The sequence below is a fragment of the Dendrobates tinctorius genome, unplaced genomic scaffold, assembly GCF_039654945.1.
Source record: "Dendrobates tinctorius isolate UK_male_01 unplaced genomic scaffold, ASM3965494v1 ptg000075l, whole genome shotgun sequence".
NCBI classification, from domain to species: domain Eukaryota; kingdom Metazoa; phylum Chordata; class Amphibia; order Anura; family Dendrobatidae; genus Dendrobates; species Dendrobates tinctorius.
This window is the reverse complement of record NW_027361743.1, coordinates 26,356,378-26,500,556: the sequence shown is the minus strand read 5'-3', so window position 1 is coordinate 26,500,556 and position 144,179 is coordinate 26,356,378. Positions and strand designations below refer to the sequence as shown.

General features: G+C 43.7%; 1 protein-coding gene across 4 annotated transcripts; it reads right to left on the bottom strand.

Moving 5' to 3' along the window:
* Nucleotides 1-42,965: 42,965 nt before the first annotated feature.
* On the bottom strand, nucleotides 42,966-135,893 carry SPATA13 (spermatogenesis associated 13). 4 transcript variants are annotated; one of them, XM_073583109.1, is made up of 13 exons: nucleotides 135,496-135,893; nucleotides 131,786-133,541; nucleotides 95,381-95,746; nucleotides 90,101-90,245; nucleotides 75,167-75,303; nucleotides 65,574-65,753; nucleotides 65,287-65,472; nucleotides 62,889-63,068; nucleotides 61,669-61,901; nucleotides 55,090-55,219; nucleotides 53,437-53,818; nucleotides 51,040-51,114; nucleotides 42,966-48,629 (listed from the first exon to the last, which is right to left on the bottom strand). In XM_073583109.1, the coding sequence occupies exons 2-13, from the start codon at nucleotides 133,379-133,381 to the stop codon at nucleotides 48,445-48,447; spliced, it is 3,795 nt and encodes a 1,264-aa protein (XP_073439210.1). In that variant the 5' UTR covers nucleotides 133,382-133,541; nucleotides 135,496-135,893; the 3' UTR covers nucleotides 42,966-48,444. The 4 variants fall into 4 exon arrangements, with proteins under 4 accessions (XP_073439210.1, XP_073439212.1, XP_073439211.1 ...); XM_073583111.1 differs by having other exon boundaries at nucleotides 53,446-53,818; nucleotides 135,496-135,892; XM_073583110.1 differs by lacking the exon at nucleotides 135,496-135,893 and adding an exon at nucleotides 134,974-135,135.
* Nucleotides 135,894-144,179: the final 8,286 nt, after the last annotated feature.

Below are 144,179 nucleotides of genomic sequence, written 5' to 3'. Positions count from 1 at the left end.
ATTCGTGCCACGGTGCTCTACAGCAGGTTACCTCCCAACCTCCACCTCCCACCACTGTAGTTCCTCCACCTGCACCCCCTCCAGCCACTTTCCATCCTCCCCCTCCTATTACATACCAGCAACCTCCCCAGTACCAGCAACCTCCCCAGTACCAGCAACCTCCCCAGTACCAGACATCTCCCCACTTTCAGCAACCTGCCCCGTACCAAACTCCTTCCCCGTACCAAACTCCTTCCCCATACAACTTTCCATCAACATCATCTGCTCCTACAGTCCCTGCCCAACCCTTCACTCCACCGCCCACCACCTCTTCTGCCTCCCACATGTCCACCCATTCTGTAGCTTTTTCCACACCATCACCTCTAACTGTTCCTTCCCCACCACGATCCCAGTCCTCTCTCCACACTCCCATTGTCGAAGTGTCCCGCAGCCCCTCCAGCAGTATTTTCACCCCACACTACACCGAGTTATAATGTTTTTTTTGTAATAAAAATGCCCATTTGGTTGGTTTCAAACCTTTATTAAAAAAGTTTTTTTAACTTTAAAAACAGTTTACAAAAAAAAAATATTTTAAATAAAAGTTAAATTATTGTTTACACTGGTTGTCTGTCATTTCTTTCTGCGGCGAAATATGTTTAAAAAAAAGGTTAAATACAGGGTATTTAAAAGGTAAAAAGGTATTCAAAACCAGGTATATAACTGTGGGTAAATTTTAGCTTTTTGCCACAGTTGTGTTCCTGGTTGTGTTTGAAGTAAAGTATTTCACCTAAAAAGTTGTGTTTATTGTTGGTGGTTTCCTAACAATGTACACAACTTTTGTTAAAAGGTGAAATACTTTGCATAAAACACAACCAGGTACACACCTGTGGCCTAAAGCTAAAAATAGAGACCATGACAAGATAGCCAACTTTGGTTGGCAAAGGTATATACTGTTGGTACAGAAGGTACACAAGTTTGGTTAGGGCACAAATCTTTCACACTCTGTCATCCTGCCAGTGTACTCTGCCTTGAGGTGACATAAAGTATAGTGCAAAATTGTCCCTCATTACTGAAACCGTCACAGAACTTCTAGTGGTAATGTCATGGTAATCTTGCAAGGTGGTTTCTTCAGAGGTGTCCTCAATGGAAATGGGTTCCTTGCAGATAACAAAATTGTGGAGTACCACGCAAGCTGTGATCACCTCGTCCACAGTTTCTGTCTTGAGGTTAATCGCAGTCAATAGGACCCGCCATTTGGCTGTCAGAATACCAAAGGTACATTCAACCATTCTTCTTGCTCTTGTGAGGCGGTAATTAAAAATGCGTTTTGTTCTTGTCAATCCTGTGCTAGAGTACGGTTTCAAAAGGTGTTCTGACAGCTGGAAGGCTTCATCCCCTACACAGACAAATGGCATAGGTGGACCAGATGTTTGCGGCAGTGGTCTAGGTGGTGGGAACTGGAAGGTGTTTCCATACAGTTTACGCCCCATGGCAGACAGTTTGAAAACTTGAGAGTCATTGGAGCGGCCATAGGCCCCAATATCAACAGCAATAAATTTGTATTCCGCGTCAGCGATGGCCATGAGGACAATTGAAAAATATTTCTTGTAATTGAAATATTCCGATCCCGATCCGGCTGGCTTTACAATGCGGATATGTTTCCCGTCCACAGCGCCCAAGCAGTTTGGAAACTGACATATCTGTTGAAACTTGTCAGCAATTTCAATCCACCTCTCTGTTGTGGGCTCTGGTAAAAACTCTTCAGCTAAGGAGTCCCACAGTGCACGGCATGTGTACTTCACTATTCCAGATATGGTGGAAATCCCGAGTCTGTACTGGAAATGCAGTGACGAAAGGGATTCTCCAGTTGCAAGAAATCTGTGGGGAATTAAAAAACAATAAATTAGTTTTAAATCACAGCATTACATACCAAAACTGAGCTATAACACTTGGAGATACAAACTACCACCAACAAGATTGCAGTGAAAGTGTGCTCTGATGCGATCACATCCAATAAATGTGGCTTACCTTAAAGTCACCATCAGACGCTCTGCGGGTGAAACAGAGAAGCGGCAATAGGTGTCCGCTTTTCTTATGAGGTGTGCAATGCGCTCCACCAAGTAATCAAAATTCTCCATTTTCATCCGAACATATCCAAAAAATTTATCCGTGTTTCGTCGAAGGTCCATGCAGAGTGTAGAATAGACCCCACGCGTCATTCTCTTGGCTGTGATGGGGTGGATCCACAAACGTCGTCTACGATGCCTGATGCGCTGCTGTCTCGCTCTCTCCTTCTCCAGAACAATCACCCTCAAACGATTCGCCTCCGCTATAAAATCTGCCAAATTCCTCAAAATATTTCCAATGACAAAATCCATCTTCGCCAGTAACTTGCTCTTCTCTCCAACCTGCACTTTCTCCTCTACAACCTGTCAAAGAAGGACTGTAGGAACATGCTATATATAGTTTTCCAGTAGCCAATCCCGTTCAGAAGGCCACAAGGGTCAATTTTAAAAACCGGATCGGCGTAATCCGTCGAAAAACGGATAGAAAAACGGATGAACCGGATGAGACGGATCCGGTTTTGTCTGTCAAGAACAAGACGGATCCGGCAGAAAACCGGATCCGGCACATCAGGTTTTACAAAACATTTGCCGGATCCAGCGTTCCGGCACGACGCCGGATCGCGCCTGACGCTGAAAACCTGATGTGTGAAAGTAGCCGGGTCATAGAAAATGATTTAACAAATAGCAATACGTTGGAAACCATAAAAATGTATTGCTGCGCTCATCATTATTACACGGGTCGGAGGTGCATAGCTCTGGTGGTCAGATATTGTGGATGAGATCTCATGCTCCACATTAGGGCAGTCTAACACATCCAAATAATTCCAGTACCAGTAAAAACGGTACCGGAGCTATCCGTGTCCATGTGGATACGTGGTACATCCGTGTGGCACACGTGTGGCAACCGTGTGCCGCACGTGTGCCACATCAGGACCACACGGACAGCCACCGGGGAAGAAGCGCTACAGTAAGCGCTGTTCCCCGGTGGCTGGTGCTGAACGCGGCTGTCATTCATCTCTCCTGCTCTGCCGGTAACAGCGCGCAGGAGAGAATGAATGAATGAAAACCCGACGTGGGGTCCCCCTTTGTTTGTGAACCAACCAGGCAAAACTCACAGCTGGGGGCCGCAACCCCCAGCTGTCAGCTTCAGCAAGGTTGATTCTCAAGAACAGAGGGGTCCCCACGCTGTTTTTTTAAATTATTTAAGTAAATAATTTAAAAAAACGGCTTGGGGTCCCCCCCCATTTTTGACAACTAACCTGACTAAAGCTCACAGTTGGGAGCTGATATTCTCAGGCTGGTAACGGGCCATTGATATAGCCCCCCCAGTCTAAAAACAGCAGCCCGCAGCTGCCCACAAAAGGCGCATCTACTAGATGCGCCTATTCTGGAGCTTTGTCCGATTCTTCCCACTCGCCCTGTAGCGGTGGCAAGTGGGGTTAATAAGGGGTTAATGTCACCTTGCTAGCCTGGGTTAGTAATGGAGAGGTGTCAATAAGACACCTATCCATTGCTAATCCTATAGTAAGTAAAGGGTTAAATAAACACACACACACACACACACACACACACACAATAAGAACAAAGTATTTTAATGAAAGAATACATTACACAGTTTTTAAATCTTTATTATACTCCTAATCACATATCGAAGCCATTGTTCTCCTGTAAAAAAATAAAAAAATAACAAACCAACAATATAGTATATCTGTTCGCCGTACAGTCAAGTCCCACGGCGTAAATCCATCTCGGGGGGGGTTAATCAGTTTACAGCCTGAGCGCTGTTAATGCGACTGCTCAGACTGTAATCTACTGGGGAATGAATGGAAGCAGCTGGCGCATGCGCAGTAACTAGCAGTGACGTCACCGCTCATCACTGAGCCTGTGCGCTGCTTCCATTCATTCCCCAGTAGTTTACAGTCGGAGTGGCTGCATTAGCAGCACTCCAGCTGTAAACTAGTGGTGTATCCGCCGATAGCTGGACACACCCTACGATGCTGCTCCTGGTGCTCGTTCCTCAGTGCACCCGCGACATGCTGCTTCTCTCTGCGCTCTCACTGGTACTCGGGAGCCCTCACTGAACCCTCCCGGGTCTCTGCTCCACACTTCACCTTACTTCGCAAAGCGCAGTTGGCCCCTGCCTTCTCCTTCTTCTGGTGGGAACTCTCTGGCTTTTCCCGTGCTACACTCTCATCCCCCTGCATACCACGCCCTTCTCTCCAGGTCATGGGTTCGGTCCGGATCCCATTTCCTTCCCCCCTACAACACTGGATGCAGCCTTGGCAGTTCCGGACCCGGCATGGCACAGGTACCCACAGCCCAGTCTTCCTCCTTACACCCCCGTTCTCTATTAAATCGCCATTCCAAGGGAGAGAGCTCTTTCGCCAAGCATTCAAATTCTTCCACTTCTTTAATGATTCATTGCCAGATGAGCTGGTCTTGTTCATAACGGGTGGGAGGTGGGTGTCGTCTGCTGTGATCGACGTAATCCGGGTTGACTGATAGAAAGCCCGTCAGAACCAACTCGACATTTCACCCGATGCGGGGTCTTCTCCCATCGGTGTTCCAGTTTTCCCTGGGGCTGCTTGTTGCGGATCAACACTCGATCTCCTACTCTCAAAGCTGTCCCTCGAGTAGATTTCGTTTCATGGTGCTGGAGTCCTCGGAACCTTGTCTGCACCAGCCGGTGAATAATCTGTAGTCGATGTCAGTGTTCCCGAACCCAGGAAGACACCCCCGTCTGTGGGTAGTCTTCTTCTGGGTCTAACTCCAGCTTGGTGATCTCACGTCTCTTTCGACCGAACAGCAAGGTATATGGGGTGTATCCCGTTGTATTGTGCACTCGACTGTTGTACATCCACACCAATTAAGCCACAAACTCAGGCCACCGTATCTTCCGATCTTCTTCCCATGTTCGGCGCATCAGGATCAATGTCCGATTGAAGTGACACAAGCTCCGACATTTTTGACAGGCCTCCTCTACTCCAGTCCTCAATCAGGGGTGATACACCAGCTTCTGTAACCACTGGAACATCTTCTCTGGACTAAAGTAGGCCCCTCTCTCATGGGCCTCCGTAGCAACCACACAGATCAACTTTTCTGGGAATGCTACTTGCCAAGTGACCCCCAATTCCTGTACCAGCTGTACTCTTCTGTATAGCAATCCATCTTCCAACTGGAGCGTCTCCCACTATCTGAGAATCTGCAGAGCCCTTGGGACAGAGCATCTCTCTCTCACCGGCTGGGAAGGTGCTTCAGGGCCACCCACTGTCTCAGCTGGGCAAGTTCTTTATCTGCTTGCTGGAGTTGCACCCAGTCATCCCGAGGTTGTCCCAGCACACGTTCTCCAGATGCCTTTCCGATCTGTCCCTGCGTCACCATCAATGACCTAGCAAGACCTTAAAAATCAGGAATCTCTTCTGCCTCCAATTCTTCATCTCGGTAGTGTTGAGTCTTCAAACCAGATGGCACTCCCTTTAGTAGTTCCAGCAGCAGATTAGTGAGATGGGTGAAATTCTTTATGAACCTTCGGTAGTGCCCGGTAAGCCCCAAGAAGGCCCGAACGTCTTTCACTGTTGTCGGGGTGGGTCATTCTTGCACAGCTGCTATCTTTTCACGTGCAGGTCTCACTCCTTCAGCAACTACGATGTGTCCCAGATACTCAATTTGTTTGCGAAAAAGGTTACATTTTTACATTTTGGGGGCTTCACTTTCAGGCCTTGATTCTGCAGCCGACTCAACACTTGCTCCAGCCGCCAAAGATGTTCTTCAAAGGTGGACGCATAGACAATGATATCGTTGAGATAGATGAGTGTTGCTTCGAAATTCAAGTCCCCCAAGCATCTTTCCATCAACTGCAGAAACGTCCCGGTTACGTTGGTCAGGCCAAAGGGCATCCTATTAAACTTAAACAATCCCATGGGCAGTAAGAACACCGTCTTTGTCCGGTCGTGTTCAGCCATGGGCACCTGCCAGTACCCACAGGCCTGATCCAGGGATGAAAAGTACTTTGCCTTTCTCAAGGAAGACAGAGATGCCTCAATTCTGGGCAATGGATATGAGTCCCTCACCGTACAAACATTCAGTCCTCTGTAATCAACAAACAGAAGCGCAGGGTTCCATCCTTTTTCTGGACTAAAACAATGGGAGCCGCCAACGGGCTCTGACTCTCCCGTATGAATCCACTCTGCAGCATGTGAGCCAGCATCTCCTTTACTTCCTTACACATCTGAGGAGGTATCTGTCGATATCTCTCCCGAACTGTGGCAGCACTTCCTGTAAGAATTTTGTGGGTTATAGCTCTGGTGCACCTGAAGTCATCTTCATGGCTAGCGAAGACCTCCTGGTAGTGCTCCAGTACAGCTTCCACCTGTTGCACCTGCTGCGGCAAGAGTCCCGTCAATTCAGCCCGCATCTGCTCCAAGATTCCATGACCCTCCTTCATGCTTCCAGGCGGATGCTCCGGTGTCATAATGGCTAGGCTCCATGGATCTCCTTGCATGACTGCCTACTGCATGGCCTCCGGTTGCACCAACTCTTCCGGCATTCCGGCATTCCCAGTACCTGAGCCACTTCACTCTTAGGTGGCAGGATGAGATTATCTTCTCCAGGTTGACGCACTGCACCACAACATTACCATCATGGACTGTGGCTAATGTCCGAGCGATGAGGAGTCTCGCTGGTACTTCATCCATTGATGTCAGCTCTATCTGCACTTCTACGCCCTCGAAGGGTGTACAGGCTAGTACTGGCCGGACACTTCTGGAAAATTATGTCTAAAGTACGCTTACGGCATGGTGGTCACTTGCGATCTGGTATCAATCAAGCAACGGACAACTCGCCCATTCTCTTCATCCCAGATGGTAGGGCTCATAGAGATTAAACCTTCGGGACTTCCCTCTCTCCTTCTTGGGCTCCCAGGCTCCAAGAGGCGTCCCCCAGCCACGGATCCCACTAGTTTAAAGGCTGCCGGGGTAGGGACCGTCCCCGTCTCACACATCCTCGGGCGCAGTGTTCGGTGTGCCCACACTTGAAACAAGTCTGATTCCACTCAGCAAGGGGCTAGCTTGTTCCCTGATGAGGCTCAACAAATAAGTGAGACTCCAACTTGCTCCTTTCTCTTGACGTATTTTGGACTGAAGTGGGCACTCTTCAAAGGCTGGACCACTCTTCTCACATTTCCTGTATTTCCTTCCAGATATTTCGGGCCCATTGTGGTTCAGCTGTGGGTGGGGCGGGTACCTCATTGCTCCAGACCATCCCTGCCATGGCTGCCGTCCCCTGTTCCTGCTCTCTCACGCGCACATCTGCCCCAATTTCTAAAAAAGTCATACACGGTTTGGTATGCAGTCACTTGTTTAAACGGCGCGTCCCTGAGGCCCTCCACAAACTGATCCCTCAGTTTCACATCGGCCAGCTCCTAGAGCCTCCACATCATCCCGTTTAGCGATAGACGTATTCACCTCTTGCAGCGCATTAATGTACTGAGTTACAGACTCCCCCTCCCTCTGGACATGGTGAAACAGTCGCATCCTTAATTCCCCAACATTGGCGGGATCCCCATGCATCTCTTACAGAATCTGCATCACCTTATCCAAAGTATCCTATTCATGTGGCGGTTGAAACATCACAGAACACCGAGCCTCGCCGTCCAAGGCCATCACAGCAATCTCCACTTGCATAGCAGGAGTCTTACGGTGCATCCTCAACACGGTTTTAACCTGATCGTGAATTTTGTGAGATTGCTGAGCATGGCCCCCAGCGGCAAGCTAGACCTTGGAGAAGTCATGATAGATTGGTCTGCTGCCCTGCATTCGCGGACTGCATCCTGCCGACAATGCCAAATGTAAGCAGGTAAGAGGATGCAGTAAGGCAAGGATGCATAGCAAGGGTTAACAAGGGTGTGGTTTAATTTACAGCAATAAACTAGCAGGGAGCTATCAGGGGAATAATGGAGATAATAAGAAGGGGACCAGCAGATGAAAACAGTGTTATTGTGATACAACACAACAGTCTTGCTATCAAATTCAACCTTTTGTGACTCCGCTATCCTTTAGTCGTGTGTGGTCCGATGGATGATGGAATGACGGTGGAGGCTGACACTGCATCTTCAGGCTTCCCCGCCCAACACACGGTTCCACTTCTGGCAGCAACGGGTGGTCACCGGTTCTGCCCGGTGAGCCTCTAGTCCATTAATCTGCAGATCCGAAGTGTGGAGCTCTGCACAAGTCTCTACTCGGTGTGTGCTCTGCTGCACACCCGCCGTTAGCTGGATACACACCCCAACGATGCTGCTCCTGGTGCTCGTTCCTCTGTGCACCCTTGCTGTGCTGCTTCGCTCTGCGCCCCTCTCTCTGTGCGCTCACTGGTACTCGGGAGCCCTCACTGAACCTCTCCCTGGTCTCTGCTCCACACTTCACCTTACTTTGCAGAGCACAGTCGGCCCGTACCTTCTCCGTCCTCTGGCGGGAACACGGAACACTCTGGCTTTTCCCGTGCTACAGTCTCATCCCCCTGCTTACTACGTCCCTTCTCTCCAGGTCATGGGTCCTGTTCGGCTCCCATTTCCTTCCCCCCTGCAACACTGGATGCAGCCTCGGCAGTTCCGGACCAGGCATTGCACAGGTACCCGCAGCCCGGTCTTAACCCTTCCACCGGGATATTTTGCATTTCTGTGAATCTATCATTTCCATTGCTGGGGCCAAGGATTCCCCGTGCAATGCTGTATCAGGCTCATAGTCATGGTTCTATTCTGTTCAGCTCTGGGGAGTATATAGGATCGGCACAGTTTCTCTCCTGTATATATCCATTCTTCTTCGCACTTTGTAAAATGCAGTCAGGATGTGGTCTAAATGACATTTTATTATTACATGTTTGACCACCAGCTTATTAGTTTTATCATTTCAGTTTCACACTTTCATCTTTTGTCCTCCACTAGTCTGCATTTCCCTTCATGGATCACAGAGCACCGCAGCAAATCACAGTGACACTCGTAGCCATGATGATGTGAATCTCTCTACCGCTAGGCGGGTCGCACAATAAATCTGACCGCCAAGAAATGACTCCATAAATCACAACATAAAAACAACTTACACTGTCCTATATTAAAAGACAAAAGGGATGGGATTGTTTAAGTGATTTATTTCCGTCCTCCAACTTTTTTCTTCTCTTGACACTTTTAAAAAGTTTTGAGTAAAGAGATTAAAGAGCTCCTCCAGGATTACAGAAACAGCGCCACACGTGAACATAGGTTGTGTTTGGTATTGCAGCTCATTTCCACTGAAGTGAATGAGGCTGAACTGTAATATCACCTACAACCTGTTAACAAGTGTGGCACTATTTTAAGAAGAAAGCAGCCATTATTTTAACTATTCCTAGAAATTTTAGATACAGGGCCTCTGGAGGGAGACTTGCATTGGATATAATCCTGGAAGAAGAGGGAATAAAAGAGGGTTATTGGTAAGAAAATGCATTCCTCAACACTGGAATTGTTGCATTTCTTTCCTTCGTTTTTGTCATGGTACATTTGTCTCTTGCGCATGCTGAGCAAGTTTAGTGCATAACAAAAAAAAAATCTGATTCTACTTCATCCGGTTTTTGGAGCAAATACTGACACCTGGAATTTTTTTCAGCATTTTTTGCACCACCCATTTCTTTCAATGGGTGAAAAACACTGAAAAAAAGCTGAAAGAAGTGCATTTTGAAAAAAAAACAAAGTATTGCACAAAATACTGAGGACCAAAAATAAACAAACATGAGATTTCTGAAAACTCATAGACTTTGCTGGTACTGTAAAAATTTGCATAAAAATGCATTAAAAAGATGCTGAAAACGCAACGTGTGAACATAGCCTTACATTCAGGCATCACATGCTGCTGTGGAGGGTTGTGGGACTGTCTGGGCAAACAAATCAACCTCTATGTACAGTATTGAGTGTGTGAATTATAGTTTTTTTATTTGCATATTTTATCCTAAGTTAACTTTGTAAATCTTTATTTTTGATAAGATAATGATTTTACATTTGACCAATATGTGATTTATTTTCCACAACCACTGACAATACTGGCAGCTGTGCTTGATTGTTGCAATATGTCCATGAAGTGAAAACGTCATGCCAGGTATACGAGTGACTCACCAGTGAATGCAGATTTTTCAATGGGAACTCACACATACCCATTAGCACAACTTATGTAGATACACTGACCTTCATTTCCTGCACCTTCAAACTATTCAATAAGTCTGAATGTACTGTGCTTCCAAAACTTTATTAATAATATTGCTATGGATCAGGGTGGGCAATTCATTTTCCCAAGGGACCTCATGAGAGAGACGGTGACTGATGTGGAGGACCGAACCAACACCCCAAACTTAATTATTCTAATTATTATTATAACTTAGTATTGAGCAGAATTAAGTATACTGAGCAGCTGCTACTGTTAATATATGTTAGAGCTTATTGTAGCATATATTCTTACCTGTAGCAGCTAATCAAAACCATATACTTTACTGTTTATTACAAAGTTTATAGAGCAATAATGCTCCTGTTATCAGCCTTGGTATCATGATCAACAGTCACCAACAAATTATGATGTTCCCACAGTATGTTGTCCTCACAAACATTCACAAGAGTACAATGTTCTCAAACAGTATGATGTCCCAACAAAGTGTTTGATGTCCCTACAAAGCTCCACATGTAGCATAATGTATCTGCACAGTCTTTCATGGAGTATGAAGACTCCACAAAGCCCCGCATGCAGTATGATGTACCCACACAGTCTCCCACGCATTATAATGTCCACACACACAGCCCTCATTGTAGTATGATGTCCCCACAGAGCTCCCCATGCAATATGACATCGCGACACTACCCTCATCGCAGTATAATGTTCACTCAAAGCCCCCATGCAGTATGATGTCCCAACAAACCCTCCAAGCAATATGATGTCTCCATAAAACCTGCCACATAGTATGGTTTCTACAAGAAGCCCCTCACACAATAGGATGTTCCCACAAAGCTTCTCACAATTAATTTTGTCCCCTCAAAGCCCCTCATGCAATATGATGTCTCCATGAAGCCCCTCACACACTATGATGTTCCTACATAGTTTCCCACAAAAAATGATGTCCTCACAACCCCCAATGCAGTGTGATGTCCTCACAAGGCCCCCATTGAGTATGAAATCCCCACAAAGTGCCCCATGCAGTATAATGTCCCCTCACACAGAATAGTGTCCCTATACAGTGCTCTTCACAATATTATGGCCTCACAAAGACCCACACGCCATATGATGTCCCTTTAAAATCTCCCATGCAATTTGATGCACCTACAAGATCTCTCACGTAGTATGATGTCCCCACAAAGCCACTCACTAAGTGTGATATCCCTACATAGTCCCCCTACACAGTATAATGTTTCCACAAAGCCCCTCATATAGTATGATGTTGCCTTAAAATCCCCCACAAATAATGTTGCTCCCACACAGCCCCCCATGAAGTATGAAGTCCCCACCAAGCCTCCCACACACTAGGTCCCCCTAAAGCTCCCCACGCAGTATGAAGTCCCCACACAGCCTCCCTCACTGTATGATGTCTTCTCACATGAAATTATGTCCCTACACAGGCCTCCCCACAGTATGATGTCCTCATACAGCCTTCCTCACAGTATATCCATCAAAGTCCTCAACATAGTACAGTACGTTGTCTCCTCACAGATCCAATGCAGTATGATGTCCCCTCACAGCTCCCCACATACTATGAAGTTTTCGCAAAGCTCACCATGCAGTATGATGTCCCCGCATAGCCCCTCATGAAGTATGCTGTCTCCTCAAAGCCCCTCAAGCATTGTGATGTCGTCACAAAGCCCCTCACACAGTATTATGTCCTCACTAGTGTTGAGCGATACCATCCGATATTGAGAAATATCGGATCGGATTAGATCGGCCGATACCCAAAAAGTATCGGGTATCGCCGATTACGATACCGGAAGTCCCATTCAAGTCAATGGGACAGAAATATCGGAATTAAAAAACCCCTTTCTTTACTTGCACATCCTGTTCGGGAGGGGGGAAGAGTGTGGGCGATGCGTGGGCGGACACTGTGCATGTCTGTGTGTGCGGGCGGGGTCTGTGCGGGCCTGCCTGGGGTCTGTACGGGCCTGCCGGGGGTCTGTGCGGGCCTGCCGGGGGTCTGTGCCGGCTGCCGGGGGTCTGTACGGACTGTCGGGGGTCTGTACGGACTGCCGGGGGTCTGTGCGGGCCTGTTGGGGGTCTGTGCGGCCTGCCGGGGATCTGTGCGGGCCTGCCGGGGATCGGTGCGGGCCTGCCGGGGGTTGTGTGTGTGTGCAGGCATCGTCCAATGGGACTATAAGTCCCATCAGGCTATGCCTGCTACAATGACAGTGATTGACACATTAGCCAATGATGGGACAGTAGTAGTCCCATCATCCGGCTAATGTGTTGAATGTAAAAAAAAAAAAAACATACATGCATACATACTACATTCATACAACATACATACATACATACAACATACATACTACATTCATACTACATATATACTACATTCAGTAACATACATACATAGTACATACTACATACATACAACATGCATAAAACGTGCTACAGACATACTACATACATACTACATTCATACAACATACATACTACATACAGTATATACTACATTCATACAACATACATAGTACATACTACATACATACAACATACTGTACATACTACATACAATACATTCTTACATTCATACAATACATACAGTACATATAACATAGAGTACATACTCACCATCACTTGTCACTTTGTTCCCCGAAGCCAGTGTCATCTCACTATAAAAAATATGAAAATAACAAACAAGCAATGTACTCCCTGATCCGCAGAAATCCACGAGTGTCCCACGATTATCTCCCGTGGAGAACAGCAGCATCAGCTGATGCGACCGCTCTCTAGGGGCCCCAGGAATCCAATGACGGGAGGTAGGTATTCTTCCGCACTGCATTCCTCCGCCACTGTAAAAAAATAGTCCCTAGTCTCACTTTTGGCATTGCTGTGTGAGAAAGTTCCCACGCAGCTTTTGCCATAAAGTGAGACCAGTGAACTATAGAAACCTCTCAGTGATGCAGTGCAGGAGATCGTCGTGGGACACTAGTGGATTTCTGCGGATCAGGGAGTATATTGCTTGCTTGTTTATTTTCATATTTTTTATAGTGAGATGACACTGGCTTCGGGGAACAAAGTGACAAGTGATGGTGAGTATGTACTCTATGTTATATGTACTTCATGTCTATATGTATGTATTGTATGAATGTATGAATGTATTGTATGTAGCATGTTGTATGTCTGTAGTATGTATGTAGTATGTATTTTGTATGTCTGTAGCATGTTGTATGTATGTTGTATGTATGTAGTATGTACTATGTATGTATGTTGTATGAATGTATGTATGTAGTATGCATGTATGTATGTTGTATGAATGTAGTATGTATGTAGTATGTAGTATTTATGTATGTATGTAGTATGTATGTATGTATGTTGTATGTATGTTGTATGAATGTAGTATATATGAAGTATGTATGTAGTATGTATTATGTATGTATGTTGTATGAATGTAGTATATATGAAGTATATGAAGTATGTATGTAGTATGTAGTATGTATGTATGTTGTATGAATGTAGTATGCATGTATGTATGTTGTATGAATGTAGTATATATGAAGTATGTATGTAGTATGTATGTATGTAGTATGAATGTAGTATGTATGTAGTATGCATGTATGTATGTTGTATGAATGTAGTATGTGTGTAGTATGCATGTATGTATGTTGTATGAATGTAGTATGTATGTAGTATGTATGTATGTTGTATGAATGTAGTATATATGAAGTATGTATGTAGTATGTATGTATGTTGTATGAATGTAGTATATATGAAGTATGTATGTAGTATGTAGTATGTATGTATGTTGTATGAATGTAGTATGCATGTATGTATGTGTATGAATGTAGTATATATGAAGTATGTATGTAGTATGTATGTATGTTGTATGAATGTAGTATATATGAAGTATGTATGTAGTATGTAGTATATATGTAGTATGTACTATGTATGTATGTTGTATGAATGTAGTATACATTTAGTATAGATGTAGTATGTATGTAGGTTGTATGAATATTGTATATATTTAGTATGTATGTATGTTGTATGAATGTAGTATGTATGTAGCATGTATGTATGCTGTATGAATGTAGTATATATGTAGTATGTATGTATGTTGTATGAATGTAGTATATATGAAGTATGTATGTAGTTTGTATATTTTTTTTTTTTACATTCAACACATTAGCCGGATGATGGGACTACTACTGTCCCATCATTGGCTGATGTGTCAATCACTGTCATTGTAGCAGGCATTGCCCGATGGGACTTGTAGTCCCATCGGGCGATGCCTGCACACACACACACACAACCCCCGGCAGGCCCGCACAGACCCCCGGCAGTCCGCACAGACCCGCGGCAGCCGGCACTGACCCCCGGCAGGCCCGTACAGACCCCCGGCAGCCGGCACAGACCCCCGGCAGGACCGTACAGACCCCCGTCAGGCCCGCACAGACCCCCGGCAGCCGGCACAGACCCCCGGCAGGCCCGCACAGACCCCCGGCAGGCCCGCACAGACCCCCGGCAGGCCCGTACAGACCCCCGGCAGCCGGCACAGACCCCCGGCAGGCCCGCACAGACCCCCGGCAGGCCCGCACAGACCCCCGGCAGGCCCGTACAGACCCCCGGCAGGCCCGCACAGACCGCGCATCATGATGCGCACAGACCGCGCATCATGATGACATCATTTCAGCGCCAATTACAGCCACAACAGTGGCTCATTGCATTATGGGAACTTCCGATTCCGGTATCCGATATTGTAAAAATATCGGTACTCGTTATCGGAATTCCGATACAGCGAATATCGGCTGATACCCAATATTTGCAGTATCGGAATGCTCAACACTAGTCCTCACACATCTCATAGCATATGCTATCCCCACACAGCCCATCATGCAGTATGATGTCCCCACACTGTCCCCTATGGCATATGATGTCCCCACACTGTCCCCTATAGAGTATGATGTCCCCACACTGTCCCCTATAGCATATGATGTCCCCACACTGTCCCCTATAGAGTATGATGTCCCCACACTGTCCCCTATAGAGTATGATGTCCCCACACTGTCCCCTATAGAGTATGATGTCCCCACACTGTCCCCTATAGAGTATGATGTTCCCATAGTGTCCAAGAAGTACTGAAAATTTAATCAAATAAAAAATAAAACTACTCACCTAACACTGTTACTCCGCTGTTCCAGTCTACGCCGTGCACTGAGCTCCACACAGCTGGCATGATGTGGTGACGTCATCACGCCTGCTGCGCTCTCAGGCACACAGGATCCATTGTGAAGTAGGGAGCGGAAGGCTCCCTGTTCCATCATTGTATTCACTGCTATCTGGATCCTGAGGATGCAGATACTGGTGAAATTGAGATGCTGGGCAGGGACACGTGGTGCGAGATGCCACTGTTTCCATTCCTTTGGCTGTCCTGATCCGTGGACCATATGCGGTCCTTTGCTGTTCCTGTCTGGCCCTGCAATTTGCCCAGATCTGCTTTAGATCATTAGGTCGGTCCTTCTGGCCAACAAGGCATATAATTAATGTGCATGAGCTCAGCGTTCTAGACTCACTAGATGATTTGCATACTTGGCATGTATTTTTGCTGCCAGATTGTTGTACATGTTGCTAAAATAAATGGCTGAAATCTGCTCTGTACATGTACCGTTCATATGATTCATAGAAGTCACATTGTGCTGACAGATCCGAGTGAATTTTGGCTGGAAATCTACCAGAAGTGTGTAGTAAGTAGTTAATATTTTAAGAGAGTTTCTCAGATGTTAAAATTGTAGCTACCGTACAACATCTCACTGGGAATGCATGAGAACATGACAAGATAGAGCTGTGGGGATGATGCCACTGCTTAGCTTGATAACATGGCTACATGTTGACTAGATGCAGTATGCCATGAATTTATGTAGCATGTATTATAAATGAGATAAAGAATGATCGCATTTATTAGGAACTCTGCAACCAGATTTCTAAGTAACCTTAGAGAAAGTTTTAATATAATCTATGTTGTTGATGTTATGGTATAAAACAGCTGCAGGCTTATGCCGTTAGGGACTGTTAAGCAGACAGCAGATGATGCTGTTTTAACCATGATAGTTTATGTACATGCAGTTCCTCTCTACACTGTAGTGTATATGACCTCTCAGTTTCTTCATGTAATCCTTCATGTTGTGATGATGAATACAATGGTTGCTGTATGTCCCAAGTGAAATGGTTCATTCTCCACAATAATAGAAATAAAATTATTATTATTATAGCGCCGACATATTCCGCAGCACTTTACATTATAGAGGGGACTTAAACAGACGATAGACATTACAGCATAACAATAATCACATAGATCATAACAGATACCAAGAGGAATGAGGGCCCTGCTCGCAAGCTTACAATCTATGAGGAAAGAGGTAGACACGAAAGGTGGGTGGTAACAGTTGCCTTCATTGTTCAGACCAGCCATAATGTTAAGTGTGTGACAGTACAGACACGGAGGGCTAATAGATGCATAAAGCATGTGGGAACATGATGCGGGGAACCTGGTTATGGTAAAACTTTTGACTGTGCCACCCAGGGATAGATTAGGTTAATATGTTGAGGCGATAGGCCAGTCTGAATAAATGCGTTTTTAGGGCACGCTTAAAATTGTAGGGATTGGGGACTAATCGTATTGACCTGGGAAGTGCATTCCAAAGAATTGATGCAGCACATGTAAAGTCTTGGAGACGGGAGTGGGAGGTTCTGATTAATGTCCGGTGCCTTGCTAAAGTATTCGACCCCCTGGAACTTTTCAACCTTCTACCACATATCATGCTTCAAACATAAAGATACCAAATCTAAATTTTTGGTGAAGAATCAACAACAAGTGGAACACAATTGCGAAGTTGAACGAAATTTATTGGTTATTTTAAATTTTTGTGTAAATACAAAAAGTGGGACGTGCAATAATATTGAGCCCCTTTACTTTCAGTGCAGCAAACTCACTCCAGAAGTTCATTGTGGATCTCTGAATGATCCAATGTTGTCCTAAATGACTAATGATGATAAATATAATCCACCTGTGTGTAATCAAGTCTCCATATAAATGCACCTGCTCTGTGATAGCCTCAGAGTTCTGTTTGAAGCACAGAGAGCATCATGAAGACCAAGGAACACAACAGGCAGGTCGGGGATACTGTTGTGGAGAAATTTAAAGCTGGATTTGGATGCAAAATGATTTCCAAAACATTAAACATCCCAAGGAGCACTGTGCAAGTGATCATATTGAAATGGAAGGAGTATCATACCACTGCAAATCTACAAAGACCCGGCCTTCCCTCTAAACTTTCATTTCAAACAAGGAGAAGACTGATCAGAGATGCAGCCAAGAGGCCCATGATCACTCTGGATGAACTGCAGAGATCTACAGCTGAGGTGGGACAGTCTGTCCATAGGACAACAATCAGTCGTACACTGCACAAATCTGGCCTTTATGGAAGAGTGGCAAGAAGAATGCCATTTCTCAAAGATATCCATAAAAAGTGATGTTTAAAGTTTGCAACAAGCCACCTGGGAGACACACCAAACATGTGGAAGAAGGTGCTCTGGTCAGATGAAACCAAAATCGAACTTTTTGGTGACAATGCCAAACGATATGTTTGGCGTAAAGGCAACACAGCTCATCACCCTGAACACACCATCCCCACTGTCAAACATGGTGGTGGCAGCATCATGGTTTGTGCCTGCTTTTCTTCATCAGGGACAGGGAAGATGGTTAAAATTGATGGGAAGATGGATGGAGCCAAATACAGGACCATTCTTGAAGAAAACCTGTTGGAGTCTGCAAAAGACCTGAGACTGGGATCGAGATTTGTCTTCCAACAAGACAATGATCCCAAACATAAACAAAATCTACAATGGAATGGTTCACAAATAAACGTACCCCGGTGTTAGAATGGCCAAGTCAAAGTCCAGACCTGAATCCAATCGAGAATCTGTGGAAAGAGCTGAAATCTGCTGTTCACAAACGATCTCCATCCAACCTCACTGAGCTCGAGCTGTTTGCCAAGGAAGAATGGGCAAGAATTTCAGTCTCTCCATGTACAAAACTGATAGAGACATACCCCAAGCGACTTGCAGCTGTAATCGCAGCAAAATGTGGAGCAACAAAGTATTAAGTTAAAGGTGCCGAATAATATTGCACGCCCCACTTTTCAGTTTTTGAATTTCCACAAAAATTTAAAATAACCAATAAATTTCGTTCAACTTCACAATTGTGTCCCACTTGTTGTTGATTCTTCACCAAAAAAATTTACATTTGGTATCTTTATGTTTGAAGCATGATATGTGGGAAAAGGTTGAAAAGTTCCAGGAGGCCAAATACTTTCACAAGGCACTGTACATGTACAATGTCCGAGTGCTGATGATTCCGGTGAAAGCTTAAATCTTAGAGATGGAACACCTTTTTATAATCACTAAGTGAGTATTTTTTACATGAAACTGATCTAGACACATGCACAGATCTAGATATACCTGTTACCTAGTTGATAAAGTAAAAATAAAAAGACATCAACTCCATCCTATAATCCTAACATATTGATGCAGAGGAAAGTAAAAACCACTTAACGTAATAAACTCTTCCAAAACTCTCAAAGGCTATGTGTATTTAGTGTTTTTTAGAGACCAGTGCAGGAGTTGAGCTTTCCCAGGTGTGAGGTAGCGCTGTCATTCAATTAGGGGATCCTCGCTAGGCAGCGAATAAAACACATCCGGCAACAGGTTTTCCATACGACATAACATAGTCCGTGCGGTCTATTCAGCAGCATAAACCCATAGCAGCAATATAAACTTCATATACAGCATAGCGTCCATAGAGTTTCACTCTGGTTATCCTGTACTCACACAGGTTATGCAAATGTCCAGTATACAGGCTCTTCAGCCTCAGTATTATCTCACCCACGTCAGGGTCACTCATGGTTCCTTCACCATCATGCGGCAGACGTCCATTCCCTCCAGGGAACTCTCAGGCACGTGCAGCCATTAACACAGCATTCACTGGCTGTCAGAAGGCAGCCCCATCTCACTCAGCCAGGACCTTCCACACTGGACCAACCAGGTCCCAGCATTCACCCCCATGTAACCTACCCTGGCCACATTATATGGTCCATAGCCATGCCCACCGGGTCACATGACTATGACCTCATCACAGGTCCTTCAACCACTCACATATACACTTTACAATAGCGTTAATAAACACCCCCCTGGGTGGGTTTGGAGGTAACTAGTTCCTGACACATTGAACCAGCACCTCAGCAGTATCACTGCTGATTAACACACACATAAATCTCCATCTCAAGGCCACCCACCTTGAGATACATAACGGTCATTCCGTATTTCGCCATTCATCCACTCTCCTGGGACATCCATGCAGCGCCCCCTAGCGGACACAGTGGTTACTACACCACACCATTACTTTATGACAATACTAATGGTCGTATCCCTAAGGTGGGTTTGCTTCAACTTTCTAGAGAATGTCACTTCTTTTAACTGCTTCAGAGTTTCCGAAGAGACGTAAGACGGAAAATGTGCTGTGCATTACGTCCATTCATGGGTTTCTTTTTCAGGCGGATTCAAAATTTTTTTTTATACTTTATTTTTAACTATTTTTTTTCTCTTTTTGTGTCCCCCCAATCAGCCCCATACAGTGATATTTTTCAACAATTAGCCTCATATAGTAATTCTAGCCTCATCCTGTAATAATGTCCCCCGTCCTGTAATAATGTTTCCCTTTCTTTTAGTAATATCCCCCCATTTTGTAATACTGTTCCCTATCCTGGTCCCTATTTTGTAGTAATGTCCCCCATCCTGAAATAATGTTTCTCGTTCTCTAACAAAGTCTCCGATCCTGTAAGAATGTCTCCGATCCTCTTATAATGTCCCAAATTCTTGTCCCCATACTGTAATAATGTATCCAATCCTTTAATAATGTTTCCCTTCCTGTAATAATGTCCCCCATTCTGTAATACTGTGCCTTATCCTGGTCCCCATTTTGCAGCAATGCCCCACTTCCTGTAAAATGTTTTCCATCCTGTAATAAAGTCCACCACCCTAGACCCCGTTTTGTACTAATGTCCCACATCCTGGTCTTAATTGTGTAGTAATGTTCCCATCCTGATTCCATCTTTTAGTGATGCCCCCATCTTGTAGTAATGTCACCCATCCTGGTCTTAATCGTGTAGTAATGTTCCCATCCTGATTCCATCTTATAGTGATGCCCCCATCTTGTACTAATGTCCCCCATCCTGGTCTTAATCGTGTAGTAATGTTCCCATCCTGATTCCATCTTATAGTGATGCCCCCATCTTGTACTAATGTCCCCCATCCTGGTCTTAATCGTGTAGTAATGTTCCCATCCTGATTCCATCTTATAGTGATGCCCCCATCTTGTACTAATGTCCCCCATCCTGGTCTTAATCGTGTAGTAATGTTCCCATCCTGATTCCATCTTATAGTTATGCCCCCATCTTGTACTAATGTCCCCCATCCTGGTCTTAATCGTGTAGTAATGTTCCCATCCTGGTTCCATCTTTTAGTGATGCCCCATCTTGTAGTAATGTCACCCATCCTGGTCCTCTTCCTGTAACAATGTCACCTATTCTTCCGTTTTTCACATATAAACCAACCCCTTTCCGACATGGGCGTACATGTAAGCCGATGTCAGACATCCTCCCTTTGATGTGGGCTCCGGCAGTGAGCCCACATCTTTTCCGGCACGTCAGCTGTTTTGAACAGCTGACATGTGCCCGGAACAGCCGCGGGTACATGTCAATGTCGCTGGGATGGCATGACAACCAGAGGTCTCAAGCAGACCTCTATGGTTGTCACTGTTGGCTTGCTGTGAGCGCAACCCAGTGGTCGGTGCTCATAGCAAGTGAGTAATTCTGCTACATACGGGAAATCTGATCATCGCCTGTATGTAAGAGCCGATCGGGTTATGGCAGCTTCTAGAGCTTCTAGTCTCCCAAGGAACTACTGAAGCATGTCAAAAGTAAAAAAAAGTTATTAAAAATATAAAAAAAAATAAAAGTTCTAATCACCCCCTTTCGCCCAATTAAAAAAAAAACCAATAAAAAAAATCAAACATACACATATTTGGTAACACTGTGTTCAGAATCGACTGATCTAGCAATAAAGAAAAGGATTAACCCGATCACTAAACAGCGTAGCGAAAAAAAAAGTAAAAACGCCAGAATTACGTTTTTTTTTAGGTCTCCACGACATTGTATTAAATGCAATAACGGGCGATCAAAAGATCATGTCTGCACAAAAATAGTATCTTTAAAAATGAAGTTTTGAATTTATTTTTCACCACTTAGATAAAAAAAGAACCTAGACATGTTTGGTGTCTATGAACTTGTAATGACCTGGAATCCAGTTTTAGAATTTAGTGAATATAGTAAAAACGCAAAACAAAAAATTACTTTTTTTTTGCAAATTCACCACACTTTGAATTTTTTTCCTGTTTCCAGTACACAATATGTTAAAACCAATGGGGTCATTCAAAAGTAAAACTCGCCCTGCAAAAAACAAGCCCTCACATGGCCATTTTGATAAAAAAAATAAAAAAGTTATGGCTTTGGGAAGAAGGGAAGCAGAAAATGAAAATGCAAAACCAAAAATACCACTGGTGGTTAAGGGGTTAAAAAAAATTCTCATCTGACCTTGCTCCCTTAGCGGTCATTGGCCTCTTCCTCCTCTACAGCCAGGGCAACGCATGGAGATGGACACACCAATGGCTCCGTCCTCTTCCTCCCCCGCCGCGACGGGCACACAGATATCAACTGTTAGCCTCTGATTGGCCATTGGATGGTATAGGTATTGCAGCGAAGGGAGCTGGTCTGCATCGTGATACCATTCATCTGAATGTGCATTTGGGGACGTACATCTAGGCTCGGACTGGCCCATAGGGTAACAGGGGAATCCCCCGGTGGGTCCCTGTGCAGATCTCGGCCCCCAAACCCATAGTATGGGCAGTACTTTGCATAATTCACTTGATTTATTCTGTAAAGGAAAATTTGTGAACGAGGGTTGCGTAATGATTGCATGCAGGTGAAAAGTGGGCTCCCTCAAAGTCAACATTACTGGTGGGCCCTTGGCAACCCAGTCTGACACTGCGTACATCTAACTGAAAAGAAGAACTGGTATTGGTGGCCCCCTGACTATCTGGACCCGATCATCTTGGTAGCTCAGGGGGCAGCACAATGGAGCCATGGGGGCTGTATGTGGCCCGCAGGCTGCGTACTTGAGACCCCTGCTCTAAACTGTGCCATCACACTTTTCTCACCCCATACTGTTCCCTCATACTTCACCTCTCCCCTCACACATTTCTTCTCACCATACTGTCTCCTCACACATTCCCACAGCATATTTTCAAGTCACAAATATTCCCCATACTGTTTAACACATTTCTCCCCTCCCCCATACTGCCATGTCATTACACTTCCTCCCTCCTCGCCGCCCCCCCAAAAACCTTCCGGATTCTTTGGATTCATTTTAGCACTTACCTTACCACTCATAATCTCCTATGTTGTGCAGGTGTAATGTAAGCAGCGTGATCAGCTGACCTGATCATGCTGCTGACATAACATTGAACCAGAAGTCCCTGTGTTCAGGGCCTGAAAGACACAAGTGCAATTGAATTCAGAGAGCCAGAGTTTACACATTTTCCAAGCTGACTGCTTGACTAGAAGCTCAGAGAATAGTTGATTCCCACTCCTAGAAGGTAGCTAAGTTCCCCTTACTGACTCCACCCAGGATGAACACTCCACCTGCTGTGCCCCCGATCCCCATATATGCCACTGTATGTTCCCTTTTTGCAAAATAAATATATAAATGACAAATATAGATCAGCTACACAATCATCAGCAAAATACCACCATAATGTTAATGAACAAAACCCAGTGTACTAACACTAATACTACCAACTATACCACTTGTAGGGTTTCACTCTCTTTCGTAGGCAGGTACGGACTGGGGCTGAAATTCAGCCCTGGCATTTGAAATCACACAGGCCAAAGCGGTCCCAGTCCCCAAGCACCAGATGGGATATATTACTAGTAATATTACCCTGGATGGAGGAAAGCAAGATTTACTACAAGACCAATATTTCTCATAATACCCATAGCCTATTGGGGTAAGTGACAAAGTCAGCAACTTTGTGCTCCGTCAAAACTCTTAACAGTATGGGTGACTTAAGAACACAGATTCTGCTAACAATGTAGCAGACATGGCAGTCCACAACCAGACAGGCCCTTCTGGCATTTGCCAGAATTGCCAGAGGGCCAGTCCTGCCCTGTTGGTAGGCGTTAGGTAGTGTTCACATGGACAATGCAGCTTTGATCCAAATACATGCAGATTTTAACCCCTTCACCCCCAAGGGTGGTTTGCACGTTCATGACCGGGCCAATTTTTACAATTCTGACCACTGTACCTTTATGAGGTCATAACTCTGGAACGCTTCCATTGATCCCGGTGATTCTGACATTGTTTTCTCGTGACATATTGTACTTCATGTTAGTGGTAAAATTTCATTCAAATAACCTGCGTTTATTTGTGAAAAAAATGGAAATTTGGCAAAAATTTTGAAAATTTTGCAATTTTGCAATTTTGAATTTTTATGCCCTTAAATCACAGAGATACGGCACACAAAAAACTTGATAAGTAACATTTCCCACATGTTTACTTTACATCAGCACAATTTTGGAACCAAATTTTTTTTTGTTAGGAAGTTATAAGGGTTAAAAGTTGACCAGCGATTTCTCATTTTTACAACACCATTTTATTTTTAGGACCACATCACATTTGAAGCCACTTTGAGGGGTCTATATGATAGAAAATACCCAAAAGTGACACCATTCTAAAAACTGAACCCCTTAAGGTGCTCAAAACCACATTCAAGAAGTTTATTAACCCATTAGGTGCGTCACAGGAATTTTTTTGAATATTTAAAAAGAAATGAACATCTAACTTTTTTTCACAAAAAAAATACTTCAGGTTCAATTTTTTTTATTTTACCAAGGGTAACAGGAGAAATTGGACTGCAAAAGTTATTGTGCAATTTGTCCTGAGTACGCTGATACCTGATTTGTGGGGGGGAACGACTGTTTCGGCGCATGGCAGAGCTCAGAATGGAAGGAGCGCCGTTTGACTTTTTCAATGCAAAATTGGCTGGAATTCAGATCGGACGCCATGTCACGTTTGGAGAGTCCCTGATGTACCTAAACAGTGGAAACCCCCTACAAGTGACCCCATTTTGGAAACTAGACCCCCCAAGGAACTTATCTAGATATGTGGTGAGAACTTTGAACCCACAAGGGCTTTACAGAAGTTTATAACGTATAGCGGTACAATTAAAAAATCATATTTTTTCCACAAAAATGATCTTTTCACCCCAATTTTTATTTTCCCAAGGGTAACAGGACCCTAAAAGTTATTGTGCAATTTGTCCTGAGTACGCTGATACCCCACATGTGGGGGTAAACCACTATTTGGGCGCATGGCAGAGCTCGGAAGGGAAGCAATGCCATTTGACGTTTTTGGCTGGAATTGAGATCGGACACCATGTCGCGTTTGGAAAACCCCTGATGTACCAAAACAGTGGAAACCCCCCACAAATGACACCATTTTGGAAACTAGACCCCCTAAGGAACTTATCTAGATGTGTGGTGAGAACTTTGAACCCCCATGGGCTTCACAGAAGTTTATAACATACAGCCATACAATTAAATAATCATATTTTTTCCACAAAAATGATCTTTTCACCCTCAATTCTTATTTTTCCAAGGGTAACAGGACCCTGAAAGTTATTGTGCAATTTGTCCTGAGTACGCTGATACCCCACATGTGGGGGTAAACCACTATTTGGGCGCATGGCAGAGCTCGGAAGGGAAGCAGCGCCATTTGACGTTTTTGGCTGGAATTGAGATCGGACACCATGTCGCGTTTGGAAAACCCCTGATGTACCAAAACAGTGGAAATCCCCCACAAATGACACCATTTTGGAAACTAGACCCCCTAAGGAACTTATCTAGATGTGTGGTGAGAACTTTGAGCCCCCAGTGCTTCACAGAAGTTTATAATGCCCGGGCGTGAAAATAAATAATTCGTATTTTTTCCACAAACAGGATCTTTTAGTCACCATTTTTTTATTTTCCCAAGGGTACCAGGAGAAATTGGACCCCAAAAGTTGTTGTCCAATTTGTCCTGAGTATGCTGATATCCCATATGTGGGAGAAAACTACTGTATGGGCACACGTCGGGGCTCGGAAGGGAAGTAGTGACGTTTTGGAATGCAGACTTTGATGGAATGGTCTGCGGGTGTCATGTTGCCTTTGGAGAGCCCCTAATGTACCTAAACAGTGGAAACCCCCCACAAATGACACCATTTTGTAAACTAGACCCCCCAAGGAACTTATTTAGATGTGTGGTGAGCACTTTGAACCCCCCAGTGCTTCACAGAAGTTTATAACGCCCGGGCGTGAAAATAAAAAATTCGTATTTTTTCCACAAACATGATCTTTTAGTCACCATTTTTTTATTTTCCCAAGGGTACCAGGAGAAATTGGACCCCAAAAGTTGTTGTCCAATTTGTCCTGAGTATGCTGATACCCCATATGTGGGTGAAAACTACTGTATGGGCACACGTCGGGGCTCGGAAGGGAAGTAGTGACGTTTTGGTATGCAGACTTTGATGGAATGGTCTGCGAGTGTCATGTTGCCTTTGGAGAGCCCTTAATGTACCTAAACAGTGGAAACCCCCCACAAATGACCCCATTTTGAAAACTAGACCCACTAAGGAACTTATCTCGATGTGAGGTGAGCACTTTGAACCCCCAAGGGCTTCACAGAAGTTTATAATGCCAGGGCATGAAAATAAAAAAATCGTATTTTTTCCAGAAACATGATCAATTAGTCCCCAATTTTTTCATTTTCCCAAGGGTAACAGGAGAAATTGGACCCCAAAAGTTGTTGTCCAATTTGGCCTGAGTACGCTGACACCCCATATGTGGGAGAAAACTACTGTATGGACACACGTCGGGGCTCGGAAGGGAAGCAGTGACGTTTTGGAATGCAGACTTTGATGGAATGGTCTGCGGGTGTCATGTGCGTTTGGAGAGCCCCTGATGTACCTAAACTATTGAAACTCCCCACAAGTGACCCCATTTTGGACACTAGACCCCCCACGGAACTTATCTAGATGTGTGGTGAGCACTTTGAACCCCCAAGTGCTTCACAGAAGTTTATAACACTCGGACGTGAAAATAAAAAAATCATTTTTTTCCACAAAAATGATATTTTTGCCCCCAATTTTTTATTTTCCTAAGGGTAACAGGAGAAATTGGACCCCAAAAATTGTTTTGCAATTTGTCCTGAGTAGGCTGATACCCTACATGTGGGGGTAAAACACTGTTTGGGCGCATGGCAGAGCTTGGAAGGGAAGGAACACCATTTGACTTTTTCAACTCAGAATTGGCTGGAATTGAGATCAGACGCCATGTTGCATTTGGAGAGCCCCTGATGTGCCCAAACAGTGGAAACCCCCAATTATAACTCCAACCCTAACCCCAACACACCCCTAACCCTAATCTGAGCCCTAACCCTAGCCCTAACCCTAGCCCTAACCCTAGCCCTAACCCTAACCCTAACCCTAACCCTAGCCCTAACCCTAGCCCTAACCCTAGCCCTAACCCTAAGGCTGTGTGCACACGCTGCGGATTTTGCTGCGGTTCTGCAGCGGTTTTGGCTGCTGCAGACCCCAGTACCATGATTCCCTATGGGAATCAAAAACCGCAGTGCAGAATTTTCCGCGCGGATTATCTGAGGTTTTCAATCCGCAGAAAGAATTGACATGTCAATTCTTTCTGCGGATTCTCCTGCGGTTTGCCATCTCCTCTAATGAGGAGATGAAAAACCGCAGGACAAAACCGCAGAGCAATCTGCAGGTAAAACCGCAGGTCTTTTGACCTGCGGTTTCACCTGCGGATTTTACAAAATCCGCGCGGATGAATCCGCACCTAATCCGCAGCGTATGCACACAGCCTTACCCTAACGGGAAAATGGAGATAAATACTTTTTTTTTAGTTTTATTATTTTTCCCTAACTAAGGGGGTGATAACGGGGGGTTTGACTTACTATTTATGGCGGTTTTTATGTTTGGCGGCTGTCACACGCTAAAAGACGCTTTTTATTGTAAAATAGTTTTTGCATCACCACATTTTGTGGTGCTATAATTTTTCCGTATTTTGACCCACTGAGTCATGTGAGGTCTTATTTTTTGCGGGACGAGTTGACGTTTTTATTGGTACCATTTTCGGGCACGTGACATTTTTTGATCGCTTTTTATTCCTATTTTTGGGACGCAGAATGAACAAAAACCAGCGTTTCATGAACTTCTTTTGGGGGTGTGCGTTTACACCGTTCCGCGTGCGGTAAAATTGATAAAGTGGTTTTATTCTTCGGGTCAGTACGGTTACAGCGATACCTCATTTAGGTCTTTTTTTATGTTTTTGTCGGTTTTATGCAATGAAAACTATTTTATATAAAAAATAATTATTTTTGCATCGCTTTATTCTGTGAGCTATAACTTTTTTATTTTTTCGCTGATGATGCTGTGTGGCGGCTCGTTTTTTGCGGGACAAGATGACGTTTTCAGCGGTACCATGGATATTTATATGCGTCTTTTTGATCGCGCGTTATTACACTTTTTGCTTGGCAGTATGATAATAAATCATTATTTTTTGCTTCGTTTTTTATTTTTATTTTTTAAGGGGTTCGCTAAAAGGGTTAACTAATGGGACAGTTTTATAGGGTGGGTCATTATGGAGGCGGCGATACCTAATATGTGTACTTTTATTGTTTCTTTTTTTTATTATTTTCAAAAAATGAATTTATTGGGGAATATTTTTTTTTTTTTTACTAATTTATTTGGCGATTTTTTTAAATTTATTTTTACATTTTTTTTTAACTTTTTTTTTACTTTATTACATAGTCCCAGGTGGGACATCACTGTCCTGTGACAGATCGCTGATCTGTCACATCAGAGATCACTGTGACAGATCAGCAATCTGTCACAGGCATTGAAGCAGACTTCCTCTTGCCTGCGCTTTGCAGGCACTGAGGAAGCCAGCTTCCTCAGGTCCCCGAAGGCCCCCGTCGCCATCTTGGATTCGGGGGCCTGGAGGATAGGAGCCCCCCGCAGCAGCGCTGCACATTGCGCTGCCGTGGGGGGCTCAGGGAAGCACGGAGGGAGCCCCCTCCCTGCCGATGCTTCCCTTTAACTCCCGGTACACCGCGATCATGTTTGATCGCGGTGTGCAAGGGGTTAACGTGTCGGGGGCGGTCCGTGACCGCCCCTGACACATAGTGCCGGGTGTCAGCTGTGATAATCAGCTGACACCCGGCCGCGATCAGCGGCGCTCACCACGTGGGCGCCGCTGATCGCGGTAGACGTACTATCCCGTCCACGGTCATACGGGCCCGGGTACCGTGGACGGGATAGTACGTCGGATGTCAGGAAGGGGCTAAAGCTTTCCACATGTTGCACAGCACCAAAACAAACTCATAATCCTAAATCCCTAGCCTTGTTCAGGTGGTAGCTAAACAGCATAGAACCTGGCTACTCATACAGCTGTGACCAAAAGTATTGACACCCATGCAATTCTGTCAGATAATACTCAGTTTCTTCCTGAAAATGATTGCAGACACAAATTCTTTGGTATTATTATCTTCATTTAATTTGTCTTAAATGAAAAAACACAAAAGAGAATGAAGCAAAAAGCAAAACATTGATCATTTCACACAAAACTCCAAAAATGGGCCAGACAAAAGTATTGGCACCCTCAGCCTAATACTTGGTTGCACAACCTTTAGCCAAAATAACTGCGACCAACCGCTTCCGGTAACCATCAATGAGATTCTTATAATGCTCTGCTGGAATTTTAGACCATTCTTCTTTGGCAAACTGCTCCAGGTCCCTGATATTTGAAGGGTGCCTTCTCCAAACTGCCATTTTTAGATCTCTCCACAGGTGTTCTATGGGATTCAGGTCTGGACTCATTACTGGCCACCTTAGAAGTCTCCAGTGCTTTCTCTCAAACCATTTTCTAGTGCTTTTTGAAGTGTGTTTTGGGTCATTGTCCTGCTGGAAGACCCATGACCTCTGAGGGAGACCCAGCTTTCTCACACTGGGCCCTACATTATGCTGCAAAATTTGTTGGTAGTCTTCTGACTTCATAATGCCATGCACACGGTCAAGCAGTCCAGTGCCAGAGGCAGCAAAGCAACCCCAAAACATCAAGGAACCTCCACCATGTTTGACTGTAGGGACCGTGTTCTTTTCTTTGAAAGCCTCTTTTTTTCTCCTGTAAACTCTATGTTGATGCCTTTGCCCAAAAAGCGCTACTTTTGTCTCATCTGACCAGAGAACATTCTTCCAAAACGTTTTAGGCTTTTTCAGGTAAGTTTTGGCAAACTCCAGCCTGGCTTTTTTATGTCTCGGGGTAAGAAGTGGGGCCTTCCTGGGTCTCCTACCATACAGTCTCTCTTCATTCAGACGCCGACGGATAGTACGGGTTAACACTGTTGTACCCTCGGACTGCAGGGCAGCTTGAACTTGTTTGGATGTTAGTCGAGGTTCTTTATCCAACATCCTCATAATCTTGCGTTGAAATCTCTTGTCAATTTTTCTTTTCCGTCCACATCTAGGGAGGTTAGCCACAGTGCCATGGGCTTTAAACTTCTTGATGACACTGCGCACGGTAGACACAGGAACATTCTGGTCTTTGGAGATGGACTTGTAGCCTTGAGATTGCTCATGCTTCCTCACAATTTGGTTTCTCAAGTCCTCAGACAGTTCTTTGGTCTTCTTTCTTTTCTCCATGCTCAGTGTGGTACACACAAGGACACAGGACAGAGGTTGAGTCAACTTTAATCCATGTCAACTGGCTGCAAGTGTGATTTAGTTATTGCCAACACCTGTTAGGTGCCACAGGTAAGTTACAGGTGCTGTTAATTACACAAATTAGAGAAGCATCACATGATTTTTCGAACAGTGCCAATACTTTTGTCCACCCTCTTTTTTATGTATGGTGTGGAATTATATCCAATTTGGCTTTAGGACAATTCTTTTTGTGTTTTTTCATTTAAGACAAATTAAATGAAGATAATAATACCAAAGAATTTGTGTTTGCAATCATTTTCAGGAAGAAACTGAGTATTATCTGACAGAATTGCAGGGGTGTCAATACTTTTGGCCACAACTGTACATGGCTAAGCTGGCCCCTGACCGACCAAACAAAATAGCTATTGTCCATAGCAACCATTGATACTTGCGGTTCTCTGCACACGGCCTGTGCATACTCTTCTCAGAGAGGGATTCTCTCTTGTCTCTTTTCAGCTTGAAGACACATCCAGTTTGGTCAGCTTCCGTTGACCTGACTGACTCAGATGAACACTTAGCCTCTTTATATGCAGAGCTAGCCAGGTGCACTAATCAAAGCATGCAGAGCTAGGATTTAACCGTAGCCTACCTGGCATTGCTACACACTATATAAGGTATTACCAAAAGTGCAAGCAGTCAGAACCATCCATAAAATAATCATTTTTATTGAAAATACAAAAAATATAAAAAATATATATAAATATGGACATTACAGTACATGGAATGGGGGGATACATAAATGAACGTGCACAGTGGTAGTAAGGACTAAGTACACCGCAGACACAGCGCCAGGAATAATTGCTGAATATGCACAGTAATGGCTACATATCCATAATAAAGAATCAAAGGCAACGTATTGTGGATACATATATCCATAGACATCTAAGACAACACGTAGCAAATGCTACTACCTATGGTTGAATAGACATGGTTCCCTAACACAATGAGCAGGGACCAGTACAGAACAACTACTCAGGATAGGTGCCATACCAGCTGAATCATCGCTATAGTAGCATAGTTACCTGGAAACAGTGAGAGCGGAGGGATCAGTCCTGTCCCCGACGCGCGTTTCGGAGCCGCAGCTCCTTCCTCAGGGGGCGTGGTGAATGGACGCAAGCACCAGGTTTAAATAACGCGCCCACCCTTCTAAATTGAAGGAATCAAGGTGAATGCGTACATGTGTACTGTACACATGTACTGTATTTGTGTTTGCAAATATGGTCTTATATGGAGTAGTCATGTGCACATTGTGTGTGGTTACATCAACCTTTGTATTGTGTTGTAGACATTGTGGTACAGTAAAGAGTGTTTTACTGGATGGAAGATATGTTTCTCCTAGCAGATTAATGTTTGGTCGGGTTTTTCCTTAAAGACGGGACCTGCGATGATGTCAGGGTCACGTGATCAGCCCATGTGATGTCTACCTCACTGGTGGGAGGGGTTAGGCCCTATGTAATGGAGGTTGGTAAATGCCACAGTGTGAGTGTGTTTCTAGAAGCTACAGGAACTTGTGTGGACTCAGCCTGGAACTTGTATATAGGATTCACGTGCTGCAGGACTATCGCAGCAAGACTCGGAAGAACCCTAGGAATGGCACCTGGCGGATGCCGCAGGACCTGGCAGCCGCTTAGTTACGCCCGTCCCGTGAAAGGGGTGAGTCTGGGACCAGTGGTTCTCCAAGCTGGAGTATGAGTTTTATTTCCCTTATGTTTTGTTAAGCTGCTGGTTACTGAGTGACATTAAAACCACTGAAATTGGACTTTATGCCTGTGTGTTGCCTCGTTACTGCCGCCCAGCTATTGCCTACCATAGCGAATCCCTACAATTGGTGGACTGAATGCGGGCACAAGCAGTGAGGCCAGGCTGTTTTTATTTTTGATTTGCACCCCAGCCTATGTCCTGGGTGAAACGAGTGGCAGAGACCCAGGCGGGGAACTTTCCAGAAATGGAGGCCACGGTAAAAACGCTCATAGAGGCCATGCGACAGTAGCAGGCTAAGCAGCAGCAGGCTATGCAGCAGCAGGCTATGCAGCAGCAGGCAATGCAGCAGCAGGCTACACAGCAGCAGCAGGCTATGCAGCAGCAACAGGAGGCCATGCGGCAGCAGCAAAAGGAGGCCATGCGACAGCAGGCTATGCAGCAGCAGGAAACCAATCAGCTGTTGATATAGCATAACACGGCAGCACAGACAAAAGGAGCTGACCGGGGAATCCATGAGGTCCGGAAAGTGGTTCGTATAGCGATTCCCAAGATGGAGAAATCGGACGATGTGGAGGCATACCTGGAGATGTTCGAAGGAGTCGCTGAGAGAGAGAAGCTACCCCGGGACCATTGGGCGGATGTCCTCGCTCCGTTTCTGACCCCAGGACCTTTGAAGGCGTATCAGGACCTACAGCCCGAGCAAAGGGCGGACTACACGGTCGTCAAGGGTGAGATACTGGCTCGTCTTGGGGTAAATGTGTTAGTGCGGGCCCAGCGGGTACACCAGTGGGAGTCTACCCCCTCCAAGCCGGCCCGGTCCAAGTATTACGACTTGTTGCACCTGTTACAAAAGTGGTTGCAGCCTGAGGTGTTGTCCCCCATGGCCATGCTGGACCGCATAGTGACTGATAAATTTTGGAGGGCTTTGCCCCACTCCCTCCAGACATGGGTTGGTCAGGCATCCCCTACTAATGCCATGCAGATGATAGACATCATAGAAAGGTATGGGGCTACCAAAGAGTTACAGGGAGGGACCCCTCGAAAGGTAACAGGAAGGTTCCCTAAGTCCCCGCCCCTGGTTCGGCGAGCGGAGCCCAGGAAGGCCTCTCAGGACTTATCTGGGGAAGTAAGGAGCCCCATAATCTGCTGGCGGTGCCAGGAACCAGGTCATATGAGAGCTGATTGCCCCCATCTGACTGAGCCCATGGACACCAATTTTGGGTACCGCCAGTCCCATTATGCCGAACCAATGTGTGCAATGGGCACCCCGAAAGGCCCCAATATGGAACATTTGTGTCGGGTGGAAGTGGAGGGCACCCCAGCTGTGGCCCTATTGGACTCAGGGAGTCTTGTAACCCTGGTACGAGCCAGCTGGGTACACACCAGCGAGTATACGGGTCGGAAAATTGGGGTGTTGTGTATACATGGAGACTTAAAAGACTATCCCACCGCACTAGTGGTAATCAGCACACCAGCAGGGAGGCGGTGCCACGAGGTGGGGGTGGTGACTAATTTACATTATGAAGTGATAATTGGAAGAGACTTTCCGTTGTTTTCTGTGCTGTGGCCGTCGGTTGTCCCATCCACTCAGCAACTGCCGGCACCAGAGGCAACCAGGTTACATTCTCCAGAAGGGGGGCATGAACCTGGTGTCCCAGAGGAAGAAGTGCTGGCGGTAGGAATAACCTTCCCTTCGGTGGAGGAGGGGGAGAGTTCTCCCATATAAGTATTGGCTGGACAGGTGGAAGACTTGCCGCTGGGACCCCAGTTGTCAGACTTGAATGTATCAGGTGATAATTTTGGTACAGCGCAACTCCGAGACCTCACTTTAGCCCGGGCCAGAGAAAATGTACTGTTTGGCAATGGGGAACCCCAACAACCTGGGGCAGATACGGTGTTTCCACGCTTTGAGTTGAATCAGGATTTGTTGTACCGAGTGGAGAAAATACGTGGGGAAATGGTAGAACAGCTACTGGTACCGCAGACGTATCGAAGGCTGGTAATGGATTTAGCGCATGCGCATGTACTTGGGGGGCATTTGGGCCAAAAGAAGACCCTCGACCGAATTCTGCAGCGATTTTACTGGCCAGGGGTTCATGAAGAAGTTAAACGGTACTGTAGCTCCTGTTCAGTATGCCAGGTAACCAGTCCCCAGCCTCACTTTCGTAGCCCTTTTGTGCCTTTGCCAATTATAGAGGTACCCTTCGAGAGAGTGGCCATGGACCTGGTGGGGCCTCTCAATAAGTCAGCAAGAGGACACCAACACATTCTTGTAGTTCTAGACTATGCTACCCGATATCCTGAGGCCATTCCTCTGCGCCACACATCAGCTAAGCTTATAGCAAAGGAACTCATGGGTATGTTTTCACGGGTGGGAATTCCGCAAGAGATTTTAACAGACCAGGGAACCCCCTTTATGTCAAAAATTATGAAGGAACTCTGCCGGTTGTTAAATGTTAAACGTTGCGTACCTCGGTCTATCATCCCCAAACAGATGGTCTGGTAGAAAGATTCAATAAGACACTGAAGAGCATGTTAAAAAAGGCAGTTTCCAAAGATGGGAAGGACTGGGATCTGTTATTGCCATATTTGTTATTTGCAGTGCGGGAGGTACCTCAGGCATCTACGGGGTTCTCGCCCTTTGAACTATTGTACGGCAGACATCCACGGGGCTTACTAGTTTTAGCCAAAGAGGCCTGGGAGAACCAACCTACTCCCCACAAAAGTGTGTTAGAACATGTTGCAAAAATGCAAGAGAGAATGGAGACAGTCCTACCTTTGGTCCGGGAACATATGGAGGCAGCACAACGGTCACAGAGTCGGGTCTATAACCGAGAGGCTCGGGTAAGAACCTTTAGCCCTGGGGATCGAGTTTTGGTGCTTGTACCTACTGTAGATAGCAAATTTCTCGCAAGGTGGCATGGACCCTACGAGATCATGGAGAAGGTGGGGCCAGTAGACTACAAGGTACACCAACCAGGTCGGAGAAAGCCAGAACAGGTTTGCCATATTAATTTGCTTAAACCCTGGAAAGATAGAGAGCTCCTTGGTGGGGATAGTCCGCTGCCAGCGTTTCAGGTGGAAAAGGCTCCGTTACCTCGGGGCGAGGCAGGAGAAGCCCAACCCGCGGTCAAAATTGCAGATACTTTGTCTCCTAAACAGGTTCAGGAGGTCCGGGAGTTCCTCAGCCGAAATACAGATGTTTTTTCAGAGCTCCCTGGACGCACCTCCCTAATCCAACATGACATTGTCACAGAGCCACAGGCCAAGGTCCGGTTAAAGCCATATCGAGTGCCTGAGGCCCGGCAACAAGCCATCTCGGAAGAGGTAAAAATGATGCTACAGTTAGTGGTCATAGAAAAGTCTCAGAGTGAGTGGGTCAGCCCAATAGTTCTAATACTCAAGCCTGATGGGTCTCTAAGATTCTGTAATGATTTTAGAAAACTCAATGACATTTCAAAGTTTGACGCCTACCCCATGCCCCGAGTTGACGAGTTGATAGAGCGCTTTGGGCAAGCACGGTATTTTACAACTCTGGACCTCATAAAAGGTTATTGGCAGGTACCCCTAACAGAGGTGGCGAAGGGAAAGACGGCGTTTATAACACCTGAGGGGCTGTTCCAGTATAAGGTGTTACCCTTTGGGTTGCATGGCGCTCCAGCAACGTTCCAGCAGTTAATGGATATTGTTCTCCGTCCTCATCGCCGCTATGCCTCAGCCTATCTAGATGATATTATTGTGTTCAGCACCGATTGGGAAAGCCACTTAGCAAAAGTACAGGCAGTGGTAGACTCCCTACGACAAGCAGGGCTAACTGCCAACCCAAAGAAGTGTTTTCATAGGGTTGGAGGAAGCCCGGTACTTGGGTTATGTCATTGGGAGGGGAGTTCTCAAGCCCCAAGTGAACAAGGTCGAGGCAATTCAGAACTGGCCCCGTCCCCTCACAACAAAGCAGGTAAAGGCCTTTTTGGGTTTGGTGGGATATTACAGGCGATTCATTCCCAACTTTGCAACCCTGTTTAACAGATTGTTTAAAAAGAAAAAAATCTGTGATGGTCCACTGGAATGATCAGTTAGAGGAGGCCTTTACAAAATTAAAAGGGGTACTGTGTGGTACACCAGTCCTGATCACTCCAAATTTCAAAAAAGAGTTCGTGGTGCAGACTGATGGCTCTGAGATAGGCCTCTGTGCCGTGCTGTCTCAGGAAGTTAACGGGGAAGAGCATCCCGTTAGTTTCCTAAGCCGGAAGCTTACCCCAGCTGAAACCCGGTACAGTATTGTGGAGAGAGAGTGCCTGGCCATCAAGTGGGCACTGGAATCGTTGCGCTACTATTTGCTGGGGAGAACATTTCGGTTAGTGACAGATCATTCCCCTCTTACGTGGATGAGTCAAGCTAAGGCGAGGAATGCCCGAGTCACCAGGTGGTTCCTGTCCCTGCAAAACTTTAAGTTTTCAGTAGAACATCGCGCAGGCAGACTACAGGGGAATGCAGATGCCCTGTCCAGAGTTCACTGTATGTCATGTGTCCACCCCTTTAGGGTTGAACATGGGGGGAGGTATGTGGTACAGTAAAGGGTGTTTTACTGGATGGAAGATATGTTTCTCCTAGCAGATTAATGTTTGGCCGGGTTTTTCCTTAAAGACGGGACCTGCGATGATGTCAGGGTCACATGATCAGCCCATGTGATGTCTACCTCACTGGTGGGAGGGGTTAGGCCCTATGTAATGGAGGTTGGTAAATGCCACAGTGTGAGTGTGTTTCTGGAAGCTACAGGAACTTGTGTGGACTCAGCCTGGAACTTGTATATAGGATTCGCGTGCTGCAGGACTATCGCAGCAAGACTCGGAAGAACCCTGGGAATGGCACCTGGCGGATGCCGCAGGACCTGGCAGCCGCTTAGTTACGTCCGTCCCATGCAAGGGGTGAGTCTGGGACCAGTGGTTCTCGAAGCTGGAGTATGAGTTTTATTTCCCTTATGTTTTGTTAAGCTGCTGGATACTGAGTGACATTAAAACCACTGAAATTGGACTTTATGCCTGTGTGTTGCCTCGTTACTGCCGCCCAGCTATTGCCTACCAGAGCGAATCCCTACAACATATTCATATGTGCATATCTATGCACTGAGGTATATCTTTTCCTGCATGCATAGTGTGTTTTTTATGGGAATTGCTCTTGTGTGAATCTAATATTCACACAATGGCACCTATCCTGAGTAGTTGTTCTGTACTGGTCCCTTCTCATTGTGTTAGGGAACCATGTCTATTCAACCATAGGTAGTAGCATTTGCTACGTGTTGTCTTAGATGTCTATGGATATATGTATCCATAATATGTTGCCTTTGATTCTTTATTAAGGATATGTAGCTATTACTGTGCATATTCAGCAATTATTCCTGGCGCTGTGTCTGCGGTGTGCTTAGTCCTTACTACCACTGTGCACGTTCATTTATGTATCCCCCCATTCCATGTACTGTAATGTCCATCTTTATATATATTTTTTGTATTTTCAATAAAAATTATTATTTTTTGGATGGTTCTGACTGCTTGCTCTTTTGGTAATTTCTTAGTAAATGTGCAGTTTTCCTGCTTAGTCCTGTGATTTCCATTTATATATGTGGTAATATAGAACTTGATCAATTTTTTATCTAAAATCGTAGGCCGATGTGGCCATATAAATTCTGTGATACCTTTGACTTCCACATATAATTTGTCTGTTACCTGTTTACACTATATAAGGTACAAATAATATCACCACACCATGACCACATATTAAAACGATATACAGTGGGTACGGAAAGTACCATATTTTTCGCTTTATAAGACGCTCCGGATTATAAGACGCACCCCAAATTTTGAGGAGGAGAAAAATAGGAAAAAACGTTTTTTTAATAAAATGGTGGTGCTTCTTATAATCCAGGTGTCTTATTGCTTACCGCTCTGTCCCCTGGTACTGTCGCCCACTCTGTCCCCGGGGTGCTGCCGCCATCTCGCTGGGTCCCTCAGGTGCTGCCGCGCTGTGTCCCCCGGTGCCTGCCGCTGCCGCCGTGCTGCGTCGGGGGCTCCATTCCATCCATGCCTGTGCGGTGGATTGCTTCCTGGAAAATGGCCATCGCGCAAGCGCAGATGGAGATTTCGGCATTGAAATCTCGGGAGATGAGATTTCAGCGCTGAAATCTCATCTCCTGAGATTACAGTGCCGAGATCTCCATCTGCGCTTACTCGGCAGGCACCGGGGGACCCAGCGCGGCGGCGGCAGCACCCGAAGGATACCCAGCGCGGCGGCGGCAGCTCCTGGGGGACCCAGCGCGGTGGCACAATAAAAGGTACATTTGCATTGTAAGATGCACCCCTATTTTCCCCCCAAATTTTGGGGGAAAAAAAGTGCGTCTTACAAAGCGAAAAATACGGTATTCAGACCCCTTTAAATTTTTCACTCTTTGTTTCATTGCAGCCATTTGGTAAATTCCAAAAAAGTTCATTTTTTTTCTCAATAATGTACACTCTGCACCCCATCTTGACTGAAAAAAACAGAAATGCAGACATTTTTGGAAATTTATTAAAAAAGAAAAACTGAAATCACATGGTCATAAGTATTCAGACCCTTTGCTTAGTATTGAGTAGAAGCACCCTTTTGTGCTAGTACAGCCATGAGTCTGGATTTGGGGATCCTCTGCCATTTTTCACACCTGGATATGGGGATCCTCTGACATTTATTCCTTGCAGATCCTCTCCAGTTCCGTCAGGTTGGATGGTGAACGTTGGTGGACAGCCATTTTCAGGTCTCTCCAGAGATGCTCAATTGGGTTTAGGTCAGGGCTCTGGCTGGGCCAGTCAAGAATGGTCATAGAGTTGTTCTCAAGCCACTCCTTTGTTATTTTAGGTGTGTGCTTAGGGTCATTGTCTTGTTGGAAAGTGAACCTTCGACCAAGTCTGAGGTCCAGAGCACTCTGGAAGAAGTTTTCATCCAGGATATCTCTGTACTTCGCCGCATTCATGTTTCCTTCAATTGCAACCAGTTGTCCTGTCCCTGCATCTGAAAAACACCCCCATAGCATGATGCTGCCACCACCACGTTTCACTGTTGGGATTGTTTTGGGAAAGTGATGAGCAGTGCCTGGTTTTCTCCACACATACCGCTTAGAATTATCACCAATAAGTTCTATCTTTGTCTTATCAGACCAGAGAATCTTATTTCTCATAGTCTGGGAGTCCTCCATGTGTTTTTTAGCAAACTCTATGCGGGCTTTCATATGTCTGGCACTGAGGAGAGGCTTCCGTTGGGCCACTCTGCCATAAAGGCCCGATTGGTGGAGGGCTGCAGTGATAGTTGACTTTGTGGAACTTTCTCCCATCTCCCTACTGCATCTCTGGAGCTCAGCCACAGTGATCTTGAGGTTCTTCTTTACCTCTCTCACTAGGGCTCTTCTCTCACAATGGCTCAATTTGTTGGGACGGCCAGGTCTAGAAAGACTTCTGGTGGTACCAAACTTCTTCCGTTTAAGGACTATGGAGGCCACTGTGGTCTTAGGAACCTTGAGTACTGCAGAAATTCTTTTGTAACCTTGGCCAGATCTGTGCCTTGCCACAATTCTGTCTCTGAGCTCCTTGGCCAGTTCCTTTGACCTCATGATTCTCATTTGGTCTGACATGCACTGTGAGGTCTTATATAGACAGGACTTGATTTGTAAAGGCACAAACCTATCAGTTTAATTAAACACAGCTGGACTCCAATGAAGGAGTAGAACCATCTCAAGGAGGATCACAAGGAAATGGACAGCATGTGACTTAAATATGAATGTCTGAGCAAAGGGTCTGAATACTTATGACCATGTGATATTTCAGTTTTTCTTTTTTAATAAATTTGCAAAAATTAACTTTTTTAAATTTACCAAATGGCTGCAATGAAACAAAGGGGTCTGAAAACTTTCTGTACACACCGTAGCAACTGAATATTACCTCTATACTGAATATTTCAAAGAAAAAAACACTCTAGCAAGACCAATATGATCATGAGACATTGTAGATGAGTTTTACACATGTGCTCTCCGCAGTTTACATATTTGTCTTTTTGTGAGACAAAGCCAGTGACTCATAAGAAAGAAAGGAAAAACTGTCTCTGATCATGGTCATTCATTATTTTGACTGTTAGAGTGATCAATGAGTGGAACAGGCTGCCACGAGAAGTGGTGAGTTCTCCTTCAATGGAAGTCTTCAAACAGAGGCTGGACAGACATCTGACTGGGATGATTTAGCGAATCCTGCTTTGAGCAGGGGGTTGGACCAGATGGCCCAGGAGGTCCCTTCCAACTATACGATTCTATGATTCTACTGATCTTCTCCATCTGGCCCAGAGGAAGTGGACAAGAGAGAAGAGTACAGTTGAAGTTGATGCTTAGCTGAGTAATTGCAAGTGAACACCTCAATCCCCTGGTCAAAGGCGAATGTGAAAGTAAAAAAAAAAAATTACAGTAGTAGGAACTTGACAGGAAGGAACTGTTCCCACAGGAAGAGTTTAAAGACAACACCTGGTCAGGTGACATCGGTATCGCAGTTACTAATTATAAAAAGCCTGGCCGGGCCAAGAAGAGGCAGTTGGCACTAGAACCTGTATCAGGACAGGTCATGTGGCTGTTAGATGGACTTACAGCCACTCCCACCACATAATGGTCGTAGAGCGGTCAAATGCCGGAGAAGACCTGAGCTGTGAGGAAGATCCATGCCTTGCATTAGTAGAAAATTGTGCCCAGTGACAGTAGAAGTCCAAAAGCAGCGCCAGTAGTAGTCTGTAATCAGCGTCAGTAGCAGTCCATGCCCAGCATCAGTAGGAGTCCGAAAGGAGGGCCAGTAAAAGTGTGTGATCAGCACCAGAAGACTTATGTAACTGCCAGTGGAATTCCATAATCAGTTCCAGTGGAGGTTCATAAGCAGCACCAGTAGAAGATCTGTGAGCACCTCAAGTAGAAGCCCATGACCAGATCCGAACCAAGCTCCGGAGACGATCCGTATGTAGCAGACGACAGTTCCCGTGGGTCATTACTAGCATAGACATACAGTACAGGGTGTGGTCTGGGGCCGTGCTTCAGGGAATGGAGACGGCCAGTGTGATGAGCACACAGCATACCCAGTGATGTACATATCTAGGTACAGCAGAGGCAGGGGTTTACACTGTCGCAAGTCTGGGTCAATTTCATGACACCCTCCTAGAGTCCAGGCCCTCATGTCCTGGTATTTTTGACAAGGGGGCAAAAGTTTTGAAAGATAGTCAAGCAACACCTGGCTGACCAAATGAGCGCACTCCCTAATTCCTCTGCAACCTTCAACTATTGGTTCTCAAAGCTGGACACCTGGCCTGAACATGTTCTTCTATGCTTTGGAGGTGTTGTGCTTCCCTGCTGGTAGCATCTCGTTTGAGTGGCTTTTTAGGTCCGCCGGGGTGTCATGACAGACAGGCACAATCCCCTTCCAACAGAAAATGCTGACCAGGCTCACTCTGATAAAAATGAACAAAGCCCCGACTTATCCACACCACCAGATGACAGCAGCACATAAAGTGATTTTAATCTTCAATATTTGAATGAGGCCCTCCAGTTGTTGCCTTCAAGGGTCTATGGATGCCCCTACTTATATTTTTTCTGGCTTTGCAGTGTGCAGAACCTTTATGTGTGGAGAAGTACCACAACTATACTATCTTAATATTTGAATGAAGCCCTACAGTTGGTCCATTCAAGGTTGTATGGATGACCTTGCTGTAATTTTTGTCAGGCTTTGCACTTAATACATAGCCTTTATGAGACTAGGAGTAGCACTACATGACAATTTGAACAGAATGTGTATGAGTCCCTCCTTTATATCTAATACATGGGGTATCGGAGTCCCTCTTTATTTAATTTTTGGCAGCTCTTGCTTGATTCATAAATTACGCTGAAATTTTAAATTTAATAAATGTAAATTTTAGCTTACTAAAATTATTTTTTAAAATCCTTTTAAAACTTTGCCTTATATACAATTCATTATAGAGGAAAAAATGTTCAACTTTCTTTTTTCCTGTAAACTCCAATTTCTCTTCAATTTTGAATATTCTTTCAGTTCTTAAAGGGAAGTAAAATTGTGATACCATTGTTCTGAGCAGCAATCTGGGAGTCAGAAATGCTTTCAGCGGTCTTACCCATGTTGTTCTCCTTCCATTCAGCACTTTTTCCATTCATTTCAACTGTTCCCCAGACCTCCTTGTAGGGTCTGCCAGAAAAATGCTTGGATTTCCCATTGACATAACCCATTATTCAGCAATTGAGTCTTCTAATGAACGCTGTTTCCCGATAGTCTGCTTGTCAAAAGTCCTAATAGCTAAAAGGAGTCTTACAAAATTGCTCCATTGACAAGGATATGGACATATCTCAATCAATAAGGTTGAAAGGGTTAACTAGAACCATAGGAAGCCTAGAAGTTGTGTTGGGACTAATCTAAACTGAATTTTTTTGTAAAAAAACACCACATCTTTCTTTTTCCATGGACTATGTCTGGTATTGCAGCTCCGACGCATCAATATGAATAGCGCTGAGCAGCAGTACCAGTCACAGCATATGGATAAGTGTGGCGCTGATTTGCTATTCTCATATTAGCACTGTCATTGTAGTGTGAAATACAAATTACATATTTCTACGCGCCTTCTCTTATACAGTCTTGACTATTACATTACCTTAGAATTACACCTTGTGTTTTTCTTTGGAAATGCTGCTCCATTTGGTTCTAATAATGGCTACATTGAACATAGAGTAAAGCCATTTCTGGGGGAAAAAAAAGTCAGACTTTCTTTCCTAAACTAGAATAACCCCTTTAAATCACTATATGCATGGCTCTTCTGCTTGCCATGACCCCAAACTGTACCACTTTTTGTGCATAGTAGTCTATATACTGTATGCTGTATTCGTTCATACAGGGTCTATATATACTAGCCAGGAAGATGTATAATCTTTTTCAGTGCTGGTTGTGGAGAAAAGTTATGGTAAATATTTGCAATATTAGCATGGAAAAAAAGTATAAATACTGTAAATAAAATCACACACATCTCGAGTCTTTTTGGGTTGCTTGCGAAAATAACAAGCCTTTTTTTTTTTTACATCTTTAAAATATTCCAACCAAAACTTCATCAAAAGTTCAGTGAAATGTAACAGTAAAATAAAAGTCCATCATAAGTCACGAAAACTACAGTTCATTACAAACAAGGTAAAAATTGGTTTCATATCAACACTGAACTGAAAATAACACATTCCAGTGCTAACACACGTGAACGAAAACCTGGAACCGAGTGAGAAGGTTCCTCCTACAGATCATTACACAATCTGCTCCTCGCATTACTGGTTTGGGAAAAATGACTTTTTCATTATGAAAAATAGACAACAGAATAATAAAACTGTATGGTTAGCTATACAAAATAAATACTAATGTCTAGAGACCAGTGATACACACACTTTCAGTGGAATATCTGGAAATATACAATCGTTTTATCAAGGCGGCCATTTTTTTTCTTAGAGGAAGCTCATGTGTCAAAGTACGGCATATAGTAATTCCTATCATCTCCTATTCTTTACACGTAGAGGTCTACAAACACTTCGTTAGGATCTTCTGCAGTTCAACTGAGACTAGATCACCATCTGGTTGAGCTAAAGATGCCATACACATAATCTAGCCGTTCCCACCCAACTTCCCCATATACATACACATTTTATCAGTGGGGATCCCAGAAAAAGCCATTGCCAGATCCTTCTAAGGCTATGGGCACATGGAGTGTTTTGGGGCATGTTTGGAGAAAAAAAAAAAATGAGCGGGAACACTAAGAGCCCAATTTATCAAGGCCAGCTTTGTTGATGCCACTCTTGATGAGGGGGTGTGCTGGAGTCAGACACTTCGATTTCATGAAGAGGTGCCCGCCTCTTCTGGATTTTGAAGCGTCTGACAAACATCATACGCCTCCATGCACATCACAACACTAGAAATCTTACTCCGGTCAGTTACTAGACTGAGATTTCTCAGGTAGAGAAAGCCAAGTCTTGAGTCTTGACATCAATTTGATAAGCTGGGCCTCCCCTGCCCCAGCTTCATACATTTTGGTGTGAAAATACCTAAAGTCGCACCTAAAATTTGGAACTTTTCAAAGCTCTTAGGCTACTTTCACACATCAGTTTTTTGCTGTCAGGCAGGATCCGGCTATTTTTAGAAAAAACGGATCCGGCATAAATTTTGGAGAACTGTAGAAACGGATCCGTTTTTTTGCTGGATCCGTCTAGCAGGTTATAACTGTTTCCTGGGGGCTGGCCAATTGGATCTGAGCATGCGCAGACTTAAAAAAACGGATCCGGTGGCTGGATCAGTCTTTTTCTGGATCCGGCGCCCATAGACTTTCATTGTAGCAAAAAGCCGGAAGCGCCGGATCCGGCGCTTCCGGCTTTTTCGCCGGAGACAAAAAGCGTTACAGTAGCCGTTTTTTCCAGACGCCGGAATGAGACAAGTAGCCGGATCCGGCAAAAAACGGATGAAACGCAATGCCATCCGGCGCTAATGCAAGTCAATGGGGAAAAACTGGATCCGGCATTGCATTTTGCCGGATCCGGTTTTACAAAAAAAAGCCGGATCGCGCCTGACGGCAAAAAACTGATGTGTGAAAGAGGCCTAAAGTCAGAATTCTTGCTTGAAAGCTTTGATGAATTGGGCCCATAGTTTTTGAGATTTAAAGAGTTTCTGCTCAGTTTCTGCTCCAAATACTCCTTAAATTCTGCAAGAACATAGCCTGACAGTGGCATTCCTCATCGAGAAAAAAAAAAAAAAAAGGATCAATCATGGTGGCAAGCAACATGACCAGTCCTTCTCTTTCCTAATATCTGCAGTCAGGAGTCACCCATAAACATAAGTACACCAGTCAATTAGTGCTCGTTTATTCGCCTTTTTACACAAAGTTAGGGGAACAAAGTTTTCATTTTGTTCTCAGAAAACATCATGTTGTCGGCAGCATATTCCACATTTACAAAGGATGTTCTGCCGACAACAATATGTTCACCTAATGAACAAGCATTTTACTTGTCGGGTGATCACTGGCATGTCAGCATGTCCTGATAATTGGGAATGAGAATTCTTACACTCACGCACTGATTTTCATCCCGTCTAATTGCACCTCAAGCCCAATTTGGCATAAAACCATGGACAGTTTGCCAACTCGTGCTCCTGTTACAGATGTATAAAAATGGCCTAAAGGTCAACATGGTGGCTAAAATATGTGGAAATTTGAATACTACAAGCCTGTGATATTCCAGCTTCTTTTAACTTGCACCCAAAATGAACACACCCCAATTTCAGATTGTGTTGAAGGGAACAATTCTTTGAAGTCAAGAAAACGCTAGAGCATTTCGAGATTTAGTTGCCATTTAGACCACTACAGGAACCTCCTTGTCATTGAGGACCCATCTATAAGAATTTTTCTGAACATTATTAGAATACGACACAAAAATAGTGGCACCTTTAGAACATTTAGGGAAGCATCGTCTACCTGGCTCCTTGGGTTTGTGAAATCCTAATAAATTGAAGGCATATTTTATTTCTGGCAAGTCCACATCTCCATGAGGCTCCTAATCCTGTTTCACAGCTGTGGTTCTCTCTCTTCTGTTGCTACCTGTGTACCTGCCACCCAACAACCGATAGAAAATGCAATGTCCACATGGCCCTGAGGTGTACTCATCTATCTGTTTCTTGTGCAACATGATGCAAGCCCATAACGGTGGTGGTTTCAGATGTAAGTTGCTCTAACCACCAGTGCCGGAATCGGCTGTTCTCCAACTGGTAATTCTAATTGACTTAACAGGGATGAAAAAGCTGGTATTGGTGGAATTGTCTGTGGCACTAGGACCTAATGATCAATACTGGTTCTTGAATACTCTTAGCATCAGTTGTATTACAACTATTACATCATAATGACATCAGCAGCTGTGCTACTGGGTCACCATAAATCTCCTATTACAGTGTTTAAAAATGGTATTTATCATGCCAAATATGAGAAAAAGGTATGGGATAATACCTCTTACAAGTGAATACATAAGACTCTGTTCACACTGCCATTATATTCTCTCATTTTTCAAAATGGAATGTACCGTGCTAAAATCATCAGAAGTCAATGAAATCAAAACAATCAAGGTTATTGTATTAAACACCATTACGCATGTGTGAACAGAGCCTTAGTCTCTTCCATTCTAACACTCCCTGCATGGCCCTAAAAGACCGTGAACAACAGTTATTTCATTCCTGGAATGTATAGGTTTAACAAAATATACACAACCCTTTATTCATGTGTAAAATATTCCAAAAGGTAGGTGTTCCCTCTCAGAAGATACATGTGCAGCAAAGGTGCTCAAACTACGGTATTCTCCTTAAAGGGAATCTGTCACCTTATCATCAGGGGCTTATCTACAGCATTCTGTAATGCTGTAGATAAGCCCCCGATGTAACCTGAAAGAGAAGAAAAACGAGTTATATTATACTCACCAGGGGAGGTCTGGGTCCGATTCGGGTCCGTAGGGTGTCGCGGCCCGGCGCCTACCATCTTGTAGCGATGACGTCCTCTTCTTTGCTTCCCGTCGCAGCTCTGGCGCAGGCACACTGCTCTGCCCTGTTGAGGGCAGAGCAGAGTAATGCAGTGCACAGGCGCCGAAGGCGGGAAGCAAAGAAGAGGACGTCACCGCTACAAGATGGGAGGTGCCAGACTGGACCGCGACACCCTACGGACCCGAACCGCCTCTGGGGGAGTATAATATAACATGTTTTTCTTCTCTTTCAGGTTACATCGGAGGCTTATCTGCAGCATTACAGAATGCTGTAGATAAGCCTCTGATAGCGGCGTCGACAGCTGATAGTCCAAAAAATAGGTGACAGTTTCCCTTTAATGTATTATAATGGGTTTCCTCCTAAACTTAAAGAGCTACAGTAGCACATTCCCCAGAGTACACTGACCTTGTATAGTAGCATTTTTTTTTGATTGGGGCAAAAAAAAATCAAAAGAAAAGAAAATATAAAATAAAAAAAGTTATAACTATTAAAAAATAAAAAACTGCCAAATTTTGACTAGAGCTTGGATTTAGTAAAATAAGGTCAAAGTACATACTGAATGATCAAAAAAATATTGCACAACATTTACTGGATCAACTTAGAATCGTCTTCCTCTCTAAATGTGTCTTTAAAAAATATAAAATGCTTCCGTTTAGTTTATCCAGAGCAGTAAGTATAGCACGAATAAGGTTCTCAAACACTTTGGGACTAGCTCATCAAGAATGGCGTTTTATACATCAGTGTTCATGAGTCGTCTGCTGGAATAAGATGCACCAAATTTATTAAGAATCGCGCTCCTCTTCATGAATATTGCATTGGGCCAGTGTAAGAAATGTACTCCAGGTCTAAGGGGTAACGCCTCTCCTTGTGGAATGTGACATTCCTGACATGCCAGTGTAAGGAGACTTACAGGCCACATAGGCCGCATGTCTGCAAACTGAGATTCTGGATTGGATTTTATTCTAAGTCATATTGTAAGGCTCACTAAAGGGTCGTTATTGACTTTTAGGATTGTTACTTCCAGTAGGCAGCTCTAGCATTCCAGTCCTATTCCTCTCTGAAGAGGCAATGTGCAAATGTACTCCAGTCATGTCATAATTTAAGATACTGTTGGTGCGTAAATTACTCTGAGTTTGTTGGCCTCCATTGCTCAGCTCCACTCACTTTGCAAATCGACATCAGAGCACAGAATGCGCAGAAGCTAAATTACTATTTCTACTAAATATTTTTCCATAAAGACTTATATCAATCGGCTCAGCTCATTTTGCTCCTTAATATGATGATTGCATCTTGAACTGAATCCAGTGTAATGGCTTCCTTTAAAGGTTGCTGCTGCTAAAATATAAAAAACATGGCTTTTTTCCTATTTTTTTCAACTGAGCAGAGCCAGAACCAAACTATAGATAGGTGTGCCATTGCCCTTGACGAACGCAACCATGTCAACCTTGCACAATTCTTAAGAACATGAATTATACTACGGAGCCAGTTTACCAACCTTGGAAAACACAACTGCCCTTAGTGGGTACCGTCTACTGAGGACACTTATGTGGGTTCCTTCATTAACATCACTTCCTCAATAAGAAGAAAATGGCCACCAGTCAACTCAACACCATCATCTAAACCAGCCATGATTTCTTTTTCTTCCTGATGTACAGTATTTGCAAACTGGCTGTAAGAAGCTTATAAAAGCTCATAATTTCACTAGAACCAGACTAAATTGAAAAATATATATATATTTACATATTAAAAAATGTTCCATAAAATCATAAGTCCAGGAATAAATAAAATATTCATCAACAGCAAGTCCTCCCCGTAGTATCAGATCACCAATTTCACATTATTGTGTTTTATTTCCACCTTCTAGGAAAAACACTAGTTGAGCTACTTAGAAATAACTTCAAATCTTGAAATACGGAAAGTCTCCTTCACATAAATACAGCAGTTCTCTTTCATGTCAGACGCCCTCATTTCTTGAAGGGTGTGAGCTTAGTGATTGTGGTCCAGAAGGGAGAGGTTTTTCTCTTGGGCTCTGCCAGGGAAAACACCTGCTGTTGTGGAATGCTGGTGGGAACCGTGATGTGACGCTGGTGGATTGGGTGCAAGTTCTGATGAGGAGGGACGGCAGGAATTCCATTGTAAGAAGTGACACCTGTGGCAGAAGACAGATATAAAGTCATTATTTAACCTACATGGATAACCACCAGCTATTCTCAATGAAATTTTGTAAAGTACAAGTCTTCTCACAACTTGAAAAACTTTTTATAGTTGGCACTACAGAGATAATGTTCCATCCAATAAAGAGCCAATGACCAGGGAGATCAGCCAAATCAGAGACATCACTATTACAATGTCATTGCTGCTCTACAATATGGAGTAGGGTTTTGGTTGACACAGCCTTCCCTTCAACCAGTGTGGGGAAAAGTCTCCCTGGGAAACAAGTATGAAAAATATCTCACTTCTAGAAGGAAGAGAAATATATTGCAATAGAGAAACAGTTTTCATCCTTCTGTAAAAGAGCTAATTTGGATACGGTACTTGTAAGACTCAACTATACAAAGTTGGCCATTGCCTCAGGCAGTCTTTCTTTGAAGGCCTTATTCACCATCAATGTTCTTCTACCTTCATTTCTTAGGAAAACTAAAGCCTGTATTACACAGGCGGATACATGGCCAAACAATCTTTCATGAGACCTCTCATTCCTGATTATTGGCAAATGGAAACTGTTGTAGATTCCAACTTTCAGCAGAACCATTCAGCACTCAGACAATGATGGAGGATGAACTGTTTTACGTGAGATATTGAGCACGTGTTATCTGCATCATCACAACCTAAAGGATTCATTATAAAGGGACAAAAACAAAAGAGGTCACACAGTCCAGTGTAGAGAAGAGCTACGCACATATCAATAAAACAAGGGCTCGCTCACGCGAGTGTATAACTTGGACGAGTGCTATCTGATGTTTTATCGGCTAGCACTCGGACCGATGTTTTACTATGGGGCAGTTCAGATCTGCAATTTTTCTTCTATAGACTGAATCGGTCGATGAATGCATGTGTAAAAATGCAGTCCAACTTTTGCGGACACAGACAATAGAGAAGGTGGAGAAATTAAGTTCTCCGTCTTCTCCACACCTGTGATATGATTCACTCATCTGAGAGCATTGGATCACAGTAGACTGACGCTTATGATTGTCATAGCATAAGCCTGCAGCTGTTGTATACTCCAACAGAAACATGGCAGTCATCAGCCAAATAACGAGCAATATAAATTAAATTAGTCTTTGAGGGGCTGAAAATCATAATGTTTGGCAGCACATCTCACAGGGATTGAAGAGACAGTAATATATAATCTGTGTAGGGACCAAATGATCACATCAATGATGATTCATCCTCATCCAGTTTGTGTCATCCTCATGGAAAGAGGGTTTTTAAATATCAACCTAGGCTGCTTATGGGTAGAATTTTGCAGTGTATCAGTCAAGGAATATATTATAAAAAAAAAAAAAAAAAAAGTTTTACTGGGGGTGCAGATTTTGTGGCATACAAGCTCAAGTCTAATATTTGATCCCATATCACTTTCTGAGGTCTGAATTAGTGTATCTCGATGTAATCAGGTCCATTACAGCACTAGACCATGGGGCCATGACACTAGCCTTCCTGATCTAATACAGGTAATGACAGAATTAAGAATGTCCACATCCAGCTCTTCATTTATTCAGTCATGTAGATCTGTTGCTGTCAACAGCAGAATACAGGAAAATTGTCAGTGACCCATAAGATACCCCATACACACAGACAGCGGTGGTGCAGGGCAAGCCAGTTATAAAAGGCTGAATGTCACCGTATTGGGGTTAGATCCAGCCTGAGGCCCTGGCTGTGCTGGAAGTCAGTCCCTGACAGTACAAACATAATTAGGAGCCGTCTCCAATCATATATTGATTTACGTCTGTCCAGTAGTAGTATTACATTTATCAAGGTCTGGTGCCTTTGTTGCATGTCGTGTATGTGAACCGTTAGAATAAGAGCAGGCTACCGCTAATAATTGAATGGGGGGCCCTTAAAGGGGGAAAAGCAGCACTAAACGGAGTAAGGAAGCTTCGAAAAGTAGGCCATACTACTTATATCACACACGTTGGTATGATCTTTGGAGATATACATGCAAGCAGGCTCGGACTGGCCCATAGGTGAACAGGGGAATTCCCCGGTGGGCCCCTGTGCAGATCTGGGCTACCAACCCCATTGTATGAGCAGTACTTGGCATAATTCACTCTGACCAGAAAAAAAGCAGCATCTCATCAGTCATTAACCAAACTACCCAGTTTATTATTATATAGAGATATAGGTATATTTGTGGACGAGGGTAGTGTAATATTTGTATGCAGGTGAAAAGTGGGCCCCACAAAGTCAGTGTTACTGGTGGGCCCTTGGCACCTCAGTCCGAAACTGCATGCAAGTAATATTCTTAGAGGTAGGTATCTTGACAGTCATGAAAGTCATCTGCTTATAGGCCTGAAAGAACAATAGATTACATACAACTATTTAAAAAAAAAAACACCCACCTTTCATCTTGCCTTGACGGGATTTTTTTGCATTGTTCATGGCTTGTTTCTTTTGGTCTTCAGATATTTCCATTCCTAAGAAAAAGACAAAACGAAAACTTATGGGGATAATGTGGAGACATTGATTGAGCACTATATGCCATCCTGGTGTCACGGCATTCTCCTATATAGGGCTACATATCGGTTCTGTATGCCTTCGCTTTGAGACGTTTGCAATGAACGGCAGAAAGGATTGTTTGGTGCCTTTGTGCCAAAATGGTAGAAGGTAACACTGCCAATGCCAAGACCAAAAAGCTTGACTAGCTCCAGAAGTGGAGTCCAATTTTAATTTTATTATAAGGCTCTCCAGAATACATTCCTTCCATATTTATATATGATATAAGCAGATACCCATGAATCTGTCCAAAATGTATGCCATGCCGAAGCTGTAGCACAATAATGTACAGATTGAGAACAAGGTAGATGCCCAAGTAAGGGCCAGTTCACATCATGATTGATCCACATGTTCATGACTTCATCTGGAATTCCCTCTAAATCCCCAAAACTGGGATTTGGACACAGTTGGTTCATTTTGTACTCCATCTGGCCTCATTTCTGTTTGAGACAGTCTTTTTAGGAAGACACAAAAGCAAAAAGTCTACCTTGCTATAGCGTCCGTCTAAAAGAAGATGGATACTGCCTGTCTGGAAACCAGATGGACGAATAGTCCACCAGGAGCATGTTCAAATCCAATTTTTGGGGGTTTCAGACAAAACTTCCATGATATTGTTCAAATGACATGTGAACAGGTGCTAATACATTAAAATCCGGTATTCATATATGATTGATACAATCCACTGAACTTTCTAATCATATGGTTGATATGTAAACATAAAACCAAAACATTTAGGAATAAGGAGAACATCTAGTGAAAAAAAAATAGCAAAAGCATAGAGGACCCTGTCCCTTAACGCTCATAGTTCATCACCACATTCATCAAGATACAGAAAAGGGGGCCGACTTATCTAATGATATAGTCAGCCCCCTTCACACTCTGCTCCGCTCACAGTCAGGAAGCGCTCTGCCGTGTTGGATAAAGGCCAGTAAAGGACCCATCGGGGTGCAAAAACTGAACTTGTACCTGAAGGTCAGGGCATATTTCAGACCTGAACTATATTATAGTGCATAAATTAGATTTAGATGCATTTTAAAAATAAAAAAAAACAAAGAAACCTGGAAAATCCCTTGAAGCCTGCTGCAATCAATGAAGGGATCCAAGTATATCAGATACAGAATGGTATAGTTACCAGTGGTGATGAGAATATAAGGAATTGCCAAGTGCTGTCTCATACTTGCTGGCGAGCGGAATGTGAAGAATCCAGGTAAAGTGATGCCTTCTAGCATGGGATATCAGTTTATATAGAGATTACAGGGGGAGGAGATTATGACATATCGTAGAATTGCTTCTTTGGGAAAATTCCGACTTTCAGAACATTCCAGGAAGAGACCCCCCCCCCCCTCCACACCGCAATACCTTCATGCTTAAGTTGGCCATGACTCAGTCTTATCGCACTTGTGAAAGCCCAGCATTTCCAGGCAACGTTTTCCATTGCTATTCAAGTCAACAGATGATCTACGGCTTATACACAGATACGTGGTTATATCTTATGCAACCGCTGAGGTTCACTCAGGCATGTCCAATACTTTGGGAATCACTCAGATAGTCATGTTAAAAATAAAGGAAAAACATACTAAAAAAGGAAAACGCAACCATCATAGCAACTGACAACCATCACAACATTCAGGGCCGGATCATCCTCCTTGGTGGAAGTCTCTTGGGTGGGAGACCATGCATAGTGGTAAGTGAAATCCTTTAGCTATAGGCAGGATCCTTTTCTGAAGGCGGCAGCTAACTTCAGTTTTTCTAGTGACGGGCACTCATGACGTCACTGCCATGCGCCCCCAGTCATGTGCATGCCGACTTCAGGTGCTGGCTTCTGATTGGCCAGCAACATGTATTGTAGCCCACGGACCTTAGCCCCGCAATACACGTCAACTGAATGTGCGTCCGTCAGTTTGCGCTGACGTCAGCAGGCCCTTCACCCGCACCGGCCCGGGCGTGACTTCAATTGTTACACCCCTGCTCCTGCCTGCTTTCTAGGTGAGCTGAACCTAGGGCTTTTAGCTTTGGAGAATGCTTAGATGGTAGACTTGAAAGAAGACAGAGCATAGATAGTTGTTGCATGAAGGAAGGTAACCTGTCTTTAACTCTTGCAGGGTTCAAATGGTCGGAAATAGATCAGGGGCTCTTTTTTGTGGAGAATACTTGCAACAGTAACTCAAAACACACTTTTGTGCGCAGCATGTATTACATTTGTTGTAGCACCAGGTTAAAAAAAAACAAAAAAACAAACATACCAAACTTACCCATATCTTTGTCTTCCTGGACTCGCTTTCTTTCATCTAAGAATGCTTGGAGCCATCTTTGCTTGTCCTCTAGTTTTTTGGCACAAAATAAATGCACTTCGTCGGTTTGCCTATTCACTGTCTTAAAAGCATTCTTAATATTGAGATTGAAGTCCCTGTCTTTTCCATCTTCTATGTCAGTAAATTCCATCTCGTCCATGTCTATTCGGCCCTTATAATACAATATGTCCCTCCGCAACAAGTCCTTCTTGCAGAAAACCAGCTGGTGGTCAAAGAGGAAGAAAGTCCTTTGTTGGCTCTTGCCTTGTTTGAAGAGCTTTGTTAGTTCCCCTGAATGGATCAACTCAGAACTCCGGGCTAAGATGTCTTGTCCCTAAAAAATATAATGTATATTGTCATTTGTAGACCTTCCGGAGGGTCCAAACTTTTGGAATTTAGACTTCGAACAAATGTGGCACTAAAACATTGTGACTGGGGAGAGTGGAACCTGGATTATAAACTAGAGCTGTATTTACAATTCTGTAAACTTCAGAGCTGAAATTTTCCAGTAATCAGGAATGTGACACAGATTTCTAAAATATCTCATCACGAACTATAAAATGGAGTGCAACGATCTGGTTTGCCCCTATGTTCAAAGGGTGATTGTTGGCAGTCCATCCATTGGAACACCTACCGATTATAAAATGGGTGTGCAAAGTCTCCTGTGTGAATGGTATTGTAGTGAGCAAGCATGACCATCACTTCTATGGGAACGGTGGTCAGAGATTGGCAATACCACATCCATAGAGAAGTGAAAGGAGTGGCGGTCAAGCATGCACACTACTATGCCATTCACACCAGACACTTTGGGACACCTATTATCATGATCGGAGAGGGTCCTAGTGGTCTGACTCCCAGTAATCATCTCTCTTGTTGGATAAATGTGTTTATGCGACAACCCTGATAGTAATTGTTCACAGCCATTTCTTAGCTATAGTGGTTGTCACCGAGCTTCCCCAGATCACTTGATCACACACCTGCCTAAAGTATAGGGTCAGAGGATCACCCCATAAGTAGATTTACAATTCAGCAGTCAAGAAAAGCTTGGCAACAATTTTATTAGTTCAATAAAGGATGTCTAAGTATACAGGGCACTTCAACCAATAATAACACAACTCTCATCCCATATATATCAGTGTAATGGGAAAAAGAAGAATTTTATTATACTGTACTTTGGGATCTCTTCTTTTTCCCATTACATTGATATATATGAGATGAGAGTTGAGTAACAATTTTAATAGGCCAAGTAAGTCCTGTAATACAAACCTGGATGCAAAGTAGTCCTATAATTTGTTAAATCTGAATGACAAGTAATATGGCTGCCATTAAACCTTTAAAGGGGTCATCAGTCACCTTTACCAGATTCCTGAACAGAAATGCTGTTATTGAGTTTTACAACCCTTTTTTAGGAGCTCTATGGTTTAGAATAGGATTAAAAGTAGACGAGTAATTCAAGGAATGCTCTCTTTGAAGAAAATAAATTACTGACTTATACGGGGCAGTTCCAGTCACAGATTATTATTGGGCAATTGTTTCACAATCACCAAAACTATCACTTTAGGATTTTTTCATTTTCAATATCTGCAGTACAATCCAAGAACTCACCTCCCACCCAACTATAGAGACCTGCCAGCAGGCAATTTTGTCAATGCTCTCCAGGCGCCGTTTCCGCTCATTAATTAAGCAGGCAACATTTTTCATGGCTTCATAGGCTTCTCTTATTTTGTTGTAATCCCTGCAATGTCAACAAATCAGGTGATAAACATGTCAGAGCAGAACACAGAATGGAAGGTGTTGACCAGTTCAAAAAAATGAAGGATACCGACATTTTTTTCCCAATATGACCATAGTTAGCAGGATAGTGTGCCGAGTACAGGGCGAGAAAAATCCACAACCATGTCAAAAGAATGGAAATTTATAACCAAACAAAACAGAGATGATAATCATATAAAAACAAACACATAAAATACAACGTCTTCAGGCTCTGCTCACATATGAATAGTGGATTCAATCCTAAATAGAAACCCCATTGCAGTGCTGGAGCGACCCATGGATCCCACTAACTTATACAGTGGCATTGAAAAGTTTGGGCACCCCTGGTCAAAATTACTGTTATTGTGACCAGTTAAGCAAGTTGAAGATGGAATGATCTCTAAAAGAGCTAAAGTTAAAGATGACACATTTTCTCTCTATTTTAGGCCCAAAAAATTATATATTGTCATTTTTTACATTTTAAAAATTACAATAAGGAAAATAGGCCAATGCAAAAGTTTGGGCACCCTGCATAGTTAGTACCTAGTAGCACTCCCTTTTAAAATATCACAGCTTGTAAACGCTTTTAGTAGCCAGCCAAGAGTCTTTCAATTCTTGTTTGATGGATTTTCATCCATTCTTCCATGGAAAATTCTTCCATTTCTGTGAGATTCCTGGGTCGTCTTGCATGCACTGCTATTTTGAGGACTAGCCACAGATTTTCAATGATGATCGAATCGGGGGACTGTGAGGGCCATTGAAAAACCTCTAGCTATTGCCTTTTGAGGTAGTCTATTGTGGATTTTGATGTGTGTGATCATTACCCATTTGTAGAAGCCATTCTGTTTTCAAATTCAGCTTTTTTACACATGGTGTTATGTTTGCATCAAGAATTTGTTGAAATTTCATTGACTCCATTCTTCCCTCTACCTGTTAAATGTTCCCTGTGCCATTGTCTGCAACACAACTCCAAAGCATGATTGATCCATCCCCATGCTTAATGGTTGGAGAGATGTTCTTTTCCTGAAATTCTATGCAATTTTTTCTCTGCACATACCTTTGATCATTGCGACCAAAGAGTTTTATTTTAACTTCAACGATTCACAGGACTTGTTTCTAAAATGCATTGGGCTTGTTTAGATGTTCTTTTGCATACCTCTGATGCTAAATTTTATGCTGAGGGTGCAGGAGAGGTTTTCTTCTGATGACTCTTCCATGAAGGCCATATTTGATAAGGTGTCTCTGAACAGTAGAACAATTACCACAACTCCAGAATCTGCTAAATCTTTCTGAAGGTCTTTTGCAGTCAAGTGGGGGTTCTGATATGCCTTTCTAGCAATCCTACAAGCAGCTCTCTCTGAAATTTTGCTTGGCCTTCTAGACCTTATCTTGACCTCACTGTTCCTGTAAACTGCTATTTCTGAATTACATATTGAACTGAGGAAAGGACAACTTGAAAACGCTTTGCTATCTTCTTATAGCCTTCTCCTGCTTTGTGGGCCTCCACCATTTTCAGAGTGCTAGGCAGCTGCTTAAAAGAACCCATGGTGGCTGTTTTTTCGCACAAGGTTAGAGGAGGCTATGTGTTTCTAAACCTGTGGAATCTGCATCAGTTGGCCTTTCCTAACATTGAGGGTGAACAAGCCATATCCTTTACAGGCTAATTAAGGTCTGAAACCTTGGTCAAAGTTATCTGAGCACACAAATCTCCAAAGGTGCCCAAACTTTAGCATCGGACCATTTTTCTTTTTGTAATTTTTAAAATGTGAAAAAAATTACAATGTGTATTACTTTTTAGCCTAAAATACAAAACAAATGTGTCATCTTTAACTTTAGGCCTTTTAGAGATCATTTTATCTTCAACTTGCTTAACTGTTCACAATAACAGTAATTTTGACCAGGGGTGCCTACACTTTTGCATGCCACTGTAATAGGTAAGACCTCCTTCTTTTTCAAATTCTGTTTTGGCAAAAAAATAATAATAATTTGACTCATGAAACCATTTGTGAAAATTACCAGCTGCTTGCCAAGAACGGGTGGTAGCACACAGTCGAAAAAGTAGTCGAAAATCGACATGTGAAAATATTGGCTCACAACCAACTTAACCACTGAGAAAAAGGTGTATATTGTTGATATAGCAATACCTAGAGATAGCAGGGTTGATAAAAAGAGAAGGAAGAAATTGATGAAAAATATCAAGACCTGAAATCAAAATTCAAAGACTGGCACAAACCAGTAATTGTGTTATTAGTGGTCAATGACACACTGAGTGTGGTCCCCAAAATCCTCAGGAATCGCTTTCAATTCATTGTTAAGTAAATCACAGTCAGTCAATGGCAGAAAGAAGCGTGGTTCTGTGTACATCTTATGCCGATACGTCACAATATCCTAGCTTCATGGGAAGAACCCGATGTGTAATGAATTTTTCTCTGCACATACCTTTGATCATTGCGACCAAAGAGTTTTATTTTAACTTCAACGATTCACAGGACTTGTTTCTAAAATGCATTGGGCTTGTTTAGATGTTCTTTTGCATACCTCTGATGCTAAATTTTATGCTGAGGGTGCAGGAGAGGTTTTCTTCTGATGACTCTTCCATGAAGGCCATATTTGATAAGGTGTCTCTGAACAGTAGAACAATTACCACAACTCCAGAATCTGCTAAATCTTTCTGAAGGTCTTTTGCAGTCAAGTGGGGGTTCTGATATGCCTTTCTAGCAATCCTACAAGCAGCTCTCTCTGAAACTTTGCTTGGCCTTCCAGACCTTATCTTGACCTCCACTGTTCACTGTTGCATCGCTGTGTTCACTCATGTCAAAAATAGAATTAAAATAAAAAATATTGTTATTCTCACCTTCCGACGTCCCACGCAGCATTCCCGCTTCTCTCCACGCTCCGGACCCAGTAATCCTTTGCGAGAATTACCGCGATGACGTCCGTTCTCGCGGGATCGCGAAGTCTCGCGGTCATTCTTGCAAAGGATTACTGGGGCCGGGAGCGTGGAGAGAGGCGAGAAGACTGCGCGGGATGTCGGAAGGTGAGAATAACAATATTTTTTATTTTTTTATTATTTTACACCTGATCGCTGGTCTCCCGCCTGTCACACGTAGCGATGCGTGCTGGCCAGCGGGAGATCAGTGACGAAAAAAAAGGTCCCGAGGTTTCTTGCAGCGATCAGCGATACCGGCAGGGGGGCCGGTCGCTGATCGCTGTCACACACAGCGATCTCGCTGCTGAGATCGCTGTTGTCTCTCAAAAGCTGTGTCTCAGCAGCGATCTCGCTAGCGAGATTGCTATGTGTGATGGGGCCTTTAAAAGATGTGTTTTTTTTATGGCGCGCTTAAAACTGTGGACCTTGAGAATTATCCGAATTGTCTTGGGTAGTGCATTCCAGGAAACTGGCGCAGCATGAGAAAAGGCTTGAAGATCAGAGAGAGAAGCTTGGATTATGTAGTATGTTCGTCGCAGATCATTAGTAAAATGGAGAGCACAGGTAAGGGTGATGGACAGAGATCAGGGAAGAAATGTAGGGTGGTGCAATACTGTGGAGAAAATTGATAATGGGAGAAGATGTAAATGAAGGAGGAGATGTAGGGTGGTGCAGTACTGTGGAGAGGAGGGGTAGAATGGTAGACAAAAATAAGGGAGGAGATGTAGGGTGTTGCAGTACTGTGAAGAACTTTGTGGGTGAATGTGATAAGTTTATGTTATAATCTGTAGTGGATACACAGCCAGTGCAATGGCTGGCACAGGGTAGAGGCATTAGTGTAGCAGGTGGACAGAAATATGAGCCTGACTGCTGCATTCAGCATAGTTTGGGGAAGGGAGAGTTTAAAGAGAGAAAGACCTATTATTATTACTGGGTGGCAATGATCAAGACGAGAATGAATCAGAGCAACATTAAGAGGTTTTGCCATTAGGAATATGAGAAAAGATTGGATTCTGGAGATGTTTTGATGTGCAGGTCACATGATCTGAGTGAAATATAACCACAATAACATATTACTTGGGAGTTATGATTAAACCCCACATGGATATGGAATTATAACATAAAATCTCTAGATTCCAACCTCAAAAATGAACCAAGAAGAATAGACAATGTAGCAGTGAGGAGCTGTATACGGAAGTGATGAATAAGATGATGGCCATGCCATAGCTGTGACTGGATCCCTCTGTTCCAGTTGGTATTTAAACCATGGATCTGAACTTCTAAAATATTCATATTCTCCCATAAATAAATTCCTAAATATTAGGGTCAGGAAAGCTGTGCACTCTCTCTTTTTCCCGGGATGGAAAGAATAGAATATTTTCAGCCATCACACTGCAGACCTTCTCCACTTTCCCCTGCTGAGCTCTAGAGAAGCCCAACACTACTCTCATTGTGTTCCTGAGAGGACCATCCGTTAGCCCAGATAGAGGGAGGTCTGCGGTCACACGATACACCAAGAAGTATGGAGTGATAAGAGGAAGAGAAATTAAGAATATCATTTGGAGGCCAGGGAACTGCAGCAACGAGAGACATCAAAACAACGTTAAAAGCCAAGTGAGATGAATGTGTCAATTCAGGAGCGAACAGTGACAGTTTGTACTGAGGGCTGAGAAATGGCTTGGGAATTGTTCCAGAGGAGATAGACAACAAAGCCTATGTACTGGATACATATATCTCTCTTTCCTTAGAATTTAAATGAGAAGTCTTCTGGCTCAATAACCTCCCGCCTTCCCATCAGTGCCCCTTATCAGCAGGTTTTCACACTTTTCTTATATTCACGCGCTATAAACCATGCAAATAAAACATGCAAAAAAGAGTTTACATACTGGGGAAAGTGCAGAAAAAAAACTACTGCACTTCAGTTACATTCAGCAGGGAAAGTGGACATAATAGAGTCCTGTGACAAAAGCATTTCTTTAGTATATTTATAGAATTAAATCCATCAGAAGCGTCTGAAAAATAAGATTTTGCTTAATATATTTCTGCTTTGTCATAGTTACTGAAAAATATAGCAAAACATTTTACATTTGCAAACACTGACATAATGGAAACATTAGTCCAGTGGGTGTCCCTAGTCAATGATTATCATTTCTCCTTGCGGAGATTGACATGCTAAGCATGGCGAGATGAGGAGACTTAAAGCCGCAATGCTCCTCTGGGAAATATGCAAATTGTCTCTTCAGAGAGGAAGAGGAGAGACAATTTGCATATTTCCCCAGAGGAGCATTTGGGTTTTAAGTCTCTTCATCTCGGCATGCTTAGCATGTCAATCTCTGCAAGGAGAAATGATACTTCTTGGATATCGGTCAGACGCCTCTCTCACAGCCACATCAGATCTCACACTTTGCACTGACGAAGGGCAGTACCCCGAAACACAGTGTCTGGAAACAGATTCTGGTTTGGCTTTTATCCTAAGTCATGTCACAAGGTTCGTTAAAGGGTTGACATTGACTTTTAGGATTGCTACTTTCAATAGGTGGCACTAGAGTTCTAGTCCTCTTCCTCTCTGAATAGACAATTTGCATAGTCAATGATTGTCATACAGGGAAGATTGTCAGAGATAACGGCTCCTCCGACTGGTCGCAAAAACCATAAAAATGAATAAAACACAAGTTATACTGATTTCTTTCCCCAATCCTTTTCTATATATTAATCTGCTCTTCCTGCATATACACCACGATGCTGGTAGCTCAGACTACAAGTAAAATGCGACATTAGTTTATCTTTGAATCAATGTGTACAATTGAATCAGCAGAAACTGGTTAAGGTATGTTTCCACGGGCCGGATTACATCAGGAATTGCTGTGGATTGGACGCTGCGTGCAGCCGCAGCATCCATTCTGCAGAGTCCAGATGTTACAGCATAGTGGAGGGGATTTTATGAAATCCCGTATCCACTATGCGTTCAGGACCGCATCCGGCGGCCCTGTGTATCCGGATATGCGGCACGTCTTTATAGACCGCAACATGTCTATTTATCTTGCAGAGACTGAGTGTCTCCGCAAGATAAGTAGCCCAGTCTATGGATACGATGCGGTGATACCGTATGTGTTCAATGAACACATCCGGAATCACCGCGCGTACAAAAGAGGGCGGTGCTTTGGCCGGAGCAGGGTTTCAGCAGCGTCCAAAGCGCCAGCACTCCAGCCCGTGGAAACATATCCATATAGACAAAGAGTATAAGATTCTGAAAAATCTATAGCAGAATATATGTATATATATTTTTTTTTAATGAAAATTTATAATTCCATCTACATAGTCTACAAGTAATGAGTGATACAAAAAATATTAAAGAATGCAAATATATAGTAAACCATAAGATCAATTTGCACTAATATTTCAGACAAACATTAATAATAATAAAAAAAAAAATACCATGTGTAATAGTTCCAACTAAAAAAATGTGAAGAAACAAATACGTCATTTAGCAGCAAAGTTCCCACCTGTGGTCCTGTGTCGTGTACTTGAGTAGCTCAGCTAGCTGCAGAGGATACTTGCAGATCTTCTGCACTGGAGTCAGCAGGAAGCCATCAATAGCTATATCGATCATCTGCTGCAGTAGCCGACAGGCCTCAAAGAAGTGACGATATCTGCTGTGCTTCATCAGGTTGGAAAGCTCCAGGCAGGCGTTGGGGTGGTTGTTACAGTACTCGGAGTAGATTGAAAATCCTTCATGCTACATGTGTGTGCAAAAAAAGGAAGCATCACAATGTATTCCATTATCTTCCATGTAAGAAGTTCCACTATTTGCTAATTGTTGAGATCATTCACCAAGCGTTGGACCTTGGTGATATAATCTTTATCATGATGTATAGATTTTTTTTTACACTTTACAATTAGAGTTTCCAAATCCTGTGAGTTTTTTGGCTAAGTTGAAAGTCAAATTGCAAAACTAAAAGTGTATGATAAAAGGTTTTATGCCAGACTTGGACTGTCCCACAGGGGAGCAGGAAAATCCTCCGGTAGGCCCCTTTGCAGCAGTGGGACACCCACATCACTATTTGAGCAGTACACTTGATTTGCCATGTACAGACCAATCCACCATCTCATCATTTATTCAACAAACTACCCAGATTATCATTTTATAAAAGCAAAGCAACAATTATAACTTAGGATAATATATTTGCATGTAGCTGTAGAGTGGGCCACCAGAGTCAATGTCACTGGTGGACTCTTGTCTCTCCGGTCTGACACGGTGTTAAGCAATACATGCAGTTTTGGCCTTAGGTTAGCTGATACCCTTTGAAGTTCTTTTATTGACAACTCCACCTTATGATGTACACATGAATGTGCCTAAATAATACCAACACAAAATGCTCAATTACCATTGCCATAAGGTGCTCAAAAATGCAGTTATACTGTTGCCTAAATAACACGATTCATTCATTCCATTACACCAGGAAACAGTGTCCTCTGAATCTATCTGCCTTTCCATAAGATCGGTATCAGGTGGCTAGGCCACTAGGGATAGTGGTACCCCTCTCAGTAGTAACAGGTGACATTCCTCTGACCACATATATGGTGGACCAGTATGAAGGTAGCTGTGTTGGGTCAACGGTCAGATTATATGCCAAACCAGAATACCACTTTAACGCTGGGTACATACTAGGAACTTATGGCCACCCCAGTACATTGTATTTTTGAACACACATACGCAACTCACATTTTCAAGAAAGCAGCCCCCGATTTCGCTCAGATGAGGCTCTTCTTTGTTGTATTGCTTCTCTAGGTTTTTATAAAATGTTTTCTGGAACCTATAGACCTCTTCAATATTTCCAAAGATGGTTTTGAGTTGTGCTTCAGTGAACATGCTTGTGTGCTTTCGACACTGCTTGATGTAACCCTGAGATAAAAATAAATCAGATTTTTTAATTTTTAATTTTATTGGAAACAATATGAGAAGCACGGTCATGGGGCCTGGCATATAAGCGCAATTATTTTATGCAATAAGTGTTGGTCAGCTGAAAATAAATGTATTTTATTAGAAATGAGAGGACTGATTTGCACAACTCCATCGACCAAGTCAAAATTCTGTGACTGCTGGAGGAGAGGCCTCCAAATCTTCCTACCGGCGAGGACTCTTGGTTCCTACTTCAACTAAAAGGGTTGGCGTGACGTCATTGTTGCAGAGTGAAGCATACACAATGTCGCACCAGCCCGACTAATCAAAATAAAAAGCTGGTAATGCTGGGCGGTGAGAAGATTCACAGACCTCCTGTCCAGTGGTCACAGATTACTGACCTGGCCAATGGACTAGAGCCCTGTGGATCAATTCCCCCATCTCTATGTTTGAATGTTCTTAATACTTCAAAAAGGTACCAAGATCTGAAGACATAAGCACAATCTTGGCACTTCCCTTTCCACACCAGATTAGGTTTTCTGTGTTGGCATCTAACCACTGATGTTTTTGGGTCACCCTCACACCCAGGGCAGCGGGGTACCCGGTACCGGGCCGGTGTCAGGGGGATGTGTCACAGCAGCAGTGACCTGGTCCGTGGCCCTGGGCGCCCAATATCAATGGCGGTGATGTTAATAGTGTTATAGTTTATTTGAATAGTTCGTGACGCCACCCGTGGTGTTTGGCAAGGGAGATGTTAAGCCAACACTGCATGCAGATCCACTGGGACTGATGGTGTGGTGCAGCAAAGATGGTGTAGCTCCCCACAGGTGGAGCTGTAGACCCAGGGCAGTGTAGGTGCAATGGACGAGGAGAGGCGCAGAATGGTATAGATGCTGTTACCCAGATGTAGCGGTGCTGGAGGTGTTAGTGACGAATGAATGGAGGACACCAGGGCTTGTAGTTTCAAAGCTTTACTCACAGTTCTTGGCAACCGCTGGTGCCCGCCTCCGTGCCGTGTCCTCCGGGGTAGAGACTCAATCAACCTCCCGGGCAAGTCAGGGTTCTCCTCTCCAACACTCCGCCAACATGTGCCTTTCCTGAACGACTCCTCTATTGCGCCTTTTAGTGTGAAGAACTCCAGTACCGTGGTTCCCTGAAGTTCCTCCTGTCGGATGTTCCTAGAACCTTGTATGACAGACAGCTGTAGCCCGATCAGGGACCTCCTGGATCCCGGCTCTCTATCCGTGTTGCTGTTGTGTCCCAAGTCTTAGATGGGAGTAGTGCATTTACAGCCAACTACTCCACCTGTGTCTGCTGTAGAACCATAAGTGTCCATACAACCTTGGGGACCGGGCCCCGGCCTTGCGCTTAGAGCCTATAGGCAGGGTTCCTCTTCCAACCCACAACTCCTCTCTGTTCTGCTACTCCTTCGTTCCGCGCTGTTCCTTCTCTCTCTTATGGAAGCTTAGGTTGCAGGTTTACGTCTTTCTCCTTCTCTTCTCTTTCCCGTGCCAGCTGGCTCAGATCACTGAGGCAGCTGCAGCACTCTTTCTAAACTGAACTCAAAACTAACTTCAGAACTGAACTCCTCTCGCCTGACCTCCCGCCAGACTGACCTGTAATTCTAAACCTTCCCACTTTTTCATATGGATCTCCACTCTACCCACCTCCCAGCACATCTCGTGTTACGAAGCAAGGAATCACCAGAGGTGCTCTGCTACCCTCTAAGCATGAGCTGCAATGTGATCAGTGCTGAACTATCCTGTGTGTGGGATGCAGGTGTTGGAGTGTGGAAAGGAGTTCCCAACTTACCTAGGCGGTGGGGCACTACACCTTAGGAGAAGGTGCAGTACCTCTGTGGCGACTGAGCCTCAGGGGCGCCACATTTTTGTAGCGGGTTTTCCGATTGTATCATTTAAATAGATAAACGACCCGAGACTTCATTGATATTTTCAGAATTGAGCGTTTTTAATTTAAATAATGTATATTAGTAAGAGAAGTAAAGTGCAGTGATGAAAATACTCACACCAGAATTCTATCTGCTTGAGGCAATTCTAAAATTCCTGTACTGCACATGTGTTACTTTGCATGAGCCTTGTAAAAACAATAAAATTATTTCCTCCTCCACTACAAATTCAGAAAAAATGGAACCAGCATATAAAACTAAGTGACTAAGTATGATGTTTGTTTAGGGGTGAGGAGAGAGAAGCCTGCAGTTTACCTCGCAGATGTCCTTCAAATGTTTAATGTAGACCCGTTCTGTGTTCATTATCTCTTGAATGACATTTGTTCGCATTTGCTCCTTGTTTTCAGTGCTCTTGTGACGATATTTAGCAATATCAGGGTCTTGATCTTCATCGTGAAGGCTACCTGAGTTTTCCGAGATATCTTCTTGATTGACTCGTAACTAGAAATATATAACAATATTTATTACTGAACTGAAGGTTCATGGTTTTGAGGTTGACATCTTGGACACTATCTTATTTATGTGGCCAGTTGATTCCTTACCCTTACAAAACTTGCTGGAAACCAGGCTTCAGCATCTCCAATTCGCCCCCACCACCAGTCCTTATTTGAAGCTTCGAGAACTCGTATGACATCTCCAGCTTTGAAGGCCAACTCCTGATCATCCATGGTAACATGATCCCATAATGCTTCTGCATAAACTGTGCTACCATCACTTATCAACTGAAAGAAAATACATAAAGAATAAATGACTAATGTCCCGATTAAAGCAGTGAGCAGTAGTATAGTCTAACATTAAAAATTGAATGGAAGGATGATTCTTTTTTGTGTGGTCAATAAGAGGAGCATACAGCATAGACAGTAGAGGCAATGTACAAATATATTCTTCCTGAAGACACCCTGAGATGTCTGGTCCAGGTTTACCATACAAATCAAACTAACGAAGGTCAAACCGACCAATAGCAGAGGATCCGGACGACAGTCTGATGTATATGGGGGCTCCCAACAGATGATGTCAGGGGGGCTAGGATCCGGCAAGTCCAATTTCAGACTGCCGATCCTTTAGTTCTAAGATCTGTCCGACAGCGGCTTCCTTATACAGAACACAGGAGTGCCCAGCAGAGTGAGCGCTCCTGTTAGGCAGGGGTGGGCAAGATTGTTGGCCAAATCATCATCTAAACCATCATTCAGCATACAGTTATCTTCACTGTATGGGGTGGGGGTGTCTTTACTCAGTTTATTTTTCAAACTGGTGAATTCCCACCACTCCAGAAATCACAAGGCAAATGAACCAGTCGTCTTTCCAACCATATTTCAAATCAACATATCTGACAAAGATTCTCTGAAAAATACAAATCTAACCAAGGTTCACAGACTACGCATCTCAATAGGTGCAAAATAATATGTGCAGTTGGGAAAATAAGTACCATATATACGCGAGTATAAGCCGACCCGAGTATAAGACGAGGCACCTAATTTTGCCACGGAAGACTGGCTAAGCTTATTGACTCGAGTATAAGCCAGGTATGCATTGTCCCCTCATCCCTGTCCTGCTCTGTGTGGCTCCCCCCAATCCTGTCCTGCTCTGTGTGGCTCCTCCCATCCTGTCCAGCACTGTGTGGCTCCCCCAGTCCTGTCGTGCTATTTGTGGCTCCCCCTTGCATGCATGACTCCCCCGTACTGCCCCGTGCATGCATGGCTCCCCCGTACTGCCCCGTGTATGCATGGCTCCCCCGTGTATGCATAGCTCCCCTGTGTGTGCATTGCTCGGCTCCCCCGTCCTCCCCGTCACTCACCACCTCCTGGCGCGGTCTCTGCATTTCCCTGCTTCTCCGTGGTCCTGGGCAGCAGCTTCTTCCTGTGCTCAGCAGTCACGTGGTACCGCTCATTAAGGTAATGAATATGCGCTCCACACCTATAGTAGTGGAGATGCATGCATATTCATTACCTTAATGAGTGGTACCACGTGACCGCTCTGCACAGGAAGGAGCTGGCGGCGCCGGACAATGGACATGCAGGGATGGAGATCCAGCGACGGAGGGCGAGTATTGATGCCTGACTCGTGCAAAAGCCGGGTGGGGTGCGTTTTCAGCAAAAAAAAAAAAACGTGCTTAAAATCTTGGCCTTTACACGAATATGTATGGGATTCAATATACTGTCAATTTTGCAAGTTCTCCCACCTACAAGAATGGAGATATCTGTAATTTTTACCGTAGGTACACTTCAACTGTGACAGAGAGAATCTACAAAATAAAAAAACAGAAAATCACATTGTACGATTTTTAAATGAAATTCTACTTTATTGCATGAAATAAGTATTTTATCACCTACTAACCAGCAAGAATTCCAGCGCTCACAGACCTGTTAGTTTTTCTGTAAGAAGCCCTCCTACTCTGCACTCATTACCTGTATTAATTGCACCAGTTTGAACTCATTACCTGCATAAAAGACACCTGTCCCCACGCTCAATCACACTACAACTTTTCCACCATGGCCAAGACCAAAGAGCTGTCTGAGGACATCAAGGACAAAATTGTATACCAGCATAAGGCTGGAATGGGCTTCAGGACAATAGGCAAGCAGCTTGGTGAGAAGGCAACTGTTGCCACAAATATTAGAAAATGGAAGAAACACAAGATGATTGTCAATCTTCCTTGGTCTGGGGCTCCATGCAAGATCTTTCCTTGTGAGGTAAGGATGATTCTGAGAAAGGTCCTAAAATCATCCCAGAACTACACGGGAGGACCTAGTCAATGAATCTGTGACCACAGTTTCAAACACTACCGTTAACACACTATGCCGTCATGGACTAAAATCTTGCAGGGAACACATGGTCCCCATGCTCATGTCAGTGTAAGGTGGCCAGGGTGGTAGTCGTGGCAACGACCTGTGTTCCCATACCCTGGCGCCTCACAGAGGAAATACACAGTCCCTTCTGTTGTGTGTGTGTAATGTGTGTAGCATAGAACTCACTTCAGTTTCTGGAGTCCCCCCAGTCTCTGTCACTCCGACTTCACAAAACATTTCAGTCACAAGTCTTTTCAAACAACACAACTTTACTGGTCAGCAGTACTTTCATCACATAAGCAGCACACCACAAGCACTGAGTCAATTTCACATCTGTCCCTGCCATCCTAACAGGCTCTATCTTCTCCACCAGCTTCCCTTTCCCGGCAAGCTCAACTACAGTTGTGGCCAAAAGTATTGACACCCCTGCAATTCTGTCAGATAATACTCAGTTTCTTCCTGAAAATGATTGCAAACACAAATTCTTTGGTATTATCTTAATTTAATTTGTCTTAAATGAAAAACACAAAAAGAATTGTCCTAAAGCCAAATTGGATATAATTCCACACCAAACATAAAAAAGAGGGTGAACAAAAGTATTGGCACTGTTCGAAAAATCATGTGATGCTTCTCTAATTTGTGTAATTAACAGCACCTGTAACTTACCTGTGGCACCTAACAGGTGTTGGCAATAACTAAATCACACTTGCAGCCAGTTGACATGGATTAAAGTTGACTCAACCTCTGTGCTGTGTCCTTGTGTGTACCACATTGAGCATGGAGAAAAGAAAGAAGACAAAGAACTGTCTGAGGACTTGAGAAACCAAATTGTGAGGAAGCATGAGCAATCTCAAGGCTACAAGTCCATCTCCAAAGACCAGAATGTCCCTGTGTCTACCGTGCGCAGTGTCATCAAGAAGTTTAAAGCCCATGGCACTGTGGCTAACTTCCCTAGATGTGGACGGAAAAGAAAAATTGACAAGAGATTTCAACGCAAGATTGTGCGGATGTTGGATAAAGAACCTCGACTAACATCCAAACAAGTTCAAGCTGCCCTGCAGTCTGAGGGTACAACAGTGTCAACCTGTACTATCCGTCAGCGTCTAAATGAAAAGGGACTGTATGGTAGGAGACCCAGGAAGACTCCACTTCTTACCCCGAGACATAAAAAAGCCAGGCTGGAGTTTGCCAAAACTTGCCTGAAAAAGCCTAAAACGTTTTGGAAGAAGGTTCTCTGGTCAGATGAGACAAAAGTAGAGCTTTTTGGGCAAAGGCATCAACATAGAGTTTACAGGAGAAAAAAAAAAAAAGAGGCATTCAAAGAAAAGAACACGATCCCTACAGTCAAACATGGCTTAGGTTCCCTGATGTTTTGGGGTTGCTTTGCTGCCTCTGGCACTGAACTGCTTGACCGTGTGCATGGCATTATGATGTCTGAAGACTACCAACAAATTTTGCAGCATAATGTAGGGCCCAGTGTGAGAAAGCTGGGTCTCCCTCAGAGGTCATGGGTCTTCCAGCAGGACAATGACCCAAAACACACTTCAAAAAGCACTAGAAAATGGTTTGAGAGAAAGCACTGGAGACTTCTAAAGGTGGCCAGCAATGAGTCCAGACCTGAATCCCATAGAACACCTGTGGAGAGATCTAAAAATGGCAGTTTGGAGAAGGCACCCTTTAAATATCAGGGACCTGGAGCAGTTTGCCAAAGAAAAATGGTCTAAAATTCCAGCAGAGCATTGTAAGAAACTTATTGATGGTTACCGGAAGCGGTTGGTCGCAGTTATTTTGGCTAAAGGTTGTGCAACCAAGTATTAGGCTGAGGGTGCCAATACTTTTGTCTGGCCCATTTTTGGAGTTTTGTGTGAAATGATCAAGGTTTTGCTTTTTGCTTCATTCTCTTTTGTGTTTTTTCATTTAAGACAAATTAAATGAAGATAATAATACCAAAGAATTTGTGTTTGCAATCATTTTCAGGAAGAATCTGAGTATTATCTGACAGAATTGCAGGGGTGTCAATACTTTTGGCCACAACTGTAAATCCCTGGACAGTCAGTGTCCCATCTGTAACCTTGAAAAATCTGTGTCTCACCTGTTTCCTTGGACAGTTTGTGTCCCATCTGTATCCTTGGACAATCCGTGTCCCATCTGTGCCATTCCTGTGACCAGCTCTTTATCAGCCGATCGTACGGCTACTGTGGGGGAAGGGGTGCCGGGAACACCATCTCAGCTGCACATGTCCTGGTTTTAGACTCCGAATCCTGCCTGGGGATGGTCCTGTCCAGCTGGTGCCCATAGGCACTTTTCTCCACCTAGGGCTCCTTACTGCCGGAACAGCTTTATCCCCATGGCCTGCAACACTCTACACCACTGCTATTCACATGACCTGCCCTTGGACAGGCAGCCCAGGCTTCTGCTCTAATCAGGAAGTAGCCTGATATCCTGACTATACTTCCCTGATCTGTGCTACCCCCTCCCATTCACTTAGGCAGCACGAGGGTTATCTCCTATTCCATACTGTTCACTATCACTAATGTGCCCCCCTCTAATCTATACTACACTAGGCCCTACTCTAGTTCTAAACCTATAAACAGTACAATCACATAACAATACATGACATCACAGCATATGAACATTAGTAAACAGCGAGGTGCCACATGTGAACGTGCGAACAGCGTATAGGAGAGAGGAGGCACGTGAGGTTCCCCACCACCTACTTACACCAGCATATGTCCGAGCCCATTTGAAGTTCCCCAATGACCATCTGGATGATCCAAAGGAGTCATGGGAGAAGGTTATGAGGTCAGATGAAACCAAAATAGAACTTTTTGGTATCAACTCCACTTGCCTTGTTTGGAGGAAGAAGAAGGATGAGTACATCCCCAAGAACACTGTCCCAACCATGAAGCATGGTGGGGGAAACATCACACTTTGAGGGTGCTTTTCTGCAAAGGGAATAGGCTGACTGCAACGTATTGAAGGAAGAAACACAATCTCAAGCACAGAATGCATTGTTTATAGCAAACTCCCAGTCATTCCAACCAGGATAATATTGGGTTAATACCCTATGGAGCTCCTCCACAATATTCAGCACACAACAGAATTGGAGCTTATAAACCATAATATTGACGTCCAAAAAGTGAAATATTCCAAGTGACGCCATATTGTTTATGGGCATATTTTCCCTTAATATACTATCGCCTAAAACAGGGGTCCCCAACCGCCGGTCCGCGGCCCAGCACCGGGCCGCTGCAGTGCCCTTGCCGGTCCGCGGAAACAAGGGGAGCCAGGGGCGGTCAGTGGCGTAGCGGGGGCTGGGGCGGCGTGTGTAGCGGCGGCAGGGAGCGATCCAAGCAGCTCCGCTGCCTGCAAGAGGGAATAGCAGGAGCGGAGCTGCAAGGACCCGTCCAGCTTCCTGCCCGCCGCCCGCGCTTCCTGTCTCTGACACAGAGAGGAGCGCGGCCGCTGCTGTGTCAGAGCGAGGAAGCGCGGGCGGCGGGCAGGTGAGAGGAGAGAGGTGGTGTCTGTGTACGTATAATATGTATGTCTGTGTGTGTGTGTGTGTGTGTGTTGGTCTGTGTTTGTGTAGCCTGGCCCTGGAGGAGATGGGGACATGAGGAGAAGGCCATGAGGGGAGTGATGGAGAGACAGCAGTGATGGGGTGAAGGGAATGATGGGGAGAAGGGAGTGATGGGGTGAAGGGAGTGATGGGGTGAAGGGAGTGATGAGGTGAAGGGAGTGATGGGGAGAAGGGAGTGATGGGGAGAGGGGAGTGATGGGGTGAAGGCAATGATGGGGAGAAGGGAGTGATGGGCTGAAGGCAATGATGGGGAGAAGGGAGTGATGGGGAGAAGGGAGTGATGGGGAGAAGGCAATGATGGGGAGAAGGGAGTGATGGGGTGAAGGGAGTGATGGGGAGAAGGGAGTGATGGGGAGAAGGCAATGATGGGGAGAGGGGAGTGATGGGGTGAAGGCAATGATGGGGAGAAGGGAGTGATGGGCTGAAGGCAATGATGGGGAGAGGGGAGTGATGGGGAGAAGGGAGTGATGGGGAGAAGGGAGTGATGGGGAGAAGGCAATGATGGGGAGAAGGGAGTGATGGGGTGAAGGGAGTGATGGGGAGAAGGGAGTGATGGGGAGAAGGGAGTGATGGGGTGAAGGCAATGATGGGGTGAAGGCAATGATGGGGAGAGGGGAGTGATGGGGTGAAGGCAATGATGGGGAGAAGGGAGTGATGGGCTGAAGGCAATGATGGGGAGAGGGGAGTGATGGGGAGAAGGGAGTGATGGGGTGAAGGCAATGATGGGGAGAAGGGAGTGATGGGGAGAAGGGAGTGATGGGGAGAAGGCAATGATGGGGTGAAGGGAGTGATGGGGTGAAGGGAGTGATGGGGTGAAGGGAGTGATGGGGTGAAGGCAGTGATGGGGAGAAGGGAGTGATGGGGTGAAGGCAATGATGGGGAGAAGGGAGTGATGGGGAGAAGGGAGTGATGGGGAGAAGGGAGTGATGGGGTGAAGGGAGTGATGGGGTGAAGGGAGTGATGGGGTGAAGGGAGTGATGGGGAGAAGGGAGTGATGGGGTGAAGGCAATGATGGGGAGAGGGGAGTGATGGGGTGAAGGCAATGATGGGGAGAAGGGAGTGATGGGCTGAAGGCAATGATGGGGAGAGGGGAGTGATGGGGTGAAGGCAATGATGGGGAGAAGGGAGTGATGGGGTGAAGGCAATGATGGGGAGAAGGGAGTGATGGGGTGAAGGCAATGATGGTGAGAAGGGAGTGATGGGGTGAAGGCAATGATGGGGAGAAGGGAGTGATGGGGTGAAAGCAATGATGGGGTGAAGGCAATGATGGGGAGAGGGGAGTGATGGGGTGAAGGCAATGATGGGGAGAGGGGAGTGATGGGGTGAAGGCAATGATGGGGAGAGGGGAGTGATGGGGTGAAGGCAATGATGGGGAGAGGGGAGTGATGGGGTGAAGGCAATGATGGGGAGAGGGGAGTGATGGGGTGAAGGCAATGATGGGGAGAAGGGAGTGATGGGGTGAAGGCAATGATGGGGAGAAGGGAGTGATGGGGTGAAGGCAATGATGGGGTGAAGGCAATGATGGTGAGAAGGGAGTGATGGGGTGAAGGCAATGATGGGGAGAAGGGAGTGATGGGGTGAAGGCAATGATGGGGTGAAGGCAATGATGGGGTGAAGGCAATGATGGGGAGAGGGGAGTGATGGGGTGAAGGCAATGATGGGGAGAGGGGAGTGATGGGGTGAAGGCAATGATGGGGAGAGGGGAGTGATGGGGTGAAGGCAATGATGGGGAGAGGGGAGTGATGGGGTGAAGGCAATGATGGGGAGAAGGGGGTGATGGAGCACTCATTCAAAACCTATGGTGAGTTGAGTCACATTATAAATGTTATTTAATTATAAGTATGCACTGCTACACTACAACCGTGTCCATAGCCCCGCCCCCTTATGACCAAAGCCCCGCCCCTGCCACACCTCCATCCCCGCCCTGCCGGGCCATGGAAGAATGGTCTTGCTTGAAACCGGTCCCTGGTGCAAAAAAGGTTGGGGACCACTGGCCTAAAAGACCCCAATTAGTAATAGAAAAACATTAATGTATTTGATATGTTCTGATATTTTGATATAGGTGACCCCTATAGAGTCACTGTAGATCTTATAGTATATTTTTGCGTGTCACATTATAAATAATGTTTTTCTATTACTAATTGGGGTCTTTTAGGCGATATTATATTAAGGGAAAATATGCCCATAAACAATATGGCGTCACTTGGAATATTTCACTGCGCTCACCAGTGCGCATTTTCCTGGTGCGGTTGCTGCTGTCGGCATCACTTCTGGTGTCTGGTGATGACGTTTGCGGTTCACTGACATCATCTGTGTCTTTCGTGAGCCGCATCGCCATCTTGACGCTGGGAAAGTTGTTGGACGCTGCTTCTGCGTGCCAGCCACATGCGCCGCCAATGGTGATTTGGGGCATGATATTTAAGGTGCATGTGAGGGACACTTACTACATCAGGGCCCCCCGAGGAAGCTACCGCGAAACGCGCGTAGGGGCGCATGCCTGCACATGGACACTAGCACGGGTAAGGATTAAAGTCATCCACTTAACTTGCTTATTCCCCCTGTTTTCTCCACTTCTTTGCTCAAGGCCATAGCAGGGTAAAGATTATGGGGCATAATACAATGAGATATTGTATGGATGGGAATAAGTGATCACACTGAGTCCCCCATTTTTCGGGTTTACTTTGCACTGTCAGTATGTATATTTTATGACAGCTGCAGCTGTGTGCTATTACTATGCTTTATATAGATGACCCTACCTGTGTGTTGCGCTCATGAAGCGGCACGCTTTTTTTCTATACTGGTGCATTCTGATCCTTTTAGAATAGCTCTGCATTTGTGATTTTTTGTAAGAATTGTGATTGTAGTCTACTTCTTAAATATTTGTATTATTAAAATCATTTTTATATTGATACTTTTTGGACTTCAATATTATGGTTTATATGCTCCAATTCTGTTGTGTGTTGAACGTATTGAAGGAAGGATGGATGGGGTCATGAATTGCGAGATTTTGGCCGACAACTTCCTTCCTTCAGTAAGAGTATTAAAGATGGGTCGTGGCTGGGTCTTCCAGCAGAGAATGACCTGAAACGCAAAGCCAGGGAAACTAAGGAGTGGCTCCGTAAGAAGCATTTCAAGGTCCTGGAGTTGCCTAGCCAGTCTCCAGACCTGAACCCAATAGAAAATATTTGGAGGGAGGTGAAACTCAATGTTGCCCAGCGACAGCCCTGAAACCTGAAAGATCTGGAGAATATTTGTATGGAGGAGTGGGCCAAAATCCCTGCTGCAGTGTGTGCAAACTTGGTCAACAACTACAGGGAATGTCTGACCTCTGTAATTGCAATCAAAGGTTTCGGTACCAAATATTAAGTTCTGTTTTTCTATTGTATCAAATGCTTATTTAATGCAATAAAATGCAAACTAATTATGCAAAAATCAAACAATGTGATTTTCTGGATTTTTTAAGATTCAGTCTTTCACAGTTGAAGTGTACCTACGATAAAAATTGCAGACCTCTCCATTCTTTGTAGGTGGGAAAATCGGCGGTGTATCAAATACTTATTTTCCCCACTGTATCAAGAAAATAATTATGGCTGCAGATTATATTACCCTTGATGCAACCATACTGTAAAACCCATAAAAGCAAATCCAATTTAAAATACTCTTCTTAGTAGTTTTATAAATGACACATGGTAGACGTTTTGGATTGGTGCCCAAGAGTATCAAACAAAGAACATCCCGTGACAATCTTCTATCACAATATACTATCTACCTCGTTGATGGCCAACTGCTCCCCTCCTGGCTGTAGATATCTTGGACTGGCCTGGTAGCGATCATCAAAGCTGTACTCCTCCTCGCTGCCATTGTCATCGACCAAAGTTGTAGACTCTGCTCCTCCATCAGTAGAGACTACAGAGAAACCAAACAATAAATGACTATCATGGGTTTCCAATGTGGCTTCAAGTTCTGTTCACTTGGCATATGTGAGGCTGATGGATAATTCCTAAAAGTTAGCACAGTTATAAAGAGAGGTAAGACTTGATCACATTGACTTTCTACTCAAGCACCTTCACACTGGTGATCCTGTATAACAGCAGAAACTGCACCATGAAGTGCGGGACACATTCATACAGATAGGAGGAGATCTCTCTAGATTAGTTCTCTATGATGTGCTTTCTGTAGGAGAAGAAATAACCAACTTTAAAAACACAATGGTGATCTCAAAATAGTCAAATTGTGGACTGTAACCTTGTTAAAAAAAGATGGCAGAGCATGAAGGCCCCAATACATGTTAGATCAATGTTGGCCCGAACCCGACAATATACCGTAGATGGATTAGGCCAACAGTTTAATGTGTATGGGGGCCCGGACAACTGATCATTGCAGGAGATATTGATCACGTCAGATCTCAGATTGCCGATCACTTTGTTCTCCTTGAGATAAGATGTCACGAGTGAGGTCTGATGACGGCCTTCTCATAGAAAACACAGGAGGACTCGATGGTTGTCGGCCAAGCGATCTGCTGAAACCACCTAAAGTGTGTAGGGCTGCAATTTAGCCATGTGAAGACTTTCAACACTTACTTTATAGAACGCCAAGCCCTGTGTATTGTATTATCTACATATCTGTATTAAATAACTTCTCTAAGTAAGGTTCCCCATGATAAAGTACATAGGATTTGGACCAACCATTAGGGCCAAAAAATAAAATACCTCCTACTAAAATACTTTACTGGATATTTCTTGAAGAGCGTCCAAACATAGAAGTGGAAAGTGGACCTCCAAGGCTCAGCACCCTTATCTACAGATCCTTGCCAGACAAAGTTTTAGTTGTGAGCTATGCCTGGTTTACCCCATTCAGATGAGGCTGGTTTGGCACATAGAGAAGCAGGACATTAGTGATAAGGACCATCCATATTTAGATACACCTTGATGTGGTTGAAAGGCTTTTATGCTCTTTGATCAAAAAATGTAAACTAAGTACTGTACCTTACGCTTATTTGCATTGGACAGAAATAGAGGAGTTTATGTATTCATTAAATCGCAGTGTGTATATACAGCATATATCTATATTTATTATGTAGCATGGCTATATCTTAAAGTTTACATTTGGTCACAATCCAATTTTTTTTTTTTTTTCATATTGGCAAGATAATCCTAAATTGGAGATTCAATTATGACTATTCATTATTTTGAATTACATTAATGTGCATTTGGCTCAGCAAGACATGCATCTTAATGTTTATGGAGGATGGGGGCGGCCTAAATAAATATCAAATCTACAAAGCCTGGTTTACAATTGACCCCGAGCCCTTCCATACACATTAATCAGAATACAGAAGCTGCTGCCATATTCTAATTTATAATCCGCCTCGAGGTTCATTTAGACAAGCGAGCGTTCATGGGACGCTCATTCCCGATTATTGGCAGTTGTGTATATGCTGGCTGTCACCCAACAATGGAGCAAAAACAACTTCCTTTTGGTGATTAGATCTTCTATGTCACCATGAAAATCAGAGTTAAAGGCAGTCGATAACATGATGCTGTATAGGGGAAGAATGATAGTAATAGGGGCTTTTCTGGCCCAATCGGCCTGTGTAAATCGGACAGTAAAAGTGCACCAATTAACTTGTATGTCGTCGATCGCGTTCAAGAACAGGATGAAATTCACCCGTCTAGGTGAGCCATTAGTATAAAGTTCTCTAACTTAGTGTTGCAGCTGTAATAAACTGCAGGTGCTGAGGATGTCGCCACGGATCCAAGACAGACCAAAAGTTAAAGGTTTATTTACAGGGACTCTTCTCTCCACGCAGGGAGGAGCAGAGGGGGGGGGATTAAATGTGACAGAGTAAACAGTAAAACAGCAAAATAGACTAAAGAAAGCTATTTAACAGTTATGCAGCGTTGAAACGGTTAAACTGGAATTATAACTTATCAGTCGGGGAAAGCTTGATTGAAGGGTCTCCTTCTCCCACATTGGCTCAGACAACAGCGGCGCTTGCAGTCTCTGTAGTCTCTTCTCTGAATGAAGTTGGGACCTCATGGGTTAAAGCAAGGAGTAGGGAGATGCTGCGAACCTGAGCCTCCTCTGCTCAGAGTCACTGTATGATACCCTGTCTGTCTATTCCCAGTGTGCGCAATATCGTTCCTGTGAAGTCTCTCGGCCACACTCAGGGGCTCCGGCTTGTCACTGCAGTCACCAGGACGTTTTTTTTTTTAAGCATTTTTCACCCATTGAAATGAACGGGTGGTGAAAAAATGCACCAAAACCACAGATATCAAGTTTTGCTGTGCTTTTTTTGTGCCAAAACCTGATTTTTTCCCCCAACACTAAACTTTACCAGCATGCACAAGAGACAAATCTGGCATGCCAAAACTGCACAAAAAAGACAGCAAAAACCAAGGAAAAAAAACATACTTCTTTCCTGCCAAGAGATCAGGTTATGCTGCCGAAAAAAAAAAAAAAAAAGTTGAAAAAACGCCTAGTGTGAACTTACCATAAACAATTCTATCTATATCACAAGATCTAAAACAATTTCTGACCATGGCATATAGTGTTCATATATTAGTACATGATGCAAATCTCTTCAGCATCTGCTTAGCGGGATCCTTTTATCACTACCATAAGATACCAGAGGATGCTTTTTTTTCTGTGTCGTGAGGATACACGGATATGATGATCAAAGTATGCACTAGGCTAATATGCACCCATTATGTCAGAGGAATCTGTTGATCTGTGCACACAGAAGAGACAAGAGCACACAATGAAAATGTTTGTTAAATGCGTCATTTTTGATTGATCCTTGATTGCTACCTGTCTAGCTTCTCAGAAACCACCTTAAAAATAGCAAAATAATCGGAGGTCATTAAAGAGATATGTATAATATTCTATTGTCCTCCACTGTGCAGTACTTCTGCTCTCCTGTGATGGCGCTACAGGAAAATTGAACACTTGCTGTAATTCACTACAGATCACAACTGATCGCTGAAGGTGCAGGAGATGCTGATCTGGTTATTACCATGAGTTTTTTCTAACCAGCCCCATTAATGCCTACTTACAGAACTCACCGTAATATAAATGTATTATTGCACGCACATTTCTATCTGCGTCATAGTGGCTGCGACCCGGTACTGCATATTGTATCCGCCCTCTATTGATTCAACTAGTGGGAGGATATGGAGAACGTGGCTGCAGACACTATGCAAATGATGGAGCTGGGCACTTCCAGCCGCCACTGACATCGGGAACAGCAGTCCTGCAGGTGTACCGGGTGTCACACCTCACCGATCAGATATTGATGACTTATCCTAAGAATAAGCCATCAATGTATAAAGTTCCAGACAGTCCCTTTAAAAGGACAAAACAAAAATACCTTTACTAATTTTTACTTGACAATTCCCGTTCCATTTACAGCTATTTTTTCTGACCATCTATACACAGGCACACTCACTTTGGCTGAGTGTGCATGTGCTTTAGGAGTAAATCCCTGTCAGACATCTGATGGAAGCCTATTTCCAGTTAGAACATACACTTGGGAGAGAGTCTCGAAGGGCAAAGTGGGAATCCACTATACACAAAAGATGGTCGATCCTGTGGAACAGTTTTGGTGTTAATCTACTGTGTGTGGGAGCCTTAACATCCATCCATAAGACCTTAAAGAGGACCTGTAACTTGCTCAAATACAAAAAGTTAAATACCTTGGATGAATCCCTGAGATTCCCCGATTCTCCAACTCTGTTTGTTTTTTACTGATGTATGTGAAATCTCTATTTGCAGCTCAATTGGACGTTTCTTCAGAGTCTTCTCTGGGGGTGTGCACTTTCACCCCTCCTTCCCAGACATTAAGCACAGCAGCAACTGATTTACCAGTCTGAGTCACTGCTGAACTGTGATTGGCAGTATCTGGAAGGAACGAGTAAAAGTGCACGCCCCCAGCGAAGACTCCGAAGAAATTGCCAGTTGAAGTGCAAGCAGAGATTTCACATGGTGCGCTCCTAAAGAAACAAATGTGAATATCTCTGCAAAGGAGTGACGCAACACAAAGCGGAAAAGAGCGGCAGAATCAGTGGATCTAAGGGATTTTTCGAAGGTATTTAGTATTTGACAGATCTTCTTTAATGTTGACAGATTTAGAAACTGGAGCCAATGAACATATACAACTGCTTGCAATGTATGGTGAATGCATGGACTGGTTGAGAAGGACATCCAACCCTCCAAGAAAGGTGGGGTGGAAGCCTTGATAGCCTTTTTTCTATGAAAAGTGCCATAAATGATGTGATATTTTGATATACAGGGCCGAATCTACGGTCAGCGATTGCACAATAAAATCATACCCAATGAGTCCATAAAACCACAAAGCTGCAGAAATCCAGAGTAATTAAAATTGGAAATGACAATAATATATTCTGTTACCGGACAGTCAATTACAGAAAGCTAGAGGATTTCAGGCAGCCAGAAGAGAACATGCTGCTGGCTGAATGTACTGCAGTATTCTGCAGCACTACACCTGCACGTCTCATCGCCATGAGGGAAGTAGTCTCCTGAAGAGCATGACTATTGAGATGGTGTGGACTATAATTGACAAGCATACCCTGTTAGCCATATCTGAGTGAGACAGGTTGTAGAACCATGGTGTCCTTAAAATATGGTCTAGAGGAGCAATTTATTGCTGGAACACGATGCTGCCTAAATAGACACAGGTCTAAGGGATAATGTTTCGCCTTTCGGAGAGTGACATACCGGCTCTGGCATGCCAAGGTAAGGCTTGTTCGCCGTGCAATGATCCTCTGGGAAATTTAACATGCAAATTGCCTCTTCAGAGAGGAAAAGGACTTGGACAATATAGCGCCTCCTGTTGGAAGCAGCAATCCTAGAAGTGGTTAGTGACTTGTAGAAATGATTCTTTCAACAAGTGGCGTTACAGAGTTCCAGTCCTCTGAGTCTATTTAATATTCTAATTGCCTCTTCAGTCACAATTGCAGCCAGGCTCTATTGAAGTGAATGGCTTCTAAATGTAATACCATGAACTAATTAAAATCGGGGTAAACACCCCTCTAGGAATGGAAATTATAGCCCCAGCTCCCTGAGGAAGCCTGTTAAGGCGAAACTTGTTGGAGTGGCTATGAATGGATTTTAGTCGCTCAAGTGACTCGTCGACACTACTAATACTCACCATAATGGACCTTTGTTGAGCCATGGACTGCAGCCTGGGTTGGTTAGAATAGACTAGTACTAACAAGATTAAAATAACTAGAAGAATGGATTCTCTCCAACTTAGAAATCCGATTTCACATGAAATTAATTAATACAAGATCACTTCAGCAATTTTTAACCACTTTTAATTGAAATTTAATAATAGTCACATTTTATTGCATCCCTTAAGATAGATTACCCAGACAAATAAATAAGGACTAATAGTAATACCACACACAACCTGTAGGCAGGAGTGGCACTGTGTATAGAAACAAGGTGCCACATAGTGCCTGCACAAAGGGAATCTGTCACCATGTTTTGCTACCCCATCAGAGAAAAGCATTACGTAGAGACGGAGACTACGATTCCAACGGTGTCACTTATTGAGCTGCTTGCTGTCATTTTCATAAAATCCCTGTTTTATCTGCTGAAGATCAAGCAGTCCTCTGAATGCTGAGCTGTGTAACTCCACCCACATAACTGATGGGCAGCTTTCTCTGTACACTGTGTATAGACAGAAAGCTGCATATCAGTGGTAGGGATGGGGTTATGCAGATCTCATGAACATGGGAGACCACATGGTAACAGGTGTACTAGACCTCTAGTGAATCTTCTGATAAAATAGTGATTTTATCAAAACTACAGAAAGCAGCCCAGGTTCTCTGTCTCTACATTATGCTGCTCTCAGATTAGGTGGCAAAACTTGGAGACAGATTCCCATTAAAAGGAATATGTCAGCAAACCATGACTTTTCATACTTAGCACAGGCACTTAAGGCACCCTTGGCATGGCTGAGAGGCTTAGTGCATCTGGCTCCTGATAAGTAGGTGGGAAGTTGCAATGAACTTTCTGGACACACTAAGGGTACACTGAGCACCTTGCTTAATGTGCTGTCACTGTGCTGACAGACTCATTCAGGTCTAGTACAAGAGCAAGGCACCCTGGAGGGCATCTGTGCAAAGCATACTGTGTGCAGGGCAATATTGTAACAGACCATGGGGCCGCTTGAGGGCCTTTGAGTTGTTTGGGACCCGGTTCTACCCCTCCACCCCTGCCCAGTGTATTGATTTCAACGGTATCAGTATTATCTGACATCACTAAATAATGCCTGGTGCACAGGGTGTTAGTCTGAACACAGAAGGGAGGACCTGTAACAAGGTGGCACGGGGTGGTAGTCGTGGGCGAGTCCTTTAAGCAACAGTCAGTGAGCACCCCAGCATGTTGTACATGAAAAGATTAAGTCCTGGTACTGCTATACACTTGGTTACCTCTGTTACTCCAGCTTCTGGCTCCCAGAAAGTCATAGTTGTTTTCCAACAGTTGAACTTTACTAAACAGCAAGGCATCCATCACATCAGCTGCACAGTTCACACAGGGCAACATTTCCTGTACTTTCCCTTCCTCTGCCATCCGGGCAGTCCCTTTGAACAGTCCATGTCCCATCTGTACCTTCAGAGTCACCAGCTCCCTGTCAGCCCCTTGTCCGGTTGCAATAGGTAAAGGTGTTGGGAATGCCATATCAGCTGCTCCTACCCTGGTCTTAGACCCCCGTATGCTTCCTGGGGATGATCCTGTTGGAGCTGGTGCCCGTTTACACTGTTCCTTCAGCTGGGGGCCCCTTACTGCCATTTGCAGACTTATCCCCCACAGCCTATAACTATCTCACTGTATGCGTTCTGCCCTTGGGCACACTGCCTGGGTGTCTGATAGAAGGAGGAAGTATCTGTCCTATAGCTCCCTGCTCTGTGCTGCTCTGTGCCCCTCCCATCTACTTAACTCCTATGCTGCCAATACCTTCTTACATCTATCATGCTCTCTCTAATGTGCCCCCCTCTATTCTAGTCCTCCTACAGCCCTATACTACTTCCTAATCTATCCCTAAGCCTATGCACAATACATAACAAGAACATTTGCATTACAGAACACACATTAGTAACACATTAATAAAATGTCAGGGTGCCACATGTGACACAGGTGAACAGTGTTCAGAAGAGAGAAGGTACACGAGTGTCTCCGCCACCTCCTTACAGACGGGAGATAGGGTGTTTTTTATTCTGTCAGTCAGCACTTGCGGAGAGCACTGTTGGGCCTCGTAATGTGTGGGGAGCCTGTGGGGGACATCACACTGGGTTAGGGGGCTCTGAAAGGGCATCATATGGCATTTGGAGCCGGTGTTGGAACATTACACTACGCTGGGAGGCACCATTGGGAAATCATACTGTGCAGGTGGGTGGCAAATGGTGTGGAGGAATTCGCAGTAGACGTAACATACTGTGTGGGGGCCATTTTTTTGGGGACAGCATACTGTATGGGGGCCGTGAAAGGGGAATTGTTGTGGGTGAGAATACTAAGGGCATGTGCACACACAGTTTTCAATGTGTTTTTTTGGGGGGACGGTGTCCGGTCCAAAGAAAAAAAAATGCTTGAAAGAATTACTATTACGGTACTTTCTATTGTGAAACAACTTTGATGTCCAAATAACCAACTAACCGTTTCCTGCTGTTGATCAATGGTGTGTATCCAAAAAAGCCTGCCCTCCAGAAACTTATGTAGATTGGATTTTGACAGCATCCTGATCCTTCTATGCTCAGGGGAAATGGAGTCTATTCGTTCATGAGGGGTTAATGACATGACTGAGGTGCGAGGAGACAATTTAATTAGCTCCAAGCTCATGATCAGGCACCAACAGATCTTTGACCTGAAGGACTATTCTCAATAGTTCAAAAGTTTCTTATGTAACCTTCAAAACGGACCCCCTGACGAAGACTTTTCACCGCATGACTAAGTGCAGTGTGCCACCGGCAGCTGTAATATCAGCCATGAGAGGTGTGAAACCAAAAGCCTCGCACGTGCAGTCGTAGAGCAGATGCTGTGAAAACTATTTGTTCCACTACCTGCAGAAAAGATGCCACCGGGGATCATTTAAGAGATAGGAGACCCAGCCTGGCAGTGACTCAGTAATGAGTGCACGGTGCACCGGACCCGGGATTATGGATTGCTTCCTAATTCTCTATGGAGCACATCTGTCAGGAAGCTCATGGATCCCTCCATTCTCAATACTGCAATGCTTAAAATTATGTATTTTATTAATTTATTTACTAGTATAAAATTAAAATGAACAGTAGTGGATGACGTAAATATATAATTTTAAGGGTTGTGTAGAGATAAATATATATTATATATACACATACATACATACACACACACACACACACACACACAGTATATTGCAAATTTAGACACAGACAATAAACAAGAGTATTTAGAAAAATAGGAAGGGGAAAGGGAAATTTGTGCTCACCAAAATAGTCCTGTAAGCCGGTCGTGCCTAGGGATCAAATGGCTGACCACCATGTGTTGCAAACATGAAGAGAGAAGGAAGATCCGGCACTGGAGACTTGATAAAATCCACAATAAGTTTTATTCACATAAATTCATGATAAAACCATAAAGGGGAAAAAAAAGGACCCCCACGCCTGACGCGTTTCGAACCTTACACCAGGTTCTTGAGGAAGAACCTGGTGTAAGGTTCGAAACGCGTCAGGCGTGGGGGTCCTTTTTTTTCCCCTTTATGGTTTTATCATGAATTTATGTGAATAAAACTTATTGTGGATTTTATCAAGTCTCCAGTGCCGGATCTTCCTTCTCTCTTCATGTTAATAAACAAGAGTGGTTTATCTAGGGGAATTTTTTTTTCTTTAACCCAGAGACACCCTTAGAAAAGGACCTGGTGTCATTTCTCATTATTACACATAACCTAATTGCCTATGTAGATTGGACGGGTTGTTACCGACATCTGGTGAGAATTTTATGTCAATAGCGCCTTAAGAAATATAATTACTCAATTGGTGTCGTGTTCTATACTTATTTCACCCACTGTATATACTGTATGTCACTATTCTCCTGCGTTTGGAGTTTTTTTCCTTTAGTTTCTGTGCCTCTCCCTTCCCGACATATGGCCTCCTCTTTCCAGTACATAAATCTAGTCTTGTTAGCCAAAGGGGCATGGTCATCAACTTCGCTGTGGGAGTAGCCTTGAGTCCACACCCACTTGATTAACATGACCAGATTTATATACCGAAAAGAGAGGTCCATATCTCAGGAACGGAAAAGCATAGGAATAAAAGAAAGACAAGATAAGATTCGGGAGAACAGCGACATTTAGGCCAAGTAAAAAAAAAAAAAAAAAATCACATTCATGACACGTGACAACTCCTCTTTAAGTGCAATTATTACATACAAAGCGACTGACAATTTCACACGTTGAATAGTATACCCATCCCTTGAGTCTATTAGTGCCACCGACAGAATACAGGCTGCAGTAAAACAGGAGCCTGTTTGTATGATATATGATGAATTAGACATCCCTCCACCACCTTGCATATCATCATTATTGGATGGCTAGGGGAAAAAGATTATCTTAATTTTAGGAATTTCCTAATATACTTTTTATACATAAAAAAAATAATAATTTTACTTATATAGAGCAAACATTCTGCAGCACTTTAAAGATTTGAGAAAAGTAGTAAAATGTATCTGCTGCTACTTCTTGGTTCTCCGGTTTCCTCCCACATTCCAAAGACCATACTGATAGGGAATTTAGATGGTGAACCCCCATCTGGGACAGTGATGATAATGTCTGTAAAGTGCTGTGGAATTAATGGCGCTATATAAGTGAGTAAAATAAATAAACAAAATAAATTATATATACTATTTATATAATAATACTAGCTGAAGAGCCCGGCGCTGCCCTGGCTTAGTAACTAACTGTGGTTAGTTATAGCAAATTATAATTATCCTCCATCCCATAGTCCCGTGCCCATATACCCATCATACATATCCACGATCCCATATTCGAGTGCCCATATACCCATCAAACATCCTCCATCCCATAGTCCCGTGCCCATATACCCATCATACATATCCTCCATCCCATATTCGAGTGCCCATATACCCATCAAACATCCTCCATCCCATAGTTCCGTGCCCATATACCCATCACACATCCTCCATCCCATAGTCCCGTGCCCATATACCCATCATACATATCCTCCATCCCATATTCGAGTGCCCATATACCCATCACACATCCTCCATCCCATAGTCCCATGCCCATATACCCATCATACATATCCTCCATCCCATATTCGAGTGCCCATATACCCATCAAACATCCTTCATCTCATAGTCCCATGCCCATATACCCATCATACATATCCTCTATCCCATAGTCCCGTGCCCATATACCCATCATGCATATTCTCCATCCCATAGTCGAGTGTCCATATACCCGTCATACATATCCTCCATCCCATAGTCCAGTGCCCATATACCCATCACACATCCTCCATCCCATAGTCAACCATTATGACATCATAATGAGCGGCGGCAGGGCTTGCAACCTATGATATCAACGTCGCCATGGCAACCATTGTGACATCATAATGAGGGGCGGGGCTTGATACGCACACACTGTTTCCCCAGTATGTAGATAGGGGCAAAATTGTTTGGTGAATTGGAACGCGCGGGGTTAAAATTTGTAGCTGCGACGGTGCGGATGCCTATCCCGGACACACACACACACACTTACACACTTTGAGCTTTATATATTAGATTTATTCATTCATTCATTCATTCTCGGGCTCTGTAATATTCTGGCCAAGCAGCTGTCTACTTCACAATTTATCGTACACTTACAATTCTTCAGATTCCCAATAATACATCAGGGAAAGAGTTAAAAGTGTACAGACGTCTGGACTTTCATGGATAATGCGGCTATGAAATCTGGAATTAGAACAGTAATTGATTCTCCTCTTCCCTTTCTGTGAAGCGAGCTGCTCCCTGCAGTAACGCAAAGCTCAAATCCTAATCCAGGTTTCTGGCTCCCGATGGCTGTCTGCAGTGACTCCATGTGCAGCACATATCAGCAGAGCCCACATCCCAAATACCGTAATTCCCATCTACACCAACTACTTCCCGAAAGGCAGAGACACCAGCATCCGCACACCTACCCGTATGAAGACTTTCCAGACTCCAGAATCGTGCCATTTCCCCTCTGGCCACCATGCTTTTATAGGAAAAGAAGTAAAAATGCACAAAACTAAGCTAAAAACAAATATTACAGCTGGTATAACAAAAAGGGGGAAATCCGATCAGTCAACATGAGAGGCTACTGCCACAAGCCGGCTGTGGAAAGAGCTTATTCATCGCCTGCATCCTCCACGCCTGCAGTTCAGGCCAGACACTAGGAGGGAACTGACAGATCAACATTATGTGATGCTGCAAATTTGGCTGCTAAAATGACGACACTGTGGGGTACCCTTAGGGAGGAAGCGAAAACACTAAACATCAATATGAATGCAGTCTACCAGCCGGCTCCGCTGCCATCCAGTCTATAAAGCGCAAGGAGCCGGATATGAACTCCTAGCATCATCTGCACCAACTTCAAGCTATAGTTTAAAGTTTATATTTTTTAATTGGTTTTAAGGGTTTGTGTTATTGTTATACCTTAAAAAAAAAGATATTGTGTATTATGTAGGTAGGATATTGAAAGAAAGAAGAGCACGCAGTGCCAAACAGTAGTGATGGGCGAAGGAATTCGGATAAGGTCTTATTTATGCTCCGGTGCTGACCGAGTGTCTTCGGCGTGCTCAAAAAATATGTTCGAGTTCCCGCACCTACTTGTCTAGCAGCTGCTCGACAGGTAATCCCTGCATGTGTTATGGCTAACAGCTGAGAGACATGCAGCCGCAGGGACTCGAACATAATAAACGAGCACTGAGAGAAGCTCAGATAACACCTGGGCATGATCGGATAAGATGTATGTACTGTATGTATGTATCAACAGTGGCTGGCTTCCAATTGGAAGACTTCCAAAGATTGGACAGGTCACTTCATGGCTTATGAAGCCTGAAAGCTGGAGTGGTTTTTCTAATCCAAGGTCCCTGTCCCTACTCTTATACTCAACTGCCGCCATCTTCACCTTTTATTACCGCCGCTCCCATTGGTCTCCAGTAGTTTTGTCACCTGCCAGATCGTTCCAGTGTTTCATGGAGAGCCCCGGAGGTCACAACTACATATAAGTCTATGAGAGCCTCGTTCTGGCTCTCATGGACTTGCATTGGGAGCTTGCGATGTAACTTCTGACTTCCGACCAGTCAGAAGCTGTCGCCGCAGAACCGGAGAAAAAAAATGAAGACGCTAGAAGGTGAGTATAAGACCGTAGGCTGGAATCTTTCATTAGAAGCACCACTCCAGCACTGGAAAAAATACAAAAACAAACCCAAAACGCTGGAGTGGTGCTTTAAGCAAAGTTCAAAAAGACTGAACGTATGCACAGCAATGTCAATACAGCTTGCTTCTTGTTCATTCTTTATGACTTTTTTTTTTTTTTTTTTTAGAGTTTTCAGGCAGAATCTACCCAAAAAGACATATGCACATACCCTTAAAGAAAAATCATGAATTAAACCCTTTATTAAATGAAAATTCTGCTCCGTTACAGAAACATCCACTTTAGTAATGATTTCCAAATGAGACTGGAAGTGCTGTGGGCAGGAAGTAGCACTTCCGCTGCCTTTTCTCTCTGCTCCATTCTCAGCCTCACTCCGCCTTCCATTAAGTGTTTGACACTTATCACTGCCACAGCAAGTCAGTCACCTAGCGGAGGGCAGAGTTTAGGCTGCAGTCACACTATCCATATTTTGTCATTACTTATTGGCATAGACCAGGAGCAACTAATCTGCAAACATAATTTCTTCTACAGTGAACCCAATAGACACCTGGCAAAAACCATTGACTGATAGATGACAATCCATAAAACGGTATAGCTTGGTCAATTAAAAAAAAAAAAAAAAAAGATTTTTCGTGCTTTACTTGCTATTATTGCTAGTTGCTTTAAAAGCAAATATGTATGGAGCAGATAGAAAACACATCAGGGCAGCTGTGGTGGTTTATAGGTTTACGGATTATTTTTCATCAGTCTGTACACATAAAGATGCATCATAACGGCAGCCCATGCAACTGCTGCAGGGACCCCTCTGGAGTGAGGGGTCATAAATGCTTAGGACATGCAGGAACTGTAGTATTATTTTATAAGGCACTGTCAAAAAGCAGGCTCCACAACTAAAATACTGTGTTCCTTCGTCCCCCCTTAATATTTAATAATGTGCTCTAACTTTTACTACTCAGGATGGAAGGCCAATGTATTTTTTTGCCTCTTAAAGGGAACATGTCCGTAGGACCAACCCTATTAGGCCATCTACATGGGGATTAAAAACACACATGTGACATGCACAATTGTGAACACGTCGATCAGACAATGCTCACACCACCCACTAACTGAGATACAACAAGAAAACACAGAATGACAGATTTGCAAAAATACTCTGCAATAAAAAATGGCAGTAATCAGCAAGTGCTGGATAACAAATACAGGGTATTTAGTCGATACTTTTTTTGCGCAAAAAAATGTACACCAAGCTGCTCCACCACGTCAAGGTAACCCCTATCGAAGCAGTCCCTATCTAATGTATTAAAAACCTGAACATGTGAACAGTGTCTAATATGAACAGGATTCAGACAGGCCGCTCCCTGGTATGGGCTTGTGTTCTGAGACAGATCTTATGTGCATGACTAAATAACCTGTATTTGTTATCCAGCACTCGCTGATTACTGCCATTTTTTATTGCAGAGTATTTTTGCAAATCTGTCATTCTGTGTTTTCTTGTTGTATCTCAGTTAGTGGGTGGTGTGAGCATTGTCTGATCGACGTGTTCACAATTGTGCATGTCACATGTGTGTTTTTAATCCATTTTTTTCTTGCTTAGCATGGTTTGAGAGACCCCACCCCTCTCTTGTGTGACGTGCACATAAGAGCTGTCTCAGTCCACAAGCCCATACCAGGGAGCGGCCTGTCTGAATCCTGTTCATATTAGACACTGTTCACATGTTCAGGTTTTTAATACATTAGATAGGGACTGCTTCGATAGGGGTTACCTTGACGTGGTGGAGCAGCTTGGTGTACATTTTTTTGCGCAAAAAAAGTATCGACTAAATACCCTGTATTTGTTATCCAGCACTTGCTGATTACTGCCATTTTTTATTGCAGAGTATTTTTGCAAATCTGTCATTCTGTGTTTTCTTGTTGCATCTACATGGGTATGTAAGTCATAGAAAGTTGTGTCAAATGATACCTTGACATCTGTAATCCGCTGAATGGTTCCAGAGAAATTCTAGGTTTTTCAACTATGTAAATGAGCAGTAAAGACCTGTAAAGGAGATCCTACTCTGACACAGATCTTTTCAGCTCATTTACATATTTGAAAAACCAGGATTTCTCAGGAACCATCCAACGGTTTACAGATGTCATGGTATCACATTTGATTCAGCTTCCTATGACCTACCTACGTTACAAAAATACAAAATGTTTGAATGTAGCGTGATTAAAACAAACAACTTCCAGAAACCCATGGAAAAATAAAAAAAATGGAAAAAATAAAGATTAACAAAAACTTACTGTTAGAAATCCGTACAGTCCGCTTACGTCCAACTCGGTCAAGGCCAATGGGCGTGCTTTGAGAGAAGGCAAAGGGCCGTAAGCGAGCAGAGACAGCCTTGTATGGAGGCACTTTGTGTGATGGAACAGGAGGACGAGGGATCGGCTACAAATGGGACAAAAGATCAAAATACATCTGGTTAGTAGAAACATTAAGCAAAATACGCAAACCCCAACCAAATCTCCCCAATCAAGATGTTTTCAGATGTAAAACTACATGAAAAGTTGCAAAATTTTTCACAACTTGTAATGGTGCAAAAATTTTACCATCGCTAGCATTGTTTACGCCAGTTGCATCGGGCCAGGTTGATCAACTTTTCGTTTGAAAAAGTGGCTTGAACTTAGGAGGAGGGTGAGAGAGAGACAAAAAAAATCATCACAGTTTATGCCAAAAGTGTGGCATAAATGACTACAGACGTATACTCTAGTAACTGACTGGCGTAAATTCCTTGCCATGGCATGTAGCAGCTGAAAAATGCACCAAATTCATTAAGCGCACACTCATCATCAAGACTGGAGTACAGAATCGAGGGCCTATATGTTCTACGAAACTTGACATTTTTCCTTAGTCCCAGCACATGACAACGGTAGTAAGTCACTGGCTGCAGCGGTACCAGTAAAGTTGACACGTCAAAGCTGCAACGGTACATCATTTCTGCATCGGAGAAAACAAAGATCAGCCGGGGACCAAGGGAACCATCAGTGCGGGTACAGAGGGTAAAATGTTTGTTACTGAGCCATAATAAGCTTATTAAAAAAAGTTTAATCAGTGTTCGAAAACTTTTAGGTCACGCCCCCACCCATTCAGTAAAATCGATTACTTGAATTTTTTTCTCAAATACGCATCATAAAATACTCCCCAAAAACTCCTCGTGGGAACAAAACCTAACAAGTTTTTGGAGTATCGTAACAGCAGGAAAGGAGTGTACTGATCCTGTAGGAGAAAGTGACCTGTGCTGCCTTCATGCTACGAAGGACAGGGTTGCATGCAATAAATTGTTGTGCAATGATTGGAGAAAAGAAAGAAGAATGGCAGTGTGCTTAGGGGATGCTGCACAAATTTATATGTAATAACACTTGTACAAAAAAAAAAAAAACTGACATAGAATTGGTTATTCTTATGTAAAGATTGCATACAGTTACAAGAAAGAGGATTGCTTTATTGAAATGATCCAAGTTTCTCTATATAAAGTTGAATGATCAGCAATTAAAGGGATTATCCGGTACTATCTTTTGTCTTTTTACTATGGGCCTTATGTTTCTAGCTACCTGCCTGTCCTACCCGCTGCCGATCTCTGCCGTCTCAGAGCGGTCACAAACCTCTCCTACTGGCGATTCTGCGGCTTCCACTGACGTTCTGTAGATAGAGCAGCTACTTCTCTTTCGCTCTGCTCTGTTGACGGGGCAAGACTCCCAATGCCGTGCTGATTGACAGCTGGCTCCCCGCTGCCTAACTGTGGGGAGCCGACTGACAATCAATATGACGTCAGCGGTCATGTCCTGATGACAGAGCAGAGCGGGAGAAGAAGAGCTGCTCTGTAGAGGTGGAGCAGCAGAATCGCTGGCAGGAGTGTTCAGTGACTGATCTGAAGTGGTGCCGGGTGGAACAGGCAGATAGCTAGCAACTATCTGCCTGTTAGTTCTTGTGCCCATAGCAAAAAATTAAAATAAAATAGTCCTGGAAAAAACTCTTAAGCCCAAGGGTGCAGTAAAAATAATTCCATATCATTCACGTCAATTATGTATCATACTTCTTTCATCAGGATTGGTCCCTGTATACTTTGTGTATAGCGGCAGATTTCTTTTGTAAAACGACACAGTGCCATTAATAACATAGGAAACTGTTTTTTTGCCTTGTAAATTTTATTCACTGATGTATAAAAATGGATTGCCATACAGATGAAAAAATGGTTGGTTTTGGTTGATGAAAATTGGACGATTTTTATACGGAGGGGAATTTCTCTTGCCGCTTTCCTGTTCCCTTTCTGGAAGTCAATAATAGCAGAATTATACAAGGGGGCTGAAGTTCCTGTAACCTAATGTGGAACATTGCTTCCCCTCCCCGTCTGTGATAATAATTGACTGTACTGTACATGATTTTATATTGACCTTTCCAATTGGCAAAAACAAGGCCGAGAGGGACGGCATTTTTAATTTCACGCCATTTTAACTTTATTTACATCCTATAGAAGTGACATTCAAAATTTTCAGTGCCGCCGATTCTATCATGAAAAGGCTACAAGCATCGCTTACATAAAAAAAATATCAGTATTACTATATAAAAAATATATATATATATTCATTTAAGGCTTCACTAACTTTTGCGCTCATGTATTCTGCACATTTGTGGTTATAACCTGCATGTTTCCTAGGTGCCATCTCTCCAACTACCCCGTAAAACATGCATGTTCCGGTTGATGTAGCATTCATGTTTACTGCCATAGACAGTGGGGCAGAAGGTCATTCCAGTCACCCCTAGCATTGCCCAGCCTCTTATTTCCATTTTGGAGTCTGTTGGAAGTCTCCATGCAGATTTTGCCACATTTCTCTAAAAAAAATAAAAATAAAAAAGTGCAGCATGCAGCGGTAATTTTCTGATGAAAGGGCAGACAGAATGACTGAACTTATGGAACAACTTTTAAGTCAACGGGATTCATTAAAAGGGGTTGTCCCAGGCCTGGAGTTCAAGTCTGCAGTTACTCTATATAACTGCATACGGAGACAAGTATGCGATTTGCAGACATGCAGTCACGTGTCGACTAGAAGTGTGCAAACTCCCTCAAAAGAAGTGAATTAGCAAGGTCAGACATGTCTAGTCGGAATGTGGTTGGAAGAATGGAAATCGAGAAATTCCAGTTACAAGACTGCCCACTCACGACACGGGAGAATCCCGACAGTGCACACTGTTCGATATCAAGAATTTATCCAATATGTTGGAAATCTGCTTGTAAACATGGCATTTTTTGAGATTTTTTTAGTTTTAAATTGTATATCTGCGCTAAAATCTTCCTCAAAAATCGCTTAAAAATATCTTAACATTGATTTCTATAGGGAATCAATTTTGCTGTTCAGAAAAGGATTGTTTTCAAAAAATGCAAATCACTTCTTTGAAGCGGATCCTGATGGAATCCACACCAAACTAGGCACTGTCCAAACAAAAGGCCACAAAAAAAAAAAAACAAAAAAAAAAACACAAACGGTTCAGGAAGAAAAAACAAAAATCAAATATTAAAACCACTTAAAATCTTTAGAAAAAAAACTCCAAAAAAAGAAATTTGCCTGAAACAATTTCCAGTTGAAATACTTCTTGTGGTTTTTTTGAACACAGATTTTTTTTTTAATGTGAACATAACCTATGATAACAACACTTTTCTATGGAATAGAGGACCATGATGCTCACTGCTCAAATATTCTATAGCGGTTGTTTGTTGGGGAGTTGTTTTCTGAGGACATAAATAGCAAAAGCTGTATCCATTAAAGTAGGAAAAGTATAGTCGTAAGGCTTCATGGTTCCAGTGGGCCATCTATGGGTTTTGTCACTATTACACTACGGTTGGGGTAACTGTATGGGATTCCTGGAGGGTATGATGCATGAGGCCACGGATGGCCCTAGAAAATCTAATATGAGAAAAAGGTTTTTTCAATAATCCACTTAAGACCACCAATATGTGGTTGAAAAAAACAAACCAAGAAAGGTTTAGCAAATAAAAAAGGTCTACACATGTGTGTTGTGTATTGTAAGTGGAATAATAAACTTGCCGATTACCGTCTTGTTCAGTTTACAGCGTCGCTCTAGTCCTCTTTTCATTCGAGTGGCTGAAATTTCGACTCACCGGATCACACCGGGGTTTGTGTGTGAGGCGGATGTCGCTTTGAGGCCATGCTCACACAAAGTCAGTATTTGGTCCGTTTTTTACCTCTGTATTTGTAAGCTAAAACCAGGAGTGGAACAATCAGAAAAGTATATAGGAAAAGTATAATAGAAATACGACACCACTTCCGCATTTTTCACCTATTTCTGGTTTTGGCTTACAAATACGGAGGTAAAATACTGACCAAATACTGAACGTGTGACTGAAGCCTTATAATGTACGGTAAGGCAAAGTGCACACTGCTGAAAAACCTGACTCTCTTCCCAGAAACCGCACGTTTTTTTCTGCCCGCGAGGTTTCTATGCGCTTTTTTTCTGCACGTTTTCAAAACGCATAGAAGTAGCCAGAAACACGGAAAAATCCGCGAAATTAATGAGCATGCTGCGTTTTTTACCGCGATGCGTTTTTTTCGTGGTAAAAAACGCATCAATATGCACAAAAAGTGCAAAATGCATAGAAATGAATGGGAAGCTTATTTTTAGCGGTTTTATTGGAAAAACCGCTAAAAAAACGCTGTGTGTGAACACAGCCTAAGTCTATGGAGCCTCCATAGGACTTCGTGACATTAGACTAATGTCTGCCAAGCCTGCCAATATCGACAGTTTCGGCCAACAGTCTAATGTATAAGGGGGTGCCGGCAAACTGACTTTATGGGAAAATCGGCAACTTTCTCATTGAGAACACAGGAGCACTCGGCTGAATGAGAGCTTCTGTGTATCGGAGAGTCAGCCGAGATGATGGCTGCCAGTCAAACAACTGGCTGAAGCATGGTTTTCTCGACTGCCATCTCATGTGTGTGGCCAACTTTACAGTGTTAAAAGCCTCTTCCATTTCACACAGAGCCCAGTGTAAGTCGGCAAGTCAGAATTTCAGTCAAATGAGCGTGAAGAGGACTGAAACGGTGCTGGAACCTGGTAAAGACAGTGACCAGTAAATATTTTATTGTACTTACACTAAAAAAAGAAAAAAAACCCCACGCATATCTAGACAGGTTAGTGGAATAAAAATTTCCTGGGAGTGCTTCTTTAACCAGTATTGCTCTTCAATATACTTGTTTTAAGCAGTAAACAGGTCAGATAAGGGCACATAACGCAATATGATTAAGTGATTAGCTCACAGATCTTGTAATAAATGATTAATGTTCAGTAGCATGCAATATCTCAACAGCCACAATCAACACAACGTACTATCAATTTTATTGATGTTTGAATACAATTAGTAAGGAAATCAAGAAACTGGAGTTAGTCGAAGAGGATGCATGCTTCATTCTTAAGGAAATAAATTATGATAAGAGAAATGTTAGGACATCATTCAAGAGAAGATTCAGAAGGTCTTTTATTTTGCAGAGAGGTCATGCTCCAAAGCTTACTTTTTGAAGCATATCTCCATTCTCTTCATCCTCGCTTGTCGCATAAAGGTTGACACCTCCTATTACAGAAATGGGTCTTCTTTTATAATTCCCTTGGAACTCCATGCCAGGTTTGCATACTTTTGTTTCCTCACCAACAGACTGTGAAGAAGATGTACAGTTCCCACCATCTGCACTTTGGCATTCCATAGGAACCGAATCTTCTGGGATGGAGAAACTGCGAATGGCCATCTGACCATAATCCGAAAGAGGTCTTGGCCTACACCGGCTTTTTCCCATGACCCATTTCTGAGATGAAACTTTTTGAGATTCTGCTTTTTCCTCATCTTGAGATGTTGACTTGGTCCAGGAATCTTCTGTTGTAACCTTTTTTAAAACGTGAACAATGCAAGTGAGGTAACTGGATGAATGTTAGCCCAATTAACAAAACTTACAATAAAAAGAAAGGAAGAAAATGACAATGACTTGTGTCTGTACATGTGAGTCCTAATCGTGTACACTGTGCTGCTCATCTTTGAGTGTTAGAATTGAGCAGTGAGCACTACAAAAGTAAAAAAAATGGTGTTAACCAATTACGACCAAAAATCATCATTAAAGAACAAATGGAGCAGATAAACAAAAGGTCAGATATACGACGGTACCAAGTAGATGGATTAATGCCAATAAAGCCCACCATAGAGAATAGATTGTGGTCAACCGAACATTTGGACGACAGCAATCGTGCCCAATACACAGAGATGCTCAGTTATGCCAAATGCTGCTGTGTTCTCAACGAGAGACCTCCTGCCAGACTCCTCTATCGACGGCTTATATCTCAGAGAACAAAAGAACAGGCAGTTTAAATTCAGATATGCCAGATCCTATTCTCCCAAGACATCTGTTGGGAGGCCCCCCACACCCATTAGACTGTCGGCCAATCCTGCCAATATCAGCAGATTCTGCTGACTATAGTCTACCGCAGTGTTCCCCAACTGCAGTCCTCAACAGCCACCAACAGATCATGTTTTCAAGATTTCCTGAAAATATGACCGGATGGTGGCACTTGAAGACTGCAGTTGGGGACCACTGGTCTAATGTGTAGGGGAATATTAATCACTCAATTTTCATGACAGTTATAACTAAATCCAAAAAAGTACTACATTGGATTCCTGTAATAAATATATTTAATTTGTAATATTCTATTTTGTTGCCTCAAGTTAGAATATTTACTTAGTACTTATGTGCTCTTTTTGCTTTTGATGGTCGAACAAAAAATAAAAAAAGGGTCCAGTTATGGTTCATTTTGTCAGCCTGGACATAATTGCCTGGTATTCGTTTCCCCATTCATAACCAATAACCCCGGTTGCCAACTTTCCTTAGTGGTCTTCGAAAGATAGGGACATTTTTATTTGCATGCCCACATGACTTTCTGATAGGCCATGATCTATCCATGCCCTGGCACCCGATAAGTCTACATGCTAGGGTAGTGCAGTAGAAAAGTTTGGTGATGCGTTGCTTTCTGGAGGCTTGAAAACTCTACCAGGAGCACCCCTCATCTTGAGAAAACCTTACAGATCTTCCTCTTGTTTTGTTCAATTCCCTACCTCTAATTTGCTAACAACGCGGTTCCTCTGGAGAGGGGAATCCTGCACAGTGTTTCCACCTAACAAAAAAAGGAATGGGACCAGTAAAGCCTGATCTCCATCTCACCAGAAGACCAACAACAACAGCATGGACAACCTCTATGCACGAAAGCTCAGTTTTCCCACAAATATTCATCTCTTTTTTCTGCTACTGCATTGGAACAAGACATTTTTTAATTAAGGAGTTTAGGAAAGCTTGAAAACAAACCCCACCATAACTGCTAGGAAGCCATATTGGCAATTACCAAATTTTCCCTACAATTAAATATTAAAATGGTTAATAATGATATATCATAGATTAAGGGGAATGCATCATCTGAAAATTAAGTATTGTTTAAATCATTTTTTTTTTTTTTAATTAAATGTCTTTTAAAGACATTTGCACATAGTTCACATCACCATCTATATAACTTAAGAGTCATACTTATTTTTTTCAGAAAAACTTTTCAGCAGTCTCATTATCATCAGAAGCAGGATTACAATGACAGGTAACACCTCCATACAAGGCTGATAACACAGGATCTACCATTCACAATAGAAGATGTCCCTTCACAATGATCTTTGCACCCCTGATTAGACACTTCAGTAAAAAATATAGTGTGCGTCTAATGTACAGAAAGTGCAGAACGTACAAGTCTAGAATAACCCCAGTGTTGATTGAGAAAATTGCACGATTTCTCTAATTTTTTTTAAAATAAAGATTACGATAAGAAAAAAAAAAACATTACCCCCCCCCAAAAAAAAAAAAAATACATTTCACATAAAATCCTGCTTGAAGCAGTACGACATTTTCTTATGACACATTAATAATAACTTCCAGTCCAGGGATTTTTTTTTTCCTTTCGTTTGATAAACTGTTTATCCACTAATTTCTAATGGATTTTTGTCATTCCTATCACCTAATACGTAAACCCGATTCCCCCCCCCCATCGCTGTGATCTACATAAAAGCGTCCAAACTAAATCCTGCACCCATAATTTTCCCTGGACTTTATGCAGTTTTGTAGGCCTCTATATCACTCATTTCCACAACTATAACACTTTGCAATCTTATTTATCAAATTACGGCACCTGCAAATATCTAAAATATAATATACCGGTAAATGCCAATATGATTAAAAAAAAAATAATCACATAATAAAAAACATCTAAAAATACAGAGAGAAATGGATGAGAATACCTTTGTATCTGTAACAGACACTGGGGGTCCACAGAAGCAATGTAACAAGTGACAAGTAACTGTCGGCATCCCGACCTCCGATCACTTAGTGCCAAGTTGTTCCATACAACACGGAGTTTGCCTTTTATTTGCTGTCTGTGTTTGCCGGTGAACCTTGTACCTCTCACAGGGCAGCACCTTTACCAAAGCTTTTCTTAACTCATTAAATACAAGCTCGATGGAGAATTTTATTCCAGACGTTATACAATTCATAGAAGGGGTAAAACTGGAGAATCTACTGCAGGGTGGACTATAGATACATATTAGAGCACTTTTCTGTACGGTATAATGTAGAAGGGTTACGCAAAACTTAAAAAGGACCTATCATGTCCTCAAATGCTATTAACATGCAGATATAGGGGTTAATCTTCAGGGAACAGCGTTCTTATCGATACGTTTGTTGCACGGAAAGCGACTTTATTCCTCCCATAACTTTGTTCCTTCCCCCGGCAGCCTCCGGCTTTCAGTCATAGGGGTAGGTCGGCGTGCCTTCAGTCACCTGTCAGTGTACAGTGAGCGGCATCTGAAACTACGCCGCAGCACAGACAGCTGGCTACGCAGTGCATCAGAGCCGGCTATCAGCCAGAGACGGTACGTGGTTATAGCTGCCGCTGACGATGCACTGAACAGGGACTAGAACCTCACCGGCAACACCTCTATGACTGAAAGCTGGAGACTGTAGGGAAGAATAAAAGTCCATTTTCTCCTGGCAGCCGGGCTCTCAGTGTGGTGGCCACGCTGACTTAGAACACTATTAACCTGCATATTAACCCCATATCTGCTGGCTCATAGTGTTTGGGAACACAACAGGTTTCCTTTCAGCTACAATTTCCCCTTTAATAGATTTTAGACTGAAATAAGAGTCTTTTATACTGTGGATAACTTCTTGCTATATGCTTGTATATCTAATGTGTCTTACCATAACCTGGCATCACTGAATGTGGCTGAAGCTACAGACTGTTGGGTAATCTCTGCTGCACAAGTCTTCCAAGAAATATTTTTTTTGTCCCTTTCAACGAACTGCTAACCATTGCAAAACTCTTATTTCCCACTATACTAATCAACACATACAGTAAAGGCCCTTTTACACCAGCGATCCAACCCGTGATCCGACCCGGTCAGGATCGCTGGTGCATCGATAAATGATCGCTAGTGAGCTTTCACACAGGAAGATCTCACAGCGATGCAGCAGCGACGCAGCGCACGATACTCACCTTTCACACACAGCGATCCTGACATCCTCCCGCCTGCGTCCAGCGTCGCTCGTCGTCACAGCAGGAAGCCCAGCAGGAAGCTGACGATGAGAAATGGAGCCGGACATTCTCGCGCGATCAGCGATGGACAGCGGGGGAGCCGATTTCACAAGAGCAAGTCAGGTCACACTTTGACCTTGACACCCAAGAGGGTTAGAACCAAGAAGTAGACATCGGTGTGGGACCCAGGCTGAATGGGTTTGGCAGAGAATCAAACAGAATTGGTTCCTTTAACCTGTTCTATTAAATCGATAAAAAAAAAGTTAAGGTCAGTTTCACAAATCCGACATTCAGGGATTCGTAAACACCCACTACAGTATATTGCAAGGTAAGTGCATAGATTCAGTTCTATGGATTGTGGTAGAGCAGGTGATGGAAAGGTATAGCATCAGTGGCTTTATGTATAGCACATACAAAATATTGCAAAATTTAAAAAAAAAAAAAGTTAAAAAAAAATGCCACGTAATTTAAGCGGTTTTTAAAATATTGTAAAAAAAAAAAGTGTTTGTGCCGACAGGATAAGAATATCATTGAGATACTATTCGGTTCCACAACTGTGAGCATTGGACAAAAGCATAGAGGCTCATTTAGACTGTTTGATGAAGCTTTGTTTGGGAACTCATCATCAATTCCAGAGCCTCTGCTACTTCCCTGAAACAAAAAGTCATCAGTGACGTCTCTTTCAGGGGTTGTGGCTTGTCTCTGCTCTCTGAGTTCTCTTATTCCAATGTGCACTGACAGTGCACACTTACTGGCTCATCACTCATCAGAGCCAGCGAAGGAGCGCACTGTCACTGTGCATTAAAAAGAATATTGCAGTGACAAGATCCTTCTGAATACGTTTAAATTGACATTACCAACGCATGCTCAGTATAGAAGGGACTAGCCTTCCCCCTGAAATGGAGGTCACTGATGACACTTTGTTTCACGGTGGGGGCAGAGGCTGCAGCAGTGACCGGATAATGTCTAATTTGAATATGCCAGCATGCACTGGGGATTCTCAAACAAAACATCAAACGGGAAGTAGGTAAAAAAAAAAAAAAATTAAGCAGTTCGATAGCATAGTGAGGGAATGGGAGGGAATTTTTAATTGAAAGTATTTTAGAAAAAATGATTAGATTACTACATTAGAGATAGATGTCACGCCGTCTCTGCATACTCACCCGGCCATCGCTCCCACGCCGCAGCCCCTCGCCGCCCGACAGCCACGGCGGTCACCTCTGACAGACGCGCGGCCGACGGAGTTTTTCCATGCAATGTGCATGCGCCATAGGCCGCACCTTCCTTCTGCTTCTTGTGCTCCGGCTATGCCCTGACCCGGAAGCACCCCCTGACCAATGGCAGACCAGACAAGGGCATATCAGGCTGCTTCCCCCTGAGGGAGGCGCCTGATCGTTGTGTTTCCTAGCACACTGGGCCTCGCTTCTTTGTGTGCTCTCTGCAGTCTCACTGTCCCGTTCTCGTGTGCTCCCTGCAGCAGCCTCGCAATCCGGCTATCCATGTCCTCTGCTGTACTCCAGTCCTGCCGTCCTACTCCAGTCCTGCCTCCGGTGTTCCTGTTCAATCCTGCTCCAGTCCTCCCGTCCTACTCCAGTCCTGCCTCCAGTGTTCCTATTCCATCCTGCTCCAGTCCTGCCTCCAGTGTTCCTGTTCCATCCTGCTCCAGTCCTGCCGTCCAACTCCAGCCCTGCCGTCCTACTCCAGCCCTGCCTCCGGTGTTCCTGTTCCATCCTGCTCCAGTGCTGCCGTCGTACTCCAGTCCTGCCTCCGGTGTTCCAGTTCCATCCTGCTCCAGTTCTTCCGTCCTCCTCTAATCCTGATTCCTGTGTTCCTGCTCCAGCCATCCCTCCACGTTCCAGTCTACTGTCTTATTCCATTCCTGTCTCCTGTGTTCCAGCTCTGTTCTGTCATCTACACTTCAGTCCCACAGTCCTACTCCAGTCCATCCTGAGCCGCCCCTCTCGGTACCGGCTACCGTGGTACTCGAACCCCTGGGCCTGCTCCTAACGGTCCTTGTATAGGGGTCGGTTCCACCTGGCAGCTCGCCCAGGGGCCCCTCGGTGCCACGGCCCAGAGGGTCCCACTCTAGCAATAGATAGGATTAAAATAAATGTTAATTTTAGACCATCCCTTTTAAGAATTAGCCAGTCAAAAAAGGTGATTAAAGGAATGCCAATCAGCTCACATGCAGCTGATTGGAGGTCATTTAAAGGTAATATACAGTGGGTACAGAAAGTCTGTTTGTTTCATTGCTGCTATTTGGTAAATTCAAAAAAGTTATTTTTTTCTCATTAATGTACATTCTGCACCCCATCTTGACAAAAAAAAAAACGAACAAAAAAAAAAAAACAAATATAGAAATTTTTGCAAATTTATTATAAAAGAAAAACCCGAAATATCTCATGGTCATAAGTATTCAGACCCTTTGCTCAGTATTGAGTAGATGAGTCTTCTTGGGAATGATGCAACAAGTTTTTCACACCTGTATTTGGGGATCCTCTGCCACTTTATCATATAATGATCATAAAAAAAAAAAAAAAAAAAAGTATAGTTAGTTATCCTGCAAATTCCACACTGGCCACTGAGGCTTTTTTAGGCTCCAACTTCCTTTTCTTTCAGGAAGGGTTTTCAGCAGGCTCCTTATCATCAAAAGCAGGATTACAATCAATGACAGCCAACACCTCTATACACAAAGGACAACTCAGGGTTCACCAAGCAAAATAGGAGATGTCACACACACAAAAAAGAACCTGACATGGAAAAAAAAAAAAAAAAAAGGTGGCAAACTTTTAGGTCCTCATGAGTGCGAGGCCCTCTTTGTAGCCACTCTCTGCGCTGACTGGTCAATGAGGGTCCCTTTCTATTTAATCCATGTTAGGGTATTTGAAAATGTTGTCTAGTTGAGAAAAACTCCCTGTAAGCACAGAATAGTGGATCCTAAGGTGAGAAGGAACAGCCCATAATAATAGGAGCTTGGCACTACAGCAGGTTACTGTCTAACTGGACTCCCTAATCACTGACATTTCACATTTTTCAGTAAAGCATTAGTCACTGGCGTTATATGGTTATATCGTATAAGTTATACACATATGGTATTTAACTATTGATTTCAGTCCTAGCCGTCATACCAAGGCATCTTTTCCGCAAGTATCCTATTTTTTCCAAGGTTATACATAGGCGAGACTAATCACTCAGTACTAATGCAAATGGACATAAATTAGATTTATCAAGCGTATACCAGACAATTACACTTTGGTAATACGTACCGCTTAACCAGTCATAATACTGTCAGATATGCCTTACAATGCATAATGAAGGGTATTGGCAAATCACTACCCCTTTTCGATCTCTCCCAAAATAATGACACACAGATATATTACATTGGCCCATGGCCCGTTTTAGACAAAGTGCGGCCCATAATGCTCACATATTGCACCATCACACAGAAACATTTCGGTTGTAATTACATGCGCTGAGTTCAGGCTGTTAAATGAGTGTGATTGACAATATTGGAGCCATTTGACGCTTGTTCCCGAGTTTCTTTACACTGACTGAGGAAGCATGATGGGGACAGATAGTCCTCGATACAGTATAATTCACGTCTCATTAGATATAATATAATGCACTCCCCATTGTCCTTGATAAATGTGGCAAATTTTAGGCCACACCCATTTCACAACTAGTCGCACCCACGTCCACGCCCCAACTACACCCATTTAGCACTGCTGATCACACTGGTACTGAGGGCACAGTGGCTGGCATTATGGGCACAGTGGCTGGTACTGTTGGCACATTGACTAGTACTGAGGAAAAGAATAGAGAGGGAAAAAGAGGGGAAAGAAAGAACAGAGAGAGAGGAAGAAAGAGAGAAAGAAAGAAAACAGAGAAAGAAAAAGGGGAAAGAAAGAAAAAACAGAGAAAGAAAGAAGAAATAAACAGAGAAAGAAAGAGGGGACAGACAGAAAAAACAACAGAGAAAGAAAGATTAGAGAAAGAAAGAAAGAACAGAGCAAAATAAAGAACAAAGAGAAAGAGAAAGAAAGAGGGGAAAGAAAGAACAGAGAGGGAGAGAGAAAGAAAGAAAAAGAAGAAAGAGGGGAAAGAAAGAACAGAGATAGAGAGTGGAAAGAAAGAGAACAGAGAGAAAGAAAGAGAACAGAGAAAGAAAGAACAGAGAGAAAGAGAAAGGAAGAACGGAGAGAGCGAAAGAGAGGGGAAAGAAAGAACAGAGAGACAGAAAGGAAGAACAGAGAGAAAGAGCAGAGAAATAAAGAACAGAGAGAGAAAGAGCAGAGAAATAAAGAACAGAGAGAGAAAGAGGAAAGAAAGAATGGAGAGAGAAAGAAAGAGGGGAAAGAAACAACAGCGAGAGAGAGCGAGAGAGAGCGCGAGAGAGCGCAAGAGAGCGCGAGAGAGCGCAAGAGAGCGCGAGAGAGCGCAAGAGAGAGCAAGAGAGCGCGAGAGAGAGCAAGAGAGCGCGAGAGAGAGCAAGAGAGCGCGAGAGAGAGCGCGAGAGAGAGCGCGAGAGAGAGCGAGAGAGAGAGCAAGAGAGAGCGCAAGAGAGAGCGCAAGAGAGAGAGCAAGAGAGAGCGCAAGAGAGAGCGCAAGAGAGAGAGCAAGAGAGAGCAAGAGAGCGCAAGAGAGAGCGCAAGAGAGAGCGCAAGAGAGAGCGCAAGAGAGAGCAAGGAAGCACAGAGTGAGAGAAAGAAAGATTAGAGACAGAAAGAAAGTGGAGAAAGAAAGAACATAGAGAGAGAAAGGAAGAGGGGAAAGAAATAAAGAATCTATAAAGATACTATAGCAGCCCGGCTCACATTGTAGTGCCCACCTGAGCCTCCCGACGTAGGACATATCATGATCCGTTCACACATGTGACATCATCGTGCACCCGCTGAGTCACAAGCAGAGTGACGGAATAGGGAGCGTTAGCTGACGTTCTCTCCTCCATCAGTGCCTTCAACTGTATCGGCATCTATGATGCCAATAAGTTGCATGCGCGATGGGGGGGGTGCAGCTCCAGGTCCCTCTTTCGGGCCCCATAGCAGCCACTGGCTGGGGGCCCCTGGAGGAATGGGGGCCCTAGGCAGCTGCCTGGTCTGCCTGGCCCTAACGCCGGCCCTGCATTGGCCACAGCAGCCTTTATTAAATAAACCACATAAACAACAATAATCCACAAATGACTCCAAATATATAGTTTAAGGAGTAAAGTTTCCCTTGTGGAGAGAACAGGCATAGGGAAACATGTCCTGGAAATTGAAACATGCAAATAGCCTCTTAGGAGAAGAAGAGAACTGGAACTCTAGAGCCACTTATTTTAAGTACCAATCTTAAAATTCAATATCGACCCCTAAAAGAAAGGGCCTTGCCTCATGACTTAGGCTACTTTCACACATCAGGTTTTCGGCGTCAGGCGCGATCCGGCGTCGTGCCGGAATGCCGGATCCGGCAAATGTTTTGTAAAACCTGATGTGCCGGATCAGGTTTTCTGCCGGATCCGTCTTGTTCTTGACAGACAAAACCGGATCCGTCTCATCCGGTTCATCCGTTTTTCTATCCGTTTTTCGACGGATTACGCCGGATCCGGTTTTTAAAATTGACCCTTGTGGCCTTCCGAACGGGATTGGCTACTGGAAAACTATATATAGCATGTTCCTACAGCCCTTCTTTGACAGGTTGTAGAGAAGAAAGTGCAGGTTGGAGAGAAGAGCAAGTTACTGGCGAAGATGGATGTTGTCATTGGAAATATTACCACTAGAAGTTCTGTGACGGTTTCAGTAATGAGGGACAATTTTGCACTATACTTTATGTCACCTCAAGGCAGAGTACACTGGCAGGATGACAGAGTGTGAAAGATTTGTGCCCTAACCAAACTTGTGTACCTTCTGGACCAACAGTATATACCTTTGCCAACCAAAGTTGGCTATCTTGTCATGGTCTTACTATTTTTAGCTTTAGGCCACAGGTGTGTACCTGGTTGTGTTTTATGCAAAGTATTTCACCTTGTAACAAAAGTTGTGTACATTGTTAGGAAATCACCAACAATAAACACAACTTTTTAGGTGAAATACTTTGCTTCAAACACAACCAGGAACACAACTGTGGCAAAAAGCTAAAATTTACCCACAGTTATATACCTGGTTTTGAATACCTTTTTACCTTTGAAATACCCTGTATTTAACCTTTTTTTTAAAACATAGTTCGCCGCAGAAAGAAATGACAGACAACCATTGTGAAACGATAATTTAACTTTTATTTAAAATTTTTTTTTTTGTAAAATGTTTTTAAAGTGCAAAAAACTTTTTTAATAAAGGTTTTAAACCCAATGGGCATTTTTATTAAAAAACACACATTACAAATCTGTGTAGTGTGGGGTGGAAATACTGCTGGAGGGGCTGCGGGACACTTCGACACTGGGTGTGTGGAGAGAGGACTGGGATCGTGGTGGGGAAGGAACAGTTAGAGGTGAAGGTGTGGAAAAAGCTACAGAATGGGTGGACATGTGGGAGGCAGAAGAGGTGGTGGGCGGTGGAGTGGAGGGTTGGGCAGGGACTGTAGGAGCAGATGATGTTGATGGAAAGTTGTATGGGGAAGGAGTTTGGTACGGGGAAGGAGTTTGGTACGGGGAAGGAGTTTGGTACGGGGAAGGAGTTTGGTACGGGGAAGGAGTTTGGTACGGGGAAGGAGTTTGGTACGGGGAAGGAGTTTGGTACGGGGAAGGAGTTTGGTACGGGGAAGGAGTTTGGTACGGGGAAGGAGTTTGGTACGGGGCAGGTTGCTGGAAGTGGGGAGATGTCTGGTACTGGGGAGGTTGCTGGTATGTAATAGGAGGGGGAGGATGGAAAGTGGCTGGAGGGGGTGCAGATGTAATAGGAGGGGGAGGATGGAAAGTGGCTGGAGGGGGTGCACATGTAATAGGAGGGGGAGGATGGAAAGTGGCTGGAGGGGGTGCAGGTGGAGGAACTACAGTGGTGGGAGGTGGAGGTTGGGAGGTAACCTGCTGTAGAGCACCGTGGCACGAATGCATTACATGCATCTGCTGGGTAGGAGATAGTGTTGCCATGCGCTCCACAACAGACCTGAAAAAGGTGTGGTTTGGCGAAGATCTTGCTTCTGAATGCATGGTTTGCAGAAGTGTCTTCACCCCCAGAATGCTGGAGTTGATCTGCTGAAAGCCTGCGGAGATTTGCTCTGACAAGACTTTTAGACAGTTCTGGAAAGATGCATTCAGATGCAAGAACTCTTGCGCATAACTCTTTTCCTGACCCCTCTGCCGCTGTCGCCCAGTACCCGCAGGTGTACTAGAGGTGGCAGGGGCAGAAGGGTGGGGTAAAGGGAAAGCGATCTCCTCACCAGCAGCTTCATGTAATGTAGGCGGCCACGATGCTCCTGTGCTGGTGGATGGGACAGATGGGTCGAATGTGTGGGAAGGCTGGGAAGGTGCAGATGTACCGGGGCGGTCGAAGTGTCCCTCGGTGCTGGTCTCCTCAGGGATCGCCTCAGAAGGGTCCAATCGTGCAGGCTCCCGAGTGCTGCTCACCGTGCTGTGGAATAAAGAGAAAAAAAAACAATTAAAATACTGACATGGTATGGCCCTGGCTGAAAAAAAAAAGTTACATCTAACATTTTTTTTCACATGTGGTGTGTAATATTTACCTTCTAGTGACCATTGTTTCCCGGAGGAACGACAGGGCTCGTGCGTACTTGTACTTGCTCCTGCGTCCTCCAGATCCACTCGGGGCCCGCATCTCTTTGTTGAACTCCTTCTTGAAACGATCCCTCACAGACCGCCACCGATTCACAATTCTGTTCCCTGAAACGAGAAAGGAGTGGTTAGTATACAACATCAGTGTTTCACAAACTCCAGTCCTCATGGTCCCCAGGGGTCATGTTTTCAGGATTTCCATAGTAAATAGAAATCCTGAACACATGATCCGTGGGGACCACGAGGACTGGAGTTCGGGAAACACTGGTTTACATCAAGCAACCGTTACTGTATATATTTACGCTCTTTAATCTGGGCCCGAACATCGAGGTCCTCCCAGCGGCCCACAAGGAGCAAACAGATTTCCTCCCAGAGTCGTTGGGTAACGATAAGGTCAGCGTTGCGGCGGTCAGCCATATTCCAGAGCGGCTCCCTTTCTCTGACGAGATCGATGAGGTGGTCCACATTGAGTCCTCCATCCTCACCGTCAGAGTCGGGAGCACGCTGTGAAGGCTGTTAAAGAAAAAGACAAAATAACATAATTAGGCTCCACAAAAGAAATGAAATAAAAAGTGCAAAAAAACAAAGCAAAAATATTTATACTTACATGCTGGTGACCGCCGCGTTGCTGTCGCCGACGACCCTGGGAGGCACTGCGAGGACCTCTTGGCCGAGCACCAGATTGGGAATACTAGAGAAGAAAACAAAAAATGTTATGTCGTTGGATGTAGGCATTTGTTTGCTGTGTGTGGTCTGCAGAACATTGTTTTCTATGTGTTGTGTGTAGTGTGATGTTGTGTTTCTGCGTTTGATGCAAAAAACTTACCAATTGTGAGCCCACTCCAGGTGTCTGTCCACCCCTTCCTTCTTCTTCTGGGAGCTCCTCTTCATCTTGTGATTCCTGTTTTGAAATAAAAGGCAATGAATAGACATATATTACAGAGATGATGGATTTTGGAAATAAAAACTTACCGTCAAACGCTGACGATGCGAGGGAGGGCTCCCAGAAGAAGATGTGCTGTCCTGTTGATGGCCAGACTCCATGGCTGTGGGTATTGCTGCTGCTGTTGCTGCTGCCAGTGATGCCATTTCTGCTGCTGCTGCTGCTGCATCTCTTGGGCGGCTGTTGAATAAAGAGAAACAAAGGGCCAATGAATATCTTGATATTCCATGGCCCTAGTTTGGAGGAATGGGAGATTTGATAATTACCGTCTCTCATCTGCTGCTGGACTCCCCTCCTCAGCATGTTCCATTTGCTGCTCCATTTGGGGTGGTGGTGGTGCTGATGGTGCTGCAGTGGTCTCCTGCCTTCTCCTGCTGCGCTTGGTTGCTTTCTTGGGTGGCATGTTGGGTGTGGCTGTGGGTCCCACTGTCTTGCTTTTATATATGTCTTGTGGGCAGAGCTACTGAGCATGCTCAGACCAAAAAAACCGGATCCGGCCACCGGATCCGGCTTTCGCCGGATCAGGCGCATTGCGGCGCTCATAGGCTTTCATTGTGTGAAAAAGCCGGACGCGCCGGATCCGGCGGGTCCGGCTTTTTCGCCGGAGACAAAAAACGTTACAGTAGCCGTTTTTTCCAGATGCCGGATCGCGACACATTGCCGGATCCGGCAAAAACCGGATGAAACGCATGGCCATCCGGCGCGATCCGGCGCAAATGCAAGTCAATGGGGGGGAAACCGGATCCGGCATTGCATTTCGCCGGATCCGGTTTCTGTCAAAAGCGCCGGATCACGCCTGACGGCAAAAACCTGATGTGTGAAAGAGGCCTTAGGATAGAAAGCCAAACCAGAATCTCCATTTGCAGACGTGTTTTTGCCATGTTGACACAGTGCAATGCAGGAAAGAACTGGCTTGGTTGGGCGATAGGCCTCTGATAGAGGGCTTAAGGAGTAACGTTTCTCCTTGTTGAGAGCACCAAGTCAGTGTTGGGAGACTTATAGGCTGTGCAAGGGAAGTTAAAGATTTACATTTCCAGATATATACAGTATTATCACTTAGCACTTTTTCTTGTTTTTAACAGTTAAAATCTACCTTCATAACTGGGAATATTATAATATATATAAATTTTATTTATTTAAATTTAGAAACAGTAAAGCTCCTATATATGCACTGTGTCGGGTACTGCTGTTTGGCCCCATACACAAGAATACAGAACACCTGCACTACCAGAAATAGCCACTGAGCAAGAGACGCACTGTTTTCTGTTTTTAAAAGGGTTCATTTTCAAGACAGTAAGGTATCCTTTACCCGACAACTTTGAATCCTAGCCATCCCAAGAATGGGGCTCTGGAATCTGGAAACCAGGCTCTCCAGAGTAGAGTTGAGTGAATTTGTTCGGATTCACATCAGGGACAGTTTTGGTCAACAACCCCCAGAGCCCTTCCTCCCGACTTCCCAGCCCTCCACCTTCAAAACCAACTTCTCCACCATTACAGAAGATCGACTCTCCACTCTACTCTCAAGATCACATCTCACCACCTGTGCACTCGACCCGATCCCATCCCACTTCATCCCAAACCTCACCACAGTCTTCATCCCAACCCTAACCCATCTCTTCAACCTATCACTAACAACTGGCGTTTTCCCCTCAAGCTTTAAACATGCCTCCATCACACCTATCCTCAAAAAGCCCTCTCTTGACCCATCCTCTGTATCTAGCTATCGCCCTATATCACTTCTCCCATACGCCTCCAAGCTACTGGAACAACACGTCTACCTTGAACTGTCCTCCCATCTCTCTTCTTGCTCCCTCTTCGACCGCTTACAATCTGGCTTCCGGTCACACCACTCCACTGAAACTGCCCTTACTAAGGTCACCAATGACCTCTTAACTGCCAAGAGCAAGCGACACTACTCTGTCCTCCTCCTCCTGGACCTGTCGGCTGCCTTTGACACAGTGGACCATTCCCTATTATTACAGACCCTCTCATCCCTCGGCATCACAGACTTGGCCCTCTCCTGGATCTCATCATACCTAACAGACCGGACATTCAGCGTCTCCCACTCACACACCACCTCCTCACCTCGCCCCCTATCTGTCGGAGTCCCACAAGGTTCAGTCCTAGGGCCCCTGCTGTTCTCTATTTACACCTTTGGCCTGGGACAGCTCATAGAATCTCATGGCTTTCAGTATCATCTTTATGCTGATGACACACAGATCTACATCTCTGGACCAGATATCACCTCCCTACTAACCAGAATCCCTCAATGTCTGTCCACTATTTCATCCTTCTTCTCCACTAGATATCTGAAACTCAACATGGACAAAACAGAATTCATCATCTTTCCCCCATCTCACGTGACCCCCCCTACGAACCTATCAATTACAGTAAATGACTGCCCACTCTCCCCAGTCCCACAAGCTCGCTGCCTCGGAGTAATCCTTGATGCTGATCTCTCCTTCAAACCACATATCCAAACCCTTTCCACTTCCTGCCGACTTCAACTCAAAAATATTTCACGCATCCGTTCATTCCTCACCCAAGAATCTGCAAAAACCCTAGTCCATGCCCTCATCATCTCTCGCCTTGACTACTGCAACCTCATGCTCTGCGGCCTCCCCTCAAACACTCTCGCACCCCTCCAATCTATTCTAAACTCTGCTGCCCGACTAATCCACCTGTCCCCCCGCTATTCCCCAGCTTCTCCCCTCTGTCAATCCCTTCACTGGCTCCCAATTGCCCAGAGACTCCATTACAAAACCCTAACCATGACATACAAAGCCATCCACAACTTGTCTCCTCCATACATCTGTGACCTCGTCTCCCGGTACTTTCCTGCACGCAACCTCCGATCCTCACAAGATCTCCTTCTCTACTCCCCTCTTATCTCCTCTTCCCACAATCGCATACAAGATTTCTCTCGCGCATCTCCCCTACTCTGGAACTCTCTACCACAACATATCAGACTCTCACCTACCATCGAAACCTTCAAAAAGAGCCTGAAGACCCACCTCTTCCGACAAGCCTATAACCTGCAGTAACCACCGATCGACCAAACCGCTGCACGACCAGCTCTACCCTCGCCTACTGTATTATCACCCATCCCTTGAAGATTGTGAGCCCTCGCGGGCAGGGTCCTCTCTCCTCCTGTACCAGTTATGACTTGTATTGTTTAAGACTATTGTACTTGTTTTTATGTATACCCCCCTCACATGTAAAGCGCCATGGAATAAATGGCGCTATAACAATAAATAATAATAATAATAATAATAATTCAGTTCAGAATACGATTTGCTGCGAATATTGTTTATGCAATATTCGCCGAATGTCATTAGAGTCAATCCGAGTAGAAATTACCAAATATATTCAAAACCAATCATCAAACATACATTTGGCACGAATGGGGTACCCATATGTCATGAGTATGGCAAATTCAGATTAGGCGACTGACTCTACTCCAGAGCACCATCTTCAACCAGGTGTCGGTTCACATGCTCTGCATCTGCACTATTCCATTCACGGTGTTTGGGACGGTCTGAAAAGGCTGAACAGTGGAGAGCCCGGTTTCCAGAGCCACATTCTAATGATTGTTTTGGTTCCCAGTCGTCGGACCCCCCCCAGCGCTCAGTAACTTACATACTATCCTGGAAATAACACTATAATAACAAGACATCTGCAAGGAGTTTGTATGTTCTCCCCATGTTTGCGTGTTTTTCCTCAGAGTACTCTGGTTTCCTCTCATACTCGAAAAACATACTGATAGGGAATGTAGATTGTGAGCCCCAATGGGGACAGCGATGATAATGTCTGCAAAGCGCAAGGGAATTAATGGCGTTATACGAGTAAAATAAATACCACAGATTATAAGAAAACAGTCGAAGTCACTGGCCTGTGATGTGACGCCCCACAGACTTCCTGCTCTCTTCTGCGCACGCTATATAATACTGGTAACACTTCCAGCTCTTCACTTCCCACCTCGGTAATTTACCTAACTCAGCTGGCCAAGTTTTACTTTCACTTTGCTTCTAAAAGCTCATTTAAAGACATTGTCAATCACGTTTGCCTTTTTTGTTTTTTTTAACATGACTTTACGTCATATTCATATATTCGTATGTCAGGGTCTGAGTACGGACCGTTGGTCACGGACTGGCAGCAGATCTCCTGACCCGAACTTCACAGCCTCATAGATATGTATGAAGCCGTCATGTTCAGGTCAGGAGACCTGCAAACAGTCCATGTTTCACAGTCCGTGAGCAGACCTTGACGTAAGTGTAGGGGAAGTGCACTGACATACGGACCTGTCTGCAGAAGGAGGGTAAGGTATAGTGTGCTTTAGGTGGACTGTTGTATTTATAGGTGGGAGACAGCTGGAGATAGTGGCGATGGGTGTAATACTGAAGTTTGGCCACAAGGTGGCAGTAGAGAGCTGTGAGAAAAGGACTGAACATCAGCTTAGGGCTACGAAACCGCACAGTCATGGGGGGCGGGGTTACAAGGACTCTAGGGGGAATTCTCAAGGAGGGGGATAAAAGGAAGACAGAGTTCTAGAAGCGGTCAGTCCGGGGAGAGGAGCCCAGGAGAGAAGACCTAAGGGAGAAGTGGACAGAGAAGGAGCTCCGGAAAGGACTGACAACAGAGACAGTCAGGGGGGTGGCCCTGATGGGAGAAGCTGCAGACGGAGAGAGCCTGGGGTACCACAAGACGGACGAACTCGGGCAGGCAAAGCGCTGTGGTGGTAGGCCTAGGGCAGCCACAGTGAAAGAGCCGCGAGGGACGTCAGACAGGAGAAGAAAGGAAGTGAAGGTACCGGGCCTGTGTGCGGAGTCGAGCAGCTGCTGTGTAGTGCTGCGGGTCGTCGAGAGGACCTGTTGGATGCACTTCAGTCTGTTCACGGCGGTAAAAGGACCCCCCCCCCCAGTCGGCTCTCCTACCTACATACGAATGTGTGAATGCCGGCAAACCGACTTAGGTTGTAAAACTGAAACATATAGGGGACATTAATTTCTGTGAGGCTCTATTTCATGTATGAAGTTTTTTTTACTAAAATCAGTTATGCAGTCTTTTTATATTGTCCCACATTCATGGTCAGTTTTATAAGTCAAATGTACTTGTAAAAAGCATAGGCTGAGTGCCCACGTTGCAAAAATGCTGCGGAATTTTCCGCAGCATTTCCGCAACTCCCTGCCGCTGCCGCGGAATTTGCATGCGTTTTCCCGCAAAACACTAGCGTTTTGCAAGCATTTTTACCTTGCAGAATGCTTGCGCTTTTCCAAGCGATTTGAAGCATCGCTTGGGAAGTGATTGACAGGTTGGTCACACTTGTCAAGCATAGTGCTTGACAAGTTTTACCAACTTTTTACTATTGATGCTGCCTATGCAGCATCAATAGTAAAAGATATTTTTTACATTCTAATAAAAAAATAGGGATATAGTCACCTTCTGTCAGCAGCCAGCGATGCTGTCAGCAAGCTCCGTTCCCAGGGATGCATTGCGAGAATCACTTCTGAGAACGTAGTGGTCACACGACCGTGACGTCATCTGGGGTGCTTCGCGTAATGCAATCCATGCAATGGCTGAGCGGCGGGAGCACTCCGGAGGCCATTAGAATATATCACTATTTATTTTAGTGCGTAAAGTGAGCGTTTCAATGCAATCCTATGGCGGCAGCATCGCCGCGATTCCGCAAAATTAATGGACATGCTGCGGATTTTTCCACTATGTGATTCCGCAGTGGAAAAATCCACAGCATTGGCACAGCAACTGCGGCATCCCATAGGATTGCATGGGATGTGTTTTGTTAGCGTTTAAGCATTTCCGCTGCGGAAAAAAAGCGGCAAAAACACTTAAAAAACGCAACGTGGGCACACAGGCTTAATGTAACAGGCCTTATTTATAAGAACAATCAATAACTAATCAAACATGTATAGCTCCTGTTCCAGGAGTAGTGTCCATAATGAGCTGCCACATGGAGTTGAAAGCACCACACACCCGGGTAGAAGGGCAAATGAGCCCATGAGTCGGACGTTAAAACTGCAGAGAAACTGGTCTTTGTTCCCGTTTCCTATAGCAGCCAACAAGCTTTTAATTTCCTAAAGGGGTTGTCTATGTGTGGGACAAACGTCTGCAGGGACTCTGCTATGATAGTGTAACAACTGACTTGGGAAAATAGGTAACACACTAAAAACTGCAACTGACATAGCCGGTTCCTGTACAGACTAGAAACTCTGACATGGCAGTCCCCAGTGGTTCCTGCGTGAGCAGAGATAGCCCTAACCATAGACTAGACGATAGCAACTTGGACCTATGCTGCCTGAAAGGCTGTTGAGTGCTTCACATTATTCCTAAAGAACCCGGAAGCCAGAGAAGAGTGCAAATTAAATACAGATGGGAAAAAGTGTGCTGGAATAGAAAGAGATTGCTGAGTAAGAAAAATAAACCACGAAATACAAAATAAAAGGATTAACTACGTACTGATAGAGTATGCTTCCTACTTCCCAAAAAGAAACAGAAGATAGGTGCAGGGTAAAAGGACATAACAGCAGAGATAAACTCAAGCTGGACTTTCTCTGACTGGCTTAAACTAAAGCAGTATGGCTGGACACACAAATGAGACAATCACCAGCAGGAAGAATGTATATAAAGCCGCACAAAAAAGGTGATAGGGCAGACAAATAAGTAAATTAAATCACCTGTTACACTAAAAAGGCTGAAGCAAGGATAGCAGAAACTAAACACCCAGAGAAAAGGTACATCTGCTGTGGCTCAGCAGACAGAGAAACTGAAAACAAAGCACAGGCTCAAAGGTTCAAATCCAGATGCATGACAGACTCCGTGTTATGATGCTTCAGTAGTCCCTGACATGTCAGAGGTCACTTGTATATGATTTGCATACTTCTGATCACGTGTCAAGTAAACTCATCTAACTTCTCTCAATTTACTTGTATGTTGAGAGTCTATTAGGCATGTGACCACCAATTTGCGAATCGTATCCATGTCGTTACATGACTGCCTGTTCACACTAGGAATACTGGTACGTCCGCTGTTAAGATTTAGCAGTCTGCAGACATTTGTCCCAAGCCTGGACTACCCCTTTAGGGTATGTGCATGCTTTGCAGATTCTGCTGAGGATCCGCAGCAGATTTGCCCCTGCGGTGTACAGTTCAATTGAAGTGAAGGCAAAATGAAAAACGCTGTGCACATGCTGCGGATTCACATCTGCAGCATGTCACTTCTTTTGTGCAAATCTGCAGAGTTTTAAGACCTGCTCCATTATAGGAATCCGCAGGTGTCAAAACGCAGTGGAAATCCGCACAAAAACTGCAGAAAATCCGCAGTAAATCTGCACTAAATGCGCAGGTCATTTTACCAGCGGATTTAGCAAAATCTGCGGGGAAAATTCCACAGCAGAATCCGCAACGTGTGCACATAGCCTAAAGCTGCTGTCTAAAAATGAAAGCAGAGTTCTGTGTGGTTGTTATGAGGAACAAGGTGCGCTTTCTTGGAATATTGCATGAGCTTACATTATTCAGTAATTAAGCAAAACTAGACAACAAAGTGAAATCTCTGCAAACAATTCCTGAAGCAAATGAGAGGGGCATCCTCAACATTAATTTCACACCGAATTGTAAAATATTCAGAATTGAGAGTCCTCAGTGGTTGATACCTTTTAATGGCTAACTGAAAAGATGGTAACACATTGCAAGCTTTCGAGACTACTCAGGTCTCTTCATCAGGCATTGACTAATACAACATCTGAAGAATCACATATATATGCACAACACAGCACAGAAAAAATGCAATATATAAGACTAGTGACATGAAGCAGAACTATCATTATGGGATAGGGAGAAACACCGAATTGTATGAATTTTGGTGTAGATTTGGATAGATCTGTAAGTATTAGGCTATGTGCACACGGTGTGGATTCTGCTGCGGATCTGCAGCGTTTCAGGCTCTGCGGGTCCGCAGCAGATTTAAATGCGTTGTACAGTATCATTGTTTTCAATGGTAAACTGAAAAACGCTGGGCACATGCTGCAGATTTTTCCACGCGGTTTTGCTGCGGGTTCAAATCCGCAGCATGTCAATTCTTTGTGCGTATTCCGCTGCTGTTTCACACCTTCTCCATTGTAGAGGTGTGAAACCGCAGGACTTTTGACCTGAGATTTATCCGCAGGACCAAAATCTACGTGTTCACATAGCCTTAAGTAGGTTTAAAAAGGGTATTTATCCCGTGCACCACTACCTGTTACGTGTAGACTTGGTACAAACCTGCACTTGGTTGCAAAAATTGCAAACAATCCAAATACCAAGGCCCCGGGTAATCTACTTTAAAGAAGTTCTGATACCAGTGTACACATCAAAAAACAGATGTGATGTTTCGGCCACACAGGGGCTTTCATAAGCAAAAAAATATATATTTTTTTTTAAAAATGGTCCTTAGAAGAAGTTTTGGCAGTTTGCTGGTTTGGCATCTGTGTGGTTAAATACAATGTCAAGGAGGAGAGACATCAGCAGTGATCTTAGAGAAACAATAATTACTGCCCATTAATCTGGGAAGGGTCATAAGGCCATTTCCAAACTATTTGGAGTACATCATTCTACAGTGAGAAGGATTATTTATAATTGGAAAACATTCAATACAGCTGACTCTTTCAGGAGTTGATGTCCCAGCAAAATCACTCCAAGGTTAGACTGTGTAATAATGCAAAAAAACAAAAAAAAACAAGAGCTATAGCTCAGACTCTAAAGGCCTTAGCTAATCAGCACAAGCACATCATACTAACAATCAAGCACGGTGGTGGAGGGGTGTTGATTTTGGCTTGTTTTACAGTAAGAGGGCTGTGAATATAAAATATGTACCATGACAATGACAGGATGCATGTTGCTTTTGCTACTGTGAGCAGTTTGCAGGACATAAACGTGCTACCATGGCCTGCAGCGTCTCCGAACTGGTCTCCCATTTCGGGCATTTGGGTTGTCATTAGTCAACAATTCTATAGGGAGCTGCCAGCAGATCTTGATGATTTCTGTACCCAAGTGCATACAGTGTGGAAGAACAAGACAACCATTAATAAATGCACTGATAGCAGCCAATGTGTGCAAGTGTGGGGATTTCTGCGCGTTTCGTACTTGATACTGAATAAATCAAGAAATTTTATTTCCATTTTTTCATCATGTATATATCAAAAACATGTCTATCCATCCTATGATTTCCAAAGCTCCACAACTTTTATTTTCATGGTGTTCCAATTTCAATGTTGAGGAGTGTACTTTGAAGGCAACCAATGAAAGACAAACATTTCCCTCTGTAGGTTACTTAGACTATACAACCACTGTGTCCCTTCACAACCTTTACCTACATTTGCCAACCATGGCAGCAGGACTATACGCGCAGGTCCAGGGAGTTCACTTTTGCTGAAAAATTGTTTTTTCATTTGCATCAACTTATTGTCAGCAGTGTCCTAAAAAGGTGGCACAAAATTGCCTCATTTTTTTTTTAGGATTTATTCAAATGCCCGTGAGTCACGTAAGTGTTCTGTGATCACAAAAAAAAAAAAAATATGACAGACATGATTGGATGGAACAAAATTACCCATACATGTCTAGAGTTGTGTAATAAAACAAACCAAAAAAAAATTCACAGACGGCGTCAGTGTGCTGTCCATAATTAACATTGTAATGGTCATAATAAGTGTTGCAATTTGTTTATTTTTTCCTTTTTCTTACGTGAGAAATCACTGATGACAAACAGATGCTAAAAACTGACTATGACCCAACATTGATGAAACTTGGACTGCTGTTCATCAACGTTTTGGATCCAGGTTTTTATACACAAGAAAAATCATGACCGTCTGAATGAGGCCTTAAAATCGGAGAAATCAACAATTTCGTAGTTCAAACAAGCGCAACAAGAGTTGTTGTTAAGTGCGGCGACATATCTGTAAAATTGCCCAAAAGCAGATTACATAAGTAGGGTTATATGAGAAAAACTCGTAAATCATGGGGAAACTAAGGTCTACTTTTTAGACTGAGCAGGTTTTGTAGATTATTGTAATCTCAACTCACCAAATGTGTTGGGATTTTCCTTCTCCCAGGCGTTAGATGTTGGGCCATCATCACCCAGATTACCGGGGTCTGATATGTGGCCACCACCCAGAAGTATTCCGGCGGTGCAGCACCTGGTAGAGCGTTCACGCAGATGGCATAAGGATGTGACACAAAACTGAACAGATTCCTCCCACAGAACATGTGTCAAGTGAATGTTCTGCCAGAAGTTTTGAAACTAGTGTTTAATGTGTAATAAGACTTCCTTCCTACCCAGCGCAGACGTTTCTCACTAGGTCGTTCGTACGAAAGAGTTGAAACTTCCACATGCAGAACAGGAACTATAAGTTGTAGTGTCGGTTCACCATAAAAACAAGATTGTACAATTTGCATATTATTATAATTTACATAGACAAATTGTGTAATTTTGCAAATTATGCTTGACCACAATATTCCAGAGCTACGTTCACAAATCTACGGGTTTCAGCGAGATTCCACAAGCTGTTTGACGGACACAAGTTAGGTCCGCGAAGGCGGCAGTGGTTAATTTAGTTACACTCCACATAATAAAAATACCACCCCAAAGAGATGCTGCAAAATGTAAACTATGAAGTTTGCAAAACTGAACAGCTCTGAATTATAATACACGCTGTAATACAGAGTAAAGCACCATAATGTACTTACAGTGGCTTGGGCAAAGTATTCACCCCCCCCCTTGGTTTTTTGCCCATTTGGCTACATAACAGTCTGTGTTTAAATATTTTTGTAATCCCATTTGTGTGTGATGCATCAGGATAAAATAGGCATAAATTAGATTTATGGGATTAAATAACTAAAAATTGGTATGTGCATATGTATGCCCCCCTTTTTCTAGGAGGCCCCTAAAAATTTCTAGTGCAAGCAATTACTTTCATAAGTTTCATGCATAATGAGGAAGTCCACCTGTGTGCAATCTAAAGGCCCAGTCACACATAGCGACTCACCAGTGATCCCGACAACAATATGGACTTGTCAGAATCGCTGGTGTGTCGTTACATGATCGCTGGTGAACTGCCAAACAGGCAGATCTCAGCAGCGATCAGCACCAGCGACGATGAGCGCGCGCGTTGCTGTGTACCTTAGATACCAGCGCGCTTGTGCAGGGAGCTGGTAACCAAGGTAAACAGCGGGTTTCTAAGCGCCGCGTGGCACTTAGAAACCCGCTGTTCACCTTGGTTACCAGCTCCAGCTCGCTGATTGCTGGTCTCCCACCTGCCACACGCAGCAATGCGTGCTGGCCAGCGGGAGACCAACGATCAAAAAAATGTCCAGGGCTTTCCCCAACGATCAGCGATACCTGGCGGGGGGGGGGTTGGGGTCGGTCGCTGATAGGTGTCACAAACTTGTGACTCAGCATCGATCTCGCTAGCGAGATCGCTGTGTGTGACGGGAGCTTAAGTGTTACCTGTCTGTCAGTATATACACTTTACTTTTACTGAAAGGTCACGGAGCCTGAAACACCATTAACAAGAGGCACCACTAACCAAATACCATGAAGACCAAGGCGATCTCCAAGCAAGTCAGGGACAAAGCTGTTGAGAAGTACAAGTCAGAGTTGGGTTATAAAAAAGAAAAAATCCATCCCAATCTCTGATGAACCCCTGAAGCACCATCAAATCCATTATCAAATGGAAAGAACCCGTTACCACAATAAAGCTGCCAAGTGAGGGCCGCTACCAAAATTCTCAGCAAGGACAAGGAGAGCATTAATTAGAGAGGCAGTACAGGGGCCAAAGGTAACCCTGAAGGAGCTGCAGTCTGGAGTATCTGTCCATATGACTACAATAAGCCGTACACTTCATAGGAGGTGACCTTTATGGAAGAGTGGGCGGAAAAAAAAACCTTTACTTACCCCCAAAAATTGTAAGGATTGTTTTGAGTTTGCCAAAAGACATGTGAGAGACTCCCCAAATGTATGGAGAAAGGTGCTGTGGTCAGAAGAAACCAAAATTGAACTTTTTGGCCACCAAGGTAAACGCTATGTCTGGCGCCAAATCTACACAGCTCATCATCCCCACAGTGAAACATGGTGGTAGCAGCATCATGCTGTGGGGATCTTTTCGGCAGGAGGGACAGGGAAAATTGTTTGAGTCAAGGGGAAGATGGATGGTGCAAAATACAGGGATATTCTTTAGCAAAACCTGTTTCAGTCAATGATTTGAGACTGGGACAGAGGTTAAAGTTACTACAAGACAATGACCCAAAACATACTGCTAAAGCAACACACGAGTTTTGGAGTGGTCTAGTAAAAGCCAGACCTCAATCCAATTGAGAATCTATGGTCAGACTTGAAGATTGCTGTTCACCAGAGGAAACCATCTAACTTGAAGAAGCTAGAGTAGTTTTGCCATGAGAAATGGGCAAAAATCCCAGCGGCAAGATGTGGAAAGCTTATAGAGAGTTATCCAAAAGCAACATGCAGCTGTAATTGCTGCAAAAGGAGGCTCTACAAAGTACTGACTTTAGGGGAGGTGAAGAGTTATGCACACTGAAATTTTTATTTCTTTTATACTATTTGTTGTTTGCTTCACAATAAAAGAAAAACAAAATGTTCACAGCTGTAGGCATGTTCTTTACAAATCAAACATACCCATATTTTGTATCGCCACGTTCGGAATCGCCCAATATAAAAAAAAAAAAAGAAAAAAAATTAACTTGATCAGTAAACGGCATAATGAAAAAAGAAAGAGAAACGCCAGAATTACGTTTTTTTGGTTGCAATAAAATGCAATAACGGGCGATCAAAAGATCGTATCTACACCAAAATGGTATCAATAAAAACATCAGTACGGCACACAATAAATAAGCCCTCACCCAGGCCCAAATCACGAAAAATGGAGATGCTACAAGTCACGGAAAATGGCAACTTTTTTTTTTTTTTAAAGCAAAGTTTGGATTTTTTTTTCACCACTTAAATATAAATAAAATAAAAAAGAACTTAGACAGTTCTGTGTCTATGAACTCGTAATGACCTGGAGAATCATAATGGCAGGTCAGTTTTAGCATTTAGTGAGCATGATAAATATAAAAAAAAACAAAAAAAAACAAAACACACAACTGTGGAATAGCACTTTTTTTTTGCAATTCCACTTCAATTTTTTTCCCTTTTTCCAGTACACGATATATTAAAACCAATGGTGTCGTTCAAAAGTACAACTCGTCCTGCTGAAAACAAGCCCACACATGGCCATTTTGACCCAAAAAAATAAGAAAAGTGGCTCTGAGAAGAAGGGCAGCAAAAAACGAAAATGCAAAAAACGGAAAAATGCCTGGGTGTTATGGGGGGGTTATCACACCATTATGGGCAGAATATCAGCTTGTAGGGCCAGACTGTTCCACAATAAACACACACCTCTTGACGTTGTCAGCTAATATATGGTGTCACAATATTTTTTTACGATTATTCCAGAAGCTTTGTCTAAATATTGGGGTTGCTAGAAATTAGTGTTAAATGACAACTACAATGCTGTTGATATTAGTTAATAGGGGTATATCCTGCTGTCAGATTCCCTTTGAATAACCACTTCTCCCATCACTTGAATAGCAACAGACTAGCTGAATCCTTCAAAGATCTACGCAGAAGCAGTAAGGGTCCGTCACATTTAGCGATGCACCAGCGATCCCGACCACGATACGACCTGGTCAGGGTCGCTGGTGCATCGCTAAATGGTCGCTAGTGAGCTGCCACACAGGCAGATCTCACCAGCGATGTAGCAGCAGTCGGGGGTCGCTACTTACCTGTCAGACGCGGTGATCCTGACGTCCTCCCGCCCGCGTCCACGCGTCGCTCGTCGGTGCCAGCAGGAAGCCCAGCAGGAAGTGGCCGATGAGAAATGGCCCAGGATGTTCTTGCGCGATCAGCGATAGCCAGGAAATTTGTAGTGATATAGAATTGTAGTTCTAATGATGACTCATGCAGGGAAACAAGACTTTCTGTGACAGGGAACACCAACATTTCTGTTCTATCAGTTCATTTTCTCAGCCTTTAGGTGTGTGTGTGTGTGTGTGTGTGTGTGTGTGGAGGGGGGGGTTTCTAAGCAGTCAGGCACCAAAAATCAAGAGAAGTCGAGGGATTTGCTAGTGTTCTATAATGGAAATATCCTTTAAAAGCAGGAGCATTCTAAAAATAGCCTGCAAAGCAAAGAAAATTGAAATGTACTTCCCATTATACAGAAAGCAGCAGTATAGAGCTCTCTCAATACACGCAATCAACTTTTCATGCTCCATTTCTTTAGTACAGCGCTCACATCCTCCATTCCCTGCACAGTAAGGTTTCTGTGGCAGCTCCATTAATAAGCACAGGGACAAAGCAACTATTACCCCAAATAGATAAATACAATTACAAAATTATTCTACACCAATGCAAATTTAATTGCAGGTTGATTGTACATGTTGCTAAACTCTGCAATAAAACAAATGAGAACACTTTATATAGCTCAGCACAACTGATATAAGTGGGCTCTCCAAATTCAACACAAAATGCCACTTTTTCTGAGTAGTGCAATCTCCAGATTATTCAACCCTTCGGAATATTGCAAATCACACTTTGTCTCTTGCACGCCTTATTTGTTGAATCAGGTGTACGTGGGATAAACACATCACATACCTGGACTGGCAAGAGAGTGATCCAAAAAGTTAAGAACTCATTGCCTTGTACAAATAATTAAAAGATAGAAAAGTTGTGGAATGCATTGAATGTCCCTAGAGATTCAGTAGGAAGCAGAGTTCACAAGTATAAAAGCACAGGAACACTGGCTACACTACCTGGACGTGGCTGAAAGATGAAGCTGCCACCAGATTCCGGAGGAGGTGATTAAAAAAAAAACAAACCTCTTTAGTAGCTGCAAAAAGGCCTGCAGCAAAATTTAGAGAGATTTTATATGAATTGCTTTAATAGGCAGCCATATAAATAATCAACAGAAGTTTTCAGACTGTTCCGTGGTGCAATGAAACAAAATTAGAGCTCAACAGTATGTCTGCAGGGGGAAAAAAACGAAGCACACACTGAAGAGAACACCCTGCTTACAGCAAAGCATGGTGGTAGCTCTTGATGCCTGCCACAAAGCATGGCGGTGGCTTGGTCATGCCTACAGTGAAGCGTGGTGGTGGCTTGGAAATAACTACAGAGAAGAATGGCAGTGTCTCAGTGATACCTACACTGAAGAATGGCGGTGCCGCAGCGGTGTTCTGGGGCTGCATGATTTCCTCAAAGACTGAGACATGTGGAGGGCAAGATGGATTCAATCAACTTTCAAGAAACCTTAGTCTTTTCTGAGGAAGATGAAGCTTGGGCATTATTTGACCTTCCAACAGAACAATAAGCCCCAGTATACCTCAAAATCCCCTGAAACTTTGTTTCTGAAGAAGCCCTGGAATATTCTGAAGTGGCCATCACAATCTCCTGTTGGGGAGAGGGGGGGAGCTAGATCTGTCCCTATGGCTGTGCTTTATCTATCTATATATCCAGGTAATGAGTCTGCTTACCGTACTGGTTTACGTATGTGTTTATCAGCATGATATTTCCTGGATCGTGTCCATGGCCCCTGATTATGATATATAAGGATGTGATATTTTTGTTACCTATGTTAAATATTAGTCTATCTTCTGAACCTTATTTGTGATACATCATAAGCTTTTCATCGGTGACTAATCTCTGGGTGGTCTGTGTGCTAGGGCATTATTAGGTAGGGGATCACATTGACTTCAACCAATGATAATAAAATCAGCCCCTCCTTCCCAATATACTTTTTGGTAACTACAGTTGTGCTCAAAAGTTTACATACCTTGGCAGAATTTTTGCTTTCTTGGCCTTTTTTCAGAGAATAGTAATGATAACACCAAACCTTTTTTGCCACTCATGGTTAGTGGTTGGGTGAAACCATTTATTGTCAAACTACTGTTTTCTCTTTTTAGATCCTAATAATAATAATAATGACAACCCAAAACATTCAAATGGCACCTGATCAAAAGTTCACATACCCTGGTGATTTGGGCCTGATAACATGCACAGAAGTTGACCCAAATGGGTTTGAATGGCTACTAAAGGTAACATCCTCACCTGTAAGCTGTTTGCTTGTAGTCAGTGTGTGTGCATAAAAACTGAGTGAATTTCTGCGATCCAGACAGACTTACACCTTTCATCCAGCCACTGACGTTTCTGGATTGTGAGTCATGGGGAAAGCAAAAGAATTATCAATGGATATACAGGAAAAGGTAGTTGAACTGTATAAAACAGGAAAGGGATAAAAAAAAAAAAAAAAAAAAAAAAGATATCCAAGGAATTGATAACGCCAGTCAGCAGCGTTCAAACTGTGATTAACAAATGGAAAATCAGGGGCTCTGTAAAAACAAAACCACGGTCAGGTAGACCAATAAAACTTGTCTCCACTACTGCCAGGAATATTGTTCGGGATGCAAAGAAAAACCCACAAATAACATCAGCTGAAATACTGGACTCTTTGAAAACTAGTGGTGTGGCTGTTTCAAGATGCACAATAAGGAGGCTGAAGAAAAATGGGCTGCATGGTCAAGTCACCAGAAAAAAGCCATTACTGCGCAAGTGTCACAAATGTATCTTGCCTACAATACGCAAAACAGCACAGAGACAAGCCTCAAAACTTCTGGAACAAGGTAATTGGGAGTCATGAGACCAAAATTGAACTTTTTGGCCACAATCATAAACATTACATTTTGAGAGAGGTCAACAAGGCCTATGATGAAAGGAACACCATTCCTACTGTAAAGAATGGAGGTGGATCCCTGATGTTTTGGGGAATTGTGAGCTACAAAGGCACAGGAAACTTGGTCAAAGTAGGAGAGATGAATGCAGCACATTATCAGCAAAAACTGGAGGCAAATTTGCAATCATCAGCCCGGAAGCTGTGCATGGGACTTACTTGGATGTTCCAACATGACAACGATCCAAAACACAAGGCAAATTCAGCCTGTCATTGGCTACAGCAGAACAAAGTGAAGGTTCTGGAGTGTCCATCTCAGTCTCCTGACCTCAATATCATTGAGCCACTCTCGGGAGATATCAAGTGCACAGTTCATGCTAGACAGCCCAGGAATTTACAGGAACTGGAGGCTTTTTTGCCAAGAAGTGTGGGCAGCTTTACCATCTGAGAAATTAAAGAACCTAATCCACAACCACCACAAAAGACTTCAAGCTGTCATTGATGTTAGAGGGGACAATACACAGTAAGAAATGGGGCGTGTGAACTTTTGATCAGGGTCATTTGGGTGTTTTGGGTTGTCATTGTGATTTTAAAAAGAGAAAACACCCAACCGCTAACCATGAGTAGAGATAAAGTTTTGGTGTTATAATTCATATTCTCTGAAAAAAAGGCCAAGAAAGAAAAAACTCTGCTGGAGTATGTAAACATTTGAGCACAACTGTACTTATATATTTTTTGGTGACTATTTATATCAGCCCTATTGGACAGTACAGTATCCCTCCTTCTGGGCACTCTGTTTTGGGATATTACTGCAATTGTATTTTATTAGATTTGTTTTTTAATGGTTTAAGAAAGATTATTTTCTATTTTATTCTCTGGTTCTCTTCGTTCGGCTATTCTTTGTTAGTCCGAATCGGTGTTTATATATTGATTTAAAGTGCCAGTTATGTACTATATGGACATCATTGGATGAACCTATATTGAAAGGGGAAATGCTACCATCACTCCGTGCCCTTGGTAGACGTGCACCTTTCCAACATGACAATGATCCAAAACACACATCTAAGGCCACTGTTAAATTTCTGAAGACGAACAGGGTGAAAGTGATTCAGTGGCCAAGCGTCTCCTTATCTGAATCCAAACAAAAATTCCTACGGGGAATACTGAAGACATAATTTTTCATCACTCTCCATCCAGCCTTTAATCGATCTTGAAAAATGAAAAAAGATAGATGTTGCAATATGTCACCAACATTCATTCCATGCCTGGAAGACTTGATGCTGTCCCTAAAAATCATGGAGGTCATACAAAATTTTGTACTCATTTTTGCATCAACTAATCTGAATAAAACTGAATATTTTGTAATGAAAGTTATATTATTAAACTTACTTTCATTTTATTGGTTAAAAAAAGGTTCTATTAAACTCTGTCTTGTCAAAATTTTGGAAATATTCTTGTAGTCAATGAGATTAAAATCTTACTTTTCAAAGGTGGTGTACTTATTTATGCTGAGAATTGTATACACACACACACATATACGTATGTAAAAGTTCGCGCACCCCTGGTCAAAATTACTGTTAAGCAAGTTGAAGATTAAATGATCTTTAAGAGGGCTAAAGTTAAAGATGACACATTTCAATTGTATTTTAGACTCCAAAGAAATAGTCATTTACATTTTAAATATTACAAAAGGGAAAATGGGCAAATGCAAAAGTTTAGGCATCGTGCATGGCTAGTACCAACTCCTTTTGAACGTATCACAGCATGCAAATGCTTTTTGTAGCCAGCCAAGAGTCTTTCAATTCTTGTTTGAGGGATTTTTATTCCAGTCTTCCTTGGAAAATTCTTCCAGTTCTGTGAGATTCCTGAGTTTTTTTGCATGAACTGCCATTTTGAATTCTAGCCACAGATTTTCAAGGATGTTCAGATCAGGGGACTGTGAGGACCATTGTAAAACCTTCACTTTGCGCCTTTTGAGGTCATCTGTTGTGGAATTTGACATGTTTTTAAGGAACATTCTCCACCTGTAGGAGCCATCCTCTTTTCAACTTCAGCTTTTTTTTACAAATGGTGTTATGTTTGCATCAAGAATTTGTTGAAATTTCATTGAATTCATTCTTCCCTCTACCCATGAAATGTTCCCTGTGCCATTGGCTGCAACACAATCCCGAAGCATGATTGATCCACCCCCATGCTTAATGGTTGGTGAGAGGCTCTTTTCTTGAAAGTCTGTGCCCTTTTTTCTCCACACATGCATTTGACCATTGTGGCCAAAGAGTTTTATTTTATCATCATCAGTCCCCATGATTTGTTTCCAAAATGAATCAGGCTTGTTTAGATGTTCTTTTGCATACTTCCGACGCTGAATTTTATGGTGACGACGCAGGAGAGGTTTTCTTCTGATGATTTCTCCAATAAGGCCATATTTGTGCAGGTGTCTCTGAACAGTAGAACAATGTACCACAACTCCAGAGTCTGCTAAATCTTTATGAAGGTATTTTGCAGTTAAACAGTGGTTCTAATTTGTCTCTCTTTCAATCCTACAAGCAGCTATCAATGAAATTTTGGTTGGTTTTCCTGATCTTGTCTTAACCTCAACTGTTCCTATAAAATTGCCATTTCTTAATTACATTTCGAACAAAGGAAAGGGTAATTTGAAAATGCCATCCTATCTTCTTATAGCCTTCTCCTGCTTTGTGGGCCTCCCCATTTTCAGAGTGCTAGGCATCTGCTTAGAAGAATCCACGTCTGCTGTTTTTGGCACAAGGTTAGAGGAGACTGGGTTTTTATAAAGCTGGGAAATTTGTAACACCTGTCCTTTCCCAACGATGATAGTGAACAAGCCGTAACCCTAACAGGCTAATTAAGGTTTAAAAACATGGTGAAAGTTATTTGAGCACACAAATCTCCAAGGGTGCCCAAACGTTTGCATCGGACCATTTTCGTTTTTGTACTTGTTAAAATAAAAAAGGAAATAAATGTGTCATCTTTAACTTTAAGCCTTTTAGAGATCATTTCATCCTCCTCCTGCTTAACGGTTCACAATAACAGTAATTTTTACCAGGGGGCCCAATCTTTTACATGTCATTGATTATATATTATACACACACATCATTGTTGAAGCTCAAGGATGAGTGAGAAATGAAATTTATATATACTTCTCATTTTGTTTTACTCATTTTTCTGCTCCAACATTGATATAGAACTAAGACATTAATTTAGTAACTATTAGGCTTAAACTGAGGGCAGCACGGTGGCTCAGTGGTTAGCGGGTCCTGGGTTCGAATCCCACCAAGGACAACATCTGCAAGGAGTTTGTATGTTCTCCCCGTGTTTGCGTGGGTTTCCTCCGGGTACTCCGGTTTCCTCCCACACTCCAAAGACATACTGATAGGGAATTTAGATTGTGCGCCCCATTGGGGACAGTGAAAATGTGTGAAAACTGTAAAGCGCTGCGGAATATGTTAGGGCTATATAAAAATAAAAAATAAAGATTATTATTAACTGATTCCCTAATATGTTTTCTGTCAATAAACAATTACAAGGAAAGTTGAAACTTTTTTTTTTTTTTTTTTACATAAAAAGTAAAGTAAAATAATTGTTTGAATTATTGCTTAGTGCGATTCTGCTGTGCGTCCACAAGAGGGAGCTACAGCTATAGACTACGGTAACTAAATGTGACATTAATGCACCAGCTTTGTCTCATGTAATTCATTCTAAATGACGCGAATAAAGCAAAAATATGCATCAGCTGCTGGAATGAGGCCTCCAGAAATTAGGCGACTTGTTGCCATTATTTGTAAATAAGTAAAGCTGTAAATCAAACAGAACAGGAAACAATCTGAACTTTGTCTACACAATGGTGTAGGAGACAAGAGATTAGATAAGGATCTAAACAAGTTACATGATTTCTCTGCAGACCAAAGAAGCTCTTCATGTCAAGCGAAGAGGATATCAGCACAAAAAATGGAAGACTGATTTTTATGATCAGCGTATAGATTCCAATAAAAGATCCAAGCAATAAACATCTTGATTGTGAGGCGGTGAGATATTGCCAAAAAATTATACCCCATAAGACCATGCTCACACGTTGAGTATTTGGTCAGTATCGCATGCTGCGATTTACTTTCTCATGCCGATTCGGCATGAGAAAATGATCGCAGATTGTGATCTGCCCCATAGAGCAACACTGGTCCCAGTGCTATGCGATGTTTTCTCAAGGATCCCCAGACCTGAACTTAGCAATGAGCTGTGAAGCTCGGATCAGTAGACCCGCCGACAGATCGTACATCACGGTACGGGCTCTGACATGGTACAAGCTCATTAGGCTGCATTCACAAGTCTGTGTACGGACCATGATTTCTGGATCGGCTTCAGGTGTATGACCCCCAAACTCAACTACTTCATAGTTATATATGAGACTGTTGAGTTCAGATTATAGACCTGCAGCCAGAAATCACAGTCCGTACATGGATGGTGACACACGGACATATGAATGCATCCTCGGTCAGACATTCTTAAAGGGAATCTGCCACCGTCCGCATTCTACGGTAGCGTGACTCCGGTCTTATACTTTTCCTCTGATTGTTCCAGTATGTACCACGAACAGGGCCGAAGATTATCATTCTCATGTCATCACTTTTAGAGCACATCTACAATTTTTCCAATAATCAGTACAAATGAACATTTATACAGCCCCAAATAGAAAGATAATGCAATAATGGTAATACAGGCGCCAGCGCAGAAGAAGGATGTAGCCAATGCCCATAGAATGGCGGAAATAGGACTGTATAATCGCACGAGTGCAGGGCGCAGGCGCGAGATTCCGGGGCCAACAGTAGATGTCGCAGGGCACTGTGATGTCAATGGAAAGGGGTGCTGGTTTGCAAATGAAGTGTTTTCTTACAGGCACCGCAGGTCTCAGAGCCTGGAAGAAATAGCATAAAGAAATAAAAGATGAATGCTCAACAACAAAACCGCAGATATGGGTATACAGGTAGAAAGGACTAGATTAACCAATCTCCTGTATGCTCATGTTAAGAGGTTAAAAAAAGCCCCAGGGGTGGCAGATTCCCTTTAAGAATGTCTGATATGGTCTGAGCGAGGGTGCTTTCATATGTCCGTGTGTCACCGTCCATGTACGGACTGTGATTTCTGGCTGCAGGTCTATAATCTGAACTCAACAGTCTCATATTTAACTATGAAGTAGTTGAGTTTGGGGGTCATACACCTGAAGCCGATCCAGAAATCATGGTCCGTACACAGACTTGTGAATGCAGTCTAATGAGCTTGTATCATGTCAGAGCCCGTACCGTGATCTGTCGGCGGGTCTACTGATCCGAGCTTCACAGCTCATTGCTAAGTTCAGGTCTGGGGATCCTCGACCAGTCCATGTACACTGACATCTGAAATAGACTTAAAAGAAGTATGCCAGCACAGAATGACTGTTCAAACCAACCACAGGCACATGGTGCACCCTCAGTGTGACCAAACAGTTCAGTGCACCTTCCAGACTAATTGTCCCCCCCCATCTTTGTCCCCCTTACTCTTCTATGATTGACAGCTCTGGAGTTATAGCGCTAGAGAAGGGTGGAGATAGAAAACAGTCAGGTGGGAAGGTGCACTGAGCATCTGTGCTTAGTTTGAACAGTCATTCTGTGCCAATAGAGTCCCTTTCAAGCCTCTTACACAATGCAGACTGTGTGTACAGGGATGTGACGCTCAGAGGCTCCACATGGCGGAGCTGGAAACACTAAAGGGTCGTTTCAACCAGACTGGCGCTGGAGTAAGACGCACCAACCTCATTACGCCTCTTAATACTTTTGGCTGATCTTTGTGCCACCTGTGCATCACGGTCTGAAATCTACACCAGCAACAAAGCAGAGTCTATGTTTGCAGAAGTCAGGATGGAGCCCATATTGGCACCTTGTCATTTACCACAAAACAATTGAACGGATTATATGGAAAGTCGCAACATGTAGTTACAGAATCGGCCAAAACGTACCGTGTCGAGTCAGCGCATCCTTACATAGTGTCTGAGCAGATAAAGGTAGGGGTGGAGTGTCTAATGTTATGTCAGGAGTTTAATGGGGTTGCAACAGTGCCCCCCTCCCATATATAACACCACACTTGTCATTGGCCTGTGGCCGGTATTGCAGCCAGGCTCTATTGTTATGAATTGGACGGAGCTGTAATCCCACACACAACCTGCGGTCAGGTGTGGTGCCGTCATGGGTAAAAAGCAGCCATGTTTTCCTAAAGGTCCCCATACACACCAATATTGGTGGGATCGGAAAACAGTCTAATATGTATACGGACCTACGTCAACAGATGATGTCAGAGGAGAGAAGGATTTGGCACATTGGATTTCCGAAGGCAATCCTTTTGTTCTCTGGGGGATAAGACACTTCAAGAGGAGTCTGTCAGTGGCTATCCTATAGAGAGCACAGGAACACTCCCCCTTGTACGGGGAAGTCAGGAGAGATGGCCGTCAGCTACCCACTGTGTATCGGGGAATAGACAGACAAACCAGTTAGTCCCTAGACAGAAAAGAATGGAAAATGCTGCGAAAGTCTTTAAACAATATAAAAGTGCATTAGTAAAGTCCGACGGTTGAGGATCACAATGCAATGCTCAGACTGGTCAGCAGCTCTCCCGAACGGAACGTGAAAGCCACATAGAACACAAGCCGTCACATTCAGGTAGGGAGAGTCGGCAGACCGTCCGAGCATTGTGTTGCGATCCTCGTCCGGGTTACACGGCTGACTGACTCTTCCCTAGTACTAAGAGCAGATGTGTATATAGCCTTAATGGAAGTCTTTACAAGTTTTTAAGAATTAGATTTTACACTGTCACACCCGTTGGTGTGAACAGAAGTTATTGCTGTAAGTAACTGTTCTTACCTCCTCATGTTTTTCTTCATTGACCACATTGAGGCTCAGCTGCGAGTGGCTGCTGATTCCACTATCCTCGTTACCATCATCGTAATAGGCGAGCTTAATGGTATCCTTAAAGGAGTGAGGACTTCGGTCTACTTTTATGGCACATAATTCAGCCCTTTCATCACTTTCCATAGAGCTCAATGATAAAGTGCTGTTGCGGTTAGTACAAACGACAGAAGTACTGGGGCTCTGCGGTTTGGGAGTGGTCGGTCTCATGGGTGTTCCAGGAATTCCTAAATCCGAAGCAGAATGGGGGATCGGTTTATGCTCCTCGAAATCTGAATAGAAAACATCACTGGCCAACTGACTCAAGCTACTGCTGGTAGGAGATGGGCTACACGTCTCTGAAAAGCCTTCGGAAGAGGACATGGTTATATTGGTAGGCAGCACATGCATTTCAAGATTGTTCATATGGGTTCTGGTGGAATTGTGAACCATCTTTGTGTCAAAAGATGGGGAATATGGATTATATATACACCTCTTCCTTTCAGGGTCAGCAGTGCTAGATACTCTCCTCGAATAGTCATCGTGTAGACGACTGTTTGGTCTACTTCGGTGGCATTCTTCAGGAGTTGGAGAGCTGCACTTGCTGCCATCTTTTCTCCATTGTCCATCTGTAACATTGCTCATTATCTTTAATACTCTGTCAAAGTCCTTTGCCCTGATTGGACTCCTCCATCGCTTTGATCTTCTTTCAGGAGTCCCTCCAAGATTATCAGCATCCGCATAGGTGTTTAGAGTACTTTTTTGGAGGATCTCCTTTTCGCTGTTGGATTTTACATCTGTTAGGTTTGAGGTAGATTTCCTTTTGAATGAGCTTTTTTTGAGAAAGTTCAAGTTGTCCGTGCTTTTACTTCGTCTGTAGACGACTTTGTTGCTTTCCAGGTCCTTCACTATAATTTCGCACACATTTTGGCCCTTTCCAACAGGTGACAAGCTGAGAGGACTATGAGCTGCTCGCATTTGGTCATTGTCCAATAAGTTGATTCGGCCAGCTCCATAGGCACGTCTAATGCTGCGAGATCTATGAGTGCTTCTCAAGAAGGAGTTGTCTGGCTCCTCCATGTCAGATCCATCAGACTGCAGTCCATCCACTGAATTACAATGATCAGGAGAAGATTTGGACATAGGTAACCGACAAGTGGTCTGAGTACTCAAACACTCCGAAGACAAGCACTTCTGCACATCGCTTCTACGTTCACTTATGATGTTAGAGTTTTCCTTTGCTTGAATTCCTTGCAAAACGGATGACTTAAGTTTTTTAAAAGATCCCATCTTCCTCAGAGAAGACAATGCATTCCAGGATGAGGAGTTTCCCACACCGACCATGGAGCGGGGCCTTTCATTATTAGGACTCAGTCGTTGTTTTGGGCTAGTGAAGAAGTTTGAGGATTTGAAGGAGCCCTGATCATACTGGGAGTCCCCTTTATTGTTGCATGTCCCATTGTGACAGCTGCCATCTGAGAGAGTTCTTGAGACACTTTTGTCTATACCTTGAGAGGTTACGATTGGACTGTTCCCACAGCCCTTGGAGGGTGACGTCATACTCTCAACCATGTGAGCATCAGGATAAATTCAATCTATGGAGCTCAGCCACAAAGTTAGACCATAAGCTTGTCTCAAGATGCAAAGTGTCATCTGCTGAAAGTCTTTTGTGTCTTGCTTTCCCTCGTCTATTATCCGCATGGAGATTGCCAACTGCAGCCCTCTGCTCGCCCTAAAAAACAAACAAAACAAAGCCAGCATAGCATTTAGGAAAAAGCTTCTTTTTTTTTTTTACACAATTCTACCCAAGTGGAGATGGTGTGGGGGGCAGGGGAATGCGTCCTGACTTTAAGGAGTACTATTAATTGCAGAAAGCCTCATCCCATGGGACCTTGGAAAGTTAAAGTTGCAGTAGAGCAGAAAGATAGTGGAGCAGCAACTTCCTAATGAATGTGAACTCACAAAAAATGGGCTTTCATCTCATTGTTAAGTGGCACCATGTGAAAAGTTTTACATTGTGGGGCAATTCTTAAGGGAGAAACAAAAGCTGGAAAATCTTTTATGTCAGTGATACTATATATATATATATATATATATATATATATATAGCAATCAACTGAAGGCTACAGTGTGTGGTTCTTAACCAAGTGAAAAAGTGCCATTACTAAAGGAAATAGGGAGAAACAAAAGCTGGAAAATCTTTTATGTCAGTGATACTATATATATATAGCAATCAACTGAAGGCTACAGTGTGTGGTTCTTAACCAAGTGAAAAAGTGCCATTACTAAAGGAAATACCATCTGACTTTTCATCAGGAAATATTAAGACTGTCAGGATAATTTTAGGTAGGGTGGACTCTTTCAAGACACACACAGAAACTGGAAAAACTGTGTTTAGAATTCAGGATCCAAGACTTCCATCATCTTCAGGATGAACAAGCCCTCTGTTTGCAAGCGGACTACAGCGGCCAGTGAATTTTAATATCATCTCTAACAAAATGTTAAATAAACTCTCAGACGGATATTTACTTGGTTACTCAAAAAATACCAAAATCATGCCAGAGCAAACTAGCCTGGAGTATAATGACACGGGAGGGGACCGGGTGAAAAGGCACACTACTTGGATTTATTTACAAGCCAGTTATTCATTACTGACTGGTTGCTGGGTGATACACTTAATCCAGAATTAGCTGCTAGTGCTGTCAGAGTTTTTTTTTTTTACTTCTACATACAGCAAGTCATTTTAAAGCCATAAATCAACGCTTCATATAATATACAAATCCCAAAGATGGCTTCACTAAAAGTCGCAAGTTGGTAAAGCGCTGGGTGGGACAAGAGGCAAAGCCCCCTCTATGGATATGGATCTGAAGTTAGTGAAAGCCTGCAGAGTTTACAGTTCAGTGATGGTCAAGTGCTAACAAGGGATCATCCATGTGAACTTTCAGGGCTGGGACAAGATAAACAGGAAATAAAGCCCCCTTAGCAACAAAACAACAAAAAAAAGCTGTGAAGTCACCAAAACCAGCAGGAGGGCTACTGGCCACACAGTGGTCTAGATAACAAGCTTTTCCAGGCTCCTCATAGGGAGATCCATCATCATCTCCTCTGCAGACTGAACAGTATTTACAAACAATGTAACAATAGTGTTCAATATCATCATTTACCGAGATACAAAGTAACAATGCAAAGCAGACCAATAGGAGGGCTGGGGAATAATAAGTCTGCAGGGTCAAAATAAAGATGGATAATATCTGCTGTGATGCATATAGATTCTAGCGTATGCTGGGAATTGCAGTTCCAGTTATTAGGAAGCTTTATTTGGGCCAGATATGGAGCTAGTTAGTCCCAACCTGATTGCACTATGTTCTACCTCCAGGTAACAGGTGCATTGCCAGCTCACATCTACACCTCCCCATGGGAGGCGACAGCAAGCAGATCACCCCCAGGATCTCTTCATTAAGTAGATTAATTCAGATTGTATATATGTATTACAAGGAAAAGGTAAAAAATAATCTCTTAGATTGAGGTTGCACCCAAGGCTCTACCGTAAAGCTCTGTGCAGACATGTACTATATAATTTAGGGTACAAAGTAAATTGGTCATCCAAAATTTCAGGTAAGACAGAAGCTGACTGTGACTGATCAGTGGGGGGGGGGGGGAATACATGGCAGTCTGGGGAAGCCTACCTGTTACATTGATGCAAGGTGCCTACAGACAGCCTGTCTGGTGGTCTCCACTGTAGGAGGCAGCTCCTCTGTCTTGTCTGTCTCTCCAGTGCATGTCATTTGTAGCAATAGTGGGATGTATAATCCTCATGGATTTGGAGAAGTCAAGGTGGCCATAAGTGCTTGAATAAGTCCAAGGGAGCAGAGTGATGTGCAGCTTCAGCTGAGAGCCAGGCTACCAGTACAATAGTGCAGCTAGCAGCAGGGAGTGCAGTTGAGGAGGAGGGGAAGGTGTAGGCTTGGAGACAGAGGGAGGAGAAGCTGGAAGAAGGGGGTGTCTTATTCCCAACTCTTCCCACACAAGCCTGGTCCTCTGTGCAGACTATGGCTGTGGTGTCCTGCTGGGGGGGAGCAGTCTGATGTGTTGTATTAAATGGGAGGAAGGAGGGAAGATAGGATTAGAGGCCAGCCTCTGTATCCCCCATGTGTTATACATGACAGTGATGTGATTCACTCATTACTTGGGTAAAGCTGCTGCTCCAGAGCTGCCAGGCATGTCTGTCATGCCAGTAGGATTATTATTAATAATTTAGCTGTTGTGTCATACGCCATGCACTTTAATTGGTTATTATAGAAGATTACATAGGAGACAGTTAAATACCCCACAGCTACTGGGATAGCTTGGCTACCTTCTGCTACTGTATACGGGGCTTGTTACATTGCCAGATAGAGACATAATTCCTAGCATGTGCTCATCAAGATGCAGCATGTAGAACGTCTGGTGTTTCCAGCCGATTCCTCTGTTCGGAGCCAATAATGCTATTGTATATAGAGAGGTATAAATTGTAGCTGCTGGACCCCAATGCAAAAATCTGTACCAGGGACCTCACCTGTGTCACTTATACAGAGGATTATTTAAGCGTCAAAGGAGCCTATGAACCCCTTCTGCCTAGCCATCAATGTCGACAGGCGTTCTCAGGCGAGTTGTGCCACCAAAAACAGTCGCGCAGCTTGGTGTCGCTACACAGTCGTACATCGCCGGCTTGTGTCGCTAGACAATTGTACACCGCCGATTCGGAAACCAGCCACAGAATGGTTGCATGCGAGTCGTGGGTTGAAGCCTCTGGGGGTAAAGTCACATGGAACCTGTAACGCAGAATGCAACAGGCTGGCGTCCATCATACTGTTCGTCTTCATGGGCAATAGGAGCTTGTTCACACGCTGCATTTTTGACACATTTTTGTTAAAATCTCAGGCACGTGCTGATTAGTTTTTACTTACAGATTTGAATAATCAAAGTGGATTTTAAAATCTGCAGTATGTCAATTCTTTCAATGTCCTTGCAGCATTTTTCACACATTCAAATAAATTAGGAAAAAAAAACACAAGAAAAAATGCATCAACTCTGAGGTTTTTTTGCTACAGAAAAATCTGCTGCAAATGCTCAGTGTGCATATACCCTAATTGGACATTGACAATGATGTGTAATTACTACCTACTGCCCTATAGTAAGGCCGGCTCAAGGTTTTAATGAGCCCCGGGAGAAAGAGTCTCAGTGCGCACCTTTAACAAACCGCGATTTATGATGCACAGATACAGCAGAGAAATATAGGTATAGTACAATGCCAACAATTTCACTCGCTTCTTACATTACATGAGTGATGTCTATTGTAAATTCTTCAATAGATCAGAAACCGACAAATCATATTAGCGCCCAGCACAGAGTGACTGCAGACTTATCATAATAAACCGGACAGTATAGATCTACATACAGTATTATGGGCACCACATAGTCCTCCACACAGTGTTATGGGCACCACATAGTCCTCCACACAGTGTTATGGGCACCACATAGTCCTCCACACAGTGTTATGGGCACCACATAGTCCTCCATACAGTGTTATGGGCACCACATAGTCCTCCATACAGTGTTATGGGCACCACATAGTCCTCCATACAGTGTTATGGGCACCACATAGTCCTCCATACAGTGTTATGGGCACCACATAGTCCTCCATACAGTGTTATGGGCACCACATAGTCCTCCATACAGTGTTATGGGCACCACATAGTCTTACATACAATATTATGGGCACCAAATAGTCTTACATACAGTATTATAGGCACCACATAGTCCTCAATACAGTATCATGGGCCCCATATAATGCTCCATACAGTATCATGGGCCCCATATAATGCTCCATACAGTATCATGGGCCCCATATAATGCTCCATACAGTATAATGGGCCCCACAGAGTATAATGGAGTCAATATGTTATCCCATACACTATAATGGGCCCCATATAATGCTCCTTATAGTATAATGGACACCATACAGCAGGACCAGACCGGGACTGAAATTCAGCCCTGGCATTTGAGAGTACATAGGCCCACTTGTGCGGTAAGTACCTCTCTGGCATTTTTTATACTTACCTGCAGCTGTCTTCACCTTTTATCAGCGCCGCTCCAGTCTCGCGGTGGCATTTTGTGACCGCAACATCTGACAGACTGGAAGTCAGCGGTAACAGTCGCAAGCTCTCGTTGTAAGTCTGTGAGAACCAGAATGAGGGTCGCATAGACTTACATCAAAAAGTAACATTTTTAAGCACTCCTTGAACGAGAGCTCCTGTGCATGGGAAAGTCGGCTGAGATTACTGTCAGCCGAAGTAGCGTTCGGCCAACAGCCATCTAATGATTATGGCTGGCCTTAGTGTCAGGAACAGCGTCACCGTGGAACACATCATCTGCAATAATCCATTTACAGAGATTGCAAGGTTTAACCTTTTCACTGCTTACCTAAAAATATTGTTTGAGTCAGCTACAATGAGGCAATGAAAGGGTTAACCTCCCCTGTCTTGAGCATTTATATTTTATTATCACAGAACTGCGATAAGGACCTGTTTAGTGACACCAGAGCAGCACATCTTCAAAGTACAGGACATACATTTGATTATCTTGCTTCAATATATTCTTAAAGGCCGGGATCACACATGCAAGAAACTCGGACGAGTCTCGCATCTTAATACCCGGCACTGCCGCCGGCGCTCAGATTGGAGCGTGCGGCCACAAAGAAATATATGCAGCTGCACACTCCGCTCCCGAGTGCCGGGGGCAGTGCCGGGTATTAAGATGCGAGACTTGTCCGAGTTTCTTGCATGTGTGAGTACACAACAGCTGTACTTTTTGAACTTGAAGAAGTTATGGCTTGTTGTCACGGCACTTTTTCAACAATTAGCCCTATTTTGAGAGCTGTTTCTTGAAGATGCAAAAACACGAGAGTACATTTCCCAGCATCAGTAGTACTGTCTAGCCCTATAAAATAGCGGTAAGCCAGATGTGTGACTGGCATGACTGTACAATGGCTGCAACAGAAGCAGCATGGTAGAAAGATAGGACAGTCAAGGAGATGCTTGGCAGCCCCGACACCAGCAGTACAGTCTAGCACTATGATACAAGTGGGAAGTCAGGAGGTGTGTGGCTGGCATAGCTGTGTAGTGGGTGCGGCAGGAGCAGCACAATGTGACGCTATTCACTATTCACAGTCAAGCTGCAAGGCTTGGGTAGTCAAGAGGTCCGAGGTCAAAATCCAGGAGAGTACATCATAGACAGAGGGGTGAGACAAAGGTGTAGCCAGGTCACAGGCTGGGTTCAGAATCTCAAGAAGGTAGCGGATCACTACAAAAGGGCTAGGCAAACGCAAGGTCAAAGTCTAATCCAAGGTTGAGTAACAAAGATCAAAATAGAAGACTAGGCTCACAGAGCATGTACATATATATATATATATATATATATATATATATATATATATATATATATTATATATATACACACACACACACTGTTGCGCAAAGCTACAATTGGCAAGAATGAAGGCAGCTGGCTAAATAGCAAGGCAATTACTCAGAACAGGACATACATGGATGATACCCCAGCATGCCCTGGCCCTGACTGGACGGCTAAACTATCACTCAAGACACTGACAGCTCAGCACACCTCATCATCCATTTGGACAGCTGAGCTGTCCATCACCGTACTCACAGCTCAGCGCAGCTTGCCCTAGATTGGACGGCAGAACTGTCATTCACTGTGTCCAATATAGAAAGAACACCGCGAGCACAACTCAAGATGGTGCTAAGGTTAGGTTCCCAAACCGTTAAAGCAACAAATATGAACCTAGCACTCAACTTAAAGGTATTTGTAAGGCGGTTTATTGTAGTACACGAAAAAAGACGTTTCGGTCAATGTGACCTTCAGTTACGTGTGGTATATAGATTGTGTAGAGCTTATAGGCATCTGTCAGAAAGGACGATGGTGCTTTAGGCATTGAGGAGAATGATCTCTCTAAGGTAATGAGCTTGTCAGTATATAGGAGAGGGGCAAACGTGCCTCCAGATGCGGTGTCCACCGGCCATCACTGTGTCCAGACATATTGGAAGAATCATGACAAACAGCCGAGGGTTAGGATGGGGCAGGCTATTAGATGTTTGGCGGTTTAGGGCCAGCAACAGCAGCCCCCGGCAGTGGCAGTACTACAGTATAGCAGACATGATGGACAAGAAGTAGATGACGAGCTAAGTGTGGTCAATTGGCACTGGTGACAGCAGAAAAGTGTAGTCAACAGGCAGGCAGACAGATGTTATGACTGATTTAATCATTAGCATCAGGCATTGGTGCACTCATCCTTTCCTGATTCATTCTGATAAATGTTAAATTGTCCATGCTTGTGACAAATAACCTGGTCCGCTTTGGTGTGACAAATTCACCAATTGCACTGAATACCCTCTCTGACACAACTCTGAAGGCTGGACGCGACAATTCTCCCAACGCAAACTTGGCTAGTTTTTGCCACTAGTCTGATATGACGACCCAGAAATCCATGATATCAGGGCTCATTGTAGCTACCTGAGAGACCATACAGTCTAGATACGACTCAACCTGGCTGTCCTAAGGCTATGTGCACACGCTGTGTTTTTTGCTGCGGATCCGCAGCAGTTCTGCAGACAGTGTACAGTACAATGTAAGTCTATGGGATTTACATTCTGCTGTGCACACGCTGCGGATTTTTAACTGCGGAAAAGCTGCGGTTTTGAATCCGCAGAAAGAAATGACATGTCACTTCTTTTCTGCGGATTCTGCTGCGGTTTACCATCTCCTCCATTGTAGAGGTGATAAACAGCAGGGGAAAACCGCAGGTAAATCCCCAGGTCATTTTACCTGCGGTTCCGCAGACCAATCCGCAGCGTGTGCACATAGCCTAAGTTTTGCCTGCATGGATAGGAGTGGGGTCTGCTGGACCATTGTGCAGACAGCAGGCGTTTGCTTGGGGAAAGCTCTGCAAAACAGGTAACCGAGCTTATCCCGGAAGGAAGCGTGGTTATCCAATAGTGATCATGTTAACAATACGCCTGTCTGCCCACAAGCATTGCAACGTACAGCTTGCCATTCCCACCTGCATGACCAAAGGTCCCGTTGTTTCACTATCATAACTCCACTGCGACTCTGGTTGTCATGCCAGTGTCGTAGTCATCATCATTTTCATTCTGTCTGCCTCATCACCTTCCTGTGCCAAGACTATGTCCTCCTCCTCCAAATCCTGCAGCATATGACATGGACCTGGAGGGTCCCCTAAAGACACAGGGCAGTACTGAACAAATGCAATTTTTCCATTCCCTCTTGCTTGAATGTTTTTTTCCACGATAGATATTAGCGGGATAACATTGCTGATTTCACGTGGCCCTACTGACAAACTATATTGTCTCTACAATGGGTTTTATTAGGTGACACACACATTTCTCATTAGCTGCCAATGTCATCTCAAAGTTACCCATGCCCCAGTTTAACTACTGCACGATGTAGTTCATCATCACTTTATGCTGTTTGTAAAAACGCTGCAATCACTCCTTAACACCTTAATGACCGGAGCTTTTTTCAGCTTTGCGTTTTCGTTTTTCGTTCTCCTTCTTCCCTGAGCCATAACTTTTTTATTTTTCCGTCAATATGGCCATGTGGGGGGTTTTTTTTGCGGGATGAGTTGTACTTTTGAAAGGCATCATTGGTTTTACCATGTCATGTACTCGAAAACGGAAAAAAAAATTCCAAGTGCGGTGAAATTGCAAAAAAAGTGCAATCTCACACATGGTTTTTGTTTGAGTTTTTTGCTGGGTTCAAATGCTAAAGATTAAATGCTAAAACTGGCCCACCTTTATGATTCTCCAGGTCATTACGAGTTGATAGACACCAAACACGTCTAGGTTCTTTTTTATCTAAGTGGTGAAAAGAAATTCCAAAGTTTGCTTAAAAAAAAAAAAAGCGCCATTTTCCGATTCCTGTAGTGTCTCCATTTTTCGTGATCTGGGGTTGGATGAAGGCTTATTTTTTGCGTGCTGAGCTGATGTTTTTAAGGATACCATATATGTGCAGATATGATCTTTTGATTGCCCGCTATTGCATTTTAATGCAATGTCGCGGCAACCAAAAAAACGTAATTCTGACGTTTTGATTTTTTTTACCGCTATGCCGTTTAGCGATCAGGTTAATGCTTTTTTTTATTGATCGATCAGGCGATTATGAATGTGGCGATACCTAATATATGCATGTGTGATTTTTTTTTTTTTTTATTGTTTTATTTTGAATGGGGCGAAATGGGGGTGATTTAAACTCTTTTATTTTTTTTTTATTTCTTTTCAAATTTTTTAAAACCTTTTTTTTAAATTTTGGCATGCTTCAATAGCCTCCATGGGAGGCTAGAAGCTGCGACAACTCGATCGGCTCTGCTACATATAGGCAATGAGCAGATCGCCTGTATGTAGCAGAATTACAGCACTGCTATGAGAGCCAACCACCGTGTGGTGCTCATAGCAATCCGGCATTAACAACCATAGAGGTCTCCAGGAGACCTCTGGTTGTTATGCCAATGCATCGCTGACCCCCGATCAGGTGACGGGGTCGGCGATGCACGTATTTCCGGCCCAGCGGCCGGAAGCGCTTGTTAAATGCCTCTGTCAGCGTTTGGCAGCGGGATTTAACTAGTTAATAGGTGCGGGTGGATAGCGATTCCACCTGCGCCTATTGCGGGCACATGTCAGCTCTTCAAAACAGCTGGCATGTCCAAGCTTTGATGCAAGCTCACCGTCAGAACCCTCATCAAAGCGGGGGATCCATCTGATCTTGGACATACTATTGTTTCCAAGGTCAGAAAGGGGTTAAACATTTGAAAAATCTATCTTCAGATATTTCTTGACCTAATCATAATGTTTTTCTTCTGTGCTTTGTTCACTGGTGGTCGGGTTTCTGCTTTGCTTTCTTCAGCCATGTCTCTGAGCACTGAACACCTTGTACTTCTGGGCGCTGCAGGGAGGTTGCAATTCTGGAATATTGCAGCACTGGAGTATAATTGTTTCATGGTAGGATCACACATTTGTGGTCGCTAACAATCAGGCAATCCCTGCATGTGTTGTGGATGTCGAAGATCCATGAGACATGCATGTGTTGGGACTCAAACATAGTTTTCGAGCACGCCGAAGACACTCGGTTAGCACATGAGCATGCTCAGATAACACTTTATCCAAGTATGCTCGCTCATCACTAATAACATACCCTTGAATGGCTGCATTCTGCAGGAGAGGAGGCTCTTGTTTGCACTGAGAGTTTGCCGTGGTTAAAAGAAACAAAACATTTTTGGAAGTTGTGCTAGAGAGATGCAGATTGTGACATAGCAGGCGCTAAAAATAAATAGCCTGAATTCAGAGAAGTGGCTTTAGGCCGGGATCACACACGCGAGAAACTCGGCCGAGTCTCGCATGTTAATACCCGGCACTCGGATCGGAGCATGCGGCCGCATAGCAATACATGCAGCTGAGCGCTCCGATCCGAGTGCTGGCGGCAGTGCCGGGTATTAACATGCAGGACTCAGCCGAGTTTCTCACGTGTGATCCCGGCCTTAGTCAGAAGTCTGACAAGCTGCCATGACTCTGTATTTTAATTAAATAAATAGAGATTCATTGGGTAATTTGGGAAACACAATTAAAAAACCCATCCATATATACTGTCTGTGTGATGGGCGCTCTCTCTTTCATTATTGCGGCGCGCACTGGGAGGCCGCGCTGTTGCCGGGTCCCCCTGTCTTTCAGCGCCATAGCGGCCGCCTGGGATGGGGACCCTGGGGGGTTTGGGAGCCCTGGTCTGTGGGCCCTTATAGCGGGCAGTATTAGCCGCAGCTTGCGGCAAACACTGCCCACTTAATATTCATGCCTCTCCACGCTCATGAGGGCGTGGGGAAGCGTGAATATTCATTTCACTTTAGCAGCGGGAACAGGCTTTGGCTTCCTGTCACCCGCTGCCGCTCTGCTGGCACCGGGGGGCCCCATAGCAGCTGCGTGGTGTGCCGCTATTAGCGACACATCACTGGCTGGGGGCCCCTGCTGTGGCCCTAGGCAGCTGGCCCTATATGCCAGCAGGTGTCAGTGCCTGGGCCCACTGGTGAATCCTCCGCTTCTCCTGTGGCCCAGTCCGACCCTGGTGTGAATAGTGGCATATCATAGAGTTGGCAAATCTTGTGACAAATTAAAAATGTACTTTTTTTTGCAAATATGTTGAAAATGATAGGTCCTAGAGAGCTGACACTTGGTGTAAAACCTTCTGAAATGCCCGATTTACCAAAGTGACAAATTTGGGGCAAACGGACCCAGTCGTTTGGCTGTAAATT

Coding starts and splice junctions, on each gene's coding strand:
- SPATA13 (XM_073583109.1), bottom strand. CDS start 133,381: ATGGTTGAGAGTATGACGTCACCCTCCAAGGGCTGTGGGAACAGTCCA. Junction 75,304..90,100: donor GACTGTACGGATTTCTAACA/GTAAGTTTTTGT, acceptor GTTTCTCTGTAG/TCTCTACTGATGGAGGAGCA. Junction 61,902..62,888: donor GGGGCTGCTTTCTTGAAAAT/GTGAGTTGCGTA, acceptor ACACACATGTAG/CATGAAGGATTTTCAATCTA.